Here is a 110,939-nt window from a genome sequence, read left to right as displayed (position 1 = left end):
AGGGGGACATGGGTATGGCAGGGGACATGGGCATGGCAGGGGACACAGAAATAGCAGGGGGACATGGGGCAGAGGACCTGGCAGGGCAGGGGACATGGGCACGGCAAGGGACACAGACATGGCAGGGGGCAGTGTGTGTGTAATACGTGCAGCCAGGTGAGCAGGGTGTGCCCATGTCTGCCATGTGTGCAGTTGTGTGTGGGGTGAGGCCTCAGCTCTCCCTCTCGTGCACAGCCCTACCCCAATGTTGGCCTAGCCAGGAATTTCCTGACTAATTTTTTTTTTTTTCTTTTTTCTACGTTCAAAAATTTCCATTTGTTGAAATCGTAGCGTTCCTTCATGGAAATGAACCCATCTTAAGAAAGGCTTTCAGAAATCCAGCGTGAGGTTTCTGGTCTGAACAGGATGAGGCTCCCTGGTGTAGAAGAGCTGGCATGGACTTTTTTTCCAAGCTGTTTACTCTAATAAAAACCCAAAGTGCATCATGCACTAATTAAAATTGCACTGAAAAAAAGAAAATCCACATCGAATTTTGCTCACGATGAGAAATGGAGAAAGAAATTGCTTTTAGCAGGTCTGGCACTGGCTTTGTGAGCATTGGGATGTTGCTGCCTGCAACCAGGGGTAAATCCTGGAGGGACAGGAGCGGAGATTCTGAATAGCCTGGGGAGAGCACTGTGCACATGTGTGTGCTGGGGGTGTGCCCTGGTGTGTATCTGCTCCCTGCAAAGGGGTTTGGGCTCCCTGGCCCCAGAGCAGCAGGAGCTCCTCACCCCACAGCCCCTCAGCAGTGCAGGGGTGTAAAACACACATGGGGGGGTTAATAATTGAGATGGCTGTAAGAGAAGGGAATCGTACTGACAAGGTTATTTGGAGGAGAAAAAAAACCCCTTTTTAATGGAAAGCAATCACAGGCAGCCTTTGAAAACATCTGAGGGGTTCTGGAAATCTAAATGCAGCAAATCTGTGCAGACACCAGGCTTGTCTGTCTCCACTTCCCACCAGAAAGTTCCATCTCGGAAGCTTTTGTTATTCACTGGAAACTCAAGTATTTGAAAACATTTTCTTTTCTTGTCAAAATTAGAGTTTCAGAGGAAAACTTTGGAGCAGCTCTACTGAAAGATGGTTCTGATTACAGGAAAGAATTACAGCAGTGCTGCTTAGCAGACATAATTGATCAGCAGATCTTCACCATATCCCCCACTCAAGGCACAGGAAACACTGCAAATACCACTCATAAACCAAATTAGGCATTATTATTTTATTACTGTTGTAAGGTAAATGTCAAGCTTTTTAATGGCAATCACTGTAACTCCATCAGGAATCGGGTGTCTGAATTAGCTGCAAGAGGTGAGGAGCTCCCAGGGCTGGGAGTTAATAAAACTCAATAAATATCACAGGCCCCTTGCAGCACTGGCAGTGCTGGGGATGGCTGGCCCCAGGGAAGGCAGGATCAGAGCCCTCCACACTGCTGCTCTGCACACAGAGTGTTCTGAATATCCAGCCTTGCTCTGGGGCTTTGAGAGCAGCAAACCCCTGTGCAAGCCCTGGTGTCCCCCATCTGCACCTGTGGCTGTGCTCCAGCCACTGGATCCTGGCAAGGAGACACATGGCTGGGATGCAGAGAGGGGCAGAAACTGCAGGATGACACTTGTGAAATGTTGGGTTTTTTTCCCATTCCCTAATGCTCTGGCTCAGGCTTCAGAGTTTCAGAGAGGAAAAAAATAAAAAAAAAAAAGTATTTTTTATGAAAAGACAATAATTTTGGGGAAAAACCTCTTAGTGTCCTTAGGATGACAAGCAGGTCCTCTGTATAAAAAGCAGTTCTGATGAAAATCTCCCATCAATGCCAATGGAGAGGGAACAATTACTAATTTTCCATGAAGCTAATGAGAGCGAGTGTATATGACAGGGGAGAATTTAATCTGATGTGAACTGAGGAAGAGAAGCAATACTGATATTAATGTGTGACTAATTGATACCCAGAAGAACATTTGAAATGATTAAAAGGCATTTGATTTTTATTCAGGACAATAAGAGGCTCATTGGCTATGACTGGTGCATCCTTTCAGTTTTCTACTCCGTGTTCCAATTTGCCCAGAAAAATCTATCATATCTGCAGTGTAGCTTGACTGCCGCATAAAATCTCTGTGCCTGGAAATGTTACACCAAGAAATTCCTCCTGGACAGCACAAAGGATTGTACACGCTGTGAGCAGGGGTGAGCAGCCTGGCAGAAATAAAACAGGTCCCCAAACCACTAAAAAGCAGCTCCTCAAAGCAGTGGGGCTTGGGCAGCAGCCTCCAGCTGAAAGCCCCTCGTGATTAATATCGTGCTCTTTGTTATAATGAAAAACCCATTAAGGTCAGTGGCAGCATCTCTGAGCAGCACTAAATTGGAACGATGGAGACAGTAAAGTTAAAAATGAGCCATAATATTAATGTGGATAGTGAATTAATTGGGCAATTCCATAGGTAGTAAGTAAATCATACCATTTGCTGTGGCACGTGGTGCCAGGCAGCTCTCAGTGCTGGCAGTGGTGACACCTGCTCCTGGATGGGGCCAGAGGGGCAGCACAGAGCCACAGCACCCCAGGGACTCTCTGTGCCCCCCTCCACGGCAGCCCTTGGCCTTGTCTGCCACTGGCAGATCTCTCAGTAGGGAAAATGCTCTTGCTTTGCTCTTTTTGGTGCTTCAGCCCCAAAATGATGAATGCTGGCTGGCTGCATGGCTGAAGAGCTGCAGCCCTGCTCCAAGGTGCTTTTCCCTCCATCCTCAGCTGTGCTCTCTGTATCCCTTTGCTTTGGGAATGGCTGCTCCTCTCTTTGGGTGGGTCTCTCAGGAAAGGCTTCCTTAGCCCAGAGGAGGTGCAGGACCACCAGACAGGCCTCGACAGTCTGCTGCTGCTTTTGTGCCTTGTGCTGGGATGCATGTGGGGCCGAGGGCAGGGATTTGTACCAAGGTGCAGCATTGGCAGCACGTGGCTCAGGCTGAGGGCTCCCTCTCCACTTCCAGCATTATGGGCAGCAAACAGAGAAAGGGAAGAATCACATATAAAAGAGAGGTGCTCATTAGCCAGCGCCTGATTACCCAGGACTGTCTTCGCTTCCAACTGTCCAATTTTCGGTAACATTTGCCAGATGAGAGGACGTGTGCCTCCTCTTATCAGCCAGCCTCAGCCGAGGGTTTCAGTGAGGGAGGCTTCAGTAATTGGCCTATTCATCATTCATTGTTTATCTTAAGTTCACATCGTCGTAGGGAACTCCAGAGACATCCTTGATTCAAGTTAAGAAACTTAATCATGATGATAAAACTGCTCAGGGAGCTGGAGTTCATGTCGGAGGCGCACGTGCCTCCATGTGGCACTCCAGCAGCTGCTACTCACAGCAAATTACTCAAAACTGACAAAGCTTTGGGAGAGAGCAGAAAAAGATGAATTCGTGGTGGCCGTTGTGACGGAGGCGCCCAGAAAGTTATTACAGCAGGCACACGCTTGCCTTGCTCACAGCCCATGAAAAATCTCACTCCTGTGAGCTCTGGGGACAGCTGCCTCAGCGCTGCTCTCGCAGCTCCCTCGTCAACAGAAGTTATTAACAGCGCCGGAGAATTTTATCCAAATGCCAGTTTCATCTTGATAAATAACAATTTCATGTCTCTGTTCTACCAGATGACTGCACAGTTTTACTTCAAACACTTAACTTCTCCCGAAATGCTTCCCCATGCACGAGGCTTAGCTCTACTACGGAATGTGTGCTGAGCAGTTTTTATTTTCAGCGGGCTTTGAATACCTGTAATGCAAAGAGCAAACCCATAATCCTGCACCAGCGTCAGTCATTTTTCCCAATAAAGAGCTGCTTCCTTCTGGGACAGCTAAAATGTAATTGAGAGCTCCATGTGTTTTGGTGCCACATCGAAAAGCCTTTTATTAAAAATAGTTTGAGGGTTGTTGAGGAAGAGTCTGCAGTCCTCTGGGATGTGCAGGAAAGGAGAGCAAGAAGAGGATGCCCTGGGGGCGATGGGTTGGTGTGTCCCCCTGTCCTGCAGGGATCTGCCCCTCAGAACCACCAGGGCTGTCACTGGTTCCCTGCTCACGGATGCTCGGAGTGATGCCGGCGATGCCAGCGCTCTGCTGGCTGCAGTTAATTGCCAGCCTGCTTCATTAGCAGCAGGCAGCTTGGGGATGGCTGTGTCTGAGGGGCGGGAGCTGGGTGAGGCTGCCCTGGTCACCTGCAGAGGGGCAGGTGTGGGGCTGCAGGTGTGGGGTGCAGGTGTGGGGTGCAGGTGTGGGCTGCAGGTGTGGGCTGCAGGTACGGGGTGCACGTGTGGGGTGAAGGTGTGGGGTGCAGGTGTGGGGTGCAGGTGTGGGGTGCAGGTGTGGGGTGCAGGTGTGGGATGCAGATATGGGCTGCAGATGTGGGGTGCAGGTGTGGGGTGCAGGTGTGGGATGCAGGTGTGGGGTGCAGGTGTGGGGTGCAGGTGTGGGGTGCAGATGTGGGGGTGCAGATGTGGGGTGCAGGTGTGGGGTGCAGGTATGGGGTGCAGGTGTGGGGTGCAGGTGTGGGGTGCAGGTGTGGGGTGCAGGTGTGGGGTGCAGGTTTGGGGATGCAGGTGTGGGGTGCAGATGTGGGGTGCAGGTGTGGGGTGCAGATGTGGGGGTGCAGATGTGGGGTGCAGGTGTGGGGTGCAGGTATGGGGTGCAGGTGTGGGGTGCAGGTGTGGGGTGCAGGTGTGGGGTGCCCTGCAGGATGCAGGGATGCTCTGGGTACCAGCAATGAACTCATCAGCACGTGGAGAGGCACCAGGTCCCTTCTGAGGAACTGCCAGGTCAGTCTCTTACCTCAACTGAGAACTTGGCAGGGGGAAACCCACAGGGAGAAGAAAAAATTTGGTGAAAGGGACTACATTGCTCTGGGATTGTGTGAGGAGAATAACCAGCATTTTATCACTGCTTAGCAAACCTAAAGTGTTTAATGTTAACATATTGAACATTTCCTACTGAATCGTGAAGCACCACAATGTCTCCTGCCTTATTTTACTGTCACCTGATACATGCATTAATGTTGTTTACTCTAAAGCCAGTAAAGAAAGAGTTGAGATTACTCCCATATGCTACCAATCAAGAAAGGATCCATTAAACTGAAGAATTTCAACACAGTTAGTTTTTCTTTGAATGTCATTAACTCTCCCATTGACGGCTTTTGCCATTAATTGCCCAGTGATGATGCAAACACCATTTTCCCGGGTCCTTTGAGAGCACAGGCAGCTGCAGCCCAGTGCTGGGAGGGTGAATTCCCCAGCTCTCCTGGGTGCACCAAGGTTCCTGGTGAGATTCTGAGGCTCAGGAGATGGGCTTTGCCTGGTTCTTCTCCGTGGAGTCTCCATGCAGCCTCACCTGTTTCCCTGCACCTCCAGCTCTGCCTCTTTCCCTGCTCTCCCATGCACATCAAGCTGTTCACAGCCCCAGGGCGCTTTTGGAAAAAAACAGCTATTTTAAAAATCAATAAAATAAATGAAACGAAACAAAGTCAGCATGATTGCCCGCGTCTGCCTCAAGCAGAACGAAGTGCTGGAGGGCTCTGTATCCCCATGGCTTTTGGGGTTCATCAGCTGATGCTGGCTCCCCTCTGGATGTTCGCTGGCAGCTGGGGGGCCCTGGGGGTGCCCAGATGGGGGGCACTCCTGACAGCCCAGCTCCTTCCTGGGCCACCAGGTGTTCCCCATGAGCAGAGGTGGTTGGAGCCAACGCTGCTCAGCTGCCTGGGAGGGTATATAGGGGATGGGATGGCTCTGGGGTGTGCCCTTGGCTGCAGGGTGGGGCTGTAGGGTTCCTAGCAGCAGTGTGTGCTGGGGGCTGAGCATCAGCTAGAGGAAACAGACCAAAAAGGTAGGAAAGGGCGATGGGAGGAGGTCCTGGGGCACACAGGGGAGGTGGGAGCTGTGGGGCAGTGAGGTGGGCACTGACCAGCCCTGCTGCTGTGGGGCACTGCACCAGGCTGGGCTGTGTGCCCACAGGGCAGTGATGGCAGGGGCTGGTCCCTTCCTCCTCCTCCTCCTGCTCTGCTTTCTGTCTGCCTTGGCCATGTGTGGTGGCAGAAGGGCTGCAGAGGGGGCAGGATGAACCAGCATCTCCATGGATAACCCATCCCCCTGCAGGGCAAAACTGATTTTTTGGAATTAATCTATTTACAGAGCAGGAGTTGAGCTAGCTTTGGGTGCTGTTTGAGCTGCTTTCCCTGTGCCTCACGTTCAGCATTTGCATGGTGTGTCAGCCCACATCTTCCATTCCTGAGGATCTGTTCTGGGGCCCAGCTCACTGTCCCAGCCTGGCTGTGGCTCTGGGGCCCAGCTCACTGTCCCAGCCTGGCTATGGCTCTGTTCTGGGGCCCAGCTCACTGTCCCAGCCTGGCTGTGGCTCTGTTCTGGGGTTCAGCTCACTGTCCCAGCCTGGCTGTGGCTCTGTTCTGGGGTTCAGCTCACTGTCCCAGCCTGGCTGTGGCTCTGTGGGCCAGCTCACTGTCCCAGCCTGGCTGTGGCTCTGTTCTGGGGTTCAGCTCACTGGCTGTGGCTCTATTCTGGGGTTCAGCTCACTGCCCCAGCCTGGCTGTGGCTCTGTTCTGGGGTTCAGCTCACTGCCCCAGCCTGGCTGTGGCTCTGTTCTGGGGTTCAGCTCACGGTCCCAGCCTGGCTGTGGCTCTGTTTTGGGGACCCAGCTCACTGTCCCAGCCTGGCTGTGGCTCTGTGGCCCAGCTCACTGTCCCAGCCTGGCTGTGGCTCTGTTTTGGGGACCCAGCTCACTGTCCCAGCCTGGCTGTGGCTCTATTCTGGGGTTCAGCTCACTGTCCCAGCCTGGCTGTGCCTCAGAAAGCCCACAGAGGCAGCCCCTGTGCCTTTGGAGCAGGCTGGCAATGCAGAGAGCATCTGCAGTGCCCTCTCTCAGATAACACCTCCCTCTCTCATTTTTTCCTTGACATTAAGGCTTGCAGCTCCATTTCATGCTCTTTCTCTTCTACTGCTCTGCTCTCCCCTTGCTATACCTGGCAGGTTCTTTTTTATTTTTTTTCCCTCCCTCCCTGCCAAGGTTCTTCCCTTCTGTTGGATTTCTCTCTCTGCTGTTGCTTTGTTCCCACTCTCCCTCCTGGTTCCTGCTACCTCCTCCTTGCTCTGTCCCTCTCTGTGCCACCTGCTGTGATCTTCTCTTCCCATTGCATCTCTCCTGCTCCCTGGTTCTGCAGCCCTTGGGAAGGGACCCTGCCTCTGTCCCTGCTAATGGCTTGGCTGGGATGTGGAAATTCCCAGGAGAATCTGCTTTACTTTGCTGTCACCTACAGTGATTGGTTCCTACCTTTCTACAATTTTTTTTCATCCTGTGAGAAACTGCTCGCTAAAGAAAGCACATTTTTCTTGCTTACTGGGAGTTCCTGTTTGTCATTTTTATAAATCAGTGTTTATTGGCCTAATTATTGTAAATGCAGAGCCCAATAAAGGTGACTGTGATTGCAATATCTGATAATGAATTTTATAACAAACCTGCTGAGCCTGAAAGCTGCCAGCAGGAAAGACATTATGTCAGGTTAATGACAGAGAGGAGAAATCCTCCTCGCTAAGCTTTTTTTCCAAAGCATGAAGGATCTCTGCTGGAGGGTGCTGAGGGTCCTGCTGGGCTGCAGCACCTCAGGCTGGTGGGGTCTGACCCTCCAATGCTGCATCCTGAAGCTTTTGGGGCTCCTTTGCTGCTGCCCCATGGGGGATGCTTTAGGCATGCAGGATGGAGGCCTCTGAGGAGGTTCAGACCCTGCTCTGGGTGTGCAGATTGCAGGCACCCAGAGGTGCTTGTTACCTCTGCTCCTGCTCCCCCATCTCATTTAATCCCACCATGCAAATGCTGAACGTGAGGCACAGGGAAAGCTGCTTAAACAGCACCTAAAGCTAGCTCAACTCCAGCTCTGTAAATAAATTAATTCCAAAAAATCAGTTTTGCCCTGCAGGGGATGGGTTGTCCATAGAGATGCTGGTGCCTGCTCCAGCCTCATGGGTGCCCTTAGGGGCCAGAGTCCCCTCCTGCCAAGCAGGGGGAGCAGCCCCCAGCCTTTACTGAGCTGTGGAGGGGCTGCCCTCTGTCCCCCAGCCCTTCCTGCCCGTGGTGGCTCTGGGGGGCCTGCAGGTGAAATTTCCTGCTGCTCCTGCAGGGCCCTGGGTGCTGGAGGGTGGGGGATTGGTGGGATGTGGGAGATTTGCAGGCACCCCCAACATGGATGAGACGAGGATCTGACTCCATGTTTCAGAAGGCTTGGTTTATTGTTTTATGATATATATTATATTAAAACTATACTAAAAGAATAGAAGAAAGGATTTCATCAGAAGGCTGGCTAAGAATAGAGAAAGAATGATAACAAAGGCTTGTGACTGACCGAGACAGTCCAGACAGCTGGGCTGTGATTGGCCATGGAATTAAATCAAGAGCTCCAAGCCCAGGTCTGGCTGATCCCAGGGCTGGCTCTGTCCTGCTGCAGGAACAGGGATGCCTTTCTCGCCCTACACTACACCCAGAGTGTGATCAGAGAGTCTTGACGAAACCTGGGCTCGGAGCGCTTGATTTAATTCACTCGCCCACAGCGGGGATTGAGTGCAAAAGAGAAAGAATAAAGACTAGAAGAGAATATGTTTTCCCTTCAATAATGCAGGGAAACACGGTGGAGGAGGCTGTACAAATGTGATTTGGTCCTTTGCCCCTGTGTTACTCGCTGCTGGTCACTGGTGCACCCCAGCTGTGTCTCAGGGCCAAGGGAGCTGTTTGCCCTCTCCATGGGCGATGCCCACACGGAGCCTCCTCTCCCACACCATGAGCAAGGGCCTGGAGCTGCTTTTTTGAATATTTCTTTGGCAGCCACTGTGTTTGATGTGACTCAATGCAAGAGCAAATTGGATTAACTGAAACATATTTACTGGGATAAGCAGGGGGGAAAAAAACCTGCACAGGGGTGGTTTGCAGAAACTGATGTCTGATGGCTGAACCTCCAGGGACTCCAGCACACAACAAAGCAAGACCCTGGTGTGTGGAAAAGGAAAATGGGGGTTGAGAGGGCCACAAACGAGGTGGCCCATTGGGGTCTCCCTGGCAGCAGTGGGACCCAGTGATTTATTGGTGTCACCTGCCACACTCACAAAAATGCTTGCCTTTAGCAGGTGACCCTTCCAAAAGAGCAGGGCAGGGACACCTTAGGAGGGGTGCACTTGGGTAGATAAAAACCAGGCACTGGACTGGTCACACTGAACAAATCAAGCTGGGTTCAGTGCTCCTGATCAGAGTAACTTGTCTCTGCACCTGGGAATGACTCTCCCTTGCACAGGAGGGGACAAGGCAGAGGAAAGGTGCAGACAGAAGAAGTTTTTGCTGCTAGGGGCAGAAGGTTGGGGCAGAAGGTTTGTGCCTGTAGCTGCCCTGCCTTGCTCAGCTTGCTGCCAGGAGCATTGCCAGGGCAATATCCTGCCCTGCTCCCTGCTCAGCCCACAGAGCACGATTATTTCATTCATCTCGTGTCATCTCCTCCTTGGCTGATCCAGCTGCAATATTGCAGAAATAACTTCCCACTGCTCCCTGAGGAGCAGCAGACTTCAGAGGCCAGGAGAGCTCTTCCCTCTCCCCCCTGCTTGCAGCGGGCCCCAGAGCTGACAGAAGGTCTGAAAGTCTTTGAATCCTTCGAACTCCTACAGTCAGGGATGCATAAAAAGCAGCTGATGCAAAAAAAAAAAAAAAAAGAAACAAAAAAAACCCCAATCAGTTATTATAATCATCAGACCCTTCAAAATCCCTGGGAATTTAGCAAGGTCTGGATGAAGTCAGGTCCCTTTCCCAGGCACCAAAACGTCACCTGGCACTGGCTGCTGCCAGCACAGGCTGTGGTGCTGTGGGTCATTCCCCATTCTCTTTGTGTGCCTTCTCCCCAGGCTTCATGCTGCTCCTCTGCCTGTGCCACGCTCTGGCCTGAGCACTCCAGGGCTGCTGCTTGGTGGAGATTCATTAGCTGCAGATAAATGAGGAGCCAGGTGAATCCTTACTCCAACTCTTAAAATACTGTTTTAATTCAAAATATATGTCCTGGAGTAAATCCCTGTTTCCATTTAAATGTGGGGAAGAGTGCAGTGCTGAATTTTAAGCACGTTGTCACAGGGAACAATGGCAGTGCTGAGTGAGTGACACATCTAATGAGCACAGCAAGGGGAGTGGGGCTGGCACTGCCACCCCCTTGTGCCAGGGCAGCCTCTGTCCCCTGCAGGGGGAATGCTTTCCCCAAGCACAGGAGTGACAAATTATGGGATCAATACCCAGGCTAATTGTGGTCTAATCTTGCTTAGCCCCACTAAGGCTGGGATTGATCCAGATCTAATCTTGCTTATCCTGGACAAGCCCAGGAGCAGATCCAGATCCCAGGGTAATGCATCCCATGCAAATCCAGAGTGGCTCTATTGATGTGCTGGCTGTGGCCTCTGCAGAGGGGTTTATCAGCATTATCTGCCCCTTGATGTGTAATGCAATCAAAGCCGTGGATGAATCTTGATGAAGTGCTGGCAGAGAGTGCCAGCAGCCCTGGCGGCAGGGCTGTGGTGCCTGCTGCAGCTGTGTGAGCACTCCCTCCATCAGGGCAGTGCCATAGAGGAGGAGGTCAGTGCTGCTGGGAACCAGGGCTCCCCTGCTCCCTCTCACCCGAGCTGGGGCAGGTTTCCTGTGCTCTGAGAGGTGACCGGAGTGCCTGCAGAAGGTGCAGTCTGTGTCAGCGAGGCTCCTGCTCCCACTAGAGTGCTCTCTGGCCTCCTCTTTGGCCCTGCAGGTTTCCACATCCAAATTTAGTTAATAGAAGGGTTGTGACACCTGACAGTCCTGTTACTTTGCTGCGCTGCCCTGCAAAGGCTGGAACCTGCAGCCCACGCAGAGAGCTCCACACACACTGGGCTGCTGCTCCTGTGATCCAAGGTGCTTCTGTTGCAAGGCCTTCCTGCACTCTAATAACTTCAGGAAGGAAAAAAACCCCAAGTAATTACCTTCTGGGTGGAATTTCTCCAGCCTTTACGGAGCCCACTGGGGAATTTGTCAGGAACATGGACTGTGGTTTTGTTCAGCAATTCCTGACTTATACCAGCACAGGGAGAATGCCATGTCTTGCAGCTTGATGTTTTTGTGATGTCTTTCTTTGCTCTCAGGTTTGAAAGAAAAATACCAGACCCAAAAAAAATCTCTCTTCAAAATGTAAAACTTGCCCTTAGCTTAATTCAGTGGGGACTTGAGCAGCTGCTCCTGCATCTCAGAGAAAAAAGGCCTCGTGCTATTAACATGTCTAAAGAAATTGGATGTAGAAATATGAAGGTCCCTCATCCTTTAAGAGCTGCACTCCCTGCCTCAGGCTCCTGGCTTCTGCCTGAGCAGAGCTGTGGGATGCAAATGGGTTCCAGGAGATGACCCTGCTGGGCTGGAAGGGGCAGTGCTGAACCCCAGCCCTTTGAGGAGAGCTGCCAGGAGGTGATGAGGGCTCTCTTCCATCCTACAGCTTTTGAACCCCCCTGCCAGGTGTGTTGTGAGGGATTGTGCCACCGAGTCCTGGGGGCTTGGTGCCAGAGCTGAGCTACAGCTGTGTCTGCAGCCTGGACCCATATTTCTCAGAGTGCTTTGATCTGAAAAGTGCTTTAGCAGTGCAAATATAACCTAGAAGGTTCTCAAATGCCCCAGAAACATTCTCCAAGAAAATATGTTGCCTCTCCCCTTCCTTTCCCTTGAAGGGGAAATAATTCCAACTTCATCCAAATGTGCTTTTCTAATCAAAGGGGCCACTTTGTACATCTGAATCCAAGGGGAGGGGATGGGAGCAGGGCTAAAACAAAACTCCTTCTCAGCGCTGCCTTTGTGAGATGGATCTCCCGTGGCTAAATCCATCTGTGTTTCTCCTTTGGCAGGAGTGGGGGGATCTTCCCCCTGCAGCTGGGCACTTCCCTCAGAGCCTGAGCTGCTGCACAGGGAGGAGGAGGAGGAGGAAGTGCTGGAGTGGCCCAGGTTTCTATGGCACTGTGTGCAGCAGCCTCTCTCCTTATCTTCCTAACTTGATCGGGAGAAATTGCTTTTGTCAATTTTAATTTCAGCTGAGCTGAGCAGGATAAACAAAGGGAGGTGCAGGAGAAGCAGATGGTTTGTCACAGAGCAGTCAGGAAGACTCTGCAGCTTTTTATAGCATATAATGGCCTTTCCTTCCATCTAGCTATCCATCACCATGTAATTCCCAAAATAAACTGGGATTGTGCAATACAATATGTGAAGTAACCCGGATGTCACAGCAGGTTTGGAATATTTGGCCTGCAGGAGGTTTGGTGGTGGCTGGGAACACTCACACAAAACCCTTTTGGTGGTCGGTGTGGGCTCCTCGTTTGGAAAGTCCCTGTGGTGGCTGCTGGTCCCACAGCTGGGGCAGGACAGCTCTGCTGAGTCTGGAGATGTGGCAGTGGCTCCAACACTTCTTGGTGTAAGAGGATAAACGAGGGGTTTGTGCCTTACCCACAGCCCTGTCCTCTGATTACCCCAGCCAGGGTCACCCAGACCTCCTGGCCCAGGTCAGAGGGGCTGAAGGAGCAGGGGAAGGAGATATCTCATGGCCCTGCTGTGCCTTTCCTCACCCATGTGGGAGCCTCATGCTCACGGAGCTTTGTTATCCACGCAGGAATTGTTGTGGGGGTGGAGAATGTGTGCTTGGCCTTCTGCCTGGGCTGGGGTGCTCCCACCACAGGGAGCATTTTGGCCATGAGGTGTCCCCTGTGGCATGGCAGGGCTGCAGGAGGCTGCCTGTGGCCAGGATGCTCCAAGGCTGCTGCTGTGGCACCGTGTCCAAGGCAGCTGGGGGCACAGGATGGTTCCCAGGGCTGCTGCTGTCGGGTGCTGACGCAGGCTGGTGGAGATTTGTTTCAATAAGAGCTGTGCTGCTGTTTGCAAACCCTTTCAAATTGCTCTCAGCGTCTGGAGCAAAGTCTGCTCGCAGCAGAGCCTGTGGAAGGGAGGGCTGGGGTGGTGGAAGGAGCCTGAATCCCTGCCAGGTTTCCATCCTGCAGAGCGTGTCAGGGTGAGCAGGGACGTGCTGGGGCTGCTGCCTGCCTTGGAACAACGGGCAGCCTGTCCCCCTCCGGAGCGTCCCCATTAAAGCATCCCTCCGCAATTCCCAATAATGAGCAAATATGAAGAAAATCAAAGTATGTTTGAACTTCGTTAATGAACAGAAAGAGGGCTAAATGTTTCCAATAACTGTTGGCTGCAAATTTGCTGAATACCTGAACCAGCTCTGTCCATTCCAGCTCAGGTTCTGCAGAGCCCAAAGCCATGAAATTCTGAGGGCTGGGATGACAGGAGCAGCCAGAGCCCGCTGGCCAGAGCTGCTGCTGGTGGCTGTGATTTCTGGAGACAGGGGTTTAATTCAGCATCCCAGGGAGACTGTTCCACACCTGGGACGGGCAGGAACGTCCCTCGGGGAGGACAGCAGGGGACAGTGCCTGTGCCGGGAAAGGGGAGATGCGCTCCTGGGCTTGGGACAAAAAGCTTAAAGGAGGCTCCCGGAGGGGTGGGCAGCCAGCTCGCATTAAGGAGAGCGGTGCCCATGGCGCTTGCTGCAGGAGAGCCGGTGAGTGTTGGTGTCCCTGGCTGTCCCCGAGGCTGAGCCGCGCTCCCGGCTGTGTGTGCTCCAGGGGCACCCGCTGTGCAGGGGACACCCCCGCTCTGCTCTGCGGCATTGCAGCCGGCTGCCTTTCCGTCCCTCAGCGCTGCAAACCTGATCCTGGTCACGGGCTGGCTGCTCAGGCCTTCCCCAATGGACAGACGGACAGGGACGGACAGCTGAGCCCCACCTGCACCCTCGGAGCTGAGCTTGGGCCCGGCTGGGGGTGCCCTGCGAGGGTCTCTGGCTGGTGCTGTCCCCTATGGGACCCTCAGCTGTCCCCCAGGGCCATCCCTGGCTGCACGGCGCCGACAGGTGATTAGCTGGCTAATTAGGGTAAATGCTGATGGCGGGTAGGGCATGGTTAGCCCTGCATGAAGGGTGTGTTTTCAGTGTAACTCGCAGCTCTGACGCAGGCTCTCGGCTGTAATTGCTGCTTTTCCCTCTGAACTTCAATGGTTCTTTGCTGCCCGGCTGCAGGAGAGCTCGGTGCCCTGGGTGACAGCCACAGGAGGGTCCTGGCTGCGGCGGAGAGCCAGGGAATCACAGAATGGCTTGAAAGGTTGGAAAGGACCTTAAAGCTGCTGTCACCCAACCCCCTGCCATGGGCAGGGACACCTTCCCCTGCTCCACGCTGCCCACAGCCACTTCCAGCCAGGTCTTGGATGCTTCCAGGGATGGAGCAGCCATAGCTTCTCTGGGCAGCCTGTGCCAGGGCCTCCCCACCCTCTGAGTAAAGAAATTCCTCCTTACATCTGATCTAAATCTTTCCTCTCAGTTTAAAACCATTTCCCCTTGTTTTTCATCACTATCTGCCTGGGGAAGAGAAACGTCAGGAGGGTGTAGAGGGAGAGCTACAGGCAACAGCCTTCTCTGGGTTCCTGCAGTGTCCCCCTTTGGTGCCAGGCCTGGGTCTCTGGTGCCAGCTCTGCCCAGTGCCTGGGTGTCTGTCCCTGCTGCTGCTCCCTCCCCAGAGCTGGGTGATGGCTGTGATGTGTCCTTGCTCCTCCTGGCTCCACGTGGCACTCCTGAGGTGTCACCCACTGCAGCAGGTCTTGCTCTAAAGGCAGCTCCTCCATCAGGTGGGTGCTGAGCCTCCCCACGTGCCACCCTGGCTTTCAGGGGTGACTCCTGCCTGCAGAAATACAAAATCTCCCTCAAGCAGCACACCAGACTCTGGGTCTTGTTTACATCACCTGTAAACAAGATGAACCCAGGGAACAGATGCACCTTTTACTGTTAATAGATCAAAATTATAGATGATCACAAAATAACAGCGTGCAGAATGCTTAGCTGATGTAAATTATCTTTTCCTCTATTTCCTTCCATTAGCCACCAGCCATTTACCCCAGGCAGAGCTCTGTGCCAGGGAAACACCAAGCTGGATGTGGAGCAGCAGGCTGGGTAAGTGCTGGACAAGATAGCACTGCTGATGGACTGTGATGAGATGGAGTGTGAAAATCAGAGGGACTGGGAGATGGAAGATGCTGCATGTCATATTATCTCTATTTCTTATGAAAAAAAGGCAGAAAGCTGTTTCTGTCTGATTTGTGGTCTCCTGTCCAGGGTATTGCTTGCTCCAGGACAGAATTTGGCCTGCAGAGCAGAGAGGAAAGTTTGTAGCATTGGCAACAACACTGTGTGATTCAGGAGCGAGCCCTTAAACAAGATTATTACTCATTTTACCAGGCACAGCTATCCATTATGGTTAATAAAACACTGCATAAGTGATTCTCAGCCTGATCCAAACAATATATCTTGTGGCCCAGCTGGGCTCACTTTTATCCTGAGCCTCACAATCAGGATATGTTGGCATCAGCAGACACTGAGAGATTGGTACCTGATGGCACCGGCAGCCAAGATCTGCCTCTTCCTTTCCAAAGGGATGAGTGCTGCTGGATGGGTTCTGCTGCCACCTCCCTAGCATGTCCTTCTCTGAAGGACAGGGTCCATGCTGCTGTGGTGGCACCTTGTCCCAGGGCTCTGGGGAGAGGGCAGATCCTCCCCAGGCTGGGCACCCTGTTCCCCTGCTCCAGGGCAGCTGGGTGGCCTCGAGGGGACAGTGCTTTGTCCTTTTGCCCTGCTGGAGCAGCTGCTGCTGCTTTGGGTGCCCACTTGGGGATGTCTCATCATCCCAGGGCAAATGAGTGCTGCCTGCTGGGGAAGGGGAGGAAGAGCAGCCTGGGCTGCGGAAGGAAGGCTTGGTCAGGGCACTGCTGGTGGAAATGGGGCCCAGGAACTTGTTGTGGAGGTGCAGCTGCTGCAGGGATGGTGACACAGCTGCCTCCCCATGCCTGAGCTGCAGGAGGGTGGAGCCAGCCCCCTGCCTGCATGCTGCCCCTTGCATTCAGCATTCCACCTGCTGTGCCAGGCACTGGGAACAGCTCGAGGAGTGCTGGGACAGCAGCAGGAGCTGGTCCCTGCCAGGATGCTCTTACCCCACAAATAAGCAAGCAAGGCCTTGCTCTGCAGCGTGCTGGTGGCAGGCTGGGGGGCTCTGCTCCAGGCCATCCATCTGGCATCTTTTTGAGACACTGTACTCATTTTTTTCTACCATGCCAAAACAAATCCTTGCAGACTATTAATCACTGGCTTGGAGCAGCATCCACACAGGTTCAGTTGTGCTAAGATATGCCAGCCCTTGTCTGACATCGTGTAGCCATTTCAAGAGGACATAATTACAGCAATTGTTAGGCATTTTTCTAGCTTTTCCTGCCTTCTCTCCCAGGTAATGTTATGGGAGGAATCCCTTTCCCTGACATCCTCAGCTCAAACACCACTGCTCACCCGGCTGTGCTTTGGTGCAGGAATATCAGGCTCACTGCAGACAGTGCAGGTGGGGAGCCACAACATGCCAGTCTCAGTGTGATGGGTGAACATGACCCATGTGGCAATGCTGGGGGAGAGCTGGGGCTTTGGTGGGTGCGTTCTGCAGTCTCCCTGTGTCTGCAGTTGCAGGAGTGGTGGGGGATGCCAGGGAGGAGGGAAGTGCACCGGGACTGCTGCCTGGGCTGCCAGTTGCTGGGTATGGGATGTGGGCAGGCAGCGTTGAAATGCCAAAGTCAAAACCAGGGAGGAACCAGAGCCAGATTCCCTGATGTGGGCACCTTGGTGGGATGGAGCTGGAGCCTGCTCTCAGCCCTGTGGCTGCTTCTCAGCTGGTGCTGGATCTCTGTCGGCAGCTCTGGGGCCAGGACAAATTGCACAGGCTGAGGAATGCTGCTGAAATGCCCCAGCTGACGCTCAGGGCTGCAGCAGGAGGCTGCACATCCCAGAAATGAATCCTGCCTGTTGGCGTGCTGGGAAGGAGCCTTGTGGCTCAGGGGTAAAGGCAGATGAACGTTTGGGAGCTCTCAACGTTCTGCCAGTGCCAGGTATCTAATTTGTGCTGGAAGATGGAAGATGTGCAGTGTCTCTGACCCCTTGCATGGGGTCAGCAGCAGACTAAGCAGCATGCAGGAATAAAGGGGGAGAAAAGCAGAAAGAGAAATGCAGAACAAGTGATTTAGCTCTGTTCACGAGTGTTTTGAAAGATGGGCTGGGTGTTGCTGGAGCGGCTGTGCAGAGTTGGCTGAGCTCTCTGTGTTATCTGTGGAGCCGTTCAGACTCGAGACACTGCGCTGCTCTGTTCCACTAAATCACTGTCTTTCCCCAGGTGTCTTTATTCCCCGACCTTCACAATCTGTTTGTCCATGCGGGGACCCGGAGCCTGAATTAAGATGTGCTGTTTGTAAGCAGGGCAGAAAGAGCAGAGATTGTCCCATCACCTGGGATAACCTTCACCAGCAGGCGGATCTCCTGCAGGGAGAGCTTTGGCTGCCTCTTAATCCATCCGTGGCACGGCTGCCCTGCGGAGCCCGGGGCCGTCTGCTGCTCACCTGCGGGGCCAGCAGCGGGTCTGGCCCGCAGGCAGGCGGCCGAGCCCGTGTGCTGTGCGGAGCGGCTCCTGCCCCTGCCCCGGGGGCCGCTCCCGCCCCTGCCCCTGCTCCGGGAGCGGCCCCTGCCCCGGGGAGCGGCTCCTGCCCTTGCCCCTGCTCCGGGAGCGGCCCCTGCCCCGGGGAGCGGCTCCTGCCCTTGCCCCTGCTCCGGGAGCGGCCCCTGCCCCTGCCCCCGGGAGCGGCTCCCGCTCCTGCCCCTGCTCCGGGAGCGGCTCCCGCCCCTGCCCGTGCCCCGGGAGCGGCTCCCGCTCTTGCCCCTGCCCCGGGAGCGGCTCCCGCTCCTGCCCCTGCTCCGGGAGCGGCTCCTGCCCGTGCCCCGGGGAGCGGCTCCCGCTCTTGCCCCTGCCCCGGGGAGCGGCTCCCGCCCCTGCCCCTGCTCCGGGAGCGGCTCCCGCTCCTGCCCCTGCTCCGGGAGCGGCTCCCGCTCCTGCCCCTGCCCCGGGGAGCGGCTCCCGCTCTTGCCCCTGCCCCGGGAGCGGCTCCCGCTCCTGCCCCTGCCCCGGGAGCGGCTCCCGCTCCTGCCCCTGCCCCGGGGAGCGGCTCCCGCCCCTGCCCGTGCCCCGGGGGCCGCCCCTGCCCTTGCTCCTGCCCCGGGGGCCGCTCCTGCCCTTGCTCCTGCCCCGGGGGCCGCTCCTGTCCCGCCCCCTGCACGTGCCAACGGCGCACATCCCGACCTCCCTGAGCTTCGCCTTCTGCCCTCCCTCCCCTCTCCTCCTCGCTTTTAATCTTTGCTTAACTTGTTGTGCAGGCGAGCGCAGGGCAGTTAGCGCGCGGTGATGTGTGTTTGGGGCCCGGGCTGGAAATACGGCTCATTACCTGGAGTGGGGAATATTAAGCACTTCTCTCTGTTGGCCATTTGATCACAAGGTTATCCTGTTTGATGGTTTTATACCCTGGAATTGATTGCATGGGAAATATTTAGCCAGCATGGCTGGAATGTGTGTCTCCCCACAGGCTGCCAGGTGCAGGTGAGCTACTGCACTGTGGGGAGCCACTCAGGGGGTGATCAGCAGCCCCCTCCAGACCTTCAGGTCATCTTTCCTTGCAGGATATGGGATTGAATCGAGCAAGATGCAGTTTTTTGTGTGATCCTGCAGCAGCCAGCGGGACACAGCCCAGTGAGGTGGGGGAAAAGGCTGTGTCACTTATTGCAGCGCCCTGAACCATGCAGCATGCTTTGCTTCGTGTCTCGGGTACAGGGAGACCTTGGAGCCCCTTGCAGTATCTAAAGGGGCTGCAGGAGAGCTGGAGAGGGATTTGAACAAGGGCATGGAATGACAGAGCAAGGGGAAATGACTTTACACTGGCAGAGGATAGATTTAGGCTAGATATTAGAAAGAAATTCTTCCCTGTGAGAGTGGGGAGGCCCTGGCACAGGGTGCCCAGAGAAGCCATGGATACCCCATGTCTGTGAGTGCTCAAGGACAGATTGGACAGGGCTTGGAGCAGCCTGGGATGATGGAAAGTGTCCCTGGCTGTGGGAAGGTTTGGAACTGGAAGATCCTTCAGGCCCCTTCCAACCCACACCGTTCTGTGATGCTGGCTGCCCTTGCCTTGCTCTTGCCCCGTGCAGGCTGGTGAGAGGCAGCTCCCTCCCAGCTCCTGGCTATGCCCTGTGCTGCTTCTGTTCACACAGGATGGGCCTGCCTGGCTCCTCAGGCACCTTCAGAAAGCCCCAGCCGATTATTTCTCCTATTTCCCCACGATTATTTCTCCTCTTTCCCCACGATTATTTCTCCTCTTTCCCCACGCTGTGCTGCCAGGCAGGCTGTGTAAATTGGGAGTGGGTCCAGCGGGCTTCCTCTGGACTGACACCAGTGTGGGAGCAGAGAATTAGCCCTGCACCTGTCACTTTTATAATATAGGCTTTAAATCTGATTATGGCTGCCTGTCTGGCTCTACATTATGTTCTTCATGATTATTCAGCATTATGTAATCTTTGATAAAAGATGCTGCATCAGTAAAAGTGAATTAAACTATTGAGTGATAGGAGTTTATCGAATTCCTTAGAGTGATGTTGTCCTCTCTTTGGCACTTTAACCTCTTCAGTGCAAGGAGTGTGCCAGACTCTGCCCTTGCTAACAGCCAGGAAACCCTGCTGACTTGGGTGGAATTGCAGGAGTACAAATAAAGTTAGATTTCAGCTTAGAAAGACAGTTTTTTATAGTCTAAAGACTCAATATTTTACAGCAGCAGTCTCTTATCTGCATTATGTGCAAACTGCTAACAGAGTTACACAGACAGATGTCTGCAAGTCCTGCAGATGCTCAAGGAGGTTTGGCTCTCTGATGGGCAGAGCTGGCCAGGATCTCCTTACTCCAAACCCTCTTGAGAATGGGCGCTGAATTCCCATGAGATGAAAAGAAAAAAGTCTTTAAATCTAAGCTGAATACTTTGTCTCATTTTCCAAACACCCCCTGAATATAAAAACTTGTATTTTTCTCTGTTTAGGGCTTCTCTTTCTCATCACACAGTAGATGTTTCATGGCTGAATGGTCTGAGGATTTTGCCTTGAGTCTTCCTATTTCTTCACTTCCTTTTTCTATGCCACAAGTTTTTTCTTTTTCTACTTCACTGTGATATTAGAAACATTTCAAGGGGAAGAAAAACCACAAACCTAAAGTGTAACTCCTGACACCCGATACTTTGAAAAGCTTTCAAGTTGTGCAGAACTGGATAAGCAAAGAAAGGAAAAAATAAACCTACATCATTTATTTTACTTCACCTAGTAGCTAAAAGAAAAGGTGCTGGAAAGGGGAAAAACAACACTTCAGAACTGAGAAACTAAAAGAAAGGTTCTGAAAAATTAAAAAGATAAAGTTCCTCTTTGATGTTTAAAACAGATTTCAAATTTTCAAACTATTTTGTGTGTTCTCTCCCCAGTTGTGCAGAGAGCTGGGGTGCTGAGGTGCTGCCTTGGCTCCCCCTGGCCCCAGCAGAGGATGAGGGGGGCTGGTGCAGGGACCTGAGGGAGCCTGGGCTAGGAGGGATGAGGGCAGGCACTGAATCCCCCAGCCCACCCTGCTGTGCAGCCCCACAGCCCAGGGGAGGCAGCGATGTGAGCAGGAGCAGATTTCTGTGAGCAAGGGCTGATCCCTGCACAAGGAATGCTTAATAAAACCCCTGATACCATAGTTTTAAATATACATCTTTCAGATGCTGAGATTTACTTTTTGACAGGGATGAGGGCTGGAGGGGGGAGTCGTCACATTAATGCTCAAACAAAGGGCTGCAAGCTGCACCTCTTGCTTGTAATTCAAAGCTTTCCCTATTCTACAGGGTAGATCAGGATCTCTGTTCCATGCTGCCCAGCCCCAGCAATGAGGTGGGTGAGAGACAGGTCTGGTGCCATCCTGCTCCTCAGCCTCCTCCTGTGGCCCCTGGGCTCCAGGGGGGACGATGCAGCTCCCCAGCAGCAGCAGGAGGTGCTCCTACAAAAGGGGCTTGCAGGGCCAGCTGCTGCAGGGAGTTTGGCCAAGGGCAACGTGGGCACCACCCTGTCACCAGCTCCTTCCCAGACAGGCCACCAGGAGTGATGCCAAGGGCATCACCAGGTGCACTGCAACAGGAGCGCTGGGCTTTGCATGAGCTAATTGTGTTGCAAGGAGTGGAGCAAAGCTTTTAGATTCCAGAGCCAACGTGTGGCATCTTTATTAATGTGCCTACTTGAGTTCCCTGGGACGCGATGTTTTCTCCTCACCCTGGCCATCCATCTGAACTGATAACAGGACTATTAATCCATTCTGCTGACAGCACACACAGACCTCCAGTGAGGCAGGAGATGGGGAAGAGGTGGGGCTGCAATCGATGCTTGTTTTGTTCCAAAGGGATCCCTCTGACACAGCGAGCGGGAGCTGCAGGTGAACAGCTGGAGGGTGACCAAGGCCACGGGTGATGGCCACAGCTGTGCTCAGCTGGAGAGCATCCTGCAGGAAAGCACCGAGAGATGAAATGTTCTACAGGGGGCACACCTGGAGACCTTGTGCTCCAGGGCACATCACACTGTTCAGGTTCTACACTCAGCAACCTCCTATCAGTTATTGACCCACTTCTCATCCCCCTTCATACCCACACAGAGGTGAAGTTCCTCTAATCCCAGGGCCTTTTCAGCCCTGCCTGGCTATGAGGTGACTGGCACAGCATCCATTGTCCATGATTTCCTTTACAGCAGCAGAAATACAATGCAATAAGTAAAGAGATGCAGGTCTTTTATAGGTATGATCTATAAAGAAATAGTTCAGTAGGAAAAGAGCTGGGAAATGAGGCGCATCCCTGCCCAGCTCTTGCTCCTTTGCCCAGCCCCTGCCAGTAGCTGATCCCAGGCGCTTTTATATTCAGACTGATCCTGTCTGGTTTTAAATATCTCAAGCCACAGAACTTTCTCCCTCCAGGGAACCACGTTGCAGTCTCATAATTTTCGCTGTCAGCAGAGGGGATTTTTTCCCCTGTGACATTCAACCTAAATGCTCCATTTCTTCATTTCCTGTCATCCCTTCTGGTGATGGCCCTTGTACTCTATTAAATAATTCCTTCCCTCCCTCTCTATTTACTCCAACCAGATCTGTAAGGCTCTTAGTTTGTCTCCCCACGGACAGCTCTTAACCAAGCAATATATATATTTAAGCCTTTTAATCTTCTTTCAGAAATCAGTCTCTCCGTGCCTTTGATCATTTGTGCGGCTTCCCTGTGAACGGCCGCCAGTCCGTCTGTGCCGAGGGAGCGGCGCTGGGGCTGCGGCCGCACCTGAGCCCCGCGGCGCCGGGGGCCGCCCGGTCCCTGCTGCCCTCAGGCACAGCAGCGTCCCCCTGCTGACCCCTGGCCCCAGGCTTTTCTCTGGGGCGTCGCTCTGCACCGTGGCTTGGCTTGGCTTGGCTTGGCTCGGCTCAGCCATCGCTGCCTGTCCTGCTGTCGCTTCCTCTCGCCTTTGCGTCCCAGCCGCGCTCGCTCACATCTGTGCACGGCACAGCTCCTTTCGCTGCTTCCTGCCCGCATTTCTAATCTCACCAGGCCCTTTTTGTGTTAATTTTCTATGCTTGCTGGAGCTCACAGCACCTCCCAGTATAGCATCATCTGCCAAATTCATTAATGTGTAGTTTACTCCCTCTTTCCAGGTCATTAATGAGGGTATTAAATGAGAGCAGCCCTAACCTAGATCCCTGCAGTACCCCATAAACACCTCCCCCTGCTTCTAATTACCCTTTGTTTATGATCCCTCAGCCAGGTTTTCAATCCGCATGGCACAGTTCAAGTCATCAGAATTAATTTTTTCATGGAAGACTTCGACAGGGCCTTGCCTCCTCGTGCTGTCCCCACCTGCCACCCCTCCGTGTCCCACAGCCACTCCCCCGTGGGTCACAGTGACCTACGCTGCTGCTTGCCGGACACGAGAAGGAACACCTGGCAAAGGCTTTTTCCTCTGCCGGCTTTTGTCCCTCTGCTCCAGGACACGGCAGCGGAAATGGAGGCGCCCTGCGTCCCTCCGGTGTCCTGCGGGGAGGAGCGGGCTCCCCTCGGCTGTCCCTGGGCGGTGTCCCTCCCTGGACGGGGGCACCCATAGGGTGCTGTCCCTGGAGGGATGCTGTCCCGGGGCATGGAGACAAAGGGCGGATGCTGTCCGGGACAGGTGTCACCGAGAGTGGTGGGTGTCCCCGGACAGATGTTGTCGCGCGGGATGGGATCACGGGGACGCTGTCTCTGAACGGATGCTGTCCCAGGGACTGTGACCGTGCATGGAGGCTGTCCCTGGCGGCAGGCGGTGTCCCGGTCACCCTCTACAGGCGCTCCCAGCCGGGAGGGGCCCGTGCCGCCTGAGGACCCCGCCCAGGCCGGGTGTCCCGGGGTCCCGGGGTCCCGTTCTCTCGGTGTTCCGTTCTCTCGGTGTCCCAGTGTCCCAGTGTCCCGGTGTCCCGTTGTCTCGGTGTCCCGTTCTCTCGGGGTCCCGTTGTCTCAGTGTCCCGTTGTCTCAGTGTCCCGTTGTCTCAGTGTCCCGTTCTCTCGGTGTCCCAGTGTCGCGGTGTCCCGGTGTTCAGTTCTCTCGGTGTCCCGGTGTCCCGTTCTCTCGGTATCCCGTTCTCTCGGTGTCTCAGTGTCCCGGTGTTCCGTTCTCTCGGTATCCCGTTCTCTCAGTATCCCCTTCTCTCGGTGTCGCGGTGTCGCGGTGTCCCGTTCTCTCGGTGTCCCGTTCTCTCGGTGTCGCGGTGTCCCGTTCTCTCGGTGTCCCGTTCTCTCGGTGTCGCGGTGTCCCGTTCTCTCGGTGTCCCGTTCTCTCGGTGTCCCGGTGTCCCGTTCTCTCGGTGTCCCGTTCTCTCGGTGTCCCGTTCTCTCGGTGTCCCGTTCTCTTGGTGTCCCGTTCTCTCGGTGTCGCGGTGTTCCGTTCTCTCGGTCTCTCGGTGTCTCTGTGTCGCCCCCCGCGCGGCCGCGAGATGGCGCCCTTGTGCCTGGGAAGGCGCGCGGGGCCCGACGGCGCGGCCGGGCCGGGCCGGGCTGGGCCGAGCTGGGCTGGGCCGGGCGGGGCGGGGCAGGGCCGGGCCGGGCCACACCGGGCCGAGCCCGCGGGGCGCGGCACCGCCCAGGTGTCGGTTCCGGATGCCAACCACCCAATGGGACCTGTGCCGCGGCGGATGCACCGGACCCCCGCCCCGCTGCCCCCCTCTCCCTTCGCCGCCTGGCCGCTGCCGACCGGCGGGCTGCGGGGCGCTTTGCCGACGGCCGCGGCGGCACCGGCCCCGCTGTAACCCCGGGGAAGGGAACGGTGTGCTGGGAGGTTTCCGAGCCGAGAACTGCCGGGGATTCTCCCGGTGACACCTTTCCCCGGCCCCGTACAGAGCCCCCGGGACCCTGCGGACGGCGCGGAGACGGGAGGTAAGGTACGGGCACACGCACCCGGGAACGCTTTATTTCATCGTTAGGAGGACTCGGTACCGCGGTGGTTTCGCCAGGGATCAGCACGGTGCAGCGAGCGCTGCGGGGCTGGAGCCTCCCGGGGGCGTTGGGCGGTCCCGGGCCCCTCGCCGGCTCCCGGGAACCCTGCCCGGTGGGGCGGAGTCCTCCTGCCCCAGAGGGCTCAGTCTCTACTGAACGGACTTGGGGCGCACCGCGGGACCCGGTGGTCCCCGCGCTGCCCGCGGAGATTCGCCACCGCCCAGTGCGCACTGGCTAAAGAAGTAACCGCCGGTGACCGCGGCCGCGGAGCCAAAACACCGCTGCGTCCGCAGCTCCCTGGCAACAGGACGGTCTCAGCGGGGCAGCGGAGCGGGGACAGCAGGGACAGCAGGGACAGAGGGCTCCCGGCTTGGGAAGCGGCTCCGTCCGGTTCCGCTCCGCTCCGCGCGGCTCCGTGCCCGCTCCGCTCCCGCTCCGCTCCCGTCCGCGCCGCCGGCTCCGCCCCGGCCCCGCCCCCGGCCAGCGGCGCTATCCCATTGGCGGCGGCGCGGCGCGCAGGTCCCGCCCTCGAACGCCCATTGGCTGCGGCCGGGCGCCGCCCGCCCCCGCGCCGCCCGCCCCCGCGCCGCCCGCCGGCGCTCCGGACTGCGGGCAGTGGCGTGCGGCCGCCGCAGCGAGCGCCGGCGGGAGCGGGCTCGGCTGGCTCGGCACTGCACTGCACGGCTCGGCTGCTCGCCTCGCTCCTCGCTCCGGTACCGCTCGGCTCAGCATCCCGCTTCTGCTCCCGCACCCGCTCGCCATGCCCGGCCCTTCCGCGGCGCCGCCGGCACGGAGCGCCTGAGCGGACGGCGTTGGCGTGTGCGCGGGGGACCGCGGCTCCGGTGCCCGCAGCCGCCCGCCCGCCGCCGGGGCAGCCCGGCGGGCGCTGCCCGCATGAGCGCGGCGGGCCGCTGAGGCGCGCGGCCGGCGGCCGTCGGGGCGCGGCGCGGCGGGCGGAGCGGCGGCGCGGCCATGGGGGCTCTCCCGGCGCTGCTGGGGGCCGCCTTGCTGTGGGCCGGCGCCGGGGCCCTCGTCAACCTCAAGTACTCGGTGGAGGAGGAGCAGCGGGCCGGCACGGTGATCGCCAACGTCGCCAAGGACGCCCGGGACGCCGGTTTCGTGCTGGACCCCCGGCAGCCCGCAGCCTTCCGGGTGGTCTCCAACTCGGCCCCCCACTTGGTGGATATCAGCCCCGGGTCCGGGCTGCTGGTGACCAAGCAGAAGATCGACAGGGACCTGCTATGCCGACAGAGCCCCAAGTGTGTCATCTCACTGGAGGTGATGTCCAGCTCCATGGAGATCTGCGTGATCAAGCTGGAGATCAAGGACCTTAACGACAATGCGCCCAGCTTCCCCACTGACCAAATCGAGCTGGAGATCTCGGAGACGGCCAGCCCTGGCACCCGGGTGCCACTGGAGAGTGCCTATGACCCGGACTCGGGCAGCTTTGGTGTGCAGAGCTATGAGATCACCCCCAATGACCTCTTTGGGCTGGAGACCAAGACGCGGGGTGATGGGTCTCGTTTTGCTGAGCTGGTGGTGGAGAAGAGTCTGGACCGTGAGACCCAGTCCCACTACAGCTACGTGATCACGGCGCTGGATGGTGGTGACCCGCCCAACTTTGGCACAGTGGAGCTCAGCATCCGCGTCATCGACTCCAACGACAACAACCCGCTCTTCGAGGAGCCAGCCTACACCGTCAGCGTGCCTGAAAATGCCCCGCCAGGGACGCCAGTCATCCGCCTCAACGCCTCCGACCCGGACGAGGGCACCAACGGCCAGGTCCTCTACTCTTTCCACAGCTACGTCTCTGAGCGGGCCCGGGAGCTCTTCCAGATCGACCCCCAGAGCGGCCTCATCACGGTGAGTGGTGCCATCGACTACGAGGAGGGTCACGTCTATGAGCTGGACGTGCAGGCCAAGGACTTGGGGCCTAACTCCATCCCTGCCCATTGCAAAGTGACCATCAGCGTCCAGGATGCCAACGACAACCCGCCCCTCATCAACCTGCTGTCTGTCAACAGCGAGCTGGTGGAGGTGAGCGAGAACGCCCCGCCGGGGTACGTCATCGCCCTGGTGCGCGTCTCGGACCGCGACTCCGGGGCCAACGGGCGCGTGCAGTGCAAGCTCCTGGGCAACGTGCCTTTCCGGCTCCAGGAGTACGAGAGCTTCTCCACCATCCTGGTGGACGGGCGTCTGGACCGCGAGCAGAGGGACCAGTACAACCTCACCATCCAGGCCAGGGATAATGGCATCCCATCCCTGCAGGCCACCAAGTCCTTTACCGTCAAGATCACCGATGAGAATGACAACCATCCCCACTTCTCCAAGCCCTATTACCAAGTCATCGTGCAGGAGAACAACACTCCGGGGGCCTACCTGCTCTCGGTGTCGGCCAGAGACCCTGACCTGGGCCTCAATGGCAGTGTGTCCTACCAGATCGTGCCATCCCAAGTCAGGGACATGCCTGTTTTCACCTATGTCTCCATCAACCCCAACTCTGGAGATATCTATGCTCTGAGATCCTTCAATCATGAGCAGACCAAGGCCTTTGAGTTCAAGGTCTTGGCAAAAGACGGGGGTAATCCCTCTCTGCAGAGCAATGCCACCGTCAGGGTGATTGTCCTGGACGTCAATGACAACACGCCCGTGATCACGGCCCCGCCGCTGGTCAACGGGACGGCGGAGGTGTACATCCCCAGGAACGCGGGGGTTGGCTACTTGGTCACCGTGGTCAAGGCAGATGACTATGATGAGGGTGAAAATGGCAGACTTTCCTACGAAATGGTGGAAGGAGACAGAGGATTTTTTGAGATCGACCAGGTCAATGGAGAGATAAGGACCACCAGAGCCTTTGGGGAGAATGCCAAAACAGCCTATGAGCTCATCGTGGTGGCTCATGACCATGGGAAAACATCTCTCTCGGCTTCTGCCTTGATTTTGATATACCTGTCTCCAGCTCTGGATGCCCAGGAGTCCATAGGATCTGTTAACCTCTCCTTGATTTTCATTATTGCCCTGGGGTCTATTGCAGCCATTCTTTTTGTCACCATGATCTTTGTGGCAGTCAAGTGCAAAAGGGATAACAAGGAAATCAGGACCTACAACTGCAGGTAAAGATACCTTTGTTTATGTGCACCTGCGGGTCTGCTTTGATTTTTGCCACCGCGGTTACTTTTGCATTTGCTGCTGTATACTCGGGGGCGGTGAAGAGGGGTGGATTTGCCTGAGCAAATCTGAACAAAACTGAGCTTCCTACCCCTGCAAGAAAATTTCTTGCAAAGCTTTAAGAAATTGCTCTCTGCGAGGAGAGCGCGGAGTAACGAATCGACTTAATCGTGCGGCTTGACAATCTGTTGCAGCACCGCCGATTTGCCGTGCTCCATCACTCGCGGCGGGCAGAGCGGTGTTCCTGCCTTTTCCAGGGGCACGGCTGGATCCCGGCGGGGCTGCCGAGGGGGGAGAGCCCCCGGCCCCGCAGCATCCCCGCAGCAGCCGCTGCCAGCGGCATCCCCGAGCCTCGGCGGGCGCTCAAAGGAGCTATTGTGTGCCCGCTGCGGCTCCCGGCCACGGCACGGCACGGCGAGCAGCGCCGAGCGGCTCCGGCACCGGGCAGGGCTGCCGGCGACGGCTCCGGGGCATTTTTGTGTCGTTTTGCCCCGGCTGGGCCAGCGCTCCTCGGTCCGAAATGCCGGAGGGGAGGTCAGCCCCGCGCCTGGAGCCGCTGAAAGGCTGATCGGGGAAATCCAGTCCCCTGAATATGTAACAGCCTGGCGATTATTGTCTCTCTTTTACTATTCTCTGTGTTACACAAGTTAGGAGACAAATGCTAACCACACATGAATATCAATCAGATGCCATAAAAGAGCAGCTGCAATGCCTCATAAATGGTTTAATCCTGTTACTAGTGAAATAGCCATGACTTCTCCATTCCTTCGGCACCGAGTCGTTTCAGAGAGGAGGGATGGAAATTAATTTTGCTCTACCTTGGAAACGCACGCTCGCCCCTGGCAATTCAGCGGCGCGGGGGGATGTGCGGTCTTTAAAGTTTTATTTACGCAGAAATAATGCCGGAGAGTCGGGGCATTGTACCCCGTTTTCACAGCGTAAAGTGCGTATATAAGCCTTTTTGCTCGATGGGGGAAAAATCATCTGCAAATAAAGGTCGGTCTGTGCTGTATTATGGGATGTCTAGCTTCAAGTGAAAGCTCACAGACCAGATTTCTTGCCAGCTCGGCCCATTAAAAGGGGATGGGACCTGAATGGATAAAAATCATGTTATGGTGGTGCCCCTAACAGCTACCCACAAACGTATAAGCCCCGGGTTTACTGTGACGGCTTGGGGATTAATGAAGTGCGGTTTAATTAAATAATTGGTCAATAGAGAAAGGACAGAAAAATGAATGCCTGCAGGAAATAATTGGGCTCTCGCATTGCCAAACTTAAACATTTAGGTAAACAAAACAATTAAATCTTCATCAGGCATTGTTAGACGAGTCAGCAGCATATAGACTGTTGGCACAACAGCAATCCCTGCCTCCCCGTGATTTATCTGCAGGCTCGGGGTGCTCGGGCTGTGATCAGTGTGTGTCTGAGCAGGAGTCAGTGCAGACGTGGGGAGGCACCAGGCAGGCTCGGCGATCGTGGGGCACCCTCTCCCCACGCCTTTGGGCTTTGCAGTGCCTCGTGTGGGAGATTCTTCACTCGAGCTGCTGGAGACTCTTCACATGACGTGTTAATTTATGAGGCACATATGAGGGCTGTTCGACTTAGTGGCATTTTCATGCTCAGGCAATTGGCTTTCTGGAACAAGAATATTTGTCCAAGATTTGCCTTTCCAGATAAACTGTATTATTTATTTATCCCGTTATTTCTGTTGCAGCTATTGGATTTATTTTTTTTTTAATGCTGTTGTCATAACAAGAAGAGGAGCAAAATCCTGACTTTCAGATGTGCATTTCTGACTGTGCATGGCATTTGATGTGCTTCCCTAGGAAATACCGAGTTGCCCAGTGCTGTGCATGTACAAATTAATGGCAGGGACTGTTGTGGTGCTCACTGTGGGAAGATGAGCCACAGCCACTCTGAGCCGAGCAGACCCAACTAATGCAAGGTGCAAATAATTTGTCATTATTTGCTTGGGTGTTGTTTTGCAGTAACTTTTTTCCTCTGGTGTTTTGCAGAAGGCAAACAAGGCAGTTCATCAGTTGATTCTTTTGGCAGGTGGGAAGCGAAGAGGGAAGGAAAGGCAGAGAAAAACAAGCTTGCAGTGAAATAAAAAGGTCAAAAAGAATCATTTTTCTTTGCAAAACACACGGTTGTTGTTCTCTGGTTTTGAGAAGGTGAAAGCATTTCCCAGCAGAAGGGGATGTGTGTGTCAGTGTGAGGCAGGAATGGAATTCAATTGGAGAAAAGATCAGGTGTGATCAGGAGACAGTCAAAACACCAGCAATTTAGATAAAGCATTAATAAACAAACAGCCTTTGGAGTGTGAGAGAATTGAGCTTGCCAGCTAGGACTGCTTCTGGGTCTGCTTTATTTACTGCTATGGAAAACGAACCGGGGAAAAAATCTGCTATTTGTTTTGAATTTCCATTATGGGGACCAAATGAAATCACTTTTAAAATCCTTATTATGCATGGAAATGAATGCAGGTACCCTTTTCAGTTCATGGATTTTAACATCTCCATTTTTCTCTTCTGCAGGATGGACTTTACTTCTAGTAACTAAATATCAGCAAATACATAGACTAGGTCAAAACAGAAGCATTCTCCCTTCCCATTTTTTTTACATGTTTGACCTGAAAATGTTATGCATAAGAAATAAGCTAAAGACCGTGTTGTGCCACCAGCCCCAAACCATGATGTAACGTGCATGACTAAGAACCTGCACGGAGATGGGGCCAGGCCCTCTGGGTTCCTGTGTGGGAGTTTAGCGGGGCAGGGTTTAGGATGCTCTCAGCTTCTCATTTCCCCTCTGTCCCCCAGGATCGCGGAGTACTCCTACGGGCATCAGAAGAAATCCAGCAAGAAGAAGAAGATCAGCAAGAACGACATCCGCCTGGTGCCGCGGGACGTGGAGGAGACGGACAAAATGAACGTGGTCAGCTGCTCCTCCCTCACCTCCTCCCTCAACTACTTCGACTACCACCAGCAGACCCTGCCGCTGGGCTGCCGCCGCTCCGAGAGCACCTTCCTCAACGTGGAGAGCCAGAACAGCAGGAACGCGGGCTCCAACCACATCTACCACCACACCTTCACGGGGCAGAGCCCCCAGCAGCCCGACCTCATCATCAACGGCATGCCGCTGCCCGAGGTGAGTGCGGCCAGGGCTGTGCCTGGGGTCAGCAGGGGCTTGTGCTGAGCTGTGCCTGGGGTCAGCAGGGGCTTGTGCTGAGCTGTGCCTGGGGTCAGCAGGGGTTTGTGCTGAGCTGTGCCCAGGGTGGGTTTGTGCTGAGCTCTGCCCGGGGTCAGCAGGGGTTTGTGCTGAGCTGTGCCCAGGGTCTGACAGTGCCAGCCCTGCCAAAATGGCTCTGTTGGTGCCAGTGCTGCCAAAACGGGCACTGCTGGCTTCTGTGTGCTGCACAGAGTAGGCTTTGGTGGTTTCTGTGTTCTGCACAGAGTTCTGTGTGCTGGACAGGGCAGGCTTTGGTGGTTTCTGTGTTCTGCACAGAGCAGGCTTTAGTGGCTTCTGTGTGCTGCACAGAGCACAGTCTGGTGGTTTCTGTGTGCTGGACAGGGCAGGCTTTGGTGGTTTCTGAGTGCTGGACCAGGCAGGATTTGGTGGCTTCCATGTGCTGGACAGAGCAGGCTTCAGTGGTTTCCGTGTGCTGGGCAGAGCACAGTTCAGTGGTTTCTGTGTGTTGCACAGAGCACAGTCTGGTGATTTCCGTGTGCTGGGCAGGGCAGGCTTTGGTGATTTCTGTGTGCTGCACAGAGCACACTCCGGTGATTTCTGTGTGCTGGACACCCCAGGGGGAGGCAGTGATGGAGGATGGGCAGGGGGCAGCAGCCAGCACTCACCTGTGGGTTCTGGGGCAGCCCTGCCGTGTGGCCATGGGTGGGTGGATGTTTTGTGCCCAGACACTGCAGAGACCCTCAGAGGTGACCCTCAGGGCCAGGCCAGGCTGTCTCCACGTGCCCCAGAGGCTGGAGGTGGCTGCTTGGCAGGAGGATTCTGAGTGTGGCAATGGCAGTGCTCAGGAGAGGAGACACTCTCCTTCACGGGAGTTTTTTTAAAAGGCTGTTGGAAGCAGTGTTGGTGGCTGTTCTCTGGAGGCAGCTGGCCCTGCTGGGGGTGCAGACTGTGTGGGATGTCCCATTGTGACCACTGGCCTAGTGCTGTCCCTGCACTCTGCAGGCCCCTGGCTGGCATGGGAGGGATGTGTGGTACCTGCCAAAGGCAGGGGAAGGGACTGCCCTGATCCACACCATCCTCATCAGTTTCTTCTAATTCTTTGGCTTTCCTGTACATCACAGGCATCATTTAATGTTGCTTGTTTGTCTCTCTTTGAATTATTGTTTGGTTTTAAGCAAAACAATCAAAGGTTTGTCATGTTTCCTGCTTTGAACAGAATAACAAAGCTGAAAAAGCAGCTGAAATATTTATGGCTCACTCTGTTTTGTGTTCAGTGTGCTGGTGTAAATGCAAAATGCTGTTGCTGAAGGCAGTGGAGCTGCTTCAGATTCATCCTGGAGCTGCAGAGAGCCGAGCCCAGCGCTCTGCAGGGCTGCTGGAGAGGGCTGGTGCTGGGGGCCTGGTCCTGCTGTGGTGGTATTGGCAGAACCCTCACTGAGCCCTGGTGTTTGACCTCCCCTGAGGCAGAACCAGCTCTGAGAGGTTGTGTACCAGTGTTGGCCCACACGAGTGACCACTGCTGTTGTGGGCAGTGGTCCCTGAGGAATTCCTGTTTTCCTGGAGCAGTGTCTTCTGGAGAGGATTCTGGAGTGCATCTCTGGCTGGTGCCTTGCTCTGGGCACTGGAGCAGTGGAGCATCCTGTCAGCCTGTGATTCACAAAGCCCATCACAGGCTGGCATTCTCCAGGAGTGCAGGCTGGCAGTGGGCGGTCTCAGGTGCCAGGGAGGATGGAGGGACCATCAGAACTCAGGTGATAAACTTAGCAGGCAGCTGCATGCAGAAGGCACTGCTGCCTGTGCTTCTCTATGATGCAACAGCTGGGCTGGGGTCTCATGGAGTGTGCCCTCCAGAGATGTCCCTGCCTTGGTCACGGGATTCCTGTTTCTCCCTGTGGCTGCAGCTCGCCCCATATCCCCATCACTCGTGCAGGTGAGATGCACTGTGCAGGGCTGGTAGCTTGCCTGGAGAAAGAAGTCTGTCTCTTGTAATGAGTGGCTGGAGTGTCAGTGGAGCAGCAGCCCCGGGAGCTGGCCGAGGGCAGCAGGCAGCTCACCAGTCCTGCCAAGGCTCTGGTGTGAGAGAAACACGTCCTGGCAGGGTCTGCTCCCCCTCTGGAGGTGCTTCTGGACAAAAGGGCAGGATCAGGGTATGGGGTGGAGAAATCCCAATGGGAAGCTGTTTGGAAGTTTAGCTCAGGGTGGGAATGTTGATGTTTTTTGGCAGAACCCCTGTGTTATGCTTCCAGCTGTTGCAGGCGCAGCTATCTTGCTGGTGGTGTGGGTTCTGTTGGCTCCTAAAACTCCCAGAGACCCCTGAGAGCGAGGTGGTTCTTTGGTGCTGGAGTGCCAGCCCTGTCCTGGCACTGGGGGTGACACAGACACTCCGCAGCAGCTGTTCCCATGGGGGAGCAGGGGGCCCTGAGCCGGAGCAGCGCTGTGCTGTGCTGCTGCGGCTGTGCAGGGTGCTCTTGGCACAGCTCCGGGGGCTGAGCGTGTAATAAACACAGTCCCTGCCCCGAGTTTACAGAGCCAGAGCCTTCCCTGCAGTGCTTGCAGGGCTGCTTTGTCTGGGCTGGTTTGAATGGCTCCCAGCGATGAAGCCGCCGTTGTTTCCCCGGGGAGGCTCTGAGAGGTGCCAGCATCAGGGAGAGATCATTGCTGCTCCACCCAGGAGTGACTTTTCCTGATGGGAAGGCAAAGCACAGGTTGAGAACAGATGAAATACGAGGTAAATGTGTCTGTGGCAGTGTCACTTGGCATATGGTGGCTGTGGCTGAGGGTAAGCTATTGCCTCTGCAGGCACGTGCTGCCCCAGCAGCGGTGGGTTTGTGATGTGGCTGGTCTTTAACGTGAGCCTCATTTATTTTAACAGTCAGGAGCCTTGAAATAAAAGTCCCCAAGGATGGCTTGTTTGTGGAGCTTCAGGAAATGTTTCTTCTAGTGTGGTGGCAGGTCTCGGGGCTGGGAATAATTGGGTTTGTTGGTGCTTCTCATCTTTCCCTGGTGATCTGGAAAGGATTAAAGAGTGGTGTCTGAGGGGCTGCAACCCGCTCTGAGGATGCAACAGAAGTTTGAGCCCACTCTTATAAAGCTTTTCCCTTTGGCTGGGGCTGGGCTTGGCTGTCAGCTCTGCTTGTGCCAGAGAGCAAGGAGGGGATATGCTGGGGTGCTCTGGCCCTGCTGGGAATCAGTGGGTGCCAGGGAGCCACTCAGGGCACTGCCCACAGCCCCTCAGTGCCCTGTGGCTCTAGGCAGTGATGGCAGGAGGCGTTTGTGAGCAGCTCTGGTGATCCTGGCTGACAGCAGGAGGCTTGGCCCCTGTTAGTTCAGACTTGTCTTGCAGCAGGGAGCGTGGGACATGTTGGAGCTGCAAGGGCATTGCTGCTCTGGGGCTTTGCTGCTGCTGAGAGCTCTTTTTCATCTTCCTTGAGCTGGAGGAGAAGTCAGCTTTGAAACCAAAAGGGCTTGTTGTCAGGTTTTGCATGTATATTGCTGGGAGTTGTACCAGGAGATTAAAAATCAAAATTAATAGGAGCCATTAGGCAGCTTCCTTGATAAAAATGTGTGTTGCATTGGGGTGGTGTGGAAATCGGTCTGAATGCTGAGCCTTTTAGGATGCAGGGCACATGACCTGCATGTAGAGCAGCCACCCTTGGGTAGCACTTACATGCCTGCATCTTGACTTGGTGGTTTAAAAGTAAACAGTGTGCGTGTGTGATGGCTGTATCTGTGCTTCAGAGGCAGTTTTACATCCCAGATTTGCACTGCTTTGGGGGATGGTGTTCATTTGCTGCTCCAGGATGGGAAACACCCTGGGGACACCGTGGTGGCAGGACCCGGCTGCCAGAGGCCAGGAGGTGTGACATGGAGAGGGAGAGCCCTCTTTGAGAGGCTGTGTGTGCCAGGGTGGAACTGGCAGGGAGGTTCTTGGCTGGCTCTGTGGGATGGCGCTGTGGGATGGCTCTCTGGGGTGGCTCTGTGGGGTGGCTCTGTGGGATGTCTCTCTCTCTGGGATGGCTCTGTGAGATGGCTCTCTGGGATGCTCTCTGGGATGGCTCTCTGGGATGGCTTTTTGGGATGGCTCTGTGGGATGGCTCTGTGAGATGGCTCTCTGGGATGGCTCTCTGGGATGCTCTCTGGTATGGCTCTGTAGGATGTCTCTCTCTCTCTGGGATGTTCTCTGGGGTGGCTCTGTAGGATGTCTCTATCTCTGGGATGGCTCTCTGGGATTGCTCTCTGGGATTGCTCTCCAAAATGGCTCTCTGGGATTGCTCTCCAAAATGGCTCTCTGGGATTGCTCTCCAGAATGGCTCTCTGGGATTGCTCTCCAGAATGGCTCTCTGGGATTGCTCTGTGAGATGGCTCTCTGGGATGGCTCTCTGGGATGGCTCTCTGGAGTGGCTCTGTGGGATGGCTATGTAGGATGTCTCTATCTCTGGGATGGCTCTCTGGGATGGCTCTCTGGGATGCTCTCTGGGATGCTCTCTGGGATGGCTCTCCAGAATGGCTCTCTGCGATGGCTCTCTGGGATTGCTCTCTGGGATTGCTCTCCAGAATGGCTCTCTGGGATGGCTCTCTGGGATGGCTCTCTGGGATGGCTCTGTGGGATGGCTCTGTGGGATGGCTGGGTGGTGGCAGCATTGGGAGGGAAGTGGCAGCCCTGACATTGCTCTGTGAACAGAGCATGGATCAGGCGTGCTCCTGCTCTGGTTCTGCTTTGGTAGGGCCCACTGGAGGAGAAGGTCAAGGTGGAGCAGCCTCTGACCCAACAGGACCCACACACCCAGCAATGCCCAGCACCGGGGGCTGTGGCCATCCGCCGCCTCCGGAGCTGATGGCCACCATCAGTAAGATGGGGAATTACTGGTTTTAGTGATAATCCCGGTCTAATCCCCCAACCTTGATACACTCCCACATAATCCTCACTCACACTGATTTAGCTGGGGCTCCTCATGGCTGCAGGGATTATTTGAGGGAGCAACAGTTGCAGGATAAGGCCCCGTTGGTTTCTGATCTGCTTTGTACTACCTGGAAAGCGTTCTGCTCACTGTGGGAAATGGTTTTCTGAGCACAATAGAGCAATTTTCGTTTCAGGCAGCACCGGCAGCTTTTGCTCTGGCTATCTGGCGGTGTTAACTAAAGCACATTTCTACAACACACAAAGATTTTTGTTTTGTAAGAAATGAAATCAGCGTGGCTGTTTCTCTTTCTCTGTCATTTCTCTACTTGTCAATTCTTTCTTCCCCTCCAGCTTATCCTCCTCTTCTCCGCTAGCCTTAAAAAGCCCCCAAAGTGTCTGTTATAATCACATTTTGTGTGTTACAACCAGAATGAATGTACTCACTTTAATATGCTGGGTTTGAGGAAATCAGTTTCTGTCTGGTATAACAGACAATTTGTTATAAACCATGCCATTTAGAAGTGAAGGGCCTCGCTTTAGTGCGGCGCTGGGGAAACGTCATGATATATAATTGGAAGGGATTTGGCTTGCTTCTGAGTAATGCTGTGTATAGAGCAGGGAAAAAGGGGAAAAAAGGAGATGATTTCCAACCCGGAGAAAGTTTGCAGTGTTGAGGCAGGCGGGGCTGATGAGATGAGGCTTATTTTCAGGAGCCATAATAATTAAAGCATTATCAGGGATGATGTTCCACTCGTGGGAAGGCTGACTTTGCAGGCAGCGCTGCCAGTCTTGTTTTCTCCTTGGGAGGTCACTGTAACTCAGCACTTTTTTGTGCCTGCCACTGATGCACGGTGCTGGGGAAGGCATGTCAGGCTCTGCTCTGCTCTGCTCTGCCCCCAGAGCCCGAGCAGCCCTGCCTGGAGCCAGCCCAGCCTCAAACAGGAGTGATGCTCTCAGCTTTAGACAGGCACTGCTTGTCCCCTCCCTGGGGATGGCTTCTGTCCCTGCCTGGGCACCCAGCCCCACTCTGCACTGCCAGGGATTGGGGTGGTGGGATGGGACCCCAGCCTCCCTGCCTGGGCACCCAGCCCCACTCTGCACTGCCAGGGATCGTGGGACCCCCCAGCTCCCTGTGTACTGCCCCTGCTGGCCCCAAACCCCAGCAGATCTCTCATTTAACTGCTCCCAGAGTGGTTTGTGTATCGCTGTAGGTTCCCTGACCTCTCTGAGTGTCAGAGGCTGACATTATGGAAATCAGCAGCTCTTTATTCCATTCTGAGGTCAGCCTAACCAAATTATACATCTCTTAATGCAATTGCTCCAAGCTGTTGTATGGAGAAATTCCCTTCAACACCTTGCAACAGAGATAAATACAGCAGCTCCCATTTGTGTTTAACCACGCCACGCTCCCTGGGCTTTGGGCAGCCCCTTAGTTCAACGCTCTTTGGCTTTTCCTAAGATCATCACATCATTTAGGTTGGAAAAGGCAGTTGAGATTGAGTTCAGCTAAGAGCTGAGCATTGCCATGTTCCCCAGTAAACAGCACATGTTTTGTATTGGTGATGTGGGGCTGCCACCCCATCCTGGCAGCTCCTGGGGCTTTCCAAGGGTTTTCTGGCCTGTGGTAGGGTCCTGGTCGGGAGGGACCAAAGGGGTTTTCTCCAAGGGTTCATGGAGGATTAGGGCTGGTGTGCCAGTAGCTGTTTGTAATTAGCAGCAAGACCTGAGTGCTCCCATGGATATGATCACATTGTTATGTATTACATACTGTATGTTGTATCTTGTATTTGTGATATCCTACATAGAATCACAGAATCCTTTAGCTCAAGGATTTAAGATCATGAGGTTGAGACAGTCATCTAACACTGCAGTGTTCACACTTGTATCCCTATGGCTACAGAAAGTGTGTATGGAATTATTACATATTGCACCTAATTATGTGGGTATATAATATGTCATATAATCAGATACATCTCATTTGTTTTTATGCTACTGCTTTTATGGTTCACTTTTACTGGAAGTGGAGAGGCTTCTCTTGTTTTCATAGAATCATAGAATGGTTTGGGTTGGTAGGTTCCTTAAATATTTCCTCTTGGAAAATTTGAATTTCTGATGCACATTTCTAATGCATAACTCGTGAAGTCTATAAAAAAGCTTCTGCAACTATATTTACATGGCAGATAAGAATTTTCTCTTAAATTGGGAAAGATTTCTAGTAAGGTTTTTTTTAAAATTTCATCAAAAGGATAGTCTTGCATGGTACTTTATGGGCTTTCTTACAGCAGTATCCCAGTGTATTTGTGTTGTATCAAGTGATTTGAACTCTGTGGTTTCTCCCTCTGGTTTCCTTTACTTCCAGCACGTGCTCATGCAGAGGCATCACTGAGGCCAAGTGCAGTAGCCTTTGAATAACCTTGTGTGCATCTGCTTGGCTGGGTGGAAGAGCTGGATTTTCCAGCTGCCATTTCCTGAAGTCCCTCCTGAGGGCTTTGAGCCAGAGCAGCTCCTCAGCCAGGTGCCCTTCCAGGCCCTTGGGCTCCTGCCCTCACCGGCTGTGCCCTGCTGAGGTCGCTCCTGAATTCCCATCAGCCAGCAAGGGCAGAGCCACTGTGCCCTGCCTGCTTCCATCCCCAGGCTTTGCCTGCAGGCTGCCCGGGGAGGAGCCTCCATCTCTGCTGGCAGCCCCCTGTCCTGGCAGCCCCCTCTCCTCCCTCTCTCCTGGCAGCCCCCTCTCCTCCATCTCTCCTCCATCTCTCCTCCATCTCTCCTCCATCTCTCCTCCATCTCTCCTCCATCTCTCCTCCATCTCTCCTCCATCTCTCCTCCATCTCTCCTCCATCTCTCCTCCATCTCTCCTCCATCTCTCCTGGCAGTCCCCTCTCCTCCATCTCTCTTCCATCTCTCCTCCATCTCTCCTCCATCTCTCCTCCATCTCTCCTCTCTCCTCCATCCCTCCTCCATCTCTCCTCTCTCCTCCATCCCTCCTCTCTCCCCCCTCTCTCCTCCCTGCCCTCTCTCCTGACCTCTTGCCCTCTCTGGCAGCAGCTCCTGCTCTTGTGTGAGGGCTCAGATGGGTGAGACCCCCAGCCCTGCCCACTCCCCCTCTCCTGCCAGGCTGCTTGTGGGGCTGGCGTGGCCTTGCTTCAATAAATTGTTAGATATTGTTCCCAGTAGAGGCTATAGTTGAGTTCCAATCATTTTCTGTTAATTAAAATACAGGATGGTCTTATTTGTAGCATAAATAGTTGTAATCTGTGTACTTATAAGTGTAATTATAATTCAAATTAGAGCGTGCTCTGCATAGGAGATGGGTGGGGTGCTGTGCAGGCAGTGCTGCCCTGGCAGGGCTGTGCTGGGGCTCATCCCCTGGGGCACCCCACAGTCCCCAGGGTCCCCAGGACAGCATCACCCCGGGCTCAGCACAGGGCACTGGGGCTGCTGGCTGCTCCCAATGTCACTGTTCCTGCTGGGGCAGGGCTTGTCTGTGGCACCTGTTGGAGGGTTTGCTGGAGAAGAGGCACAACATCTCTGCTTCAGTGTCTCCCTCTAGCTCCTTGTCTAAATTTGGAGTGAAGTAATGGCTTATGTCAGCTGGACAAGTGATTTATGCTGAGCCTTGAAGTGTCTCCTGTTTAACATGGAATTACAGAGAATTCTCCCAGGCCTGCTGAAGGCTGGGGACAGCTGATGCTGCAGCAGGCAGGTGTGTGACAGGTACTGCACTTCTACAGCCTCTGATGGCAGCTGAGCACCCACAGGTGATGCCAGCACTGCTGCACCTGACACCCAGGACAGGCAGGCAGGTGATGAGCCCTGTCAGTCAGAGTGTGCTGGAGAGTCACCTGCAGGTGAGCTCCTCATCTCAGCACCCTGTTGAGTGAGATCTGGGTGTGAACGCCTCGTGTTTCTCACGGGGAGCTGGAGCTTGTTGGATTATACCATCGTTTGTACTGGCAGGTGTATGCCACAGGGCAGGTTGTAAATTCCCGTGTTGGTGGATTGCATTAACCCATCCTAAGTCAGGTATGTAAAATTCCATTAAGAGAAACCCCTCTGGCATTTTCTCACCCGTGCTCCAGCTCTGCAGGCTATGCTAATGCAGTGTGTTTGCTCATCTATTAGAAGGATGATGGCTTTAAAATAATAACATTTATCTTTGGCAGCAGACTTACAATAGTGCACACCGAGTACAATTTTGTGAAAGGCTCTGCAGATGTTGCCTCATTCAATCTGGGTCAAAAAGAGCGCTTAGAATCATAAAGGTTAGAAAGAGATCAAATAATTCGGTGGTTTTATTGCTGAATAATGTACTTGGAAAATATCATTCACCGTTATTAGACTAAGTGAGTACAGAAAACACAGGACTCAATAGTCATTTCTCAGTATTGGCTGATTTTACTGTTTTTATAATGTAGCTAAATTCCCTGCTATTGATTCTAGCATCGATTATCGATCTGGAAATGTAAATGTAAGTGATGGTGGGAGCACACAGGAGTTGGACACTTGGGGAATCAGGCAGCTCCTCCCTGCAGTGCCTGCTGGTGGGCAGCACATGCTGCGGCAGACTGAGGCTGCTTTTGGGGAGCTGTCAGGGTTTTGAGAGCTGTTTTCACAAGTGAAGATGAAAAAACAGGAAAACACCCATTCTGTGTGTTCTTTTCCGTGCCTGAGAGCTTATGTAAACTTGCTGAGACAAACCCAGATGGGCTGGGACGCCGGCACCAGGATGGGGCTGGAGCCTCTGTCACCTGCTCCCTCCTGGACCTTTCATATTCAGATTCACATCTGGATGCTCTGGCAGGGACCCAGCTCAGACGTTCAGTAAGCAAAGCCTCAGGGCTGTGCCTGAGATACAGACCTGAACCTGTCTGCCCTGAAACACTTCCCAGGCGTTTGGGAGCAGTTCCTCTGCCTCCTGCTTCAGCCCCCAGGGTGCTGTGCCTAGGGGCAGTACCAGCTTGGGCTGAGACTCTCCCTGAACATCAGCTAATAATGGGGATTGGGTCAGTGAGAGCAAAGCCACGTCCCTTCTGGGCTCTGTGTCCTGTGCTGAGCTGGACCAGAGCTGGCAGCATCACTGAGGGAGCCACAGGCTCCTGCTGGGCTGGGGCTCGCTCAGCCACGCCATGGGTTCCTTTGAGGAAGAAGAAGAGATAAATTTTGGAATATGTTCATCTCCTGTTCCCTGCACTTAGTTGTTGTCAGCATTAATATGCCATTAATACATGCTCATTAGGAGGAGAATGATTGTACCCTGCAGAGTAAGGGGGAAACCTTCATTAGGCACTAACATATTGAACTGAGCTGCAAACTTCACTTGGGAGAGCTGGGGAGTGCACTGCTCGCCTTCAGGTTTCCCTAATTCCTCCTTTTGCTCTGATAAAAAAAGCACCTCATCCTCTGGCATGTATTTTTGGTTATAAGTGGGGAGGATGTGCAGGCGAGCCTGGGCTCAGCCTGGGCTCAGGGTCCAGCACTGAAATCCTTTTGGGACCTCAAATCCATCTTTCCCCAGATAAAACTTCCCCGTCAGTGCTTATTTTGCCATGCAGAGAGAACACAAGCCCAAGTCACCCCTCCAAGGGCTCTGTTGGCTCTTCAGCCTTAATGAGATGAATTCTTCACGGGGCTGGGAGATGCTGGGGGAGCAGATTTGTAGAGAAAGGAGGTGTCATTTCTGCGTGCTCGCTTTTCACACTGTGAGGACGTTTTAAGTGTCCGTGTGGCCTTGCTGCCCGCAGTCTGCAGCCATACCCTGCCACGTGTGACAGGGCAATCGCTGGCCCTGCTGATGACTGCAGCGGGGCTCCCTTGCTTGCTCACAGCTCCAGGCTGTGCCTGGTGCTCTCTTGAAGTCAATCAATAGGAATAATTGCAGGTTCAGGTGGGGGTGAGGGAGGAGGGGCCCTGGCAGACAAATATTTGGTGATCAAGACGCTGTTTAGGTGCAGATGCCTCTGTGATAGGTAAGAAGGGATGGACGATAAAGACCATACGTGATATTTAATCAGAATTTATTCCAAATGTAGTGATTTCGTAGATTTCCACAGAGCTGGCAGCTGTCCTCTGTATTAGGAGTGAATGTCCTGGCTCAGTCCCTGCCCCACTGCCCTCTGCCCTGGGGCTTTGCAGGATTTTTCAGCGTGGGTGCAGTGTGGTCCCATCTCTCTTGCCTCTGTGTAGGCATAGCCAGAGGGAATCCCACAGATCAGTTTTCACCAATAAACCTCAGCAAAGCTGAAATGACATTTGACTGGCCTGGGCTTGCTGTTGTGAAGGTAAATGAGAGCCTAGCCCAGACTGGAGCACGGGCAGGTCCTGGAGGAGGCAGCTCCTTCTGCAGCCAGCAGCAGCCTCAGCAGGAGCAGTGCTGGCTGAGCAGTGCTGCTGTCTGAGGGACAGTCCTGATTGCAGGGGGGTGTGCTGCAGCTGCAGCTCCTTGTGGGGACACCCAAACTCAGGTTGGAGGGCTTCATCCTGCAAAGGTGAAGACAGAGGGCTGGGACTGTCACCCCAAGGTCACTTTGCCTTTGGTGCTGTAACCCCCCTTTTGTCATTGATCCTAAACCTAATGGCAGCCTGGCAAAACCAGACAGGTGATCCATGATCATCTCTCCTTGTCAGGGAGGGAAATGAGCTGGTGAGGTGAGATACCACCGTGGGACAGGCTGGGCTTGGGAGCTTCTTGGTGCCTCTGTTCAAGCACCATCTCCAGTGGTGGCAGCTGGCCCCTGCAGCGGTGCAGGTGGGTGGCTGTCCTGGCTCAACCCAGCTCTTGGGTATTTTCTGTCTCCCTCTCATCCTGCCATGCTGTCTGCAGGCAGAGCAGCCACAGGCTGGATCTGGTCCCAGCGCTCCATGTTGGAGATGTGGCTGTGTCCATTTGCTGGCTGCTGGCATGACTCATGTAATCACCATGCGAAATGCATCATTCATAAACTGTTTAGCGTGACCTTTTGTACAGTAGCACTAATTATTATTATCACAGAAGCCCAGTAAACTAGACTAGTAATTATCAGGGATTTATTTGAATGGACAGCTAAGCTATTCTTGGCAAGTTAGTCAAAGCAGTTGTCATGACAGCCACACAAATGTGTCTTATGAATTGGGTTAATTAGGGTAATTAATAACTGTTGTTTTGCCCTTTTTTAACAAGGTATTGCTGAGACACTATCAAAAAATAGCAATTGTACCTAACAGAAATAGTCTTATTTTAGCAGCAACCCTCACATCACGAAATAGAAATAGTAAATACCTGTTGGGTTGTTGTTTCACAAAGAAATGTGCCATCCAACCTTGTCTTTGAGAAAAAGCAGGGGGTTAGAGGCTCTGCTGTAATTTTTCTGTTGTGCTTCCCCTCCTGGGCCATATTACCAAGAAATTGATCATCATCCTTGCTGATATTGTCCTTATTTATTGCAATGCTGTGCTGCACGGAGCCGTTGTCACAGAGAGGTCTCTGCCATGCCCGGCTCTGTGCGGGTGGTCAGGGCAGTCCCAAGGTGCTCCCGTCGGTGGGAGCAGGCTCCACAAGGACTCGGAGCCAATTTTGAAGTTGTGGCCATAAATTAGAGCTGTTTTGCTGATGCATCGTCACCGTCGTCATCAGGACAGCAGGTGCCAAAGCGCCGCGGCCTCGCTCAGCAGAGCATCTGCTTCCCCTGAAAGGAGCTTCTGCTGAATAAATGCATTTGCTTCTCTGAGAATCTCAGAGGATCCTGAGCTGAAAGAGACCCACAAGGATCCTGGAACCCAACTGCTGGCTCCCTCCAAAAACAAAACCATGGTTGTCGTGCTTGTTGTTGATATTGAGTAATGGTAGTTAAAGCTCTTAATAACCAAATAGCATCAAAACATCTCAAAAGGAACAAAAACCATAGTGCCCATCTCAGGGAGCACCCTGGGCGCCCTTGGTGGCCTCATAGTGGATTGCAGCCTGTGGTGGGTGGTGATCCTGTCCCACAGCACTGGGCTGGGTGCTTTCCAGCACAGAGCACTGTCTCCCCAAGGACTGCAAGATTTGGTGCTGGTTATTAAAAATGACCCAAGATTATGGATGCAACTGAGGAATATTACGTAAGTTTTGTAGAAAAATGACCTGAATAGATGAATGAAGGCTGAGCTCTGTCTATTTATATCACCCCTGGGCTTTCCAAGCCCTCTCTTAACTAAAGCTCATTTGATAACGCATGTGTTTTAAAAAGAAAATAATAATAATAATAAAAAAAGAAGGAATAAAAAAAGAAAAAAGGAAAGGAGGGAAAAAAACCCTAAAGAAAAACACCTCTATAGAGAAGGTAGGGTTTTAATGAAGAAATATTTTATACTATTCTCCTACAACCTTAGGGCTAATAGCCTGGAACTGGTACTTTGGCTCCTTAAAAAGCCCAACAAGACAAGCCAATTACGGCCTCTGAAACATTTTTATTTTTAGTTCCTTGTAATAGCAATTTATCCTCGGCTATGGTACATTAACTGGAAGGAACAAGAAGTAGTAAGGTTTTGGCATCTTTGTAATAACCAAGGGGCTGTGTTTACCAGGCTGTTAATAATGTGGGGTGGCTGTGGGCAGGGGAGAGGGCAGGGTGGGGATGGAAAAGGGCACCCAGCTAGTGCCAGGCTGAGATCCCCTCATCTGGAGAGGGCTGTGCTGTCATTCATTTCCCTGCAGTTTGTTCTGGGAGAGCACAGGCTCCTGCTAGCTTGAATTCTTCAGTTTCTGCTGGCCCAGAGCTGGAAGCTTGGCTCAGAGGGGAGGAAGGGCTGTGCAGAGGGTGCTGCTGTGTCCCCAGGGATGCTGGAGCTGCTGGCACCTCTGGGAAGGGCTGAGCTGAGCAAAGGCAGCTTCACATCCACTCCCCGTGCAGGTGAGACAGCGATGGCAGTGGGAGGAAGGCCAGTCCTGCTCAGATTTGCTGCCAGTCTCATGGCTGCAGGGTAATTCTGTGGGCTGGAGAGCTGCACAAGTAGGGAAAAAAAACATTAAAATAGGGGAAAACTGGTTTTGATAAAGAGTTTTGTTGTGAGCGAAATCCCCTGGAGGCTTCGAGTGGGATCTGCCTGAGGCTATCCTGATTGCAAGCCTTCCCATGCAATTCCAGATAAACACTGTGAATGATAAAACCATGAGCACCAGGACAGCGTTTGTCTGGGTTTGATTATCTGCCAGGGTGGGGGCATTTGAGCCGAAGCCGGGCAGGAGCTGCTGCTGCAGAGGTTCCAGGGCTGGGGCTGAGTGCCTGTGACCGTGTGCCAGGGCAGGCCTGGGCCCAGGTCTGGCCTCTGGTGAAGCCGTGGCAGGAAGATGGCTGGGGCTCTGTGGGTTGGGAAGCTCTGTTTGCTTGCCCAAAACCCAGAGAAATGGGGTTTGCACTGGGAAATGGGGCAGGGCCAAGGTCCCTGTGGGCCCTGAGTGCCCCAGGGCTGGTGCAGGCTCGGGGGGCATCCCCTGGCTCTGATGTACTGAACTGGCAGCAGCATTTCACGCCTTCCCTATTTTTAACTCAGCTGCAATGATTTTTGGTTTTTGGTTTTTCTTTTCCCTTTTTTTTTTTTTCCTCCTCCTTTTTGCAGTGACAAATCTGTGATTTCTCCTGTTCCCTACAAAATGCATTGGCCTGACCTGCCACTCCAGAAGGTGAATGACAGGGAGTTTTATTTAGCCCTAGAGATGGGAACATTTAAAAAAAGGTTCTCCTGTTATATTTGTTTTCATTCCTAATGGCAGGAGGCAGGGAAAGGACAGTTCTGAAAGGTTTTTTTAACAAATCTCTAAGTCATGCCCCATCACCCTGGGCCTGCTGATTAGATCCAGATTGTTTCTCTCAGTGCCTAGGGAGGGGTGTAGTCTATGCTGGGAGCTGCATGTGTGGATCCATTGCACATCTGAAAGTCCCAGGTACAGGGAATGGTAAAACCCCCTTCTATCAGGTTTATTGGCTGTTCTGTCCCTGCAGGGAGCTTTCCTTGGCACGCTGAGGCAGGAGCCCTGTGCAGAAGGCTGTGCCCCATCAGTGGGCACATGGCAGGGAGGCATTGCCCCTGCTGCCCCCAAATCCCTCCTGTCCCAGCCAGGGTGGCTGCCAGAGCATCACCAGCCCCTGGCTGCTCGTGGCCCCTGTGAGGAGGTGTCTGTATGCTCCTCTCTCCATAGCCTGCCCCACTGTTGGGTCAGTATTTTGCTTTTCAGTAGATTTTGAGGAGTGATGCCAAGCGGGTATCTGCTGTGATGGTTCCAGTGGAGGAGCCCTGTGCCATGCCCCCCAAAAAGCTTTGGGGTTATAGATACCATGTCAATGTAAGGCAGGTGTTTCAGGATTTTTGCTCTTCATAGCCATACTGTAGATTTCTGATCTGCTGACAAATCCAGCCTGGTGACACAGTTTGTGGCTTTGTGGAGTGTAATTTTGGCTTTGTTGTGTGTTGCTGCTCCTGGATTCAATCTGAGTTTTTAATCCTATACCTCTTTTTCAAAATCACATCTCAGCAGCAGCTTTTCTCTTGCCTCCCATCCATTTTCAAACAAAAAATGACAAAGCCTGTGTTTATTTGGGGAGGGGACAGGAGTTCAGCGTGGATTAGTGGGATGCTTGCTCTGTAATAGAGTCTGGCTTGATACTGCTGCTTAGTCTGATGAGAGGAGTGATGCTAAAGGATGAACTCTCCCAGTGATTTCTCTGCAGTGCTTTTTATTTCATCAAGAGAAAATGGAGGCTGGACTCAGTTCCTCCAGTGTTTAATAATGTCCATCATAACGGAATGCCCTTTATTTAAGCTGCAGTAGTAATTAGAGGCTTGGTGGTGTTAAGTAGCCATAGAGTCTGGCTCTGAGGGATGTTCATTGTACCTCATTAAATTTGGAATTACTACTTAAAAGGCCAGAAATAAATATTCTGTTTATATTTCGGGGATAGTAAATCTAAATGGATGCTGTGTTTGCACATCCTTGTCTCTGCTTGTTCCTGCTGAAGTGAGCAAGGCACTGCTCCAGTAGGCTTAGGCAGCAATCAGTCTGCAAAACAGCCTAACCCCAAACCCAGCCCTGGTTTCATTGATCAAGTGCAGGAAAATGATCTGCTGTATTACATCTAATTATAAAACATCAATATCAGATGCTAGATGCACTTACTGGTTCAGAGGCACTACGCTGTAGTTCACAGTTGGCAGGCTCCTGTAGGAGAAGCTCTGTCAGCGAGCTGGGCATGGGGAGAGGGCTGCAGAGGGAGATGCCAGAGGTCAGGTCCTTCCAGCTCTTCCAGGTGATGGCTCCTCAGTGCTCTTCAAGGGCTGAATTGCTTCCTGTGTTCCTTCTGTCTTGCTGGGGCTGTTGGCAGTTAGAGGTGCAGCCTCTGCTCCTCTGCCTCCTCCCTGGCTTGTGCTGCAGTGCCCGTGGAGTGGCTGCAGCTACGATGGGCACCAGTGGCCAGATGGGTCCTATCCAAAGGTGCTGACCCTGCAGGGGTGTCAGCCACAGCACAGCCTGGCTGTCAGGGACACATGGTGGCTTCCTTGCTGTGACCTGGGCATCGCTCCCCCACTGTGTCTGTCAGCGTTTGCTGATTTTCCCCCATGGTGGAAGCCCCAGTAGCTGTTTGGTGGGGTTTGCACTGGTGTTTAACACAAAGCCTCGAGCTGCTGCTGCTCCCAAACCTCTGGCACCCACCATGCCAGGAGGTGCCACTGTGGGAGGGTCAGGACCTGGGGAGCAGGAGTTTGGCATCTCCCAGCTGTGCGTGGCTGTGGGTGCTGCAGGTACTGCCAGTACCAGAGCAGAGCAGGAGCAGAGCTCCTCATGTGGGTCAGGCACTGCACCTGGTCACATCCTGGCCCCTGACCCCGCTCTGGGGCAGAGGAGGGCTGGTAGCACAGGGCTAATTACTAATTACGAGCCATCACACACAACGGGGAAATCTCTCCTGACGTCCTTTGAGATGCGCTCCCAGCCCAGAGCTGGATCTGCCTCTCCTGCCGGTGTGCAGGGGGACACCAGCCCTGGATCTGCTGGGTCTGTGTGCAGGGGGACACCTGCCCTGGATCTGCTGGGTCTGTGTGCAGAGGGACACCAGCCCTGGATCTGCTGGTCTGTGTGCAGGGGGACACCAGCCCTGGATCTACTGGGTCTCTGTGCAGGGGGACACCAGCCCTGGATCTGCTGGTCTGTGTGCAGGGGGACACCAGCCCTGGATCTGCTGGGTCTGTGCTGCTGTGCAGAGGGACACCAGCCCTGGATCTGCTGGTCTGTGTGCAGGGGGACACCAGCCCTGGATCTGCTGGTCTGTGTGCAGGGGGACACCAGCCCTGGATCTGCTGGGTCTCTGTGCAGGGGGACACCAGCCCTGGATCTGCTGGGTCTGTGTGCAGGGGCACACCAGCTGTGTGGCTGGGTGTGGGAGCATCAGTCCCAGCCTGGCTGCTCCTCTGGGCTGTGGGCTCCATCCCAGTGCTCCATGGGGTTTCCCACTGCGCCTGCTCCCAGCAGGAAGGAGTCTCAGACCGCTTCTTTATTTCCCATGGGCTAAGTAAGCAGCTTGCTAAATGATAATGACTTTCCCTCATTGCTGATGCATACTTCATTTGACCTGGTCCCTACTTGGAAATTTTCAGTTTCCCGAGTGCAGCTGGAGCATTCTTATTTAATTTGCATGAATTTTGTATCACCCACAATATAATTCAAACCATAAGAATTAAATGCTGGTGAGATCTCCTAATAGGCAGCATCAGTTCTATTGCAGATGCTGGAGCCTGAGATTGAGTGGCCCATGGAGAACAGGACTGAGGATACACAAGGACCAGGAGAAGTGGTTTTACAAGCCCTACCCTTCCCACCAGGGAGGCCCAGTGGACTTTGGGGAACAATTTGCCATTTCTGTGGTCCCCAGTGATGCCTGCAGCACAAAGGGGAGTCAGGAGACTGGTGCTCCGGGTGGAGATGTGCAGCTTGAAGCAGAGGATGAGGAGCCGTCGATGTTTCTGGAGGATTTTGTGAAACCAAAAGGAGAGATGCACATTGCAGCCTTGGAGAAAGGTCCGCTTTGTTTTTTAATAATAAAGGGTGACATGCAAGCTTTATTAACAAGGCATGTAGGGGAAAAAAGGCTCAAGGGATAACCCTGAAAAAGTGGTGCTAAATGTGTCATTTTTATGAAGCTGATTTTGTGAAGAGTCCCTACATGCTTTGGCAGGAGGTTGCAGCAGGTTTACAGTAATTTGTGGAAAGATAGAAATGTTTTCACCCTGAAGTGAGAAGAAGGGCAAAAAAACCCTGTGTTGAGATGCTTTAGAGCCATCTTCTGAGGCAGAGGCTGGCAGATGGATGGATACCTGTCACTTCGGGTCGGGAGAGATGGGTCCAGCTCCAAACAGCCATGGACTGTGCTGGGGGCTGATGTGAAGGAGCCAAAGCCTTTGTCGAGAGCCTGCATCCACATGCTGTGGAGAAAGCTGGATTTTCACCTCTGTGGAGTTCGGTTTGAAAGATATCCCACATCTGAAACTGCTGAAAGGAGGAAGAGTGATAAAGAACCAGCTGCCAGGCATTGCCCTGAGGTGAGCAGGGACATGCCTGTGCTGCTCCCAGCCCGCTGGCATGGCCCAGGACACGTCCCTCCACCCTGGCACTGACCCTGGCAGCATCCTCTGTTTGTGCAGCCCTGCACAGTGCTGCTGGTGCCCGGACTGCTGCAGGCTGCTGCCCTTCTGCTGGCACTGCATGAGTTCCTCTTGACGCGCCTTTGGATGCGCCAGGGTTTATTTCTGTTTCTGAGGCAGGGAGTGAGCAGTCCTTAGAGCAGTGCCCTGTTGCTAACAGACCCTTTGCTGTCGGGGAAGTCCCCCCATTGATATCCAGGTCAAGAAGAGTTACACTGACGTTTGTACATCTTTTTTTTTTAATTTAATGGAATTGGCAGTCCTCAACCAAAAGCAACCACTAGGGGAAAAAAAAAAATATTAATATTTCCTCCTGATTGCTCAGTTTGGAGTGTGTGTCTGTTGTTATATTTATATTTGTGTTGCTAAGGCAGCGGTTAAGAGTGTTTTTCAAATTAGGCACTGGTAAGCAGTGTGGCAAGCCAGGGCTCTCTTTGATGGCACTGCCACCAACACGTCTGCATCTGGAAAGCAAGGACAGACCTGTCCCTGGAGGACAGCAGGGCTTCTCTCCTCCAAGAGAAATGCGGGCTGAGGCCTCAGACTTCATGCAAGGTGTTCTTCAGCGTTTCTCGTGTCTGGAATGTGTTGTTTATTCCTGGCACGGCGGCTGTGGGGCTGATGGTGACAAGTGTGAGCATCCTTTCTTCAGTTACAACGAGGAGATAAGAGCTGGCAGCATGTCTGGGAGGTCCTCGCTGTGCCTGGCTCTGAACATGGAAAGGAGAGGCTGGACTTGGGGCTGGGCTCCCCTTTGATTTCTACAGCAGTGATGCTGATTAGTGAGAAAGTGACAGTTCGTTTGCTTTTGCCAAAATAATGAAGAAGATGAGGGCCAGCCTCTCAGTGATGCACTTGATGAAGAGCACACTTTCATCGGTGCCAGCCAGCCTTACCTTTTCCCTCTTTTTTGTGCTTTGACTTTGTTCTTTGGGTCTCATTAAGAGAGGGAGTGGATCCTTTCCCAATTAAAATGTTGACATGTTGAAGACGCTCTCCTCTCCCATCATTTTGCCTCTGTTTGTAAGTGGTTGCACCTTGCAGGATGAACTAGAATTAAATCAAGTGAACTTTGATTGAATAATGCAAGCTGTAAAGCAACCCTTCTCCATGAAAAATCTCATTTCTTTTTTATTTTTCTGGTTTGATCCCTTAGTCTGCTTGGAGATAACCTTGACAGATAATCCCATGGCTAAGTAAAGAAACTGGGCTGGAGGGAAGGATGAGCAGCCCACCCTTGTGCCAGCGTGGGCAGCACAGGCAGCTCTCACCTCTGAGGGTGCAGACCCAGGGAAGAGGATTTCCCATCCTTGTGGCCGTGTCACTGCTTGTTTTGCCTGGAATCTGGAAGCAATTATCATTCCTTGTGCTGTGTCCAGTGGTGGGGGAATTCCGAGCCTGGGAACGGATGCTGTGTCCAGCCCCTCAGGAGCCCTTTTGTTCTGTGTGGATGTGGGGGTTTCATCAGTGCTGCAGAGCATCCTGAGCAGGGGACACGTGGAGCAGGGAATACACAGGAAGGACATTGCTCCGGTCCATTGGACAGAAATCAGGGGGAATTTGCTTGTTGGTGAATGAGTTGAGCCAGGATATGGTCTTTGTTTTTGGTTTGAAATCCATAGGAAAGCTCCCAGGGATGTTGTTCCGAGGGGGATTTAGTGCCAGGTCTGTGTCTGGGCTGGGGCAGTTTGATGGCAGCACGTGTGGTGGTGTCTCCTCAGCCTCTGGGATTTTGGTGGCAGTGGTCAGACTTTCCCTGTGGATCACCTTGGGTGTTCCTTGGCTCCTGAAGCCTTGGTGATGCAGTGTCCGTGCTCTGAGTGTTTTAAAGCTCTTCAGTGTACCTGTGTACATTGAAATTTGCTGTCTGCGTCCTCTCACCCAGCTGTTCCTCTCCTGGCTTTCCCAGGGCTGTGCACACACAGGGATGGAGGTGATGAGGCAGTGGTGGGTGCAGGGGGTCTCCCTGTTGCTGGGCACGGTGATGGGGCTGGGGATGCAGGGATGGAGGCAGGCTCTGGGCTTGTGGTCCCACATCTGCCAGTGCTGGGTGATGGGGGGCTCCCCACGCTGTGAGGATTGTGCCAAAACTGGCTCCCATCCCTTCTGCCCTCTATTGCTTGGCTGCTCAGCTCACTTGCAGGGCTGGGGGCAGCTGTGAGGCTGCCTGGGGGAATGCTGTGGGACCCCCTTGGCATGGCAGCCCTGGGACAGACGGACAAACACAGGGTCAGGTATTTTCTGTGCTGTTTAGGTTCTCAGGTACCATATGCTTTGAAAATCCGTGTGTCTGTCTGCTCCTGAGCTCTCAGCACCAAAGTCACCCGGCAGGAGCAGGGATGCAGGAGCTGCAGGGACAGTGGTTTGTGCAGTAAATCTCCAGCGTGGCTCCCCAGCAGTAATTACTGTGTGCAGTAATAACAGAGCCGTGCTCAGCGCTGGGCCAGCTCCCCCGGCTCGCTGCTCCTCGCCTGTTTCTCTCTGGGAGGTTCCTGTTTGGTAAATTGGACATTGTGCTGTATTTCAGAAAAGGTTACACTTAACCAAGGCTGCCTGTGCTTTATGATCTTGGCAGAGCCGTGTAACCTCTGCTGGGGCACGATTGGATTTCACATTGGGCTCTGCTGCAGCAGCCCCACTCCCTGCATCCTGCCATTGTGATTACGTTAGCAGCAGACTCTGCTTTCCTTTATTTATTGAGACATTAAAGATGCATGCATTTATTTTTACCGTGTTCATAATTGCCATAAAAACAGGCCCTGGTATCCCGGAGCAGCTCTTTGGGAAGGAGAAGAGCCCGGGGGCTGGGGCCAGGAGGAGCGTGGCAGAGAGAAGGCAGGACAGGGCCGGGGGCAGGTGGATGCTCCCATTTCTGTCCTGGGAGGATGCTGCTGTTGTCCTGGAGGAAGGGGAGCAGAGCAAAGCCTGCTCCTTCTGCTGCTCAGGGGGCAAGGAGCACCCCAGGGCTGGTGCTGGTGGGAGCCCGGGTGGGATCCCTGCAGGTGTGGGGGGATTTGGGGTGGATGGACAGGTGGGCTGGAGTGCCTGACTTGTGCAAGATCCTGCATCCTCTGGGGTCCCTGCAGAGCAGGAAGGATCCTGGCCAGGCTGTGCAGATCCCAACATGTTCCACCACTGTGGTGCACCATGCATCATCTCCCATCACATGCTACCATGCACCTGCCACTGCATGGCACTGCACAGCTCCCACTGCATGGCACTGCACAGCTCCCTCTGCATGGCACTGCACAGCTCCCACTGCTCAGCTCCCTCTGCATGGCACTGCACAGCTCCCTCTGCATGGCACTGCACAGCTCCCATTGCACAGCTCCCTCTGCATGGCACTGCACAGCTCCCATTGCACAGCTCCCTCTGCATGGCACTTCACAGCTCCCATTGCACAGCTCTCACTGCATGGCACTGCACAGCTCCCTCTGCACAGCTCCCATTGCACAGCTCTCACTGCATGGCACTGCACAGCTCCCTCTGCACAGCTCCCACTGCACAGCTCCCACTGCATGGCACTTCACAGCTCCCACTGCTTGGCACTGCACAGCTCCCACTGCTCAGCTGCCACTGCACAGCTCCCACTGCATGGCACTGCACAGCTCCCATTGCACAGCTCCCTCTGCATGGCACTGCACAGCTCCCATTGCACAGCTCCCTCTGCATGGCACTTCACAGCTCCCATTGCACAGCTCCCTCTGCATGGCACTGCACAGCTCCCATTGCACAGCTCCCACTGCATGGCACTGCACAGCTCCCACTGCATGGCACTGCACAGCTCCCATTGCACAGCTCTCACTGCATGGCACTGCACAGCTCTCACTGCACAGCTCCCATTGCACAGCTCTCACTGCATGGCACTGCACAGCTCTCACTGCACAGCTCCCATTGCACAGCTCCCACTGCATGGCACTGCACAGCTCCCTCTGCACAGCTCTCACTGCATGGCACTGCACAGCTCTCACTGCTCAGCTCCCACTGCACAGCTCCCACCATGTGCCCCCTGATGGCTCCCACCATGGCCTCATGGCTTTCCCCCTGCTCTCTCCCATCCCTTCTGGTTGCTTTTTTTGGTTCCTTACCTGCTGCCAGCACCAGAGCCCGGGGCTGTGTAATCTGAGGTTAAAAGATGTGTTTCAACTGCAGAATGAGTTAGTGGGTTTTGCTTGTAAGTAACAACTCCTTTGACTTTTCTCTCCTTCTTTTACTCTCCTCCAACTTTTAAGCATGTCACCCATTGTTTGCTATCTTATTAATAACAGAGCCCACTGTCTCTGCAAATGAAATGATGTAAAACAAAGAAAAGTGCCCGCATTAAATTCTTTGGCGGGGGATTACCTTGCTGGCATTTACATATCTATGCAATAAATATTTTAACATGTTAATTATACACTAATAAGAAAAATGCCTTTTGAACTTTCAGTCAAATTGACACACACAGAACTGAGTCCATCAGGGAATTAAAAGCAATTAGTTTTGTAACAGAGCATAGTTACATTGTTTCTTCTCTGCAAATTGTTCTGTGGTCACCAGCCAGCCTTTTTATTGGTGAAAGTTGGTGGAAAGACTGACAGGTCCTGGAGTTTTCCATGCCTGCCTCTGTCCTGCTCACAGGGGCCTGTGCCATCATGGGATGCTCCTGCCCTCTCCAAAGGTTTCATCCTGGCCCTGCAGACCTGGCTCTTCCCACTCATGGGGAAATCAGACTTGTAACCATCTCCTGTTTTCTTTTTCCTCCTTCCAGACTGAAAACTACTCCTTTGATTCCAACTACGTGAACAGCAGAGCTCATTTAATAAAAAGGTACGTAGGCTTGCTTGGAGGGCTTGCTTTGCCCAGCCAGATCCCAAGGGTTTAATGTTCTTTCATGCTGCCTTATATACTACTTGCTTATTTTAATATGCAAAACTTTTTAAGAGTAATAATTTGATTTTAAAACAGTACTTATTTACCATTAAGTCCCATTGCTCATGGTTTGCAGTAAAGGAAATATTTTTTTTCCTTCTCTTTGGCTTCTTCATGCTGGGAAGGTACAGTAAGTGAGGTAGAGTGCTGTTACCCTGACAACTTTCAAATTCTGAAAGTTTATTCCATTTGAATGCACAGGAATAAAAGGATAGATTTGGGTGGTGAGATCTCCCTGCCATGTGAGGTGGGGAAAATTAAAAAAAAACCAACAAGTTGTTTGGGGGCAGCTAATTGGGTTGGATGCAGCTCATGGCTCTAGCTCACTGTTTTAGTTTGAATACCAAGGCAAGCAGCACTTGGCTAGGCTGATTTTTTCCCATGTGTGAAGGGAAACAATCAGTTCAACTGCAACCTAGCAGTCACCCTTGGGGAAACAGAACCCTCTGGATGAAACACTGCTGTCCTCAGAGCCTGGCAGTGGGGAGGGAATGTCTCTGGGGGTTTCACACCGGGGTTACCCAGCTGAACCCTGCTGGGCTGTGTTAACCCAGAGGTGAGCATCGCCCCAGGGGCAGGAGGCTCAGGAAGGGTCACCCAGCGTGGTCAGTACTCCTCACCAGGGCTGCAGGGCCAGCTCCCTGCACAGGAGCAGGGTGCAGGACGGGGCCAGCAGCTCCTTGCCCACCTCCCTGCTCTCCCCAGGGCCTGGCCAAGGTGTGTGAGCACCAAGCCGTGGCCATGGCCATGGCCGTGCCCAGCACAGCTGTGCTCGGGACTCTGCAGAAGCCATCACTGAACCAAGGGTTTTACAGAGAGCAGAAGCCAGCCCTGAACTGTTGAGATCTGATCTGAGCAGTAAAAATATCCAATTATCTGCCTGGCTGAGAGCCCATTTGTTTACACCTTAGGAGCCCGAGCAGCGAGGGAGCTGCGAGCGGGTTCAGCTGTGGAGGGCAGGCGTGTTTGCCCGTGTGGCTCGTGGTGTTTAACCATGCTAATGTGCCACTGAGAGAGCTGGCTGGCCTGTGCCACGCTGCTCCTGCCAGAGACTCTTCAGGCACACTGAAAAGCCCCCAGATCTATTAATCTTTCCCTGCTCACACCTAAGATAAAGGCAGGCAGCGCTCCCGCCTGCGCGGCAGGGCTGACTCCGAGCCTGGATTGTTTGGGAGCTGCTGCCGCTGCCGATTCCCCCAGACCTTGCCCATCCTTTAGGAAGTGTCAGCCGTGGAGGCACGTCTGAGGCTGCTGCATTCCAGTCTGGCTCACTGCAGCGAAGATAAATGCCTTGTAACACGGGCTGCCTGTGCATTACGAGCAGCAGCCCCGTGTAGGACAGCGCTTCCCCTGCTTTCTGCCTTTGTCTGTATCTTATGTACAACGGGTGCCAGGAGTGCTGTGCAGACATCTGAGAACAAAACATATTTTCTGTAACATACTGCGGCATCATTTTCATCCTTTGCCTTTATGAAGATGTTGTAGTTCTGCTATCTTTGGTGAGTGAACCTTCTCAAATCCAGCACTTAATTAATCTATTTGTACTTTTCCTGTGTTGTCTGCCTGCCTCTCCTGCTCATCTACACTCACACAAATGAATTGTAGATTTGTAGTGCTTTCTTAACTTAAAAATCTTTGATGTCACCTGGAATCAAAGTCAGCGGCTTCAATAGGGACATCTTTATTTAAAAGGTAATGTTTGAAGGTTTACCAATTTATATGTATTTCAGAGCTCCCCCCTCGTGTGCTTTTGCAGAGCATTAGATGGTAGGTGGTCTGCTTGGTTTCCGTGGAGACACAAAAGGGCTTTTCAAAGTAATGAAAATCTCCAGCTCTTCGGGGCTTTGAAGCCCAGGCTGAGTCTTTCACTGACGTCTCACACCAGATCAGCCAGTGAGAAAGTTCAGAGAACTGGGTGCAGGTGGATCCTCCCAATGGGTGCAGTTCTGCCATGCCATGGCTGGCTGTGGAAGGAGCACAGGGTGTGTCCCCCCAGGGACACCCTGATGGTTGTGCCACCTGGATCAGGTGTGTCCCAAGGTGTCCCTGCTGCTCACAGCACCCCTGGTCCTGGGGCATGGCCCCTCTCAGGCTGTTGGGGTCCCAAATGCAGCCAGAAATGCAGCTCTTCATAGAGTCACAGAATGGTTGGGGTTGGAAGGGACCTTAAAGATCACCCAGTGCCACCCCTGCCATGGCAGGGTCACCTCCCACTGTCCCAGGCTGCTCCAAGCCCTGTCCAGCCTGGCCTTGGGCACTGCCAGGGATCCAGGGGCAGCCACAGCTGCTCTGGGCACCTGTGCCAGGGCCTGCCCACCCTGCCAGGGAAGAATTTCTTTGTATCATCAAAATATCATCTCTCTTCTTCAAGTTTAAAACCATTCCTCGTTATCTATCACTATCTGCCTGTGTAAAAAGTCACTCTCCCTCTTTTTTGTATGTCCTATCACTGTTTGCCCTTGTAGAAAGTGACTCCTGTAGGAGCTGGAAGGGGCTCTGTTCCCAGAACATTGTCCAGGATGAGCAGTCCCAGCTCCCTCAGTCTTCATAGGATCTGCCCTTCCTCCATCCCCCTGGCCTGGGGGCTGCTCAGCCCTGGGGGAGATCTGGGAGCAGCTCAGTCCTTGGTCCTTCCAGCAGTGGCTGTGCTTGCAGAGGCTGTCAAGGATGTTTGACTGTGCATCAGATTTCCTTAAAGCTGCATGAACTTGGACCCAGAATCACTGGTTTATTTTTAAAAATGAGAATGCATCATCATGATTAAAAGACATTCCTGTTTCCAGGAAGACTTTTTTTTTAAGCTTGAAGTGATTAGGACTTGGCTTATAACCCAAAAAAATGGGGTTTAGATCTTGTGTAACTTCAGTATGAAGTAGTGCAGCTTGGGAGAGCCAAGTTGTAGAAACAGCTCATTTAACGTATATTTTTTAAAATTTTATTTCAAATTCTGCTTCACTCTGAGCTTCTGTAAGATGAGGGCAGCCTGAGGGTACCCACAGGCTGATGCCAGGGCAGGAGGGGCAGGGATGGTGCAGGCTGGATGCTGTGTTTTGGGGTGCAGAGGTGCCAGTCAGGGAGTGTCCCCCCCAGTCCCTGCCCAGCTCTCCGTGCCTGGCGGTGCCACTGGGTGCCACTGCGTGTCACTGGGCGTCACTGGGTGCCACTGGGTGCCACTGGGTGTCACTGGGCGCCACTGGGTGCCACTGCGTGTCACTGGGCGCCACTGGGTGCCACTGGGTGTCACTGGGTGCCACTGGGTGTCACTGGGCGTCACTGGGTGTCACTGGGTGTCACTGGGTGCTGGGGTGGGCAGGGATCTCCCATCCCCACAGGTCTCACTGCAGCACCACGCGGTGTCAGGGGCCACCTTGTCCCACCCAGGAAGTGACAGCTGTGTTTCCCCAGCAGCTCCACGTTCAAGGACTTGGAGGGGAACAGTCTGAAGGACAGCGGGCACGAGGAGAGTGACCAGACGGACAGCGAGCACGACGTGCAGCGCGGGCTCTACTGCGACACGGCCGTCAACGATGTGCTGAACACCAGCGTGCCCTCCATGGGCTCCCAGGGCCCCGAGCAAGGTGAGCCACCACCCGGGGGTGCCCCCTGCCCCCACGTGCCCCTCTGGTGCTGCCCTGGTGGGTGTGCAGTGAGGATGCTTAGTGCTTGCTGGGGATGACGCCGTGCATCGGCAGAGTGCTGGCTAGGTATGAATTAACCTTCACGCCACGCCTGTCAGTAAGCGAGCAGTTGGGATTATCCTCTGCTCAAGGGCAGGAAAGCCAAGGCCCTGAGATGTGCCTGACAGTGAGGGAGTGCTGGAGTTGGGATTAGGGCAGGAATCAGGGCGCTGTGCCCAGGGCTGGTCCCTGCCTGCCTCCCCTCAGGAGCCCTGATGGTGTGTGCCCTTCCCAGCCCTCCCATCCCAGCCCTCCCATCCCAGCTCTCCCACAGGTCAGCAGAGCATGTGGGCAATCAGCCAGGCATCCCACAAGGGATTAGCTCAGGCCAGTGGGCGAGGGTTTGCATCTTTTCCCCTGCAAAGGTGGCAGCTTTCAGCCCTTCTCGTGCCCTTGTGCAGGGATGAAGTCCTGCTCTGAAACCAGACTGGTATTAGCTGGAGGAAGGAAGTCAGAGGAGTTCAGCTGAGCCCAAGTGTCGTTTGTACTTGGGCATGAATGTCGCTTTTAATGTCTGAGGGATGCAAACATCCAATGCAAACATCCTGTCTTTTTCAATTAAGGAGGTTTGGTGCTGGGGCACGGGGGAGCCTCGGGGCACTTGGCTATATCTTGAGATAAGCTGGAGCTGAGGCTCAACTGGAAGCCCCACTGCTAAAAGACTTAAGGATATGAAAACAAAATGCTGTGATTATGAACTGGTCTTCAGCTGTTAAATTCAATTCATGGTAAACATCATTAAAAGCCTTTGTTTTGCTGTCACAAAAGAGTCAAACGGGGGAGAGAGAGTTCTTGCCATCTGCGCCACCGGGTGTGGGATTTTTCTGGGGAGAATCTGGTGGCTGTATTAATTCTCGATAGAGTCTGTTAAATGGCCACAGTTAACCCTGTGAGACTCCACGAGGAGGGGAACACAGAGGTCACCTCCACATTCCACGCTGCCAGCCGCACTAATTGGAGAGGGATGGCATCCGCAGAGATAATGTATTTCCAGACAACCCTACTGTGGCCAAAGATGAAAAAAATTAAACATTTCTATAACTGTACAGTGGCAGTTTGATTCTCTGCGGACCAGCACCGTGTCAGAGAATGCAGGCTGATAACTATCATTTATTATTCTTCTATTACAAAGAAATGCTTTTTCATTTCGATCAGGAGAGGGTTTCCTAAGATGCGTTTGTAGTAAGGGATGACTGTGGAAGCAAAAATGTTCATAATTGATTCCCATCCTGGTGAATGGTCTGAGCAACATCTGTTAATTTTTTGTCACATTTCTTCAGCAAAAAACCCAATCTCAATGGGCTGCAGATAGGGTTTTACAGGGATTACATTTCTGATAAGTCTGCGTGCTGGCTCTGATAACAATGCAAATAAGTTAAAGAGGCTGAGTTGGAGGCAGAGCTCCTTGGAGGAGTCAGATGGGAGTAAATATGGTTCAGTCCATTGTAGCATGGACTCCTCACTGCACGTAAAATACACCCAAAATTCAGGTGTATTTCCAGAAGGTGACTTCTGAGCGCAGCCCGTCTGTGTCCCAGTCCTGCAATGGCCCAGGGGGTTGGTGCTCCTGGATCTGGTTTGTTCTGGGAGGAAAGCTGCACTGACACCCAGCTGCACCTGCAGGCAGGTGTGCCACAATCAGCTCTCTTGTCCTGCGGGACCCACTCTGTCGAGTGTGGAAGAGCTCAGGGTGACCCTGTGAGGTTATCGGGGGTGCTGGTGGAGCAATGAGAGGAGCAGCACAGGCGGGGAAGTGAGCGGTTACTGTCACAGAAGCTGAAAAAAAGGTTAAAGAGAGTGTTGCCTGAGCTGATTTGTGAAACAGGAGCTGCAGAAAATAATCAGGAAAATCAAGATGCTGAGATGATGGTGATAACAGCAGTTCCCACATGATTAAAGCGATGGTTTTCACTTGGTAATTTTTACCTGATTTTGGGGCAGAGTGGCAGGGTGGGGAGAAAACACCAGAAATCATTGAGAACGATGTGCAGGACTGTTGGCTGGCTACTTCTCCAAACACACAGTTCTTGTCTGGTGAGCAGCCTGGCAGCTCATGTACCCAATGCTTTGCTTTTCCTTGCTGTCCCTGCCCAAACTGCATCTCATGTAATCCCAGAGAAATGGGGTGGGAGAGTTGTTGGAGTTTGCTTGTTAATGGTGATGATCTCCTGGCTGGGAGCCTGGCGTGGCTCCCCTGTGGCCAGTCTCTGACTCAGCTTGAGACACCACGAGTCCTTCATGAGTGGCTAGCCCTCAGACTGTGTCCCAGAAATTTGTGAGTCTTCATCTGCTCCGTGGGTAACCCTGGATCTGCCGAGGGAGACGCTGGCTGGCAGAAATCCCTGTAGCTGGCTGGTGGAGGATGATCCCTGTGTGGTGGCTCAGGGTGGAAAGTGTGGACCTGTCTGGGCAGCCTTTGCCTACTGAGATGCTGCATTTCCTGCAGAGGGAGGTAAGCTTGGATGGATCCAAGCTCCTTTGTCTTCTTAAACCAGTGGCACCAGTGGTCAGTACTCAGGCGTGGGTGCCCCAGGGAGCTGCTGGTGTTTCACTTTCCTGATGCCACTCTTGGGTGGGAGTGACACCAGCTGCCAGTCCTGCTGGCAGGAGCCCTTTCTCCTCCTTTGGAAATGACCTAGATTGCCAGAAAAATGGCAAACCATAGCATGGAGAGTGCTGAGCTTTAGTGGGTAGCAGCAGGTCATCAGAAATACTGCCTGGAGCTCAGCCACATTGCGTATTTTGGGAGCAGGACTTCTGCCCAGTCCCTCTTTACCTCAGGATCTTAATTATTGATTATAAATTCATCTGATGAAAAGATGGCTTTAATTGCTCTAATATGTACCCAATTTGGAGTTCATTATAGGCCAGGATTGTTTTCCTTCCCTTGCTAATTGGCACCGAATGGGATGCAGAGGAAGGCAGGCACTGGTGCTGTTCCACCTTCAGCGATTGCCTGGCTGCCTGTAATTGTTTGTTTATTTGTGGAGGTGCTAAGTGCTGCTGGAAGTTTATATGTGCTCTCTTCCTAACGAGTCCTCAGCTGAACCTCCAGGATTTCTCTGAGACAGGGGTGTTTTCAAGCAGCTGCTGGATCTCAGCGATGTTTTGGGATGGCTGGAGTAGTCTGCTGGAGGATGGGACTAAATCCTGGGCTCCCCTTTGTGCCTTGGCCTATTTCCCTGCAGGATGGGGTGGATTTTCTCTGTATCCTGGTGTACCTGAGGCTCCAAGTGCAGCTCTGGAGGAAGCCCTGGCTTGCAGGAGGAGCTGAGGTGTGGAGCTGGTACAGGGACGCTGCCCTGAGGACAGGTGTGGGGTGCTCCTGACCCTGTTCCTCCCAGCACCACGGGCAGAGCTCACTGGGAGATGTTTTCCAGCCCTGCAGACTGTGGTGGTGGTTTTCCTTGGAAATGGCAGCGTGGACCAGATGTTCACAGGGTAATTGAAAATTCCATTTTATCAGAAAGCGTTTGCTGTCAAAAAGTTTTATCTTTACTTCAACAAAGAGGCTGATTAGATCCCTCAGGACCTGAATTAGCATCTTTGAGGCTGGATACTCTGTTTTGTGATTCAGGTAGTTATTCCTGCCTTGGTTTTCCTCATACTGGTACTTTTTTCTTTAAATCCTTTTGCCCTCTTCCAATCATAGTGTTTGTGCAGGTTTGGCTTGTTTTCTTTGTGTGGATGTGCACCAGCACCTAGATATGCTTAAATGTATTCTACTGCCTTTTTCACCTTGCCTTGAGCAAGAGCCATTCTCGTACTCTCTAAGTTGTGGGAGCCAGCATAGAAATCAGAAAGGAGATATTTCCAATATAAGTTTTTAATGTTAGAAGCAACAGATTTCACACTTATCTTAATTCCCAGTGCTGGCCAGTATTTTAGCCATCAATTACAGAAAGAAAATCATTGGTCCAATGAAGCAGTGATTCACTGTTTAAGACAAAAATAGAAAATATGAAAATAATAAGCACACGCTAATCATAAAATGGCAGTGTTAGAATAGTCACCACCAACATAAAATAGTGAAAAAGCTTTAAAATCAAAATGAGAGGGTTTTAAGCAATGTCAGTAATGGTTCTCTACAGAGAATTGCTTCTAAAAGCATCACTTCCACTTTTCTGGTGCCAGATCAGCAGTAAAGGTTCACATGAAATGTCATCTGGAAAGACCTGATCCCGCATTCATTTCCTCATCTGTGTAACTTTGCTCACAGGGGAGATTTAATTGTGTCTGAGTCCCATAAACTCCAGCAAGATGTAGGGTTCTTTGAATAGAAATGGGTTATATTTAAATAGTTATGTTAAGTCTTCTTTATACTATCACACAGTATAGAAATAAGATTTGGATGTAAAGGAGAAATGGGCCCGTGATCTTCACTGAAACTTTTCCTGCTGGCTGCATCCCAAATTATTCAGATGTATCATCATTTAGGGGATCAGGTTTTATCTGGACTATTCCAATTGGTTCTTATGCTCATCTCCATAGTATCTGGGTGTTTTCAGTTGTGAATTGAGAACATGACTAATGGTATTAACTGGAGGCAAACTCAGGTATTAGAAACTGTTGATTTTTTGTAAGCTGATTTCCAGCAGTCGTTCTACCTACAACCCCCTTTCACTCTGCAGAAAAGCCTTTCTGTAGAGCTGCATGCACATAAAGACCTCAGTGACATATTCTAGGGCTTTGGCGGCTGCATTTCTCTGGAAGCTTCTACAAATTAATAAAAATACCTAATTTCTTGTATTCATACATGCAGCACAAGATATAAAGTATAACATTAATGTGTGAGTGACAGCACATCCCTTAAGATGGATGAATGCTGTAAGCTTTCTTTCAGGGCAGTGTCAATTATTCCAGCTCCTCTGATTTCTGTATTATTGCACAGCTCTGGTAAAGCAGCCTCAGTGAGCTCAGTGGTGCTCCTGCAGTGGCCAGCCTGGAGGGAGCAATCAGCTTCTCACAGCGCTCTGAAAGCCCTGAGGAGGATTTTCCTGACGAGTGGGTAAGCTGGTCTTTGGGAAGAGGAGTTGATTGTCTTATGATCCCCACACTTTTGAATGATTGTGTGTTGAGCATCTGAGCTCAGCTCTGTGTGGAGGTCACTGATGCTTTTGTCCATGCTCTCTCCATCCTCCCCTAGCTCCTGCTGACTTTTCCTAACCGGGGTTGTGGAGGGCATAATGTCTGTTGTTGGACCATTGAGTGTAACTCAGCTCCTTCAGAGGCTGACGTGGACAGGCAGAGCTGGCCAGAGGGACAGGCGGCCCCACTTTGGACTCAGCTGCCTTCACCCCTGTGCTGCAGCAGGGCAGGGCTCGCGTCAGGAGGGTTGGTCCGTGCAGGGAGCTGCTGCTTGGCACGGACAGATCCCCTGTGCTGCTCTCCCTTAGTGCTGCTCTCCCTTAGTGCTGCTCTCCCTTAGTGCTGCTCTCCCTGAGCCTGGAGCAGTCCTTGCTGGAAGGTTCTGGGGGGCAGGGGTGACACTGAAGTCATCCCCGTAGCAGTGAGTGGAGCCAATCCCTCTTTGCAAGAGCAGAACTAAATAACAAACAGATGTGCAACCTCCTTGGTTTGCATAAGAAGCATTGTCCTATATCCCACGTTCCTGGCACTCTTCCTTCAGCTTGCAGGGTCCTTCAAAGATAGTTCTTGTGGAGTCTTCATCACTGAAGTTTCTCCATTCAGGCTCACAGGAGTTATAACCTTTAGGTCTTCAAGTTTTTTTTCCCCCTAAGCACAGAGAACACTCAGCAGATGTGAACATTTTGGCAACTTGGAGAGGAAAATTAAAACTTGAATCCATGCCCTGTTGTGTAGGTTTGCAATGGATGAATGATCAGCCCAGAAATTTGGAGAGTTTCTACTGTTTTATTGTACTTTTTAATGAGATTTTCTCAAATTCAGTCATTGCTTACCCATATTTTTACTGGGTGACTGGAGAGCAATTTATAGGAGATATGAAGAAGAGGTATTTCAGATTAGAGAATTTCAGCTTCTGTTTCTGCTTGGTTTTGTTAACTGTTCCTAAGCTCCAGCCCAAGGAGAACCTTTGCAGAGAAGATCTTTGTCTCAGGGTTCAGCTGAAGATGGGGTGGTTCTAACCCTGGCTCTGCCAAAGCCTCCTTTTCCAGAACCACTACCCCATACTTGGATTTTAAGATATTTGCAGATAAACAAACAGTTCAGGCAAGCTTGCAGCTTCCTTTTGCCTTACAAACAAGTCAGAAAAGGCTCCTGTGGCCTCTTTTGCCCCTCTGCCAGTAACTTCTAAGGAAGCCTTTAACACTTTCCTTCTCCCAGCAGTCAAGTCTGGCAAGGTGGTCAAGGTAATGGCCATCAGATTGAGCAGTGGGGAAGGTACATGAATAAAACCAAACCTTCTGCTCACGCAGCAAGCCAGCACTTCCCAATCTCCTCCTGTAATCAATCTACATCGTTAATGACTCTGAAAACAGACTGAACTGCTGGGGCTGGCACTGGGAAACTTGCATTACAAACTAACCATCTCTTATTAACCTTTCTGTGTTTCCTTCACAACACTAATTAGATCCAAATAAAACCAATGTTTGTGAAACTCTTAAGTTAAAATATAATTTTCAGAGAAAATATGGTAAACTCCAGAGCTCCTGTTTGCTTGGCCTTTCTTTTTAATTATGATAGGGGATGGCTGTTACTTGTTTTACAGAGGCTTACATGATTAATGCTGCAATGTTACTGTAATTAAAACAGAAAAAAAAAAAGATGTGATTGGGGCCTGTATAATTTACAGACATCTCGGCATTCTGGTGGCAGAGCTGCTCTGAGCGTTGCAAAGACGAATCATAAAAATTTATTCTAATTAAAATTGCCAGATTGACTAAACAACAGGTGACTTACATAACTTGAGCGACTTGCACTTGGGGTGAGAAATCATCTGAAATCAGTGAATTATACAAAGCTGCCTATTATTCTGCTAAATGGGAAAGTGTGTGCTTACCATGGCAACCCGCATCAATTTTGCAGCCTCTGGAAAATACAGGGCCCTTTATTAAAGGAATAATCAGCACCAGCAGCGTGGTGACCCCGGGCTCTGCAGGGGCAGGGACACGGCCTGGGGGCTTTGGGGCAGCCCCCTGGGCACAGGTGGGGCCAGCAGGTGAAACCCTGCCCTGGTACCTGGGGGGTTCAGGTGTGAGCCAGCCTCTCCAGAGGGGCTGCCACAAGTTGGGTGCCTGTTGTTTTTCCCTCCAAAACGTGGTGCAGTTAAATTAATGTGTGTGATAAGGATAAATTGTTTGGACCTCTGCCAATTAGGATGCATGCTGCAGAGAGCTGTAGGGCAGGGACTGTGTCTCCCCTGGTGCAGGGGAAGGAGCCCACCTGTGTCCAAAATATGGAGATATGGGTGAGTGTCTGAGCTGCTCCAGATCCTGCAGATATCTGCTGAGGGGAGACACACCACTGGGTTTGTATGTAGGTTGTTTTACTAAATGATCTATGTAATAATATATAAGTCAAAACTCTGTAATAATTGGCACCAAACAGCAAAGAGAACTCGCAGCTTTTATCTGTCTTGAGGGAAGTGCTGCCACTCAAAACTCGGGAGTGCTATATTTTATTTCTCATACAGCATATGTGAATGTAAGACTAGATAGTTCTAAATGGGTCACAGAATTATTAAGAAGTTTGGCAGCCTTTCCTCCTGGTGCACGCGGGTACGTGGGGAGCAGGAGCGTGGGCTGTGCCAGGCTCTGGCTGGGTGTGTGTTGCCTTTGCACAGTCATTTCCCCTTCCCTCCTGCATTTAACCCCGGTGTCTGTTTGGGAAATAAGTTCTTTAGAAAGTATTATTATAGACGTGTGTTAGTCACAATGTTTATAATCACGGCACTCATAAGGTGGCCCCTGTTTTTGCTGAGTATCTGTAATGGTAGTGATCAGTTTCCCCACTCTCAGCATTAGCTCCCTTAGTGTTTTTATTTTTCAACAGAAACCCCTTTTTGTTCCATTTGCCTTATTGTATTTCACCCTTTTCCAAGTGTGAAGAACAACTTGCTTTGTAACTGGCTTCACTGTTAGGTTGTGTTTCATTACCAACATCCACAGCTGGCTGGGGGTGCTGGCACGTGGCAGCAGGTGACAGCAGGGCACTGCTGTGCCACCTCACCTCTGGGCAGTGCCAGTCACACCTGGGCAGGGCACTGGAGCTGGGCCAAGGTGGGTCAGCCTCGAGGTCGGGGTGTGTGGAATGACTGGCTGTAGTGAAACCAGAGCTTCATCCCAAAGAAATCCTGGCTTAGCATCAGTCCCTGCAGGAAAAAGAGTTTAAATTGAACCACAGGGAAAAAAAAAAAGGGAAAAAAAGATGAAAAGCCCCCTCTCTGAATTGAAGCAATAGGAAATGAAAACTGCTGAGATACACTGTCATGTGGGTAGTGGTGCTACCAACCTTGTGCTGCAGTAATTACCTCTATGCATGCAATTTGTGCTCAGCTACGACTGATTTCCCACATCATCCGGTGCCCAGGCTATATTCAATCAGTCCCAGCTGGAGAGAGCTATCTTGGATTATTTGGTGAGATTTCACCACAGATGCTGCCTGGCACGCCAGGGAAGGGCTGCGGAGCCCCCTGGCCCAGGCTGGAGCTGTGGGGACAGTCACAGCAGGGTCCCTGCCCCAGGGACATGGGTGCCAGCTCCCGTGGGGTGCTGAGGACCCGCAGCGGCTGGGGGTGACAGGTGAGGAGCTTCTGGCACCTCCTGGCGAGAAGTCTTGGCTCTGCTGGGTGCGTGCTGGAGGGAGAGCAGGTTCTGTGGTTGTTCCTGCGCTGTTTCATGTGAGAAATGAAAGAGTGAGAGCGTCGGTTGGGAATCTTTGTGAGAAGCCAAGGGAGGTGGGTGTCCTCATCGCCTGCAAACCAAAATAGGTCGAGCACTTGATTTCCTCTGACTGCTTTGGAAGTGTCAGCTTCAGTAAGGAGCTGAGCAGAGCAGGAGCTGGTGTGAGTGCAGCCCTGCCTCGCCTGCTCGGGCACGTCCTGTCAGCTCCTGCAGGAGCCAGAGGGCTCCGAGCCATTGCCTCAGGACAGGAACTTTCTCAACTCAGCTACCTGCAATCCTGGATTAGGTACAGCTTGGTGAGGAGTTATCGAGGGGCAGCTCTTGTGTGGGCAGAGGAATTTGGCAGGAAACCTGAAGTTAAAGCTGTGCACAGTAGTAACTCAGGAACTGTCAGAGAAGGGGTTTTTTTTGGGAGCGGTAGCTGCATTATTGGAGGGTGTAAATACTGCATTATTGGAGGGTCAGGCATACTCAGGTGTGTCCTGGAAGGTTACTATGTGTATACTGGACTTGGATTTGTTTTTTACTCTCTGTGTTTACCAGTCCATCATCATCATCACACAATGGTTTGGGTTGGAAGGGACCTTAAGGATCATCTGCTTCCAACCCCCTACAAAGGGCAGGGACACCTTCCACTATCCCGTGTTTCTCAGAGCCCCATCCAGCTTGCCTTGGACACTTCCAGGAGTGAGGCACCCTCAGCTTCTCTGGGCAAGCTGTGCCAGGGTCTCACCAGCCTCACAGTAAAGAATTCCTTCCTAATGTCTTACCTAACCTGTGAGTCTAAAGCTATTCCCCCTTGCCCTGTCACTTTTGCCTTGTCAACAGTCCCTTCCAGCTCTCCTGCAGCCCTGCATTTGTTACTTGTGCCACTGCTGGTTCCAGTGGGAGCTGTGTGGGCAGGATGTCCTGCTGTGTGTCCTGGCAGGCTCCCAGGAGCCACCCCTGCACCCAGGGATGTGAGTGCCTGGCAGCACTCACTGCTGTGTCCTGCATTGTTCTGACAGGCCGTGCTTTTGCAGCCACTCTCAGGTTAGTGTGGGTCCCATTGATTTACAGACCTCTCCTGTGCAGGGCAGCCTGTCTCCATGACAGGCCATGAAGCACATGATAACTCAGCAGCCTAAATTATTCAGGCAAATTGAATGTGTTTGGCTTGTTCCAAACCTTTGTTTCCTTTCAGTGCTGTCAGGAGCACAGGTAGCCCTGATGCTTGTATTGGAACTCACTCGAGTGCCAAGGAGACACAGACAGCTCAGGTATAACTTATGTTTTACCTCATTTGTTGCTTACTTCCACCTTGCTGGGCTCTTTCTGGGCACTTCTGTGCCTCATGAGAATGTTTGTCTTGCACCTACTGATGCTGCCCTCTGGTATGCTGCTGGGTTTTGGGAATTCTGTGCATCACATGGTGGAAAAGCCCCTGTAAAATCCAAAACAAATTCTGTGTCTGTTCCACCCTTTAGTGGAAGTATATTCACTCATGCAAAAATTTTGACCCATTAGTCATCACTGGAGGATCCAGAAACCTCATCTTAATGAAGACAAGTAATTAAAATTAACAATTCTACCTGCAATTCCCTCATTGCCTGACCTCTGCTTTGTCAGTCTTCCTCCATTGTTACTAGGTGGATATATTGAATTAATTCACTGTAAAAATCCACACAACCCTTCTGTGAGCAGCCTTCCCTTGCAAGGACCACCGAGCTATGGCAAGCAGATGGAGAGGAGATGCCTTGTCAGTGCAAACATGTCCCCTGGCTTTCTGGACACTGTTCAGAAGCTTCTGGGATAGGTGAACAAATTGGCTTTCACCCTCCAAACATGTGTCTGGAGATTTAGGATCTCACTCAAAGCCTTTTGAATCCACCAGGATTCTTTCAGCTGAGACCACTGGGCTTGAAATAGGACCCGAGGGAGATGGCATCCTCAGGGACGTGCTCTGAGACATTGGTCATCTAAGCCTCTGTTCAGAAAAGAACTGAGGGAAGAGGGGATCTCTGCTGCTGAGCATCTCCCTAATTCAGTGAGCAAAACAGAGCCTTGGGAGATGGAGATTTGCCTTGGAAAATTCCAGCTGCAAATGAGATGCATGATTTTAGGAATTAGAATAATTACCCCCTGGAACAGGTTCCCAAGGGATGTGATATATTCTGTATCACTTAGAGTCTTTAAATCACATTTGCATATTTTTCTCAAAAGCGTGCCTAGTCACTCAGAGTGCAGGGCTGTCCTTGAGGAGCACAGTGTGACAGGGCTGAGCCTCCCCTGCTTTCAGGGCAGGAGTCACCTGGTCCTGCATGGGCTGAGCTCTGCAGATCCCTGCAGCAGAGGCTTTGGCACATCCTGGAGAAGAGCTCAGGGCTGTCCCTTGGCCGGCGCTGGCGGCTGTGCAGGAATGTGCAGAACTGAGCAAGTAACTGAGCCGGGGATGATTCAGAAGCCAATTCCCCCAGCCAAAATCTGCCTTCTCTTCCCCAACACACGCAGTCCCTTCCTCTGAATCAGATGTCCCCAGGCGCTGAGCAATCCTGGCTCTATCAGTGTTTCCAGGACCTTCCCTCCCACCACCCCCTGAGTGATGAGAATATTTTTGTAGATCTCATTTCCTGGCCTTTCCCTTTCATCTCTCAAAGCAGCAAGTAAATGAACAGCCCTTTAGTTTTTAGTTACTGCTCTGCACCCAGTGAGCTATCAGAGGCTGTTGACAATGACTTTTCTCTTTTCCGTGCTCCTGCCTGCAGGATTTGGGGAGATAATTCATTTGGTCCTGGTGCTTTGTCAACTTTCAGCACTTGTAATTGCCTAATGATCAGTGCTGATGCTGTTGTTAAGCCTGTTAAAACTTTGTCCTGCTGAACAGCCAGACTGTGCCTGTCTCATCATGTTGTGCCTGCTGTGCTGGCTGGGGCTGCCTTTGATGCTCCCACCCTGGCCCCGTCTTTGGTTGCTGCTTCCCACCCACCCCAGGCACTGCCGAGGGGATGGATGGATGCAGCAGGGTGCTGCCCACGCTGAGGAGCTGCACCTGGAGTTACAAATAGCTGAAGAATAATCCCACAGAGAGTCAGATGCTCTCCAGGGTGAATCCCCTCTCGGCCCCAAGGAGCCTGGAGCTGGTTGGGGAAGGTGGGCTGGTGTCTGCCTGGTGGGGTGGGTGAGAGCAGCTCTCTGGAGCAGGCTATCACTGCTAGAGCACTGCTGTTTAGCAACATGCTGCTATTTCTGCTTTTCCATCTCTCTTGTGCCTTTTCCACCATCATTGTAGTTTTTCTAGGGCTCTAATTGGCCACATTTCACGCCACCACCTCTTCTGCTGCTCATCCGAGGTGCCCAACTGGCTGGTGCCATCTCTGGAAGCCCCTGTCGCTCATCCTCGCCTCTTCCAAGGCTGGTTTTTAATGGCACACACTGAACATTAGTGCATTACCATCCCTTTTCCAAGAGCAGTCTCCAACCACTCTTCTCTCGTCCCCCAGTGCCTCATCCAATTTAATTAATTATACTTAGTATATTACGCATCCTGTCAAAGTTTTTCCTTTCCGAGGTTTAATGGTTTTTTAATTCTAATGCATGCTGCATGTGGAAGCGTTTGAGCAGTGAGGGAGCGTGCAGTGGCAAGGAGGCAGCATTACAGCATGTGCTGCAGGCAGCCAGGGTGGGTCCCTGTAGAGAGGCTCCAGCTGAGCTGCTGCAGGACTGAGCTGCCTCCTTCCCTCTGCTGGTGCTCAGGGGCACAATCAGGGGCTGGGGCCAGTGCAGGGGGCACTGCAAGGGTTTGGGTTGAGCCCACTCGCCCTTGGTGCATCTGGTGGAACAGGAGAGGGAGGGCTGGTGGCTCAGCCCCAGTGTCCTCTCTGCAGCTGCAGCCCGTGCTGAACTCAGGGTAATGAACCTGACTCTTCTCCTTGTGCTAACCGTGTCTGAAAGCACCAATTCCATCAGTCATTGCAGCCCTGCCCTATCCCTTTGCAGAAGGGAGGTGTTGAGGATGTGGTGGGGACTGGGCTGAGCAGGTAACGCTGGCTGGGGCTGGTTCCTATCGCTCTGAATTTCCCAGAGACACTTAAAAGGCTTGGTCAGGAAAGTGGTTCAGCAGGAATGACTTTGTGGGGTCTTACACTGACTAGCTTTGGGTATTTCCAGATAAAACCTGCTCAGACTAAGAGGGTTGTGGGTTGGTGGTTGTTTTTTTCCTGCCTGTCAGTGTTGCAAAGTGCTTAGGTTTTGAAAATCCAGCTGGGCTCTGTCTGTCTGTCACACCATCACTGAGAGTAACGATGCTGTGGTGCAATTTAGCTGACAGCCCTGTGAACTGGGGCCAGGAGCCAACACAATCCAGCCTGACCTCGGGGCAGTGCTGCAGGAATGTGCCTCAGGAAACCAGAAACCCTGCGAGGCTGCACTGGCAGGAGCTGGGGCAGAGCTGGAGCAGCCCATCCTGGGGAGCAGGGCATCCCACCTCTGCACTGTACCCACAGCAAGGGGTGTGTGGGACGATCCCAGTGAGGTGTGCAGCCCCCAGGTGGGACTCAGAATCCCTGCCCAGGTGCCCATGGGTTGGCAGCAGCGTGGCTGGGAGGGCTGGAGCTGTGGAGCTGAGTGCTTTCCTTGCAGTGCTCGTGCAAGTCATGGAAATGCAGTTATTTTCCATTCCAGTTGTTCAGCAATCCCCCTGTGGCTGTGGAGCTGACAACCCCAGACACACTGCAGGGCTTGTTCTCCATCTCACCCCCGTGGCTGTGGGCCCAACAGAGCGGGGTAGGGTCGGACAGGATGACACCCCAGCTGGATTGCTGGAGTTGAGCTTGTCCATGACTCACAGGTAAAGACATTTCCCCAAGCTTATAATGAGGTTTTAGATTTAGCTATTGACCTTATAGTAGTTTTACATGCATGTTTATCTGCCCTTTGGATTAATGAAGGTAAACTTAATTGCCAGAACAAAGTTTCATCTAATTAAATGGATCAGATTCTCAGACTCTGGCAATTCTGTCATGTCTTCTCTTGGCCCTGGGGCAGTGTAACCCACAGCTGGCATTTCCCTGGCATTCCTGTTATCCCTTGTTGGTGTGGAGCTGGAGCCTGCTTTGAGCCCTCTCTGCAGCTCCATGGCCATGCAGAGAGAACAGGAATGTCCCTATGAGTCAGGTGCTGGGTCAGGCTGGACAATGCAGAGCAGCTTTTGCAGACCTGTCCCAGATCCCTGTGGGATTTTCTGATGCACCCGCCCCCCTAGGCAAACATCTCATTGTGGTCCATCCCTGTGCTTCAGAGCAAAGATCCACCAGCACGGAAAAACCCTGTGTTCATCTGAAAGAGACTTCAAGTAGAGCACCAGGGAGGGGATAATGCTGAGCTCCAGGGTGGAGGCACGAGAGGTCAATGTCATGATGAGAGATGGCCAGCAACCAACATTTCGGTTTTCTAAGAAAAGGCGTAAAATTCCCCAGCTCTCCCTTGATGATGGGGAACGCCCCATTGTGCTGGGAAGCCTTCCAGCTCCCTCCACTCTTCAGAGCTGCACACTTTTAGAAAGTACAAAGAGCTTCTCATAATGTTTTGCCTTGTGGGTACGTCTATGATTAATTCCGTGCAAGCATTACTGGTGCAATAACAATACTGAAGGTCCTAAAACTGAAAAAGGAAACACATTTGGCTCGTACTTCATACACAATCACTTACACTTAAGCTATTGATAGTTGATTGGGATCTGTAGACTGCTGGGCTGGTGCCACTGGGTTTCTGAGCGCGCTCAATGGCTGGAACAGACAGCGAGGCTGTAGGTTTTGGCAAGCTGTAGGTCTCATTAGTCAGGCTGACTGTATCTGACACGAGAGATTCCCATCCACCAAGATGAAGCTCACTTCCCTAGGCTTTGGCTGACATCCCAACAATATTTACATGAAGGACAACAGAGGATCAGTGTTAGATTAAGGCTGTGAGTTTCCAGTAGGCAGACAGTTAAATATTCTATTGAAATACTCTTTTGATTATTTAGATAATAATGAAGTTTATGCATGTCCTTGAGAAATCTGGGGAAAGGCAGTTGCTTTATGCTAAGCATGCAAAGATGTGTTTAATCTTGATAATAGGAGTAAATTATGTATCAGCGTTTATAACCTCAGCTCCTTTCTTTCTCACTTGTTGTGTGGAGCCACCAGAAGCCTTGCAGGGAAGGGTGGCAGGAGGAGGGGGCAGCAGCCTCCCACGGCACCCTGGCCTTCACATCCCTGCGGGAGGAGGATCAGGATGGCTTGTTCTGCTTCGTCCTGGCCGAGGGAGGTGCTGGTTGAAGTTAAGGCATTGACCACGAGCCCCCGAGGAGAGGGCAGGGATGTGCTCTGACAGGCGCTGGGCCAGGAGTTGGCCCAGTACAGGCATCCAGGAATTGCTTCTTATCTCCCCCAGCTGTAATTTCTGTTTTGTTGGATTTTTATCAGGATCGTTGAGTTGCCATTTTCTGACCGACGCCTGATTTTGAATAGGACTGAGTAATAATTTGATTTATTGCTGCCGTTGGAATGTGGCTGCCTGGCTGGTCCTGCCTTACCCTCACAGAATATGTGAATTTGCTTCGTCTATGACAATAGCAGAGAACAGTAACCTTTGGATTAATTTGTTTCAGTGACCGAAGTCCCATTAAATGGAAGGCAGCTGGTGTCAGAGGCATAAACTGAGACAAAGTTTTGTTCCCAATTGTGGGAAATGTGTTTAAACAGACTAGAAATGTTTCCATCTCTGCAGGGTATAATATACTCAAATGGTTGCCGTAACATGAAAAAAGTCTAAGGAAGAGTGTATTTAGGACAATCCCTCTGTATCCAGCGCTAATGAAATTGAATTGCAGTAATGAAGTCAGGGGTTGTGTCTGCGCCCGTGCAGGAACTGCCTCAGCATTGATGGAGCCGTGCCCAAGAGTGGTGGAGCACTAATGGCTCGAGATGGAAGAGGTCCATCAGAGCCCAGAGTGCTCTCCTCTTCCTGCCAGGGCTGGATCCCACATCCCAGAGCTGTTAGGATGCTAATGAGCCCTGGATGGAGGCAGAGTGCTGGAGTTTCGGAGGTGCTCCATCCCCGCTGCTCAGGGGCCAGCAGAGCTCCACAGACCACTTAAGAAAAGGATTAATTGGAGTTTAAATGGTGTGTTCCGCCGGCCCTCTGAAAGGGAATTAATTTTTCCTTGTGAATGAGGTGGGGATTGGCCTGCGGTCCTGGATAAAGGGGAGCAGCCAGCATTAAATTGCATTCCAGCCCATAATAATACCTTCTGGGTCTGACTCTGCTGTGGTGCGTGGCATAGCCACACCACAGCTCCTTCTGGTGATCACCCTCCTTCCCACAGCCTGCTCCTCACCCAGAGGCATCAGCATCCCCAGGAAATCCTTGGCATCGACTCTGTCCTTGCCCTCTGCTTGCAGCTGGCCAGGCACCCAGGTCTGCCTGTCCCTCAGTCCACATTCACAAAGCAGGGACAGCCCTGCAGAAGGGAGGGAGTTATTCATGGTGATGCAGAGCAGGGCAAGAGGGGAATGAGCCAGCTCTAAATCAGAGGGAATCCTCAGCATTTCCTGGGAGCTGTCTGTGTCTGCAGCAGCTGGGGACAAGCCCCCTTGCACACCTCTGCTGACCATCCCAGAAGCACTGCCCATGAGCTGCATGCAGCCACAGGTCCTTATCAGCAATTGCTCAATAAATTAATCTAAATGACAGCCCTTGTTTCATTAAAATAATTCCTGTGCTTTGTCCAAGCACTGTTGACCTTCTGTGTTGGACAGACAATCCAGGATTAAAAATACAGCATTTTTAGCTTGCATAAATCCCAAATAATGGTGAAAGAGAGGAAGAGAAAGGCTTCTTGTGGCAGTAAAGAGCATTTGTCACTGTCCCTGGTTATTAGTATCCTCTGAGCATTGTGCAGGGGAAGCCACGCCAGGATTACATTGCTGCATTGACTGGAGATTTCTTATTAGGAAAGGCAAGGAAGGCTCTGTGAAGCCCATAGGTCAAAAATATAATACACTATTCCTCACCTCTCATTTTCTGATGTTATGCTATTAGAGGAGATAAGGGAGAGGTGCAGAGTCTTAATTTACAAGCGAATGATGAACCGCGGCTCGGGACTGTTTGTATTTTGCTGGAGCTTATTATTTTATCTGGAGTGTGATGCAGAGGATCGCTGCCCCTGAGCCAGAAACAGCCACTCCTGTTGGGGTGGAGGGGTGTGGGCTCCACTGGTGTGCTGAGGGTGCTGGGTCCTGAGAAGATGAAGGTGCTGGAGTTGAAAAGAAACCCCGAAGTAGCTGGAAGAGGAGGAGTGTTAAATAATGCAGTCGCGCTTTGTCCATGAAAGATGGCTAACCATGAGTAAACAGCCACAACAGTGTTTGATCCCTTCGTGTTTACTATTTATTCATATTTATTATTCATAAATTCTGTCACAAATGTTGGGCCCGCACCCCAGTGAGACATTTGCATTTTATTTTAAGTTTGATTCCCCCCCGCCCCTCAGTTTCATGAACGGAGATTTAATGATTTGCTTTTCCACATTGCTCCCGTGCTGGCTCTCCCTGGTTCTCCTCTTCTTGTTTCAGGAAGAGATTTCTAACATGGAAAAGTGATATTTGAATAGATTCCCCTAAGGCAATCAATTTACTTCTAATTTGTCTGGAACTAAGCTTTTCTTTGTTGCAATGAGAAAGGATTGAAACTGCTGTAAAATTTATTAGCTTCCAGGAAGATTTTGAAATGAATTTTTTAATGATCGTGCTGTTTGCTGTACCCAGGAGCAGTGTCATCGTGATTACAGTATAATCACACGTTTGCTGAAGGAACACTGAAATGTGGAGCTAGAGCTGGGCTCCTGCACGAGGGGACCTTTGGCACTGCCCAGGTACTGGCACCGCCTAGGTACGGCTTGTACCCAGGTACGGGCACCGCCCACGTTTGGGTAGTACCCAGGTATGGGCACTGTCCAGGTATGGGTATTGCCCAAGTACTGGCACTGCCCAGGTACAGGCACCGCCCAGGTATGGACATTGCCCAGGTACTGGTACCGCCCAATACAGGTACTGCCCAGGTATGGGCACTGCCCAGGTGCTGGTACTGCCCAATACAGCTATTGCCCAGGTATGGGCACTACCCAGGTATGTTACTACCCAGGTACTGTCACTGCCCAGTACAGGCACTGCCCAGATACTGTCACTGCCCAGTACTGTCACTGCCCAGGTACTGTCACTGCCCAGGTACAGGCACTGCCCAGATACTGGCACTGCCCAGATACTGTCACTGCCCAGGTACTGGCACTGCCCAGGTACTGTCACTGCCCAGTACAGGCACTGCCCAGGTACTGGCACTGCCCAGGTACTGTCACTGCCCAGGTACTGGCACTGCCCAGGTACTGTCACTGCCCAGGTGCTGGCACCGTGGCTGGCGCGGCTGCAGGGCTGGGGGCTCTGGGCTGGGGCTGCTCATCACGACGCTCCCCCAGCCTGTGCATGTCCCAGCAGGCTGGGATCCCTCGGTCCCTCTTTGTCTCCCCTTATTTCTTGCTCTCAAGCAGCTCCTGCTCCTCTTCCTTGCTCGCCTGTAACAGCACAAACGAATTCTAGTTATTCACCGTGGCAAAGCTGCTCTGACACGGATTGGATTGAACTGAGCGCCTGTTTGGAAATGGAAACTCCAGGGACTATTGTCATCGCCCAAATTGCACCTTAGATTGTATAACAGCACGTGTCATCTGGCCATTTATCAGGAATATTACATTCCCAGGCACTTGCACCTTGCTACGATTTAACTTTGTCTCTTTGGCCAGCGTTGCAATTCCACTGGAGATAATTCAATTGCTGGGAGCTGAACGGGCACCTCGCGCACCTGCTCCGCGTTGCGGTGCCTCAGGTACCTGGGTGTTGGACAGGGGACTGGGGGATTTGTTCACCAGGGCCATTCCTCAATCCCCCTGTGATGAGGGAAGCGCCCGTGCTGTGTGGAGCTGGGGGCTCTTGCTGCAGTGCCCACCACGTGTCCTCTGCCAGCTCCTGCTGGGCTCTGCCTGTTGGGCATCCGTCCCGTGTCCCTGCTCTTCCGACCAAGAGCTTGCACGGTGGGATTGGAAAGTGCCAAGGGTCTTGGCTGGGTGGGGGATTTTTATCTCTCCCACCAGGTCTACCTGCAGCTGCTGGTCCTCGGCAGCTGCTGCCTGGCTGAGACTACAGCAGTTGTGGGTCTTTGTGACCCATAAAGTTGCCTTTGTGCTGGTCTTCTGAGTTCCAAGTAGAGCTCTGATTTGAAATCTGGAGCTTAACATGGATTTTGGTTGACTTGTTGAGGAACATGTTTATTCCAGAGGTGGCTGTGGATTTTATGTTATTTCATATTTGCTATACAAGAGCTTATGTTTAGTAATGATATTTTTCCTGCCAAGTCTGACTTCAGGATAACTACTCACCTCTTGACAAAAAGGCTTGTGCCAGGATGTTTTGTCCCTGGGGAATGTTTTAAAAGTGACCCTGCTCTAAGGTGCCCTGAAACAAAGTTCTGGGTTTGTGCTGGGTGAGGACAGTCTGGCTGAAACACGGGTATTGCTGCAGTGTGACCTGCACATCTTTCATATGTGTAGGGCACTTGCCCTCAAGCGAGCTGCTCAGCGTGTCTCTGGGCCAGCTGAGTGCCACATGGGTGCCCCCACGGGTGTCCCCACAGCCTGACTGGCAACTGAACTATCCCCCCTGTGTTTGCAGTGTCCTCAGCTCCTTAGAGAGTGCAGCCCAGGTCATGCCCTGGGCCGTGGTGGTCTCTGTCCCTGGCCATGGTGGTCTCAGTCCCAGCCCATGGTGTTCTCAGTCCCTGGGCCATGGTGTTCTCAGTCCCCAGCCCATGGTGGTCTCAGTGCCTGGCCATGGTGTTCTCAGTCCCCAGCCCATGGTGTTCTCAGTCCCTGGGCCGTGGTGGTCTCTGTCCCCAGCCCGTGGTGTTCTCAGTCCCCAGTCCATGGTGTTCTCAGTCCCCAGTCCATGGTGGTCTCAGTCCCAGTCCATGGTGGTCTCAGTCCCCAGCCCATGGTGGTCTCAGTCCCAGTCCATGGTGTTCTCAGTCCCCAGCCCATGGTGTTCTCAGTCCCTGGCCGTGGTGGTCTCAGTCCCAGCCCATGGTGTTCCCCAGCCCATGGTGGTCTCAGTCCCCAGGCCATGGTGGTCTCAGTCCCAGCCCATGGTGTTCCTCAGCCCATGGTGGTCTCAGTCCCCAGCCCATGGTGGTCTCAGTCCCAGCCCATGGTGGTCTCAGTCCCAGCCCATGGTGTTCCCAGCCCATGGTTCCTCAGCCCATGGTGTTCCCCAGCCCATGGTGTTCCTCAGCCCATGGTGTTCTCAGTCCCCAGCCCATGGTGGTCTCAGTCCCTGGCCATGGTGTTCCCCACCTGTGCCAGCTGGCAGGTCCTTGCCAGCCTGGAGCACTGGGGCCCTTGGGGGCTGTGTGTCAGGATAAGGTGCTCATGCTCACACAGAGCAGTGCCAGAGCTTGGGGTCTCACCCCACTTTGCCCCTCTGTTGCTCCCCCTCCCTTTGCCTGTCTCTAGCTCTGGTCAGGCAGCAGTTTCAGCCTGCTCAGCCCTGCCATGAGCACAGGGGTGGGAGCTGCCTGCTCTGGCTGCCAGGCACTCACCATGTCGTGGTTCTGGTGGTTATTACCTGGGCTTTGCTCCGTGCATCAAGAACATTTTGTCACTGCAGACAGTAACAGCTGTATTGACTAGGGCAGGTCTAGGGCTGTAAAAGAATTTCCTGTTGTTCTATTTCTGATTGTTAAAGTGGTAAAGAGCAAGACAGAACAGTACAGTAATGTGAATGTGAACGTGAATGGCTGTCCTGGGTGCCATCAAAGCTGGGTGAGTCAGACTGAGCTGCAAAGGGCAGCACCAGGAGCGTGCCCAGCAGCTCCCTGCCTGCTGCCTCTGTTGGGGCGGGAGCAGCATGCAGGGATCAGCCCTGGCTCAGCCACTGGAGGGGCTCAGACCCTGCTGTGCATGCCTTTGGATCTGGGACAGCAGAGGAATGGCGTTTCTGTGTATCAACAGGCCTTGCTTGAGGCGTAAAAATAATATTTTATACCAGCTACAGGGCTAAGACAGTGATGGATGGGTGGGTAGCTGAAGATGCCCGTTCTGCCATGTTGAAGAGGCTGCTCCTGGGGGCTCTGTGCTGGTCCTTGTGTCTGCTGCCAGTCAGGGCTGCTCTGGGCAGCCTGGACACATGTTGTCCCCGAGAGCAGGATGGTTCTGGCTGCAGGGCATGGTCTCAAAGCTGAGATGTGTGCTGAGCACAGAAGCTGAGTGACAGAATGTGCCATGGAACTACCTGTTGTCTCAGGTCTGTGGATGGTGGTGGCTTGTGACCCTCTGTCTGTCAGCCTGGCCTCTTTGTGACTTGTTAACATTCCCTTCCTCATACAAAAGATTGAAACAGTATAATTTAATGTAATGCTTCTCAGCTCCTTTCCTCCCTGCATTTCAGCTGCTGCAGGTTCTAGACAAGCATTGTAATGCCCAAAACTGATCATCTCCCTGGCCACCAGGCCCTTTAGTGAGCTGCTCTTAAAGCACAGGTGCCTTTCTAGGCTTTGAGGAATATCCACTTGCAGTAATCAGGGAAGTCCTTCATTTGTTTCTAGCTGTAAAATGTGGCAGTTGGAATAAATGGGTCAAGGTGAGACCAACCTGCCTGTGCTCCCTCTGGAGTGAGGTTTGCCTTGGCTATGGCAGTCCCATGGACTGGGGCCTGAGCTGTGCTGCTGGGCAGGGAGGATGAGGAGAAGCAGCTCCCCTGTGCCTTCTCGTGCTGGACCAGCCAGCCCAGCACGCTCACAGATCCAGCTTTTCATGTTTGTGGAGAGACTGAAGTGATGTGTGCTCCAGCAACACGCCCAAGGTCACACAGCACAATAAATCAGTGTCTCATCGGGATGAGAATCCAAGATATTTCTGTAGCCCCTCCAGCCATCACCAAGTCCTCTGCTATCACAGCCAGACTACACAACTTTGTATGCCTGTAGCACCCTTTTGAAGTTAAGCTGTGGATAAATAGGGAGACAGCAATATTTTCTGGGCCATTTTTCTTTTTTTTTTTTTTTTCTATTTTGCTCAAGTACTTGAAATTAGCAGAATCAAAGTATAAGATCATGGGCTTTTAGAGCTCAGTGCTGGTTGTTCAGTGTGTAGGGCTCAGGGCATCCTTCTCACAAGCTGCTGTAAAGGCAGCTGCCAAAACCCAGACCTCCTCCCCTCCACCCAGCCCTGTGCTCCACATCACTGGGTTGCTGCTCTGATGTAGAGAAAAAGCTGATGTTTTACCCATATATTTTTCAATTAATTGGCTTCTTCTCTTTCTTTAAAAAAACCCTTTCTTGGTGGTTTTCTCTTTTTTTCTTCTTTTTTTTTTTTTTTTTTTTGAGGTCTGCCTTTTACTCGTTTATTCTCTGTAAGTGTTAAGCTGCTCATATTTTGGTGCATTGTGTTATGTGCTGAGAATTTTTATCAGCCGCCCTAGTGCTCGCATGTGGTGGAAATACCAATGTGTCTGAGGAGCGGAGGTTATGCACACAGATGTACAGAGCAGCAGAAGGAATGGTTTTCAGACAGAGGGAAGGAAATCTGGGCTGAGCCTGCTCCTTCCATCCATCAGCCCAGCCCCGACCGAGCGTGGGCTCCTGGGGGTGATGGCGTTGGAGCTTTGGTGCTGCTCCCAGCGTGTGTGGGTTACGGGAGGAAGGAGCCCCGTCTCTGCGTGGGGAAAGGCTGTGCTTTATGAGGGCTGCTGCAATTACAAGCTCTTATCAAATGAAGGAAAAGCCGAGACTGAAAAGCAGCCAGGATCCTGCGGTGTTCGGCAGGAGCCACGGTCGGATGCTCAGCAAAGGCTGGGCATGGTGAAACTGCTGAATTTCATTTCCAGCTTTGCACTTGGCTGAGCCTGGCTGCTTCCCCGAGCCTCGGTTTGTCCATCTGTGATGTGGAGGTGAAGCTGTGCAGTCCTCCGGGATTGACTGACAGTGCAGGAATGCACACAGGCCCTGGGCACCAGGGTTTGCACTCGCCTGAGAGCCCTTGGACCTGGTCTTGAAGGATCCTTGGGAAGGGTTAAACCACCAGTCCATATTTCAGCACTGTAAAGTGGTGTTGGGACGACAGCCCCAAGTCGAGAGAAGGAATCTTTATTGCTCCTGTATGAATAAAGCCCCGGCACTGGGAATGACACATTTAATCTTCAGTGGAGTGGACAATCTTGGAGATTTATAAAGCCTCCGTTGTGTGAGAGGTCAGTGGGGATTAAGCAACAAGTTAAAACTCACATATACAGCAGAACCACAAAGAACCTTCCCTCCTCCCCCTCTTCTTTCCTCCCTCTGTTCCTTTCCCCTCCTTGCAAAAAGTCAAACTTAAATGTCACGTCAAACCAAGCTTAAAACATGGTGGCTTTTAACACTGGCCACTAAACCCAGGAACCACTGGCTCTGAGGGCTTGACACACGGACAGCCCTGTTGTGATGGATTTGCTGCCGTCACTCCTTCTCCAGGCTTCTGTGCTGGTGCTGACAGGTGACACACAACCTATTGGAAATTAAACTCCAGTCTGTAGAGCCTCGAAAGCGATGGCTGTTTGAGGTTCAGTCAGTGCTGTCTGGGGTCGGATCCCCTCTGCAGTGCCCGGGCAGGCTGGAGGCTGTGGGCACCCCGTTCACCGTGCCTTGTGCTTTCTCCCCGCAGAGCCGAGCGAGGGCTTCCACTGCCGGGAGGAGTGCCGCATCCTGGGCCACTCGGACAGGTGCTGGATGCCGCGCGGCGCCGTGCCCAGCCGCGCCAAGTCCCCCGAGCACGGCAGGAACGTCATCGCGCTGTCCATCGAGGCCACGGCGGTGGACGCGGAGCCTTACGCGGACTGCGGCGCCAAAAGGACCTTCGCCACCTTCGGCAAGGAGGGCGGCGAGCCCCCGGCCGAGGAGCGCCTCGCCAACCCCAAAGGCAAAAGAACGGTGGACTCGGCCGCCTGCTGCAGCCCCAAGGTGAGCGGCGCCGTCCGCGAGGCCGGCAACGGCTGCGAGGCCGTCAGCCCCGTCACCTCGCCCCTGCACCTGAAGAGCCCCTTGGCCGGCAAGCCGGCGGCGCCCTACGGAGCCGGGCACTGCGCCGGCGGCCGGGAGCCCTTTGGGAACAGTGGCCCTTCCCGGCCCAGCGAGGCAGAGCCCCGGGGCGCGGACAGCGAGAGCAGCGGGCAGGAGGGCAACCCGCTCCTGCAGGCAAGCCGGGAAAAGGACTCGCCCGGCGCCCGGAGACTAAAGGACATCGTCCTCTGAGCAGCACTCGGCCACAGGAGCATGAGGATGAGGATGAGGGACCGCACGACTCCCAGCGCAGATTGTTTTTATCGCTTACCAATGGTTCACAGATTGCTGTATTTAAAAGCTTTCCCTAAATGTATTGTTTATAAATGGAGCTATCGTTGATGTGACAATCCCACGTGTCTCGAGGGCGGCAGGGGTGTGCAGCCCGAGCGAGGAGCCGGTGTTCGGCTTTGGCCGGGAGGCAGCGGGTGGCGGGGGCAGAGGCCAGACCCCCCCAGTCCTCAGGAGCGCTCGGTACCCCCTCCTCGGAGTTTATATATTTTTGTATCTCAAAATGAAGATAAATTTCCATTCCTGGAGAGAATTGAGTGGCCAATTCCTTATTCGGACATCTTTAGTAACCAGCCCGGCGGTTTTGTAGTCTGGACGAAGTAGCGGCTGTTTCTTGTGTGGGACTGTTCAAAGTGACAGTCGGGTGAGTTTCAGTTCAAATTCACCCAGCACGAGGTTGTTTGTCTTTTAAGGTGTTGGTGTTTTGCTATGGACACCCCTGCATTTACGAATCCTTTTGCTGTCACATACTTATCTGTACTATTATTGTATTTGATATTGCAAATTACTGTATGTCTAGTGATGGCAAAAGGCTTTCAGGCTTAAAAAAAAAAAGGAATAGAAAAAAAATAAATCACAATCATCTTACTTAAACTTTGGGGAGCCTGCAGTTTGCAGCCCCGGTGGAGCAAGCGCTTCTTCCAGCCCCCACCATTGCCTGCAGCCTCTCCCTGCTCCTGCAGGAAAATGTCAGGGCATTATGGGAAGACGTTTTTGGGAAAATCCTGCCTGGATTGCAATTGTCAGATGCACTGTGCTGAACTTTTCCCCTTACCCCTTTTTCTTTTGCATAATTTCAAGGCAATGCATGGAAAGGTTTTTTTCCAGAAGTTGGTTATTTTGGTTTTTTTCCAGTTCCCAGATTTAGATATCCCTCGCCTCCAGTCATTTCCAAGTCAAAGAGATGGAATTATTTTAAGAGATCTAAATTACCTTCTCAATTAGACACACACACTTCTCAGTCAGCGTTTCCTAGCCATGATTACACCAAGAGGGTGTGTGTAGGTATGACATCATGGCATGGATTTTAGACCCTTCTGATTTCTTTCTATCCCTGCATCATAAATAAGTATGGAATGAGCAATAGTGATGTTAATTTAGGGGCAGACAGGTGATACGTAACAACGCTACTAATTCAATTAATGTGCCTTCTTAATGGAGAAAAAATTAAAGCAATTCTTTATTTTTTCTCATAATTAAGGACTTTTTTGTGTGGGTACAAATCTACTCATGTAAAATTGATTTGAAAATTGAGCTACTTTAATAGCCATTTTGTAGAAGGGAGAGAGGGAAGGGATTCCACAGCTCTCTGCTCTCTTGCAGTGATGATTCCTCAGTGAGGTATGAGTAAGGTAGAAGGATTTCAGTTAGTGTATTATTATTATTTTTATTATTATTGCTATTATTATTAACCCTTCACTGAACAGATTTTTCCTACCCTCAATAATGTTTCCTAGAATTTAAAATTGATTATGGAAGGAAAAATATATAGCTCTTGCCAATGTTTGCTGTACCAGCAAGTTGAAATTAGTGGTTTCTAGAGAAAGAGTCTTTCTAGGTCTACATATCATGATAAAGTATTTGTTACTTGATTTATTTAAATGAAAAACAACAAGAAAACAAGTTCCAGTTGTTATCATCCTCAAAATAAAATTAAACTCCAGCCATTTATTTCTTCAGGGCAGATTGATCTTGCCTGAAGCCACAGCTGGTCTGAGACAGGTCCAGAGTCAGCCTGTTCCCCCTGCCACTTGCTAGGGCCAGGAATTGGGAAAGAATCAACAAAAAAACAGTTGTCTAATGAAATTTGTGATGCTTCCCTCACTGGTGTGATGACTACCTCATTCAGCTCCCATCCCACGTGCTAACATGATGTCCTGCATCCCTCCAGAAAGCAAACTGGGCGTTTTCTCCCCTCTTCTGGATTCTGAGCCCATTTTTCAGGGATATGTTGTTTCTGTTCCCGCTGTGTTTCCTGCCTGTGTACTGTTACTGCTGTCATTTATTTCTGGGTTTTTTCCCCAAATGTGTGTTTTATTATAACACGAGCAAAGAGGAGAGGGGCTGGCTCGGGGCTGTTGGAGTAACTGGGTGTTCTGTAACTGTTCAGCTGAGTTTATTCTGATGTTACCTGGTTTTGTCAGCTCTGGGAGGTTTTTTTTTTTTGGCGGGGGGGAACTTGTCCCGTGTGTTTGCGGAGAGGCAGAACCTGCCTTGCCCATCTGTCAGGTGCTCTTGGCTTCACGGGGCAACGGCTCCACGTGGCCCCATCATCACCCACACCTCTGCCAGGAGGGGACGCAGCTTCCCCATGGCCCGTGGTGGGGTGGGGAGTGGGGGTCCCCCCAGGTGCCCCACCACCGTCCCCAGGTGCCTGGAAAAGCACCAGCCTTAATTCCTGCCGAGCGTTGCCCCTGCCTGCGGAGCTGCCACCACCAGCCTTGTGTTTCGGGTGAAAAATAGATGCTAACTGAAAAGGAAGAGAGGAAAAAAAAAAAAAAAAGAAAAGAAAAAAAATAGAAACATTTCTCTAATTTACCCAGAGGAAACGTTCCTTGCCACTCTGAATAAAAGCACAGCTGAGAAAGAATGTGAAATAATTCTGTATTAAAAGGGGGCATTAAGGAGGTCAGTAAACCCTTATGCCTCCAAGAAAATCATTTAAACACCAGTTTTCTGGGCTGACCCAGGCTGCAGCGGGGGATGTGAGCGAGGGGCCCTTCCCTGGTACGGCCTTGCTGTGCGGGGCCAAGGGGAGACCCAGAGAGCTGCCCTGGCTTTGCTGCCTTGGCCCTCTCCAGAATATTTTGGTACTCCTGTCACTGTCCCTCTGTGTCACTCGAGATGAGTTCAGGCTCCTGGGCAAATTGCAGTCCCTTGGTTTTTTTCCTACTTGCATCAAAACTGGCCATGCAAAAAATGTTCCAAGCTGCAGGGCGGGCAGGAAGGCTTTTTGGAAGGGTTCCAGATGTAATTATTGTGCTTTTTAATAACATAAACCTGTCCTCAGATTTGGTTTAGGAAAAATCGCTGGGATCTGTTGGTTCCCTTCAGGCAAACTTGCTCTGCTCCCCTGTTAATCCAGGAGAGCAGCAAGCACCGACGATTCTCCCCCGAGCATGACGAGGACCCCATCTGGAGCAGCTTTGGGGCTGGGGGCCAGGGGCTGAGCTCTTCCCTGCTCCCTTGGGAGCCCCTGGCCTTTCCCACCCTCGGGGCTGCAGGGCTGTGCTGGGAAGGATGGTGGAGGGCTGGGGGGCACAACTGATGGCTGGAAACATCCCCCCCTCCAAGCACTGTCTGCTGAGGTTGTTGCCGTTCCCTGTTTGTTGTGAGCTGGAGGTCGCCTGTGGATCACACTTTGTGCAAAAGTGAATTCCTTTCTTTTTTAATTTTTATTTTTCCAAACAGGAAACAAGTTGCTTTTGTGAAGAACACACTGTCTGATGAATATGTTGAAATTATTCTTGGGGAGGGCAGGGTGGGAGGGAGAGAAAAAAAAAAAAAACAATCTAATTTTGAATGGAAACACATTTGTCTGTCATTGGGGAAAAGTGATGGTCTTGTTGCTACAGCTGCTTTTGCAGCTCTGGGTAATCTCTGATCCAACCTGTGAGCTGTGGTACCGCCGGGGAGAAACCCCACTGCCCCCACTGCCAGCTCTGCTGGGGCTGAGATGGAGCCTCTGCTGGTGCCAGCTGATGTTCAGCTGATCTGAGCTGGGGGAGAGCCTCCAGACACCCCTGGGGTAGGGTCTCAGACACCCCTCCCTCACCCACTGGCTCTGTTCAGCTGATCTGAGCTGGGCTGGGGTCTCAGACACCCCCTCCCCTCCCAAACCAGCTCTGTTCAGCTGATCTGAGCTGGGCTGGGGTCTCAGACACCCCCTCCCCTCCCAAACCAGCTCTGTTCAGCTGATCTGAGCTGGGATGGGGTCTCGGACACCCCTCCCTCACCCACTGGCTCTGTTCAGCTGATCTGAGCTGGGCTGGGGTCTCAGACACCCCCTCCCCTCCCAAACCAGCTCTGTTCAGCTGATCTGAGCTGGGATGGGGTCTCAGACACCCCTGGGCTGGGGTCTCAGCCCCCCTCCCTCAGCAGTGGCTCCCAGCAGCAGCAGCAGCCACCCCGGCGGCCGCGGCACCGAGCGCGGTACGTTCTCGTCATGGTGTCTCCGTTGCCGAGTATATGAAGAATAAATTGTTGTATATGCTGATATGTATGTTATGTACATTTTCACAGTGATTGAATCATTGTAAACAACAAAATGGAAAAAGGAAAAAAAAAAAAAAGAAGAATCACCATTCTGTCTATTTTATGAAGATGATAAAGCAGCTTTATTAAATTATTATGATTCTGTTTCCAAATGGTGTACCTGCCACATTGGGATTTTTTCATCTGATGAGAACTTTGTTTTCCACCTAAATGTGATTTTCTTTTCTCTGCTTTGAGCATCTAATGCATTTTAGTATTAAAGCAATTATTGAATAAAATGGAAAGTAAGTGTTTGGTTAAATATGCCTCAGTGGGTTTGCTTTGATGGGCTCCAGGTGCTGGTCCTGCAGAAGCCAACGCACGGCTGGGTGCCACCCCAGCCCCGTCCCTGTCCCATGGCTGGTCAGCTTTGGCACCCCAGAGGCTGCAAAGCTCAGACAGAACTTTCCTGGTCCTGAGGAGGGGTCATCACCATCCCCAGTGGTGACCAACTGGCACAGGCAGACTCTGAGCCCCCATGAAACTGCGCTCGGTGCTGGTCCTCTGCTCTGCCACCTTCACCTTCAAGGGGAACACCGCTGGGAGAGGGACGAGCACAGGTAGGAAACGCCTCCAACACACACTTCTCCACTGAGGCATGGCAGAGAAGACTTTCTTTTCTGCAGTTTTTCAGGAGGGTGCTTTGGAGGAGATGGTGAGGAGCATCCACTGCCTCTGAATTAACTGGTTGATGGACCGTATTTACACATGGAGCATCCAAGCACTTTGTGGCTACCAGGCTAAATGCTCCCACAAGGTCTCTGCTCGCTCAGTGGCTCAGTCAGGGTGACACCAAGGTGGAGCTGGAACAAGAGCAGTGGCACGGGAAGCCCTTTCCCTGGCGTGGGAAGATGCTTGAGCTGCACACCGAGCATCATCCTGCCTGACAGGGACACAGGAATAGCGGTCAGCTGCAGGTAACCACACCTGGGTGAGGCCCCATCACGTCAAACCAGCAGGGTCTGACCGGCCTGGGCTCAGCTTTGTCACAGGTGTGTGTTGGCACGGGGACCCCAGGTAACGGTGCCCAGCCAGCCGGGCACCAGCACCTGCAGCTTGTTCGCACCCTCATTAGTGACTCATTTGGCAGGTGGGTAAGAGGAGATAATCCAGGCTGTGGGAGGGAGGTTGCTGTTTGTCTGAGGGGGGTGGGTTGCTGCCGGGCTGGGGAGCAGCGGTGCCGCAGCAGCGGGGGAGGCACCGGGTGGGCTCCTGCGGTGTGCCCGGGCTGGGACCCTGCCTGCACCGGGGACCTGGAGCCGGAGCTGTGCCAGCACCGCGGACTCGGCTGCCAGGTAGGAGCTGAGCCTGTCTGGGGAGGAGCGGCCCTGGGGCGCTGAGCGGTGGGCAGAGGGGCTGCCCAGGCTGAGTGGGGCTCGCTGGGGGAGCGGGGCACAGCCCCAGCCCGGGGGCTGTCTGGGGGATGCGATGGGGCTGAAACCCCCTCGGACGGAAGGCTTTTCTCGTGGTATCGCAGCCTGCCGGAGCCCTGCGGGTGCTGGGTTTGTCCTGGTTTAGTCGCCTCCCTCCGCTCGCTGCGCTGGCTGGGCGAGCGGCGATGGCAGCTGCAGCCGGGTCCCCGCCGTGCTCCCCGGCCAGGTGTCACTGTCCCCCGTGCCCCCCGTGTCCGTGCCAGCGCCGGGAAGGGCCGGGAGCGATCGAGCGTCTGCCGCAGATAAAACCGGGATTGCCTGTCTGGAACCGGGGACGTGCGAGGGGAGGATCCCGGGATGCAGCGAGCCCAGGCAGCCCCTGGCACTGGGAGCTCTGGCCGGGCACTGCTGTGTGTGGCACTGCTGGGCTGCTCTGTGAGCCCCTGGCACTGGGGGCTGTGTGTGGCACTGCTGGGCTGCTCTGTGAGCCCCTGGCACTGGGGGCTCTCTGTGGCACTGCTGGGCTGCTCTGTGAGCCCCTGGCACTGCTGGGGGCTCTCTGTGGCACTGCTGGGCTGCTCTGTGAGCCCCTGGCACTGCTGGGGGCTGTGTGTGGCACTGCTGGGCTGCTCTGTGAGCCCCTGGCACTGCTGGGCTGCTCTGTGAGCCCCTGGCACTGCTGGGCTGCTCTGTGAGCCCCTGGCGCTGGGGGCTCTCTGTGGCACTGCTGGGCTGCTCTGTGAGCCCCTGGCACTGCTGGGGGCTGTGTGTGGCACTGCTGGGCTGCTCTGTGAGCCCCTGGCACTGGGGCTCTCTGTGGCACTGCTGGGCTGCTCTGTGAGCCCCTGGCACTGGGGGCTGTGTGTGGCACTGCTGGGCTGCTCTGTGACCCCCTGGCACTGCTGGGGGCTGTGTGTGGCACTGCTGGGCTGCTCTGTGAGCCCCTGGCACTGGGGGCTCTCTGTGGCACTGCTGGGCTGCTCTGTGCGCTGCTGATAACGGAGTCCTCGGGGTGCAGTAGGCTGTGGGCTGCGCGCCCAGGGAGGGACCCGTGGGCATCCATCGCTGGTGCCCTGAGCTCCCCACCCTCCCTAGGAGACAGTTCTGGGGTTGGGTAGGTGGCTGGCTGCCCCTCTCCCGTGGGAGAGAGTTTCTGGGGGTGCTGCAGTGCACCCCGAGGGATAGAGTCCCCACCCTGCTGTGCCTCTGGCTGCAGTGAGGGGCTCAGTGTGAAGCCAGTGAGAGAATAAATCAGCAAAGAAAGCAGGCAGCCCTCACCAGGCAAGGTTCAGAGCCATGGATCTCGTTCCTGTTTCTTCTGGACGTTATTCTATATTACATTTGATGTTAAACTGGAATATCTAAACAGAGCCAAATTGGATTAAGAAGCAATGACTTATTGTACAGTCTGACTGCTAAGCCCACAAAGACAAGAATAAATAAATTGGAGGAATCAAAGGCGTGAAAGCATAGAGTAAAAATATATATAATTTATCTGGGTTTGAAGCAGGGCTCTGCTCAGGGCCTGTTGTGGGCCCAGAGGGGCAAGTGATGGTCCCTGTTCTGCTTTTCTGTTGTCTGGATTTGGGTTCTGCTCCTGTGCCTGGTGCTGGACCAGCTGCCTGCTTGCCTTGGGCAGGAGCTGGAGTCCAACAGCCCCAGCGGGCTCCCACTTGTTTAACTTGCAGCTGTTTTTTGTTTTGTGTTGTTGTCCTTTCCTCCTGAACGTGATGTAAGCGAGCGTCCCCAAAGAGCCGTGGCAGAACAAACACAGGCAGGTGCACAATTATAGAGCTCACCTCTGCTGCCACACGCAGCCTGCTCAGCTCCCCCTCCCTCCTGGCTGCTGGAACAGGCTCTGCAGGAGGGATGGCTCTTTGGGGACACTCTCTGGGCTTTGGGGCAGCCATCACGCCGCTGGCAGGGCTGTCTGGGCAGCTTCTGTGGGGACACAGCCCGATCTGCTGTGCTGCAGAGTGATCAGTCACTGCAGCCCAGCCTGCAAAATACAACAACCCAAGAAAGCAGCACTGTGGTGCTGCTGTGGAAAACCCAGCCGTGGCAGTTTCCATTAATACAGATAAAAAATTGAGACACAGGGCAAACAATATTAACCCCATCACTGATCAAGCTTAAAAGCTTTTCCCAAGAAAAATTGTCTCTGGATTCCAGTTAAATAATGGGCAGGGGGGTGGCTGCCTGCAGAAGCCTCTGCCATGGTGCTGGCAGGTGCTCCTGGCCAGGGCAAGGGAAGGTGGCTGGGGTGGCAGCAGAGGGTCAAACACCAGGCTGATCCCTTGCAAAGCTTCAGGACATAAGAAGCTCCAAGTGCTCTGTGCTTTAGGGGAAAATGGCACAGAAGCAGATCATCAGCCTTGGCAGAGGCCAATCTATGCTGCCTGAGGGTGATAAATTGTCTTCCAAGGCAAAAATAAAAAGGAATTAGGATAATAAAACCTCCAAGAGAGAAGCTTAGTGTGAGGGTTTTCAGCTTCCCATGCAGGAGGAATGGAGGCTGATTGGTGGGAGCGCATATCCCCAGGTGTGGAGGTAACTGGGGCAGGGACTGCCCCTCACCTCTGCCAGCCTTGGTGGGTGTGAGAGCCCAGCATGTCAGACCTGCTGGGCCACTGTGCTGCTGGTGCAGCTTCACGGGCCAGGGCCCACCTTGGAAGGGCTGGAAGGGAGGTGGGATCTGGGCAGGAGGCTCCAGGGATGGGGACTGCAGCAGCTTCATCCTGGCACTGCCATCAGAAACCTTCTGTGCCCATGAAGGGAGCAGGCAGCAACAGGGTTGTTTGGACTGAGAAAGGGAAAATGAGCAAATAACATCCTCCAGGTTTTCTTTTTTCCCTTTTTTTTTTTTCTTTTCTAACTCTCCTGATAAGGAAAGAACCTTTTTTTAAACTCCCCCCTCTGTGTCTGCTGCACACCAGCTCAAAGGCTGTTCTTTATGTATTTGATTCTCTGTAAAATTGATCTTATTCTCTTTGGAGGAGTTAGGTTTAAATCACAGGATGAAATTCTGGCCACAGTGAATCAATAACAAATCTCCAATCAACCTCAGCCTGGGCTAGAGACTTTGGTCATGGAACTTAGGTTCCCTGCTTCCCAGTGGGAAATGTCATCTGTTGATGGAGGACATTCTTTCTTTGCTCAGTGAGCAAGTCCCAAGGTCTCCATTAGAGCGCTTTGGCTCTTCTGTCTTTCTGCTCCAGCCCTGCCTGCCTGTGCTTGGGACTGAGAAAAGGGATGAAGTCTCCAGCTCTAAATTCCAGTGGAAAGCCTCCAACACGCTGCCATGTGCCTTCCCAGCCTTCCTCTGGTTCACTCTCCACCTCTGTGCTGTGTGAAGGCACAGCACAACAATGGCTGGCCTGGCTGGGCGAGGCTTTGCTAAGCCAGCCGTGAGCTCTGGCTCCGCACCATCCCTCCTCCATCGTTAGTCCCACTCTCCAAACCCTCTGCATCCTGCAGTGCCTCGTCCCTGGCGGGTGGCGTAGGGAAGTTGGCCAGCACTGACACTCACAGCCGTTCTGAGAGGGTCTCCCAGGCAAAAAAAAAAAAAAAAAAATTACTATTTTAATTTTTAAATTTTTTTATTTTTTTTTTAAATTTTAAGTCTTTCTTCTTGTTGCTATAGTAGATTCATCCACCTTGAAGGTGATGGGGGCTGGCTGGACAGGCCCGTCATGGCAAGGGTCACCCTGGGTGCCGTCAGCTGCAGTGGTGGGCTGGGTGATGGCTGTGTCCCCCCCCTCCCTCCCACCTTTGCGGGGCTGTGTCCCCCCCCTCTCTCCAGGTCTGTCCCCACGGCAGCCCCGTCCCCCCTCCCCACCGCCGGCGCAGGGAAGATCCCCCGAGGCAGATGGTACAGCAAAGCTGTGTCTTTATCGGGCGATACTGGTAGTGTTCAGCTGCTTTTGAAGTCTCCAAAGAGAGCTGGGATATTTCTTGATCTGCTCTTAAATAAGTCATTGGCGCTGCTGTTAGCTCGCATTAAGCACGGAGGATGCGGGGAAGCAGCGGGACCGGAGCCTGCCCGCACGGGGCTCGCAGCCCTGGGCCAGCCTCGGGAGGAGATTTCGGGCTGCTCAATATTTGATGTGAGAAGTTTATTTTAGCCCGAGCCAGGCTGAATCGCTGTGCCTCCGCTGTGCCGTTAGCCGGAGGGGCAGCCTCGGACGGTTCAGGGCTGGTTTTGCTCCTCAGTTTCTCATTTCAATCTCAGCCTGGTCCCTGCGCATCCCTGGCCACGGGGGCTGTGCCCGAGCCCTTCAGCGCTGGTTTTGCTCCTCAGTTTCTCGTTTCCATCTCATCCCTGGCCACAGGGGCTGTGTCCCAGCCCTGCTGCAGCCCCCGGAGCAGCTCCCTGCCCATGCCCACACCTGCCGGGCTCTGCATCCCTCCCGAAGCCTGACGGAGGCAGGAGCTGCTTTCTGCTCCACCGCTCGTGGCTGGCACCCGGGTACCCTTTATTTCCTGGTCCTTTGCTTGTGCTGAGCAGTGGAAGGAGGAGGGCTTGGGAGGCTGAGCCCGATGTCCGGGAGGGATTCAGTGCTAACAGAAACATTGACAGGTCGGGCTGTGTTTTTTAAATGCGCCTTTTTCACTTTTGCTCGTTCCCCTTGGACTCTCTTCCCACCAGCAGCACCTTTAGCATTTATCTCATTCGAGTCCTCTAAGCAAATCTTATCTCTACATTTATTGCATCTTTGGGAATAGTAATTTTCGAGTCAGCTTTCACATTACTCCGTATTTGTTACTAGTCCTCTGTCGAGGGAAAAACCTGGCTCTTTATTAGTTCTCTGCCTGATACAAAACATTTAATTTGAACAGAAACCACCAGGAGAGAGATACATATTGCTTTTCATAACCAAAGTGTCAACATCTTGACCAGACTGTAGCTGAAGCAATCTTTACCATATGGTGGATTTTTATACTTGAACGTCACATCTGCATCCCCGCTGCCTCTCCTTTCATTCCAGAGATGCTGTGCTGGTGATAAAAGGCGCTGTCTCCGTGTCCTTCCACAACACAATCACAAAAGGACCCCTCAGCAGATAAGGAACTAAACCAGAGATACAATAGCTGTGGCTTCCCACTGGCTTTCTGCTCAATAGCTTTCTGCTATGCAGTTCACACACAAAAAAAAAAAAAAAAAAAAAAAGGAAAAGAAGAAGAATAGCAATGAAGGAGCATGTGTTGGGAAAATAAGCCCCAGTAAATCCCAGGGAGGACACGGCTGCAGAACATGCTGGGAATAGCGACTAGAAGTGGGCTGAAACAAGATGAAATATTTTTTAAACATTTTTTTTTTCCTCCCAGATTCCTGGTAAATGGGATGCTCCCCACAGCTTCACTGAAGCTTGGGGGCCTTCAGAGTATTCAAACTTGGTTTTTGGGAAAATGGGGCTGTGCTAGCATTGAGTTTTACTGCAAGGTAATGCAGAAATCTGTATCAGCTGCTGTTGGATCCTGGTAGGAGCAGGATGTAGGAAGTTTCTGGCTGGAAAGCGTGTTCAGAGCCCAGGGCAGTGGGGAAGGAGCTGTGTGTAGCTGTCACTGAGCAGCAGGCAGAGGCTGTGCACAGCCCCTGCTGAGCCAGGGCTGTGCCAAAAGAGCTCCAGTCTCACCTCTGGTCTCTGCCTGCTCCGGCACTGCCCCTGTGCTGCTCCCCAGCCCTCCTGAAGGATGTCTTGTTCCTTGGAGAGTGATGGGAGCCTCAGAGCCCTTCCTGGCAACGGGATTTCTTGCCATGCTGTGTAAATTGCTACAGATGCCTGGTTTTGTTGTATTGAGGACGCAAAGGCTCTGCTGCCAGCTCTTCCCTTCTCTCACCTGGGCTGGGCTCTGCCCTGTGGGCCACCCCACCGCGCTTCCACAATGGATATTTTCTCTCTGCCATTTCCTTAGACTCCTGTCTGCCCTCTTTCCCTCTTCCCTGGGGCCTCACGTTTTGCCACTGGCCTTCCCACACTGCTTTCCACATCCCTGCTTTGCAGAGCCTGTGGGCTTTGCTTGGGTGCAAGGATTCCAGGGTTGGGCTCCGTGCTTGGCACGTGCCCCAAACGCTTGCCTCAGCATTTTGCATGCCGCAGAGGATTTTATTGTATTGCTTTAATGGGAAGTCATGCAGCTCTGAACCCCAAATACACAGCTCTGTAAGAGTAGTGGCTGGAGGAATCCGCAGATAATTCAGTCCTGCCTCCCTTAAGTGAAATAGGATGTTAATACAATACAGTGGAGAATCGCTAATACAATCCTATTTTTATACTAGCACTTTCATGTCATATTAGAAGAAGATTCGACTTTTAGATCTTTTTTAGCAATTTAGCACAGTGAGGATTTCATTATACTGACAAGAACTATTGACAAAAAGAAACACATTAGAATTGGGAGGATAATGGTCCTGGGGAAGAGGAAGTTTTGCAAGGCTTTTCATTTAAAACTGGACTGGGCAAAGTAACAGGCACTGTGCTGAGGGGAATAATCCTGCATTAGCAAAGGGGTGGACTGGCTGACCTTTTAAGTCTTGTCACAGACTAATAGAAGTCAGAGATGGAAGAGACTTTTAGGTCACATCAAACACTTCTTCCAACCCAGCGCAAGATTATTTCTCGATATATTTGATGGTGTTTTTTTCCACTTCTAAAAGTTCCAAGTCACGAAGCTTTCTCTCCTAAGGAGCCTTTTCACACTGTTTTACCCAGTAAGCGTGCGCTTAACTTTGCGCACTATCATTAATTCCCCTGAATTAAAGTTGTTAAATCCTGCCGAGACTTAAATTGGATTACTCGCAGCCTGCAAAGTTAAGCACCTGCATAAGACTTTGCAAGAGGGAGGTTTAACAGATCTTAGCATTAAGTTCTTCTCACTTTTCCACCTTAATCTTTATTTTACTTCACAGTTCTCTCACCTTTCCCTTGCCTGGTTCAGCTCAGCCTCTCCTTCTCCCTCCCCCTGATGCACTGACAGTTCTCACCTTCCCCGAGGTCTGAGATCTCTCCCCAGACTGGCTCTGGCTCTGCAGGCATGTGAGACACAGGGAATGCCTTGGCAGCAGTGGCTTCTGGCACTGGATTAAACTGGGATAGCCTTGCCACAGTGAACAATTAAAGTGTTTTTGCCGCCCCCCTGCTCCATGGCACAGCTTTGGAGTGAGAGGAGAGGGAAGCACGGGGATGGGTGGTGAACCTCGCTTGCTGCGGGTCTGTGACAGGAGGAGGAGAAACTTTCCTGCTCCATCTGCTCCCAGCCTCCTCGACTAGGTACCCACTTTCCACACTGAGAGCAGATGTTCCTGCTGGAAATAGGCTTCCCTTCTGAAGCTGGAGCCATCACTTTGCATTAGAGCCTGCAAGCCTGCTTCCTGCCTTATAGTGCTTTCCCTGCTGACAGGGTGTGAGGCGCAAAACATTTTAAATGAAGATCTTTACAATTGTGAACATGCTGCAATAAATATTAATGCTGACTTGTTAAATGGCGAACCAGCAGCTCCTGCAGTGGCTGGGGATGCCTCTCCTTAGGTGACACAGGACAGCTGGGTGCTGCCCTGTGCTCCCCAGCCTCGGCTCCTGCTGCCCAGGGGATGTGTCCCTGCTGCCGTGCCCCTCCTGCCACCTCGAGGGACTGCAGCACCAGGGGCTCGTAGGGAGGGCTTGGAGCTGCTCTGGCTGGCGCCAGGATTTTCTGTGTGAACCATCCAGGAGGGTTGGAGGGCTGCCCTGCAATGCCCAGACTCCCTCTTGCTCTGTTTAATCACCTCAAAGGGACAGACAAGTGTAGCCATGATATTTTCTGAAAAATCCCTTTGCCAGGATTTTCCTCCTGAGAAGCTGAGAGGCCTCAGGAACAAAATGTAAGCAATGGTTATCTGCTGCTGTGGAATGCAACAGGTGCATCTGGGATTGGCTCATGTGGTTGTTTCTAATTAATGGCCAATCACAGTCAGCTGGCTTGGACTGTCTTGGTCAGTCACAAGTCTTTGTTATCATTCTTCCCTTTTCTATTCTTAGCCAGCCTTCTGATGAAATCTTTTCTTCTATTTTTTTAGTATAGTTTTAATGTAATATATACCATAAAATAATAAATCAAGCCTTCTGAAACATGGAGTCAACATTCTCATCTCTTCCCTCATCCTGGGACCCCTGCAAACACCATCACAGACAAGAGCCCTGTGTAACTTGGTTCTGGGGGTGCAGATGAGCACTGGTGGAATTGTTAGCACTGAATGAAAGGCTGCTCAGAGGGTGACCTGTTGCTGTTAATTAATGTATTACATTAATATGGTGGCGGTCTGAATAGGCTGACCAAGGCACATGCTCAGGTTCAGTTGTTCCCCTGGTGAGGGCTGGGGCTGTAAGCAGAGTTTGTCCAGGCTGCAGCCCAGCTCTCTGGCTGCCTCTTGCCTGCTGAATAGCCATGTATTGTCCAGGCAGGAGGTGGATTTTCAGCGGAGACAAAAGCAAGACAAGTTCCTTTTTGAGATTTTAAGCTTGAGTTCATCCAGAGGAGACAATTTACTTCTCTTTGTTGTTTCCAGCATCATTCATCCCTTCTGTTTGTGCTCTGTAGACGCTGAGCCTGGGATATCATCTGAAAGAAGTTTCTCTTTCAGGATCTTTGATGTTAGGTTTGTTATATGTATATTTGAAAAGTACTTCTGCAGTGACAAAGCTCGGCACTGCTCCTGCTGGGCTGATGTGTGTGTGAACCTCTCCAGTGAGTGGCAGTGATTAATCCTGCAGCACCATGTGCTTTTGTTGCTGCACCCTCCCAGTGTGGGCAGAGCAGCAGCACTTGGGTTTGAGCTGGTGACAAAGGGGATGGAGCAGTTTTCCTCGTCCTCAGGTGTGCAGGAGTTTGGGGTGGGGCACTGCTGTGCCCTCTATGGCCTGCCGGGGCTGCTGGGGATGGGTGGGCAGGGCAGGTCCAGCCGGGGTGTGTGAAATGCTGCAGGGCCCCTGGTGGGCCTGTGAAGATGGGCTCCTTGTGCAGTACACTGCTTTCAAACAAAAAAAAGCCCTGCAGGTGGCCACCCCCAACCAGGAGGGCTCAGTTGAGGATCTGAACCATCCCTCAAGCACCAGCCCTGCAGAGAGCAGCTGGAGCCCTGCCCAGCTCCTGTCAGGGTGCCATTGACTCCAGGTTTGCTCCTTAGCACCTTGCCACCCGTGAGCAGAGCAGACGGTGCCTGTGCCAGCCCAGGGCTCAGCTCTGTGCTCAGCCAGCAGCAGGTTCTGGGAGAAGGTCTTGGAAACAGGGTCTGAGCTTTCCTGCAGCAGAGCCTGCTGGCTTCCAGCAGGGAGGGACTGGGGTGCCCCGAGCCAGGGATGGCAGCCAGGCCTGCTAGCCAGCTGATCCACTCCCCTGTTTGTGTGTGTTGTCTCTTTTGAAGCAGCTCCTGCCCTTGGCTACCGCAACATCTGGTGGTAATAAACAGTGCCATGTAATTGTGCTCTGTGTGGAAAAGGGTTTCCTTTTTTTTTTTTTTCAGTTTAAATTTACTCATTGTGGCACTGGTGGTAATTTGTGGGGTGTTCTTTTTGCCACAGCCTGTGGTGCTGTGGAAGACCTGACACCCATGGGGACATGCTGAGTGCACCCAGCGTGTGGCCCTGCCAGGCTCTGTGTCCCTGTTGTAGGGGCTGAAACCTGCTTTTGTTTGCTAGATGCTACATAAATAAAATCCAGATCTGTCACATTTGCTGCTAATTGGCTTGCAAGGGCTGCTTGTTTGAATTGTGGAGCTCTCACAGAAATGGGTGACCTTTGGCAGCACTAATGTTTCCAGAGAAATCCCCAAAGCTCCGTGCCTTCCCTCGCTCCTGCTGTGAAAATCTGCTGAGAGGAGCTGCTCCCCTGCTCTCCCATGCCTTCCCCCACTGCCCTGCTCTCCCCAGCCTTCCCCCTCTCCCATTCTCCCATTGCCTTCCCCACCACTGCACTCAGCTCCTCTTCAATGACACATGCCGGGAATGCTGCTCGTTAATTAACAACGAGTTAATTAATGAGAAGCAAAAGTCCAGTGCTCAGAGTTGTTAAGAAAGGGCACTGAAGAAAACATTCTCAACTTTTTTGGCTTCTGGGCTGTTTCTGAGGCCCCACTCAGGTCACTGGCACATCTGTGGGTGTTTCCCAGGTTAGAGAGGAGCAAAAATTTCCCTGCAGGAGAAAATCCTGATGTGGCTTGGATTGTGATGTGCAGAGGATGTGGTTGGAAGGCAGTGTGCTGCCCAGCCCTGTGCTGAGCCAGCTGTGCTGAGCCAGCTGTGCTGAGCCAGCTGTGCTGCTCTGTGTGGGGATGGGGCCGTGTGCCTCTGGAACAGCCTGGCTCTGTCATCCCATGGAGCTCTATTTGTAGGTTTCAGTTTTTGCTGGTTCAGCTGCTTGACTCAGCTCAGCAACCCACGAGCTTAGCACCTAGTGCTGGGCCAGGGCAGGGTGAGCAGTGGAGTGGGACAGCACCCTGAACCTGCCCCACAACACCCCAAACCTCCATGGAACTGCATTGGGCTCAGCAGCATTTGTGCTTTTATCCTAGCAGAGTAGCTGGCTACTTCTTTCCCATCTGTCCTTGCAATGTCTCTCCTTATTATTCCTTTATTTGTATTGATTTTAGTTCACTGGAACCTGAATTGCTGGGTGTGTAAATTGCTGGAGTCTGGCTCTCCCTTCCGTGTGGCTCTGACCTGGGGTGCAATCCCCAAAACAAAACCCCCCAATGGGTCAGGGCCCCCACGCCAGCCCCTCTGTCGTGTCCCTCCATCCTTGCCCACTGTCCCGAGGTGTCCCTGGGTTGTGCTGCTGGCGGGGAGGTTTGGGTGATGCATGCTCAGCCCCTGCTATTTGTGCTCTCCCTTTCCAGCCTAACCATGGTGATTTACATGGCAACCTGATGAGGCCTGGCATTTCAGTGCCTTTATGCATTTAGCGGCATCAGCTCCCATGTAATTTAATTGTCTGTGTTTTAAACATAAATCAGCAAACTGTGGGCTGGAGCAGAGCAAACTCCTCACTGGGCACAGAGGCTGCTCCTGCTGCCCGCCCCTTGGGCAAGACATGGCCCTCAGGGATGCTCCTCAGGGATGCTCCCTGCAGAAAATGAGGCTCTGGGCGTGTTTCAGTGAGGCTTTGGGGGTTTCAAGCAAGGTTTTGGGAGGTTTCAGCGAGGCCATGGGTGTTTCAGCTGGATGAGCCTCCCTTCAGGGCTCTGGTTAGGTCAGCATGGAGCAGAGTCCTGGCAGTGTTCACCCTGGAAGGTGGTTCCTGCATCCCCTCCCCTGCAGCCCCACAAAGCCCCTCGGAATGTGACACCTCTGTGGACTCCCCTTCCAGCCAGTTTTTGTTTGAACTTGGCCAAGGGGCTCAGAATTCATTAGGCACTGTGACTAATAGTTGTGACTCAACCAGCCTCATTTCCTGAGGAAATTGGGCTAAATGCTTCCCCACAAGTTCACGGGGAGCGGCTGCTCTCAGCAAGGCTTTGATCACCCCGTGTCAAGCGTCTGGGCAAAGTGATGTTTGGGTTTCACTGGCCTCTCTTTGTGGCTCCCTGGTTGGAGCATGGTGAGAGCAGCACCCGTGCTGTGCCGCCTGCTGCTTCCCCAGGGCCTGGGGAGAAGGTGCCAGCAGAGTGGGAATGAGAGCAGGGATGTGCTAATTGGGCAGTGTTTGGGCTGGGGACAGGCTCCCCCTGCCCTGCTGGCTCCGGGGGATTTCCGTGGCAGATTCCCACTGCCACAGCTGTGTCCCTGCGAGTGGTGCTGGGGAGCAGTGCCAAAATCCTCGAGGGCGCTTGGCCCTGCTGTCCTCGTATCCCTGGGCAGCCGCTGTGCTGGCCAAGGCCGCTGCTTCCCTTCACAGCCAAGGCCAGGGATGAGCTGCCTGTCCCTGCCAGCTCCCTGGGCTGTGGGGGGCACACAGGGGGTGTGATCCCACGCTGGGCAAGTCACAGCTGCAGGCTTGGGAGCCAAGGTGATGCTTTTCCCAGACATCCCCCAGTGTGTCCTGCCTTCAGTCCAGTGAGGGGAGCTGGGATGGAGCTGCTTGTGTGGCCACCCCAGCAGCCCCTTGGACTTCTCTCACACTCCCTTCCTTCAGCCCTGGCCAGCTGTGTCCAGCCCACAGGAGCAGCAAATACCAGTGCTGTTTTACCCTTCTTTTGCACTCTTCCACAAAGCGTTTTGCAGGCTCTATGGAACGTATAAATCCTCCCATGCAGGGTAAATCAAGGACCAGAGCGAGGTAAAAAATAACTTAGGGGAAAAAATAAACCTCACACTGCCAGGTCTTAGCAGATGTATGTATGTCAGGGTACATGTTACACTGGAGCTCTGGCAGTAAGGAGCTTCTCTACACCAGCTTTTTGTAAGCCTTTTTGTATGTGAGTGCTCCCCGTAGGGTAAAGCAGCTTCCCGGAGCAGTTATCTCCTGCAGCTGCACGGCATCTCCACACACGGCCGGGGCTGGCAGGGTCAGGGCTGGGCAGGTCCTTGCAGGGTCCAGGCTGGGCAGGTCCTTGCAGGGTCAGGGCTGGGCAGGTCCTTGCAGGGTCCGGGCTGGGCAGGTCCTTGCAGATGGGGCTATCCCGATGTGGAGCCCGCTCTGCGCGGGGCAGGAGCAGGGGGTGCTGTAGCCGTGATATTTTCTGAAAAATCCTTTCCTTAGGATTGCTCCTCCTGAGAAGCTGAGAGGCCTCAGGAACAAAATGTAAGCAATGGTTATCTGCTGCTGTGGGATGCAACAGGGGCATCTGTGATTGGGCTCATGTGGTTGTTTCTAATTAATGGCCAATCACAGTCAGCTGGCTTGGACTCTGTCTGAGACACAAGCTTTTGTTATTCATTCAATCTTTTGCTATTCTTAGCCAGCCTTCTGATGAAATCCTTTCTTCTGTTCTTTTAGTACAGTTTTAATATAAGGTATATCATAAAATAATAAATCAGCCTTCTGAAACATGGAGACAGATCCTCATCTCTTCCCTCACCCTCGGACCCCTGTGAACACCATCACAGTGTGCAGCTGATTTCCATAGCTAATTCAGCTCCGTGGCTCTCCCTGGAGGAGGTTGGTATTTTGGGATGCAGCAGGTGTGAGTCAGGGTGAGCCAGGTGTGACCTGTGAGCATTGCCACAAACACCTTGGTGGGCTGGGGCCAGGAGGGCACAGGGTAGCTGGGGGCAATTTATTCCCTTAACGACATTCACAGTCTGCAGGCTCCAACAGAGAATGATCTATTTTTGTGTGCTGGGTTTCTGCCCATGGAAAGGCTTGTCTCGTGTCCTTAGCACAGAGCATGTGGCTTGTGCAGAGCACAGTCACTGTCTCCCAGGATGGGCTGGAGGTGTGAGAACAGACCTGTGCTACAAACCCTCCCCTTGCTGGGGCTCTGCTCTTCCTGCCTGGTGCCAGCTGAGTCCCCCCTCGGTGGTGCCCAAGGTGCTGCTCCCCCATCCTTGCAGGAGAGCCTGGGAAGGGGATGCAGGCTGGGGCTGCCCCGAGGCAGAGGGGCTGGGAGCAGGGTGGATGCTGGGCAGCTGCAGCCAGCCTGGCAGGGCTGTGCTGGGCACAGGCACTGGCAGCAGAAGGATTATCCCTGCCAGCAGTGGGGCTGGAGTCCTTGTGGGGGCAGAAGGAGGTGGCACTGTGTTTTGTAGAGACGCTCGCAGCTCCAGACAGTGTGAGAGCGATGCAGGGGCTGCACCCCCGACAGACGGAGCTGCCAGACACACTGACAGCAGCTCCAGCTCGTGACTGAGGCTGGCTGTGGTGAGGGATGCTCTGAGCCCCATGTACAGCCTCTAGCTCACCTGCCAGACGGGGCCTTTGCTGCCTGGGTCGGGCCCTTGGAGCACAGGGAGGGTGGTGGGCACAGCCCTGCTGCTCCTGGAGCCCTGGGCATGCAGCAGGAAACTCTGCCAGGCCCTGCTGCCCTTCTCATCCAGCAGCTCCTGGATAATTTACGAGCAGCCTCCGCTGGATGAATATTTCCCATAATGAACGTCGGGCTCATTTTCACGTTTTTCTTCCGCTCTGTTTGTTTTATTTGTTTTTATCACGAGAGATCCACTCTTTGCCTCCTGCCTAGCCCTGTCCCATGCTGGGCTGTGTCCCCTGTCCTGTGCCAGGCCGTGTCCCCCTGTCCTGTGCCAGGCTGTGTCCCGTGCCATGCCGTGTCCCCCTGTCCCTGCCATGCCGTGTCCCCCTGTCCCTGCCATGCCGTGTCCCCCTGTCCCTGCCAGGCCGTGTCCCCCTGTCCCTGCCATGCCGTGTCCCCCTGTCCCTGCCATGCCGTGTCCCCTATCCTGGCCAGGCTGTGTCCCCTATCCCGGCCAGGCTGTGTCCCTGTCCCTTTGCTGGCTCCTTTCAGAGGTCGGTGCGGGCAGCGTGGGGCAGGGACAGCCACAAAGGGAAGCAAAGAATCCTCCCCAAAAGGCCGGGGAGGAAGGCAGGGGAAGGCAGGTGGCCAGTGAGCATCGGGCAGGCAGACAAAGGGCCGTGAACAATGGGAGCTCCGGGAGCACAAACTCGCCACTCTCGTTTTCCCCCCATTGCCCAGAGGCACCCCAGGGCTGCCAAAAGGGAGGTTTTATCTCCCAAGGGCTCTGAAATGGTGTTGGAGGCTGCAGATGCAGCCTGAGGAGCGGGTCCCCAGAGAGAGGGGATGCGGTGCCACTGAGGCATTTCCCTGGAAATCTTCTGAGCTGCTCGGAGGGTGCAGAAACGTGTGCCTGGTGAAAGATGAAACTGCCAGCACTGAAGTAGAGAAAATAAACCTCTTAGGCAGATGGATTCCGCAGGTCAGGCATCGGCTGCCGGCAAATAGAGAGCTAATGACTTGGTTTTTGTCATGTACCAGGCATAACTATTCCAGGGACCTGCCAGTGCGCAGGTGGAGGGCAGGGGCAGGTTTTATCTTAGCACACTCATATTTAAAGGTGCTACCTTGTGATTATGTCAATTTTTCCTGCTTTTTCCATTCATCTATCACTCTGTGATGAGCATCTGTTTGTGTCAGAACAAGGAGTTGTTGACGGCACTCGAGCTGAGCTGCTTTGACCCGCACTCGGCGGCGCACAAAGGCATTTCTCTTGCGGTGATTAGCTCTGTGCTGCAGCGCTGGGCGCCGGCCCCCTCCTTTCCTCGGGGCCTCTTGCAGAGCCTGTGAGGTGGTGAGGAGCTCCGCAGAGCCGTGCTGGATGGAGGGTCCTGCGGCTGGGTGACTCAGAGCTGCGGCTGCCCTCGCTCCCCCTGGAGCAGAAACCGCCTGACTCAGTGCGGCTCCATCACGAATGTGCAGAGCGAGGAGAGAGGCAGGGGGAGATTACCGTGTGCAACGGGAGCCCCGGCCTGTGCAGCGCTGTTCTGGGCGGGATTGGGTGTTTATAGGTGCAGGGGCAATGAGTGAGTGAGAGGAACATGGAAACAAGGGCTCGGGGGAGACAGGGATGTGCCTGCAGGAGGCTTGGGGTCAGCACGACTCCTCTCTCTCTCTGCCTGTTGCTGGCTGCTGCTCTCTTCCACCCCGCAAAACAGCCCAGAATTAGCTGGGAAAGCAATCCAGGAGCTGCCAGGCTGTGAAGGTAAACTGCTCGGTGCTTGAGGGTCCTCCTGAGCTGTTCCATGGACTCTCCCATAGATGGGGATAGTATTTTTCCTAGAAGGAGACAGTAGTTTTCCTACACCCAAACCCCTTGATTTCTCACTGGTTGGGACTCCAACTTTCTGGAAACATTTGTGAAGTGTCTTGTACGACCCCAGACATCTTTGGGCTTTGTCATTGTCACCTGAGCTCCTGCTGCCATAGGGTGCCCATGGGCTGAGGCACTGACTGACCCTAGAACCTGAGCTTCAGCACAGATTTCTGGGCTTGGGGATCACACAGTGACCACTCTTCCCCCACTTATGTGTGACCAGAGAATTAGTCTCATCTCTTCCCAGTTCTTTGGTAGAAATCTGAGAAGGGAAGCCTTTTCCTTCCATCCCTTTTCTTTGATAATTAATTAAATAAATAGAACCCTTGAGCAAATGAAATGTCATTTCCCATTCAGGCAAATACATTTGGGTTAGAAATCTAGGTCAGAATGTAAATTATCATGCTGCCTTCTTGAAGGTGAAGTCCCTGAAATGCACTCAATTTAACTGAAATTGGGGATTTCCCAGTTTTTGCAAGCACTTTATTTTCCTTCTAATGAATACAAGGAAAAAACTTTTCTGAAATTGCCAGGGGATACAATCTATCCCGAATGGCTGTAATATTATATAATAGAATAAACCTTAACAACACATGCCTTATGCTCTTAGAGGTTCTATTTTGAGCACGACATGTAGGGTGTTAAATTTGGTGGAAAATCTGACCAGAAGTCAGAAAATCAGTTGTGTTTTTTTCAGAGAGAAAATGAGACTTTGTTCATTTTGGTGCCATGGAGAAGAGGGACCCATGGGTGCCCCTCACACAGGCCAGGGTGCCACAGAGCATCTCCCAGTGCTGGTGGCACCTCCCTGTGCCAAGGTGTGACATCAGGCACACCCGCATGGAAAGGTGGAGTGAGAGGGACCTTTCCAGTGCTCCCATCCCCTGGGCTCTGCTCTCCCTTTGCCCAGCTGAAGTGGCCCCAGCCTGCCCAGTTTGGCAGTACATGACCTACCAGTGGGGATGGGGAACACACAAATTCAGTCTTGTGGTTGATAGGGAAAGACAAACTTCCAGTATTACACTGGGCTGAGACTGTTTGGACAGCAAAAACCTCATTAGCACTGTAAATTATTTGTCAGAAGGTGCAACCAGGAACAGGAGCTGCAGTCAGTTCTGAGGAATTCTGTGATAGGAGCTCTCTGCTCTCACTGCCCCCTCCCACCTCTTATCCAGGGAATTAAATCCTTGAGTGTTTCTATTTATCACACAGTCAGTGTTTGTTTGTCTCAGCGTTAACATTTCCTTTCTTTTTTGTCTTTAATCAGCTGCAATTATTCACTTATATTCATGGGTAGCACTAATATAAAAATAGGTGCATTATGAATATTAAACTCCTGCAAACAAAGCCCCGAATTAGATGATTTGTGTGCTCTGTGTACGTAGCTTTTTCTGCCTGGATTATGCAGTGAGCCATATATTGTCCCTCTTCTTTTCTCTTTCATGCGATGCAAACGCTGAAGGGTTCACGGGGGAAAGGAGATGGGGAAATTCTGGTGCCCTCTGAACATTGCTGTGAGGTGCTGCTCACAGTGGAGTCTGCAGGGGGGAGCCTGCAAAGATGAGCTTTAAATTGCTTTAAACCTGGATTGCAGCTGGGAGACCCAGGGTGGTGGGGAAGCGCCTGCTGCTGCCCTGCCCAGAGAGAGGATGGCTCAGTTATCTCCCCTGCCTGAGCCCTGCCCAGGGGAAAGGCAGGCTCCTCACCTCCCCAAAGGCAGGCTCCTCACCTCCCCAAAGGCAGGCTCCTCACCTCCCCAAAGGCAGGCTCCTCACCTCCCCAAGGGCAAAGGCAGGCTCCTCACCTCCCCAAAGGCAAAGCCAGGCTCCTCACCTCCCCAGAGGCCAAAGGCAGGCTCCTCACCTCCCCAAAGGCAGGCTCCTCATCTCCCCAAGGGCAAAGGCAGGCTCCTCACCTCCCCAAAGGCAGGCTCCTCACCTCCCCAAAGGCAAAGGCAGGCTCCTCACCTCCCCAAGGGCAAAGGCAGAAGGATCAGTCCCTGGGCATCCTGCCTGCATTTTGAGCAAGTCTGGTTTTGGGGCTCCTCTCCCAAGCACCCCTTCAGCGCGGGCTCTCCCAGGGAACTCACATCATCCCTGGCTGGGGCTGTTGTAGGGTGTGGTGCTATATAGGGTGGGAGTTTTTTTTGCTCTAGGTCATTAGGGGACAGAGTGGGGGACTGGGACCAGGCTTTAGGGGATTTGGGATGTCTCCCTGCTGCTATGGGCACACCACCCTCGTGTGTTCCCATTGCTGGTGCCCTGGGATGAAGTTGGACCCACTGCTGTAACCTTTGACTGGGGCTGCTGCCCTTGCTCCCCTGGAATGCTTTTGTGGGCAAAGTCAGGATTACACACCAGCTTTGTCTTTGTCCTCTTCTGCCTCAGATTGCCCTGGGTTTGTTGAAGGGCAGCTGGGGGCCAGTGCCACAGCCTGCTGCTGCTGCCATTGCTCATGCCCCTGGTCTTTGTCTGCGTGGATGGCTCTTTGCATTTTTAATGGTATTTTGTATTGCTTTTCTTGTACTGCTCCTGGATATTTTGCAGTCCACATCTTTGTGGATGGATGCAATGAATCAATAGCGAATAATAATCTGAGTCTAGAGGGAACAGAGTTTGCAAAGCAACTCACCATTCACACTTGCTGGAAGCATGGTGAGAAATCACCAGCATAAGGCCAAGTAGAGAGAAAATTACCTGGGAGAGGGACAAGAAGGAAATCCAATCTCTGAAAATGAAAATAGATTTTTTAAAGTGCTGTGTAAAATTATACATTTAATTCTTTCTCTTTTAGCATCAAACCTTAGAGCAAATTGTGCCGTAGCAGCTTCCTTGCTGCTCTCTTTTGCTGACTCTCAGGAGCTGGGGTGTTAGCCACTTATTTTTCCCAGTACTGCTATAGTTTTCCATCTTGTTCCTTAAAGGATTGGATTTGGGAGCCTTTTAAATCGCTGCAGTCATCTGGGGTGAGCGGTGTCATTGCCATTTAGACCTGCAGGCTGTCCTGGGGAGGCTGCCATGCTCAGCCTGGCTCTCCACAGCCCTGGCACCGCTCATTCCCGGGGCTGTGCCTTCCACCACGGCTCCCCCTTCAGCTGGACTGTGCCTCTGGGGCTGCTGTGCCTGATGGATGTCCCCGGTGTAAATAAAATCTGTTCCAGGGGCTTGAGCCGCTGGCCGTGTTCATCCCCTGTCCCTGCTGCTGCTCACTCTCCGGCCAGGACGATTGTCTCAATCTATCACAATTACCAAGAGCCTTCAGCTAAATAACTTGGTAAAGTTCCACTGGGAAAATTCATTGGTTTGAGATCCTAGAAATAGATTCTATTTACAGGGAATCCTAGAGAAGAGCTGGCCCATGTGCCTGTGCTCGTGGGCAGTTCAGCCCCGTAGGACAGGCTGTCTCTGCCCTGTGGTCCCCAGTCCTCACCACCCACCAGCCCTGGAAACTTGAAAGCCTTCTTGGAAGGGGATCCAATAAAGAATGGTTTGAGCTGGAAGGGACCTCAAGACCACCTAGTTCCAACCCTTCCACACCTGGATTCCTTATAGAGGTATGTTTAACCCCACCTTCGCTGAGAATAAAGGCATGGGAAGGATTTTAGGTCCTGGAGGATTTGCTGGCAGTGCCTCTATCCTGGACAAAGTTTCCCAAAGCCTTTCCTGTCTGGACTGCCCATACTCCATTTTCAGGACTAATGTTAGCATCGGAGGGCTGGCTGGAGATAGGATCGTGTTACAGCAACATAACAAATTACCTGCTGTCAGCAGAGCCCTGATACGGGCTGGGGATGTGCTCTTCCCAGTGATCTTTCACTGACATTTAAACTAAGCTGTTTTAAGGATTTAAGAGCAGTCATAACAGATCATAGCAGAGGGCCAGCCAGCCTGGGAGGGGCTCTGGCCACAGCCCTGGGAAGTGAGTAGGAAGAGGCAGAACTGCCCTGCTGCCTCCCCAGGGCTCCCACCACCCCCAGCACTGGGGTGGGCTGGAGGAGCTGCAAAGGGATGGGATGGGTTGGGTTGGGATGCTTCAGCCCACGAGGGAATTTTCTCCTACTCATTTCCTTTCTTTTCTTGAACTCCAGTAAATTTTAATCATCTGTAAAATCCTGTGGTGAGATATTTCAAAGCTTAACCCCATGCTGGGCTTAGGGAAGTTTCCTGGCTCAGTATTTGATGTTCTGTGGATCATTTCTGCTGTGGTTTGGGGTGTACATACGTAGCAGAGGATCTGCTCCCGTGTCCCAGCCCACATTCCTGGGCTCAGCTGGCTCCTAAATCCCCTACAATTTGGTGCCTAAACCCTGTGAATTCCAGGCGGCTTTATACACTGGGTGAGGAGCAGTGTGCACAGTGAGATGCCTGATTTTGGCTGGGTCACTGCGTGCTGCTGTGGCTGTGCTGCTCAGCACCAGGCTGACTCTGCTCTGGCCGTGTCCCTGCTGCCAGTGTCCAGGCAGAGTGGCACATAGAGGGGACAAGCATTTGTAAAAAATCACGTGAGTGGTGGTAGCTGAATAAATGGTGCTTATTTCGTGCTCTCTGAGGGACAGCTCCTGGCTGCTCTCTGGAAGGGAGCTGTGCACGCTCTGTCAGGGATAGCTCTTGTTCCAAGCACTAAATGCCAATTTGGCTCCCTTCACCCGTTCCCATTTCACTACAATTGACTCGCCCAGTGCTGAGTGTGATGGGCCAGTGGGTCTGGGCACTGTCTGGGGCCTGGCCCCGCTGGAAGGGGCTGGTCTGGCCAGGGGTGGTCAGAGCAGGGCTCCCTCTGCCTCTCCCTGCCCCATGGACCTTCCTTCCTTCCTTCCTTCCCCTGCTAATTTAAATACGATAATCTTCGTTTAGCTACTGCATGCAAATCCCTAAGTATCGTAATTTTGATTGCCTCTCTGGCAGTTTAAAGGATTATATCTAGGTTATTTTTAGCCCAGATCATTTCCTTGATCTGATTTCCAGGCTGTGCCCAGAAGGAGCATGAGGCAGGTGGGATGCAGAGGGAAGCCATGGGGGCTGAGCATCCCAGGCGAGGCTGCAGCCACAGAGGGGGTGAGGGAGAGGCCCCAGGGTGGAGGTGCAGTGTTTCCATCTCGTGCAGAGTGACGAGCTGCATCATTGCAGCACAGCTGGGCCTGCGGAGGTGGGTTGGTGCTGCAAAGTGGTTCCTCATCTCTCCATGGCTTTGGCAAAAAACTCTGTGATTTTCTTCACCTCCCTCTCAGAGCATGTTTAGGACAGACAGGAGGTGCAGGGCACCCTTTGGCAGCTCTAGCTGCCTCTTGAGCCCCTGTCCTCTCTCGTCCACCTCTGTCCAGCTGGCTCAAGGTCCCCAGGCAGCCTCATCCACCTCCCATGCTTCAAAGTCAGCATCAGTGGCACAGCAAGCCCCCTTGCTCCTTTCACTGGGGGATTCAGCTAATGCTCCCTCCAATCCCCTTTGCTTCCCTGCAGCTTAGTGTGGATTTCCATCCCCATCTCATCACCCACTTAGGGTGTGCAGCCCTGAGGCAGCTCAGCCCCTCCTGTGCTGGGGGCCCAGGCAGGGCTGAGGGTGCTGAGCACCAGATGAGCACAATGGGGAGCAGCTCCAGGCCCAAGAGAAGGAGTTAAAGACAGAGAAAATCCTGTTGTGGCATGTTTGGGCTCCAGAAACCCTGCTTGTGTGCCTGCACGTCCTGGGGCTCTGGAGGGGGAGCCCAGGGAGGAGCAGCAGAGTGGCAGCACCAGCTGTGCCATGGTCCCAGAGATGGCTCTCGGGCTGCTGAGCCTTCCCTGGTGATGGAGCAGAGCTCTGGACTCATCAGTCATGTCACATTGCATTACGTGATGCAACGCAACGTGCCATGACTGATGCAAGCCAACGTTAAATGTCATAGAGCAATGGATCAGCTCAAGGCTACGGTAATTTTATGTGCCCATTTAATCTGGTATTTAAAAACAAACACTCATAGCAATCTGCATCACACGCTACATTTTGCAAAATTGAGCAGCAAATCTGTACCAAGCAAATTATATAATTCTGTCATCTCTCAGCCTTGTGTACATGTGTGCAATGCTGCAGTCAGGTTTACCCTGGTGTCTGGCTCCTCTCTCACCCCGTGAGCATCTCCAGGGCTGTGCAGAGTGCCCAAGGATGGGGTGTGCACTCCTCAGGCCCTGCTGGGGCAGGTCCCACTCTGGCATTCCCCACCTCGGGCTGGCTGCCACTCTCACCACTGCAGGTGGAGCCGCCCCTGCCACCACCCACTCCAGGCAGGTCAGCCAGGCTGGTTTAGATCAGTCACTTACACTCCCAAGCTGGAAATGACAAAGGGTTTGGTCTGGAGGGCAATTTGGGTGGCCTGAGCTAAGGTGAGTGCAGGTGTGGGGGCACAGCTGCACCCACATCTGTCTGCAGCTGCACAGAATTCCAGGGCTTCCCTCTCCCTGGTGGCCTGCAGATGCATCTGCCATGTGTCCCATGGCCCAGGCTCTTCTGCAGACTCAGTCTTGCTGTCTTTCAAATAATCTCGATCTTTTGAAAGGGAAAAGCCTTCCCTGTTGTTTTTCCTCCCAGCTCTGTGTCTATGTGGCCTTGGTTTGTCTCTGCTTGGAGAAAAAAAAAAAAATCCCTTAAGTGCTTGCTTAGTCCAGCCCAAATGAGGGAAACACTTTGACATGAGCTGAATTTCAAGCAGGTGCTTAAGGGCTGTCCTGGGATGCTTTCCCAGACCAGAGCAGGGCAGAGCTCTCCAGAGCAGGGGCCATTCCTCCTGTTAATGGCCAGAGCAGCAATAATGGGAATGGATGTTTCCCCAGCCTGTCGTAGCACGGTCACATTTTATCACCAAAAGAAGTACCTGGGTCCCTTCGCCTTGCTGGGCTCCTTTGCTGTGTCCCTGTGCTGGGTCAGGGGGGCACCCCTCTGGATGCACTGCCCACTGCCTGCTGGGCAGTGATTCCTGGCAGGAATGCTGCTTTCCCTTCAAGGCAAAGAAAAACCACTCAAACCAAGCCAAAGGAGGGGACCCACTGGCCTGCAAGGTGTCCCTGCCCTGTGGGTGTTTTCTGGTGGCATGTGCTGAAGACCTCCACCGGCATCAGTCCATGTGGGTTCCTGCTCCTTCCATCCCCAGTCTCTCACCGTTCAGCTCTTGGTGTGCTTTGCAGGGCTCGTGTCTGCATTTCCAAGAACACCCTGGTGTCAGAGCACCCCCTTTGCCAGCAGAGATGGGCTGCTGAGGTCTGGAGGCTGGCAGGCTTGGGAGAGCACGGCTCCCCATCCAAACCTCTCCCTTCCAAGGCTGGGTGCTCCCTAGACAGCGTGGCTG

The 110,939-nt window shown here is 52.8% G+C and overlaps 1 protein-coding gene across 2 annotated transcripts; it reads left to right on the top strand.

Annotated features, from left to right (window-relative positions):
- Positions 1-25,494: 25,494 nt before the first annotated feature.
- PCDH19 (protocadherin 19) lies at positions 25,495-86,815 on the top strand. Of its 2 annotated transcripts, none has more exons than XM_036402031.1 (5): positions 25,495-27,651; positions 30,526-30,853; positions 54,193-54,251; positions 57,762-57,931; positions 81,614-86,815. In XM_036402031.1, exons 1-5 carry the CDS (start codon positions 25,511-25,513, stop codon positions 82,198-82,200), a joined length of 3,285 nt encoding a protein of 1,094 aa, XP_036257924.1. In that variant the 5' UTR covers positions 25,495-25,510; the 3' UTR covers positions 82,201-86,815. The 2 variants fall into 2 exon arrangements, with proteins under 2 accessions (XP_036257924.1, XP_036257923.1); XM_036402030.1 differs by having other exon boundaries at positions 57,759-57,931.
- Positions 86,816-110,939: the final 24,124 nt, after the last annotated feature.

Source organism: Molothrus ater, chromosome 14, assembly GCF_012460135.2.
Source record: "Molothrus ater isolate BHLD 08-10-18 breed brown headed cowbird chromosome 14, BPBGC_Mater_1.1, whole genome shotgun sequence".
In the NCBI taxonomy this organism is placed as follows: domain Eukaryota; kingdom Metazoa; phylum Chordata; class Aves; order Passeriformes; family Icteridae; genus Molothrus; species Molothrus ater.
This window is presented reverse-complemented; position numbering and strand designations above follow the sequence as displayed.

Excerpts from the sequence above, each read along its gene's own strand:
- PCDH19 (XM_036402030.1), top strand. The coding sequence starts at position 25,511 with ATGGGGGCTCTCCCGGCGCTGCTGGGGGCCGCCTTGCTGTGGGCCGGC. Across the intron at positions 27,652-30,525 it reads ATCAGGACCTACAACTGCAG|GATCGCGGAGTACTCCTACG; the intron begins GTAAAGATACCT and ends TCTGTCCCCCAG. Across the intron at positions 54,252-57,758 it reads AGAGCTCATTTAATAAAAAG|CAGCTCCACGTTCAAGGACT; the intron begins GTACGTAGGCTT and ends GTGTTTCCCCAG.